Raw genomic sequence first — 144,179 nt, forward strand, 5'->3', positions numbered from 1 at the left:
CGTCAGAGAAAAGTAGGATAGACACTATCATTATTAACATTTATAATGATGGACTAATGGTTTTTTTCTTCAGACCACCAATCGTAACGTGAATGATATAACAACGTGATTTTTTTTTCTTATTGTTAATGCATACTTTACTGCTTCACACGCTTATTTTTTCATATTTAAAGATATTTAGTGCAGCATGTCTAGACATTGGACAGACTATGCAACAAACTAACCAATCAAATACTTGAATTGTAGGGTGTAGGATAATAAATACTGACATATTCTACATAAATCCGTGCACACCTAAATCCAGGTGTCGTGCGACTTTTTGCCAGTCGAACATAGCAAAGAGTAGTTTACTTCCTTGTTTTTTAAGGTAAGATATTGATTTTTTTTAGATATTTGTTTTACGTATGTGGAATGTAATTATAAAATATGAATTTTCATTGGTTTTATGAAAAATGCCATGCGTTTTAATTTGATAATATAGAATACTTCAATATTTGTTCGAAAAATGTTTATTTTCCTTCACAAAAGCTTGTACAGGGTGATCAACAACATCTGATACTGGGTGAATGTCCTTTACAGTTTCAAGGAACAAATTTATATTTAGTAACTAAAACATACCGTATGAATTTACAAGGAGTGCAGTATTATATTATGTAGGTTAAGTCCAGTTTGCATGTTTTACCTAACAAATCTGGGTATTTAACATCAACATCAAAATAGCACGATTACGTCCTATTGTTAAATCGAAGTTTTTCGTTTTGCAAGTACAAATTATAGTTTTCATGACAAATTGCCATAGCATCCTGTTTTACACCTCTGTTTGGTTTCTCTCCACATATCACTTATTTAGTAGATCTAATATTTAAGATTATAAGGATTTATGTAATAACTTGATCATTTAATAACATCAAATACCCCCCCCCCCCCCAGTAAGGTTTACACTAGGGTTACGAAAAGTACAGCAGTAACTCATCATATGGGCTCAGCTCTTAAGGAAATAAAACTTTCCTCAAATTAGTTTCAAACCACACAACCATCATTGGTCAGTGATGTGTTTAGGATACAATTTTCATGCTTTGGTCTACTATTATTCACAATTATATTATTTTGGATATCATCGAATACACTTCTTGCTAACATATTCAACTGTTTCAGATGATCAGCACCTGGACATAATAGAGATCTTGGTTTCCCTTAAATGTTGTTCAGAGTTGTCCTTAGTTTTTCTTTCACTATAAAAGCCTGTATGGTGAGCTCTATTTTTTCCGTCGATCTTTAATTATGTGCTACCCTACTACTCTAAAATGTGTTTAATATGTCTTCAAAATACAGTTAATCATAGAACAGATTACAGTTTTAGGTGAACGAGACTCTACCCATTTTAGTCACACTCATCCAATAATAGGAAGTTTGTCCAGATTATCTGTTTTGAAACGCCCCTCTACTGCTTCAGGTTTCAAAACACATCCCAAAATTTAAAAGTCTACGGAGATTCTGCATTGCATCAAACAATAATAAGCCCGGATGATAACGTTGACAAATTGCACGAGGTGTCCCAAGTACTTCCGAATGGAGAAAAGATGCAAATATTTCCCATTATAAATCTCCGTAAGAAATTTGTTTTCGTTCCTGCGAAATTGTATGAGTGAAAAGGGATAATTTGTCAATAAATAAAGATATCTTGGATATTTTCTATTTCATTGATTTTAACTGTACTTCTTTCACAGGTATATGTATTTTTATTACAAATCATCAAAAAGTGACGGAAGCAATAACTTGGGACAGACTATAGATGATAAAAGCCCTGCATGATTGTGGAGTTGGGGGGGGGGGTGCTCTGGATTTTTAGATAGATTTTGCTGCATTACTTAAAATAAAGTTAAACTTGTTTTTGCCCTGTCCGTCCTGTTTAAATTATCGATAAACTTATATGCCACAGATATGTATGGCTGTCACCATGGTCACCGATTGGGGTACTGTGTGAAACACTGACCACCCCACGTTTACTGTCGACACAGGGTACTTGTGTTTTTTTGTATTCGAGAAGTTTTGTTTTATTTGAACATATTCATGATATTTTATTATGCAAATATACATTTACATAAATGGATTAGGCAGCAGGCAATGCCTATGTAAGCCTAGAAGTATTTGAAATCAATGTACAATAGATGTTACCTTCCAACACAGTCAATTTAGATCACAAGTTTGAGTTTAGGAGACTAGGGGCATGGTTCTTAAGAATCCAGAAGTTAGATCTACAAATAATCAAATTTTTACTGAAGATCCAGGTTCACTAACTCATTTGCACAGTGACATCTCATAGCACCTTACAGAAAGTCGAGTCTGAATTTAGTCAAACTAAGTGAAAGTTTAATCTATTCAACGCCATCTTTTCAATGAATGATCTATATATTATACTATGAGTAATGTCGGAATTTACAATAGATGTTGATATCATATAAAAGACCACTCCCTCCACTGCTCCATGTTTGTCTTATAAAGAATGTCCTTGTTTATAGTTCATCCAAAGACATTTTTAATATACATTGTAGCACAAAAATACAGCAATATCAATGCATGTATCTACATTGTGCATGCATATCATAATATATATACCTATATGTTTATTATTCAAGGAGGGGATATTTTTAATCACAACATTTTTTTTGCATGTGTTTGTGTCAGTATTTGAAGTGGTTTCAAAATGTGCAGTACCGGCAAATAAATTCAATGATCACCAAAAATCTAGAGCTGTTTCGCATCCAAAGTACATGTAGGAGTGCCAGGTCTCCTTAGAACATTGATGACGGTGTTAATATTAACAAATGTACAGAAGATTGGTATCTTTTTTTTCTGACAAGGTTGTGAGGAGACCAAGTAGTGATAGAGTTTACACGTATTACTGTATTTAGTTTTATTGCTGTATACTTGCTTCAGATGTAGATTGTGGAGATAATGGCTCATATTATTTACACATTGTTTCATTGCATAGAGCATGAAATAGTGAGATATGCCAATATTGCATACTTCTAGTTCCAGAACCAGCTGATCGATGTCATCTATGATGTTCAAATAACAACAGCTTAAGTTTCCACAAATTGAATATCTTAATGTGCATAATATTAAGATTTGATTAAAAGAAAAAGTAGACTTCTCAATATACTTATGTCTTGCAACAGATAAATAGGGAAACTGGCCTTAACCTCCACACCCGACTATTTTTAAAGAACAATTACCAAAAAAATATGTTTCTTTTTATATAATTAATTGAAGAAATGGCATAAAATTACCTATTACGGTATATCTTATTAAGTTTTATTTTAGGTTCAGAGCTCTTGCTCAGGTTGATTGGCCGGTCTACCTAAATTTTCTGTATAGAGCTGCAGTCAAGCGCAGCTTTAGCCATTCCTCTGCCATAGTGGTAGATATAAGATATCCCAAACTTTGAATTAACACTTTACTCTAAGTCAGCCATACTTTAATGAAAGGGTGTTGCTTTTCTGAAGCATTAGAGTTCACAGGGAGTAACCTCAGTCAGCAGTAGTGTCACTATTTTAGTTAATATTGTTTTAGAAGAATGAGGGAGTCTTATTCTGAATTAATTGTCAAAGGCTATAGATCGTCGGCAAAGTAAATCTTGACATATACAATAATATTATTATGTGATTAGTACGCGACAGTGGGAATTAGACCATACATTAATGACATCATCTCATTGATTGCACAGCAGTTAAGGCGGTCTGATTGAATCGTCACTGGAGGTGTCCAAATATTTGTCCAGCGCTGTATTGTTTTGAGCATTGATCAGGTGTGTTGTCAATAGAAAGTCTGTAATGTTAATTGTCATCTTCATAAAGGCGGGGTAGGATTACTGACCTAGATCCATGAGAGAATTTAAATGTTACCCTGGAACTGGCAACGTTATGTATGGTTTCTCCACTCTATATGTAATTGTACCAGACAATGTATTTTCAAGACCATACACTGATGTAAGAGCTCTTCTTTGTAATTTGTTTGAATTTTTTTTTTGTGTATATTTAAATTGTGAAGTCAGCTGTGACAACTTTCGGTATATTCAGGTATACAGTTGAGTATATATACCTACAGGGATTTACATGTGCCAGGTAATAAGCTGTATTTTCGGCTGTATTGTGGTGACACTATATTATGGCAACCCTTACTTGAATGCTCCATTAGATTCCAATAAAATCACATGGCTTGCATTTTTTTTCTTGATTTGACATTCAGCGGAGCATGAATCTGTTAATTCCTAATTTTGCTGGATTATTTTGATTGCTGGAAAAAATTGGGTAAGAATGATTTAAACAATATTAAAATCATCTCTTATAGGACCTAAGTCAAATAGATTGCTTATTACCAGTTAATATGTATGAGTATTCTTCTGCTGCCCTGTAATGAGTTAACTTTAAAGCTGCATTTTAAAATGACACTTGTCATGTGTTAACATTCTTTGCTAATTTGTCACACTCATGACCAAAGCAAAGCGCTGGCTGAAGGTACCCCAGGTTTTTTTTAATGTTTTCAAGTAAAACAGTTATTATCTGTCGAGTGTAAACTGTTAGACTCGTATCACCAATGAAAGAAGTGGGTTACATGTTACAAGTGTAAGATGACAGGATACTACATGATCAACAAATCAGAACTCCTTTCTGAGTTTTTTTCTAAGTAAAGCTGCCATACACACGACTTGTTTAAGTATTTACTGCTGTTATATCATTTGTATGAGTTGCACTGGAATGCCTGTTTATCTCTCAAGTGAAACTGTTGATAAAAATTCAGAATGTTTGTGGAAATTGAAGCATGAAATCTGGAATTTGATTGATAGTGCTTGCGGGTATTTTTTTCTTTAATAGAGACGAATATGTCTGATACACCTACCTGGTGAAAGGATATGGATTTGTTTTAGAAGTAGATGTGTAAGCTTTATAAAGATTTAAAGAAAAACATTCTATTTTAATTACTCAGAGGAAATAAAATCATGTGATACAAGACAAGGAAGATAAATTCTGCCCGACACAGGAGGGGGCATCCTATATACAGCCGGATGTTATTTAAAAATGATTCAATTAATCATCTTTGATAAAAAAAATAATTGTGAAATGTGCTTTGAAATATGTTTTAGAACTTATTTATAGATAACAGTTGTCAATTTTTACTACAGTTAAGTATTTCTTAACAAGAGCTATAACTGCAAAAACTTGCTACATTGTAACATATTCAGCTGTTTCAGATGATCAGTTAAAGAACCTGGACAAAATAGAGATCTTGGTTTCCCTAAAATGTTGTTCAGAGTTGTCCTTAGTTTTTCTTTCACTATAAAAGCCTGTATGGTGTGCTCTATTTTTTCCGTCGATCTTTAATTATGTACTACCCTACTACTCTAAAATGTGTTTTATATGTCTTCAAAATACAGTTAATCATAGAACAGATTACAGTTTTAGGTGAAGGAGACTCAAAGTACAGAAGCTCGATTTTGTAACCAGTTGGTAAAGATGGGGCACCATAAATAACCAAAAACCAATTTTAGTAGATTGTTTCGTACATTACAAATGCTATAAATTTTTAGTCATTGGAGATTAGATGCATTTGGTACCCTATTTAAGAATTTACCTCATCGGGTAAGAGTTCTATGAAGTTTTTAATAGTATCAGGATTTATGGATCACCCTGTAAGTGCCCTAAAAATCAAAGACTTCACTCTTTATACTGTCTTCCCCACGATTTTTTATATAAGATCATGTATTTTCTCGACGTGTTTCATCTTTTGAAAGCGATGTTGTTGGTTTTTTTTTTATATTTTCATCGTTTCATATTTCTTTTACTTCAGCAGTTGGTTAAATTTTGTAAAAGAATTCCAAGGGCCAAGGTTACTTTTTAAAGCTATTTTGAAAGTTTTCACATTAAAACTTAACACAGTGTACGCCTGCATAAAGGATCAAAGTACTTTTATCTTATATCGCATTAAAAAGATAAATGTCAATGTTCGATCGTAAAAAAAACCTGTACACTATCATTTTTTTCTTTCTTTTTATAATAATAAAATTTAGTTCACTGCGTTGTTTTCGCCGTTTTTGACAGACAGACATTAACATTCACCCAATCCATCATGCAAAATTCATATTAGGTGTAGTTGATTTTCTTTGGGTATATAACAATGTTTAAGTCATTTTTTGCGGTCGTGTAAGTGGCCTTTTAATCGCTTCTTATATAACCACGATTTAAAAAGTAGTTTTTAGACAGTTTTATCACTGGTACTCTCCATTTATGATAGTAACTTCGTCAGTAATGTAAAAGATCTTACAATTAAAATCCTATATACAGCCGGATGTTATTTAAAAATGATTCAATTAATCATCTTTGATAAAAAAAATAATTGTGAAATGTGCTTTGAAATATGTTTTAGAACTTATTTATAGATAACAGTTGTCAATTTTTACTACAGTTAAGTATTTCTTAACAAGAGCTATAACTGCAAAAACTTGCTACATTGTAACATATTCAGCTGTTTCAGATGATCAGTTAAAGAACCTGGACAAAATAGAGATCTTGGTTTCCCTAAAATGTTGTTCAGAGTTGTCCTTAGTTTTTCTTTCACTATAAAAGCCTGTATGGTGTGCTCTATTTTTTCCGTCGATCTTTAATTATGTACTACCCTACTACTCTAAAATGTGTTTTATATGTCTTCAAAATACAGTTAATCATAGAACAGATTACAGTTTTAGGTGAAGGAGACTCAAAGTACAGAAGCTCGATTTTGTAACCAGTTGGTAAAGATGGGGCACCATAAATAACCAAAAACCAATTTTAGTAGATTGTTTCGTACATTACAAATGCTATAAATTTTTAGTCACTGGAGATTAGATGCATTTGGTACCCTATTTAAGAATTTACCTCATCGGGTAAGAGTTCTATGAAGTTTTTAATAGTATCAGGATTTATGGATCACCATGTAAGTGCCCTATAAATCAAAGACTTCACTTTTTATACTGTCTTCCCCACGATTTTTTATATAAGATCATGTATTTTCTCGACGTGTTTCATCTTTTGAAAGCGATGTTGTTGGTTTTATTTATAAATTTTCATCGTTTCATATTTCTTTTACTTCAGCGGTTGGTTAAATTTTGTAAAGAATTCCAAGGGCCAAGGTTACTTTTTAAAGCTATTTTGAAAGTTTTCACATTAAAACTTAACACAGTGTACGCCTGCATAAAGGATCAAAGTACTGAAGTACTGACGGGAGTTGATTTTATCGATTATCTTTTATTTTAAAATCAATTTATTTTGCATGGCAATTAGTTTCTAGTTTGTATTTGAATTATCGCTTTTTTATAATATGAATGTTTAGACTTATCCGACAAGAATTTCGAGAAACTCCATATGAATCATGTAATATTTAAAGATAAATTTCAACTACTAGTATGTGTAAGTTTTCAATACAATTCTAAAAATTGTATGGATTCAAGCACTATTGATATTGAACTTTAGTCTCGTTCAACTAGATGCTCGGCTGTCAACGTTAATATCCGACAAGCAAGAAAGCCGTCGCAGATTTACGGAAACAGCCGAGCGTCTTGCTGAACGAGACTATATTAACTCTGGCGTAGGAATACATGAGACTACAAAAATATCTTAATTGTTCGTAGTATATAAAATTTGACTATTTTCAAAGTGTTTATAGATAAGTTTCCTTGAAAAACAATGCTTCATCACACATTACATTTTTTTCTATTATTTTCAAGACATAGTATTGCCAACGGTGATGTTTTGTGCTTAGGGCCAAACACTGTTTCAATTTCGGTTTGCCAGAGTAACTGCATAGGAGAGTTGATTATAATCAAAATTAAAATTCACATAAGTTAACCATAAAAATGAATCTCTAAATACTGTGTTTTAAGTTTCCTTTGTTAATTATGATTCAACTTTTATCTTATATCGCATTAAAAAGATAAATGTCAATGTTCGATCGTAAAAAAAACCTGTACACTATCATTTTTTTCTTTCTTTTTATAATAATAAAATTTAGTTCACTGCGTTGTTTTCGCCGTTTTTGACAGACATTAAAATTCACCCAATCTATCTTGCAAAATTCATGTTAGGTGTAGTTGATTTTCTTTGGGTATATAACAATGTTTAAGTCATTTTTTGCGGTCGTGTAAGTGGCCTTTTAATCGCTTCTTATATAACCACGATTAAAAAAGTAGTTTTTAGACAGTTTTATCACTGGTACTCTCCATTTGGGATAGTAACTTCGTCAGTAATGTAACAGATCTTACATTTAAAATTTATAACCTGTTTACGATGGGGTTTTTCGTAAGACACAATAAACTCTTAATATGTAGCTTAAGTTTCAAATCAAGTTAAGATTGAATCGGTTATCTAACACTCAATTATATGTCACTGAAAATATGGGTAGGAAAAATCATTACAAGCATTTATTGTTTTGATCTCATGATATTTGATTATGACCAACAAACAAAACGTGAATAATTAAACAGACAATAATATCACTTTCTCTTCTTCGTTAACCATAAAGCTTAATTTAAATGTTTTGAGACATTTAGCGCAGCATTTATAACATTGTACAAACGTTTCAGCAAACCAACCAATCAGAAACTTAAATTGTGTAAGATAAATAAACTCATATATATATATATATATATATATATATATATATATATATATATATATATATATATATATATATATATAATATATATAAACCTTTATTCAGGTATCGTGCGATTTTTTGCCGGTCGGACATTGAAACGTTCTACATGCAAAGATGAGTTTATTTTCTTATTTCAAAGGTAAGCTATAATTTTTAGTTAGATATTTGTTCCAACATAGTATCTGGAATATAACTAATATACCGGTAAATAGCATTTACTATTTACAATAAATAGTGAATATTGAATCCAAACTAGCTGTCGGTGGGTTATGAAGATTGGGCTGGCGATTGATTATATGAAATGTTGTAATAAAAATTATTATTGGTATAACACGGGGAAATCGTTACAACGCAGCACAGTTAAGGCTATCAATAAACTCCGTTCAGACAAAAAGTACGGGAAATGTGCATTATGACATCACAGTATATTACAAGCCTCGAAAGTACTTATTAATATATTTATTAGTAAAATTAACTTATACTAATCTTTTAATTAAAAACAACAAATGCTATTACTTACAATTTTGATGTCCGTTATATCGTACACACTGAAAAATAAGCGAGTTGTCGTTCTCGCTGTACTATAAAATATGACGTCATATGCTTCAAAATGACGCATCAAGTTAAATCATTGAAGGCTATCGTGCAGTTTTATAGCGAAGAAAACTAAATGACATACATTAACGGAAAAGTGTAAATGAATATTTTGTTTAAAACTATTATTAGTAGAATGCTACCTATATAGTCTTATTTTCATTTTGTTAAAAGTATGCATCGTATAAAGAAGCCACCTCGGTTTTGTATAAAATATCGTATATCTAAAATCTGAGTACCTAAATAAATCACTTAATTGCAAGGGCATACACTTACCTGATCCCGACAAACTTTTACATGTGAATTTGAAATATGCTATGTAACTTAAAAACTTCTACGATCCTTGTAAAATCTTACAAATTAATTATTTTTTAATGAAATTAACCCTGTGACCTTGAAAATTATTCAACATATGCATTATAAATTACGGTTTCTACTAACAGATATTCTTATCTTAAAAAGTTCAAACCGGTTTTCAAAATCTACGATATAACATCAAGTTATTTCATAATTCAGTTGTGAATTTTGACATGATTATGCCCTTGCAATATTGAATTTTTTAAATGACCTCAAAACCACAAATACATCTGCTTGTACCATGCGACTGCCATATCACGTGACCACTATGAACATAAAATATTGTACTGTTATATATATATTTTAGAAATATATTGCATTTGAGTGACTGTTATTGATTTTAAAAAGGACATGCCAGTTTAACTAAAGAATACGTGTTTTCATCACAAAAATTTGCCCATATTTTTGTTGACCGCCTTAACTGTACTGCGAATCAATGTGCAACGTAGCAAAGTCTCAAAAGCAGTTCCTAAGCAGTTCAATAAACCGAATCTGCTTTTAAGATGTTAGAAGGAAAATGTTAGCAATAAAGCGCAACCAATGTGATTTCTTTAATCAAAACTCATTATTATTTATATGTCCACTTAAGCATCATGCGATATATTGCAGTCGCAATATCATGTTGCACGTTTAAGGTTATAATGCAGTTACGTTTCCTAAGCGTCCCCAAAGTCCTGAGCAGCAAGGCGATGACAAGAAACGAAGAAAAACTGATGATGACTGCTCACCGTTTGATCATCCTAGCACATCAGGTTAGCTAATTACTATTGAACCTTGAAGATTGGACTGCTAACTTACACAATTTTGTCAAGTAAAGTATAGCAAAAGAACAATAAAGAATAAACATCCATGGTCATATTAACTTGGCCCAGCTTTTATGGCAAGCAGTTTGTCTGGGGCAATCCCTCAAAATGGCAATAAGGCTTTATTGTTCTTAAAAATCCCCAGATTTCGTTCTTGTTACAAGGGCTACTTTTGATGTACATTGTAAAGAGTTTTGATTTTTTGTTTTATCATCGAGTAAATAATAATATAAAAAAAATGGTCATGCTCACAAGATATACAAAGTTGCATTGATAAACTTTTTTAATTTTTTTATTTTCAACATCGCATCTATCATGGGTGAAGAACACAACCATAAGCCGTCTCTGTCGGGAAAGGTAAAATATTAATAGATTTATTTTTTAGAAATAATTATATGTAATGATTAAGAATTGTAGTGTAGTAAGCAGACTTTTTTAGTGAGACTATGCATTGATTTGATTAAAATCTAACTAAAAATTACATATCTAAATCACAGATATTCAATGACCCTATTCATGGTCACATTGAAATTCACCCCCTGTGTGTGAAAATCATCGACACTCCTCAATTCCAAAGACTTAGATCCATTAAACAACTTGGAGGAACCTATTTCGTTTATCCTGGTGCAAGTCACAATCGATTCGAACATTCTATTGGGTTTGTATGTAGACATTTTGTAGGTAAAATTGTTGTGTAGATTTGCTCAGTTTCAAAAGGACCCTACACACCTTGAAGATTGATACTAATAATAAAGCTAATTCATTTTCAAAATCAGTATAATGACATTGTCATTAAGATATTTTTTGGTTAATAGAAAACATTTTTTTATTAGAAAATGTTACTGGAGAATAAAGTACTTAACTTGAAATTATGTAGGTCTTTCTAGAAATAAATTTCTTTGAATTTATCATAGGGGCGTACGGAACTAAGAAAACCAAATAAGATCTAAAAGTTGCACATTCGTGAGATGAGAGACGGAAATACGTTTAGTTGCGATCATTAAATAATTCAAATTCATTATTAGACCACTTTCAAAACAGATACAACTTTTAGTTAATTTTTTTTTGGAAAATATTTAAAAACCAAAAACAAAATGTCTGACAGGTACATGTAAATAAATAAATATATATATATATATATATATATATATATATATATATATATATATATATAAAGGGTCTGTCATCTGGCTGGACAGCTCGTCTCCGCCTTGAAGGAAGGACAACCAGAATTGAAAATCACTGACAATGACGTGTTGTGTATACAGATTGCTGGACTGTGTCACGACTTAGGTATTTACGCATACAACGCACATTGCACTCAGTGTTCCCACGTCACTGCCCCTGTCATATATCGTATTTCCTTAACAATTGAAGTTTTAAAAAACTTTTCTTTGAAAACTGCATGGCATTTTTTTAAATGAAGCAATGAATGTATGGATGATGGATTTAAACCATTTTTGTTTCAATATCTTCTTTACGTCCTCTACGGCGTGAAAAAAAGCAAGTTTATACAATTTAGACCAGAAAGTTTTTAAACAACGACTAAGTTCTGTACTTTAAATAGGTACATGTGACAGGGTAGGCTACCATGACATAAGCCTTAAAATAGAAATAAATTTTACAACTTATTTTTTTTTCGAAATCCATTCGGGAAAGAAAGTTGGTAACTAACTATTGAATTATTTTTACTTCACCTAAGCTTAAAGCTCAGTTGAGCAATTTTTGTCTGGCGTCCTTTTGTTTGTCCGTTTGTTGTAAACTTTTTACATTTTCGACGTTTCCTCCATAACCAATGGACTTATTATAACCAAATTAGCCACAAAGTATTCTAAGTTAGGGAATTAAAGCTTTTTAAAGGAGAGGGTGACACTTTCTTTCAAAAGGAAAACAAATAAAAATCATTGAATATATGTTTGTTTGTATCTTACAAAATTCTGCTCAAAGGCCAATTGTCCACAAAACAGGAACTTGGGTAGAAACGACCACAGGTAGTGTAGATTCAGGTTTGTTCAAATTATGATCCCAAAGGATAGTGTGAGGCCACAATAGGTGTGTTGAAATTTCATTATTCTAAAGATATATATTGCAAATCTTCAATAACCTTTCTTTCAAAATTCAATTGAACAGAAAAGAGAAAAAACATGTCTAATATCATCTTCGGGTGGTGTTGTAGATTAAAGATTATTCAATAATTGCACAATATGGCCTATGGATATATTGAGAATAACGTCTTGATCTCTAAAATAACCAATAGTCCAGAAAAGCTTACACTTTTGTGAAATCATCCTCATTAAATGTAGATTCTGGTTTGTTCAAAGAAAGGGGGGGGGGGCAATTAGGGGCCTTTTTGCATAGGAATAATGAGGGAAAAATCTTTAAAAATCTTTTCCCAACAACAAATAGGCAAGAAACCTGACAATTCCCTGGGAGCATCCTCGGGCAGCGTAGATTCAAAGTTGTTCAAATAATGAACATAATATAGTTGCGAAATGTTCCTATAGTTTGTAGACTAGAGACGTAATTTCTTTTGTAGAAAGTTCGGGAAAATTACGGAATTTGAATTCCGATAGGATTTGAACAAACCCTCCTTAGGATTTTAAAATATGATAGGGAATCTTAATTTCCTGTCTGAATCAAATTCCTGTAGAAAATACTTTTATCCTAACAGGAAATATAATTATTAAAGGATTTTTAGAATAACCTATAGGATTTTCCCCTATCATGGGGATTTTTTATTTTCCTTTTTGATTTTAAATTTTGAAGATAAATATTTAACCTGACAGGTAAATCACACTGTAACAAAAGTGGTTATATACTCTCTAGACAATGGTCTATTTTTTGGTGTATATGGATTTTACAAAACTGCATCTTATACGGGTGCAAAAATGGCACTCTCCCACAAACAGTGATGATTCCATACTATTTAGGTGTATTCAAGGTTGCTCAATTCATCATCCTCTGGGTAAGATGTGGTCGCTATGTTACGTTGAAATTTTACAAACAGATAACATAAAATACAGTTTAAAAAAATCTTCACAAAAGCTGATACGAGACTTTGCATTTGATACAATAAAGCTGACTTGATAAAATCGAATCATGCTTATTGTTGCTCATATGACCAAGGTTTGTGAGTCTATTTTTTTGTTATCTAAACTCCAAAATGGAGATTTAGTTTCCAATAGCAGGACCATGTTTGGCATCAGTATGACATTGGATGAATGATCTTTTGTTACAGGTCATGGACCATTTTCTCACATGTTTGATAATAAATTCTTACCAAGTATCGGCATCGAAACAAAGGTAGTAATATTATCTCTGAAAGGGAGATATCAAATCTATAGAGATTTCTCAATGGGAAATTAATGATATCATTCAATTTTGATCAACTAGTATTAGCATAGTGTAGAATGCCATTTTCCGTAACGAGATCTTCTTTTTTTTTCAGCATGAATCTGTCTCTGTAAAAATGTTCATGCACTTACTCGAACAAAACAATTTAAACACACATTGAATGGATTATTTTCATGAAGACTTGAACAGGGACATAATGTTCATAAAGGAACTAATCGAAGGACCATCGAAGAATGAGGCTCAGGTACACGGACAAGGACTTTCTTTAAGATTTCTTTAAGATTTTAAAATTTCTTTAAAATTTATTCATAAAAAAAGATTATGAGTTGTATAGATAGATAGATAGATAGATAGATAGATAGATAGATAGATAGATAGATAGATAGATAGATAGATAGATAGATACAGTCATTTCATGCATATCTTTTACAAATGTATGCTATGCTATGGTATGCGATTTTAATGATATGCTATGAGATTTGTATGCTATGCTATGAGATTTGTATGCTATGCTATGAGAAATTCAAATGAAGGGCTTAGTGATATGGTATGCTATGCTATGCTATGGTATGCTATGAGATTTGAACAAAACCGCCTCCATACACAGAAGAGATCCACACATTTCGAAGTAAAATAATAAGAAGCCAAAATTTACCACAAACCTATTATGTTAACATATATTTTTTCAAATAAAAACATTAAGAAACGAGTTAAAAAATGTTGTATGTATGCTATGGTATGCTATGGTATGATATGACGAATGCGATTCTATGAGATTGTATGCTATGGTATGAGATTCCAATGCTATGCTATGAGATATCAATGCTATGCTATGAGATTTCAATGCTATGATATGCTATGGTGTATGTTGTAAAAGATATGCTTGAACCGACTGTAGATAGATAGATAGATAGATAGATAGATAGATAGATAGATAGATAGATAGATAGATAGATAGATAGATAGATAGATAGATAGATAGATAGATAGATAGATAGATAGATAGATAGATAGATAGATAGATAGTGGATTGATGGATAGTAACAAACCTAATAAGCGTTTTGTTTTCCAGAGGACTATGAAGGACATATTTATTTAAAGAAAACGATGAATTACGCAAACTCATAAATAACAAGTTTTTTAACATATCGTCTTATTTAACTCTTTTAAACCCTTCATAATTATAAATCTTACTTTTCAAATAGTATTTGAAAATCTGCGATTCAATAATATTAACTTATTCAATTCAAACGTTTTCCCCCATCCCTCTCAGAGGTTTAAGTTAATCTCAACGCTGTTATTTTGTTCTACCCCAGACACACAAATGTGACGTCAATATTCAAAGGGCAATTACTCTAATTTTAAAGAGCTTTAATGGGCAAATACTCAAAATATTCTCAGAAGTTACGGCATGCGGTGTCTGTACTAAATGATATAAAAATGTCGAAATGAGTAGACCAAGCGCCGGCCAATGACGGCCATATTTCCTAGTACTCAACGAAAAAAAAAATATATGACGCAGTCACGTGCTATAGTTAAACTAATGAAAACGTAACGTTTAAGGTGGGTCGCGGGTTTGCTTTCGTCATCAAATTCTATACTCAATTTTGATAACTCGACTGGCTGTTTTGTGCACATTTGTTTATGACGTTATAAAGAAGACACCTCAAGGTTTCCCGCTTGACATTTTCTAACGTCAAATGCTCTTAGTTATATTAAAGTACGTCGATTTAGGTCTATAGTGTAAATACTAAAGTAGTAATTCATACAAAGTTCTTTGTTTTCATATAAGAATCGTACGTTGTAAATGCAGATTGGAAGCAATACATCATAACTACGTAAATTATCAGCAGAATTGGAACGTTACTTTTTTATATTCTATGTGCAATTGTTCACAAAAGCTAAGTAATGACAGTCATGTAGTCTCGAGCTCAAAAGGAGAGAGAGAAAGAGAGATAGAGAGAGGGGGGGTCTGTAAAATAGTTTTAAGTCCGTAATAATCCTTCAAAAGATAAAAAATATAAGCATTAATAGAAAGTATATCGTAAATATTTTGACCGAAAAAAAGGAGTAACAAAGCCGGGAAATTAAATTTTTATAATTAGTTGTGTAGATTTTGCCAAAATAAAATTCCATATCTTACAAATATAATCTGTTTTCTAGATTTGAGACTATTCGCATATATTTACATTAACATTTAACATAACCTTTGACAAAGAAAATTTGAAAATTGGGAACCTATTCAAAAATTTGGTACCACACTTTCATCTAAATTTTTATATATAAAAAATTTACTACGCTCTGCATTCTCTGATTTAGAATAAGAGGGCAAAGGTGGGCTTTTTAATTTAATATTCTTAATAGCAACTTTACAAATCTTTTTAATTGTTTAGTCTTTATAATAGTCTTTATAATACAAAAGCAAAATTAAGAATTATTGTTTTTACAGGCCAATGCTAACCGGGGTACATGGGGGACCTTATAACTTCGAATTTATAATAAAAAAATATGCTCTTTTTTATCTCCGTATTATTTTCATACTCCCCAAAATAGCTTTTTTCAGAACTGTAAGCTTCTAGTTTAAGCTTAAGAAGTCTAAATTTGATTTTTAAGTAATGTTATCACTAAATAAGTGGAACGGGTTAAAAATAAAAGACGTCGGACTCACGACGTCAAATACGAAAATACGGCAATTTTCGGTGAAATTATCAAAAATAAAAATAAGATAGCGAAAACTCTAGCGAGAACACATATACTTATATTACATTAATTTATTTTAAATCACCTTTTCTTTACGCACAGAAACAGTTGATAAAGAACTATATTTGATAAGGGCCTAAAATGGCCTCCTAAAATGAACTTCATCATTTTACTACCATTCTTTGTTTTCTTAGTACAGATATGTATTCGATGTGTTTGCATCATATTCATTTTGGTTCAATTTAGAAATATGACATTGTAAAGACAACCTTTTCCCGCCATTTTTGCATCTTGAGCATAAAACATCTTGTTTTCAAGCAGTTCTTCCTTCCGAAAACATAGAGCGCATTCTTGAACAAATAAAATATTTTAATCAGAGATGTATCTAGCCAAGACTAATAAGTGACAAAAAAATTTCCTTGTTCAAGCATGTGCTCTATATTTCCCATTCGTAAATAGATAAGAAAAATGTCAATTGTTGGCTGATTTTGATTGAATTATAGAAATGGTGTCACTTCTGACGTCATATACTGCCAGTGAGTGCAAATAAATCAAATAAATAGATGAAAAATATATTTTATATCAACTCTTCTAAAAAAATTAGTTAACATTTTAGTTTACCCGAAACACTTTAAAAATGGCGAATTATGGGGGTCAAATTTAACTCTTATCATATATAGTTCTTTGTCTAAACTGTTTAAAAGTCACTTGCAATTTCTCAAAACAACTCCATCTCGAAAAATGCTTATTTTCCTATGTATTCATTAGGAAAGCGTCAAAACAGCACCATCAACAATATCAAGTTCAAGACGGCACTGCATAAAAACAGCGTAGACACATTTGATAAATATTTTTATAATGAACTGTTAATCCTGCAGAACGATTTGACAAATTTTCAGGGTATGTTTTCTCGTGCGATTTTTTATGGGGTAAACCTGCAAGCCACCTTAAAGGGGCATGGTCACGATTTTGGTCAAAAATTATTTTTACGAATTTAATGTTTACATTGCTTAAGTAAGACATTCTTAATAAGCAACCAGAATTTGACTGTCATTCGTTGAGATATAAGCAAGTTACAGAGCTTACAATTCTTTGCTATGTAAACAAAGCTTTTGTTTTCATTTCTATTGTTAAAGTAAAAATTCCCGTTTTAGACATAAATTAAATGTGTTAAACCTTAGGAACTGTTTATTTATGCTTAAAATGAGTAAGAAGATACAAAATCTGCTTTAAAAGAGTTTTTACAGGTATATTGAACCTTTCTAAACAAAAACAGGGAACGAGCCTTGTTTAAATTTCAAAGAATTGTGAGCTATGCATCTTAATTATAACTTTACAACTGACTCTCAAATTTCATTGTATCATTAAAAATGCACTCCTAAAGCATTGTAAATAATAAAAACAGAAAATATAATTTAACCAAAATCCTGACCATGTCCCGTTAAGTCCGAAGGAAAAAAAATATTTCTATATATTTTTTTTCACACCCATATGCATTATCTGCTACTTGCATATGAAATATGCATATGAAATATGTGCCATTTTTTTCAGTTACATTATAAGTAAGTATAGATTTATTTTTGTGGTAACTACACACATGACCATGTTAGTAAAATAAGAGACATATACACAAGTTGTGAAATGTTTATTATGCATTTTTGCACGTCCATAATATAAATGTGAACAATAAACAAAGATAATTTTTTTCATTCCCGATTTATCGCGTTCAGCTGCTTCTCAAGCGTGTGGTTCAAAATAAAGGAATTTAAATAGTTTAGAAATGTTTATGAACGGAAAGTGCTAGAAAGCAGTCTATATTATTTTAGTGTCATTAGACTGTATAATCCTTTAAGTGAACCAAATACAACTGTGATTTTCGGTTTTAAATATAAACAACGGCATTCACTCTGTACTTGTTTGAGGTTTTTATATACAGATATGAATGCCAAATTGATTTTAATATTCCTAAGCAGAACTGTTTATTCTTACAAAACAAATTAATAAGAGTAAAAAAAAAAACAATTTACGAAACAGAACAAACTCTACAGGCCTTTCCACAAAAAGGTGGAAAGATCTAATTAACATGTGTACAATTATACTTTATACCGTCCTGTATCACCCCTGCGAATGTTATTGTCATTTAAATTTTAGACCACGTGTTTTTGTTTGACTCTTTCAGTTTCGCAGTAAAAATCGTACCTCGTGTTTATAGTCTATTTCATAGAATCAAGGTACTTGTAGTCAAATAAAAAATCTAGTGGTTTATTGATTTTAAACTTTATCTTCATTAATTAGTGGATAAAATGCGTTCTATAAATAAATGTGACGATAAAAAAATAGTTTTTTCCTGCCGTTGCAACAATGAACATGCTTAGTAGAGATCCCCCTAAGCGTTTATTTTCGATCCGCACTTGACCTAGTAATATTGCATCAAAAGTGAAACAGTCTATACTATTTTTTGCAGAATGTTCCTTGAAATGGCTTGATATACTAATTCTTTTTGCAAAACAGCCACCCATTTTTTTTAAAAAAAAAACATGGTATTGCACACAACAAGCATCAAACACAGCTATGATTTTATTAAGCAACCCAATGTTTATATTTTTAACCACTCTACACGTGGTTAAACACGAACGATAACTCTATTCTGAATATCATCGTTGAATTGTAATAACCTCTAGATGGTGAAATAAAACATACATCTTAAAAGATTTTAATGTTTTAACATAAATCAAAGTAGGATATTATATGAAAAACGACAAGTACTTACGTATTTTGAGAACATTATCCAAACACATATACTTCCGCTCGAAATTTCACAGGAACTGAACAAATCACGGTGAAGCCTCATGAACTTTCATTCGAGAACCTCTGGATTTTTTAATGCCTAGCAACGATAAAGAAAACATTCCAAACACATTCGCAGGGGTGTGTATTATAATAAAATAAATGTTGGAATGCATATACTAGTAGATGTTTGTGTGTGAGTGATGAAATATGAAATATGTGCAATACATTTTCCATTTCGATCAGGGCTGGCCAAGATACAAAGGAAGGGATACAGAAAAAAAGTTTCTTTATGAGGTAACTATAAAAAATGTTTTAATAAAAGTTCTGCTCTTGTTGTTTGTCATTCCATTGTGTCTAATATCAATAGAGTTAAAAATGTAGTTCTGCTTAAGGTGGGGGGGGGGCGTATTTAGAAAACGTGGATTTTATTCACTGTCAGTTTCCTTCATATCTAGATATCAAAACCATATTTTGTACAGTAGGTTGTGTTTTTTATATTAAAATTATAAGAGAATATTTTTTTCATAATTAAATTCTAAAAATGTAATCGAATCCTTTTTTCATTATATTATATTAACTAGAGAGACTTTATTTTTTTTACTAATTGAATGCATTTTAACAACTCTTTTGTCCATCATATTAGGTATTTGATATACTCAAAGTCATTTGTCACATATCAATAAAATGTTGTGTAACAGACATATTAATATTAAATCTACAGTATATCTACAGAAAAAGTACATATACATCTTTAAAACATGGATAATGCACCTTCTAAAAAAATGGTATGATTTATTGAAAAAATGTTGGTTTTCATGTGATTGAATGAAAGAGTTTTTTATCATTCATTTTTTTGTTTTGTAATTAAGTTTTAATTGATGCGGTAGTGCTTTTTTGATGTAAGTTGTGTTTGTATCTGCGCGGGGGTGTTAAGGAAGCATATGGAATCTGAGTTACATGTAATTCAGTGAAATCACAAATCTTAGTTATTATGTACATATTCAAATATATAAGCAACGAAACGTAGACCAAAAACAAATAAAAAATACTGACGACATTTTTTGCCAGAAATAAGTTTGCATTACGTAGATTTACATATGATGACGTCATGACTAAAAGTTGAATGTGGTGTGAATTTGATCGGAAAGCATTGTAAACATATTCAAAATATAACTAATCTAAGAACTCTAATAAAGTATTGTGGTGTGATTTATTGAGAATTGAACATAAGGATACTGGGGGAGATGTTAGTTTTATCAATCATTCGCTAAAAGGTATGTAAATTTGCTTTTATTTCTCGGCCAGGCTTTCCTCTGTCGTTGTTTACGATATAAAAATTCGACTAGAACAACACTACCCCGTGTATATTGATCTTGAAATTGTATACGTATCGTTAGTTTGATCAATGCTTAAATTGAAAAGTGCTGCTAGAATCCCATGGTGTGTGTTGTTTTAATGCATTTTGCCGTTTTCCGTGCAAACTTTATAAAAGTTGGGAAGGTTTTACGAGAACCGGATGAATAACTTTTTAATAAGGAAAAACATAGGATTCTAGCAGCGGTTTTGATTAAACTGAGATGTTTTGCCTTCACTTGGTATGTTTATTTTATTTTGGAAACCGCGAGGTAGTATTGTTTTATCTCATTTTATGTTAAGGAATATACGTAAGCTATTTATAGTTGTCACGTGATAATGCACCAATGTGGCTGTGATGTACTACCCGATTTTATTGCACTGACATCTATTTTAAAGGATAATACTAAGTTGTTGATGTTATTTAAAATAATTATTTAATTTCACAATTTTGAATACAACGGTCAAAATAAGACGGCATATTGCCCATATGCTTCCTAAACACCCCCGCGTGGTCAGTGATACCAAGTTTACTGAAAATACTGACAAATAATGGATAATCAATGACTTTCACTCAGTGTATTTTCTAAAGTGTATCCAAATTAGTTTTGCTGTTCTGATAAGCTTGCTTGATTCCTTTACACTGGTACCTTGAAACAGATTGTTGCCAACAAGAGAAATGGGATTGATGTAGATAAATGGGACTACTTTGCTCGGGATTGTCATATGCTTGGAATCAAGAACAGCTTTGATCATACGCGGTGTCTGAAATTTGCGAGAGTGGTGGAGGTTGATGGTGAAAAACAAATATGCTTCAGAGATAAGGTTATTTTCATGAACCATTCTGGAAAAGAAAAAAAATCTCGAAAAAAATATCTAAACATAACAAAAACTCATACAAAACGTGTTTATTTTTTCTTTTTTTAGGAAGTAGAAAATTTGTATGAAATGTTTCATACTCGGAACATGTTGCACAGACGAGCATACCAGCACAGTGTGGGAAACATAATAGAAATAATGTAGGATAATCCAATCAATACTTGATAAATCATCCAAACTTTTCATATTCTGTCTACATGTCAGTTTTTTTTACACATGTGTGTTTCAGTAACATGCAAACATTAATCTTTTATCCTTTTAATGCAGTTATATGCCGTTGACTTCTTCACTTCTTGACTTGTTATTATGCATGAATGTTCGTTGGGATAATGTTGAATAATTTGTATAAATTGTAGAATAGTACCTGTGATAGGTCTGGTCATTACCTATATTTGCCCTCGTTTCATTTTCGCCCCTTTGGCCCTCGTTGTCAGAGGGCGAATTTAATTCTATATCGCAAATAAGATCTCTGTTAACACAACTGCATCTGTACGAATTTGAGACGGGACGAAACCGTTTCCAAGTGGAAAACAGCGAAACTTACACTGGCCGAAAATAACCCTGTATTCAGTATTTAATGGATTTGTTTTTTTTTTTTACATTTAGGATATCTGAGGCAATGAAAAAGGCTGATGAACATATTATGACACCTGGGAAAGATGGGTAATATCAAACATGCATCAAATTAATACATATCATTGTTTTTTTTCACTTTCATTTGCAATTTCACTAACATTCATTTTCTTATTGTTAATTTCGCAATCTTATAGAAATGTGAAACGGCAATTTAACAAAACATTAACAATTCACTTTTTTTCAATCAGCTGCAATAAGCTGTAAATGAAAATATTGTCTTTAACTTGTTTGGTGTTCCCTATTATCATGTTACTGATGTAATAGCCACACTGCTCATTATCATTTCTAAGAAAACTGTTAAGTATATCGGGGACTTTGAACGACATGGCGGCCTATGAAAAACTGACAGATTCCATCGTTGATCGTATAATATGTTCAAACGATAATAATCTTGAGGAGGCCAGGAAAATATTAATGAAAGTTAAGATCAGGCAGCTGTATAAATTTGTCGGACAAACTCATCCTCATGAAAAGGTAATGAGAATATGAATAAAACATAAATATAATAATAGAATTAGTCGAAATCCTGACTGCAAAACACATTTTTTTTTAAATTCATTAGATAAAGTACATGTGTCAAAAGGTAAAATTCCGTGAAGCAATATTTGTACAATAAATTAGTTTGTTTGTCAGTGAATAAAATTCAAAGTTTCAACAGTTTTTTTGGCCTTTATATCAAATAAAACAAAAACGGTGTTAGAGGAAAATAAATGTAAATCATTTGATATTAATTCAATGGGAATTATCAGAAAAACCTATCAATATAGTTCAATTGGTATTCTTTTGTAAGTAAAAGTTGTTGTTAGTTATTTTAATTATGTTTAAAGTAGGTCGCACATATATTTTTTTAATAGATGGATGCAAGAACAGTCAAAGAACAATATGTTAGAATACTAGAGAAAAACAACACTGCTTTAGGCGAAAATGATGTTACCGTTGATGTAAATATAGTATACATGCATTTTTGATTTGCAAAGAATTAATACAAGTAACTCCAATTTGATCACTACAGCTGATTTTGCCTACATAGAGTCAGCCATACTTGTTTTTTTTATGATTTAAAAATAAAAAGTTTAAACGTACACATCATTAATATATTAGCATGATTCAGTCTTTGTTTCATTAGGGAACAAATCAAAATCGTATCCAAGAGAATACTTGATAACATTCAAAAATTTGTATAGGAAAAAAATAGTTTATCAATACTTTTATTAATTTTTCCGTTACTAGACTGAACTAATTGCAGGTTGTACATTTGAATTACGGCATGAAAGACAAAAACCCCATCGATCATGTCCGCTTTTACACAAAAGGACATCCTGATGTGGCAATTAGAGTTAAAAAAGCTGAGGTATGATCCTTTTAATTCCTTCCAAATTGTTCAATATTTTTAATTAGCGGTAACTCTAAACTATACAATGCAACATTTAGGTATCTGATCTGCTTCCCGTAAAATTTGAGGAACAACGAATTCGATTTTATTGTAAAAGGGATGACGAGAAATGCCTAGGAGAGGCCAAGCAGGCTCTAACAGACTGGTGCAAGGATAACAATTGTTCTGTGGTAAAAGGCTATTCAATGTTATTTCTATGTAAACCATTCACCCAAATATTTAACATTTTAAGTGCATTGATAAAAATACGTTTTCATTTTTTTGATTGTATTCTTCACATTATAACATATATAAACATAGTAGACCCTATCACTTGGCACATATGGTAAAACAGAGCAAATTTACATACTTACTTCATATATGTTTTGGGGTATCTGTTTAATGTTTATGCTTCAAATCCAAAAGGTCTTTTGAAAATCTACAGTGAAAAAACTTGTAATGACCCAAATGGAAAATAATCGTATATAACTATTTTGATTGTGATATTTTTCTATGTATCTACAATTTTACAGATATTGTTTAAATACACTGGTAATAATGATTTAATTCCATGCGGTTGAAAATATTTCAGGTCAGTGATAGTCAGATAATTACGATGACCCCTGTGAAGAAGAAAGAAACTGGCGCTAAATCTACTAATTAACTAACACATATTCGAAGACCAAAAAAGACCAAGCCAATGGGATTCATACTTTGCTAGTTACTAAGGGACTCGAAAGTGAAATTAGTGATTCGCTCATACTATAAACACAGTTATTTATTGGGTATTGCATGTATGCCAAAAGTATTGCTTTTTTTATTGTACTTTTAATATCAGTCGGAAAAAATCTTGTTTGTTTATTTTATATACATTTTAATTCATATTATTTTTCCAATGAATGGCAACATCAATCTTGTCATTTTTTAAAAGATATAAGTAATTTTGTAGATTCTTTTATCTTGTAAGTACAGATGTCCACACATATTCCGATGAAAGTGATCGGTAAAAGTATTGATTAAAAATTTAACTACAAAATTTGAACTAATGATTTAAATTTTCCTTATCTAATGACCCTATCCATGAAAAGTAATCGTTGGATCAGTTAATAAAAAAATTCAAGATTAGTAAACTGCTGACTGTTGAAGGATTTGTTCTACATCTAATGCTGTAAACATTATACTTAATTAAAGGATTATCCAATTGTAGTCTCTCTCAAACCAATATTGAGTAGTTTGTAAGATAGTTTGTGCTGCTTCTTCATGCTTCAATTGAAGAGTGCATGTTCGTGTACTACAATACAATGCATTAGGCAATATAAGTTGTTTACCCTTATACTGGCCTTACTGACCTAATAAAACCTCTTCAGTTATTTCTTTTACAATGTGCCTACTTTGATTTTTTTTATCAAATACCGACGGGAATGAAAATGAAGACACACATTGTGGTTTACAGATCCCCTAAGCTGAAGGCTCTAGTCATTTTTTGTAATCAACTTTTGTATAACGTCAGTCTAACTGTCTCTCCTCCCGTCCGCAAACTTTTACTTTTTGGGTTTTTTTTCTGCAAGACTAGATATATTTATTAAACTTTGCTCAAAGCATCCTTTTGTAAAGGTGATTTAAGTTTGTCAAAATGAAATGTTTTGTTTGTATTTAAAAAGCAAATATTATTCAAATCAATTTTGCCAAAACAAAAAAGCTGAAACCTGTCCGGAAGCATCATCAAAGAGTGTAAATGCGAGTTTTATTATAGCATGATACCTTGGGTAGGATTTGGCCATAATGAGGGTTTTTTTTTTAACATTAGCAATATTATTGAATATTAACCATAGAACTAGATTTACACTCCTGTAATATGATTAATGGTAATAATGTATTTTTCGTTCTATGTGCACTTAAAAGTACCAATAAACTCGAAACTAATATGTTGTGATATACTTTAGATATCATAACATATGTTCTTAATCTAGATGTGATTATTAAAATTTTATTGTAGACGTCTGTGAGATATTCTAAGGACATGTATTTTCAAAAGAATATAGTCTTGGTTTTATCCCTGGTAAATGCATTTTTTTCTGTAAATGTTAGAAATTCAAAGTGTATTATATATTAAAGTTCCGTTAAATAAAAATGAAGAAAAAAAGATACAATGTGTTAACATTTTCCTTTGAAATTAGAATAATTCATAATTATTAATAAAATGAATACGAAAAGGACATACTTACTATTCATTTATATCATTTACAAAAACTAAATTGGCCTATTATTTATTTATTTTTTTTAATTTATTTGTCCCCTAATTTAAATACCTTAAATTCTTATGACCTTTGCTCTGACGTCCCACCTGCAATGGTATTTACATTTATCAAAATCCAACACTTTGAATGACAACATAATAACTTTTGTTTGTCTTTTTAATTTTAAATTGTAGAGTCTGGGTAACCTCAATTTGACATCCCACCTGAGGCAGTATACATAAGCATCACAATCGCTTCTCAAAATGAACAATTATGGAGTGTCAACCTCAACTTCTAGGTTTGAATGTCTCTTTATCTCAAAGTAGTTGAGTCGGAGAAGCTTCAGGTTGACATCCAAACTTAGGCGTTATACATGTACATATTTATATATATCGCAATCAAACACCTCCAGAAATCAACAGCTATGGAGTATCGACTTCAGCATATAGGTTTTAGGGTCCCTTTATTTTAAACTTAGACTTAAAGTCTGAGTAGCCTGAGTTTGACCGCCCAGCTGAAGTAGTCTATGACGGTGAGGGAGCCCCTACAGACCGTCACTATGTCCTCCATATCAGAGTCTGTGATACTGTCACAGTACTCCAGACTCAGGTGTTGGAGGTTTGTGGCAAACGTGTTGGAGCGGTGCGGGAAAAAAAGCGCCTCGTATTTCTGAAATGTTATTGGTTAATGATATTCACATAAAGCTAAATATTTCACAAGCTTGGAAAGTATATAAAACTAATCGAAATTTGGCCTTAAAAAGTTGAAATATGTCATTTGATAACCAGTGATATAACTTTGAAACACTAACTACATGTCCCAAGAGGAAAAGTAAAAATATAAGTTGTTTTGTATGAATCAGTTCGACTTTGAAAAAAAATGAAATAAAAATACCTTGGCTGTGCTATTAATTGTGTTATTAATTGTGTATGAAGGTGATAAAAATATCTTCCATCCTCTAAAATCACCCTCGTTGCTTGACATGTGGACTTAAATATTAATAATAAAGTTTAGTCAGATTGAAAAAAAGGCATCTACTGTTTTGACAGCATTTTGCAAAATTATAAATAAAACTAACATCATCCCTAAGTACGTTTCCTCCTCAGCACTTATCTTCAATTCCAGACCCCTTTCTTTTATTTTCAAGAAAAGCAGTGCTTTGCATTTATTCCATTTCCCCAGCAGACTGTCGCTACGTCGTCGATTCTAGAGTACAAGTCGGTGATACTGTCAGAGTATTACAGACTCATATATTGGAGGTTGGTGTCAAACGTGGTGGAGCGGTGCGGAAAACAGAGTGCATGCCTCAAATTATTTAATGTTACAATTATTGACAACATTGAATCCTTTTGAATGTTTGTTTTATTTTAAAAAGATAAAATCAAAATATGACAAATGTTGTGAAAACGATTCATTTTAACCTAGAAAGTGTTACTCTAATGTAAATAAGGAATGGGGCATTAAAATTTAATAAATGCATCATTTGCAAACCAGTGTATATATTGGGGTTCATTTATAATGATAAAATAAATATAAAATATAAAAATAGATAAGAGATTTCATTGGTGTAGTTTAAAGTTATAGTTTTTTTAGAAAGCAAAATTGTTTGTTATTGCATTGATAATCCATTTGTATGGGTATAGTCCACAAATGTGTTTTCCATAGGCGGTAATGTTAACTTTCATAGCTCCGGCCAAAATTTTCATTCAGAAAGTGTTACTCTAATGTATAAAAAGAACACGAAATAGAGCATTAAAATGTATACAAATGCATTGTATATGGTGGGGTTCATTTATAATAATGACATAAAATATAAAACATCAAAATAGATAAGAGATATCATTTGTGTGATATAAAGTTATAGTTTTTTTAGAAAGCAAAATTGTTATGCATTTATAATCCATGTATATGGGTATAGTCTACAAAGTCTTTTCCATAGGCGGTAATGTTAACTTTAGGGTTCATAGCTCCGGCCCAAATATTCATTCAGCAGCGAGGGACCTCCTGATTGGAGCCTCATAAAAATGTCTCTCTCCTGTTGAAATTTTTTGGTGTAATTTAAATTTGTTTTCCTGCAAAATGCGAAAAAGTAAGAAAAGTCACAGCTTTTGGAAATGGCGCACATCAAAATATGAAGAAATGACGATAACAAACCGTCAACCATTTCAAAAATCCATAAAACGAAACACAAATTCAAAGCAGAGCAACACGGACCTAAAAAAAATAGAGGTAGGATCAAGTGCCTAGGAGGAAAGAGCATTTTTTGCTGACCGCCCACACCCGCACTGTGCTCTTTGTCGTAATCGGTGAAAAAACAGAAAAAATTCTATAACAATAATGTGATTAATTATGGTCTAATATTTAGTATGAAAAACGTAAGTCAGCGTGCGGCCCACTGTAAGATTGTACTTGCTTGCTGACAAAGTCGTTGCATCGACCATAGATGACTTCAAATTTCAATTAACACCTTCAAATATTAATTCAGTTTTGAATCTTGGTTCTAAAATTATTAATCCTCCCTTCTCACATGTGTTAAACATTCCGATTTAAAATGTCCCAATAAATGAAAATACACTCTGCAAGTATAGGAACTATTTTTGCTAAAACGCGTTTCTTTGTTGTCCTACCGATTCTAAAAATAGGTAAAGGGATATACCAACATGTCAAGTGAAATTGTTCGTGAAAATATGTGCTAAATATCTCCCAAAATAGATGAGAAAATAACCTCAAAATTACAAGGTATCTTTGTATGTGTCATTGTTCTCTTGTTAATAAAAAAAGTAAACTAAACTTCCTTCTTGGATGATCATATTGAAACTTTTAAAGGCCTTGATAACAAACATTTTGATTTTAATCTGATAATATGCACCATCGGGCCAATTAGTGTTAAAGGTTTTAAAATGCAATTAATAAGGATAATACTGACACCGTCACAGGAATATGTTTCTTCTTCATCACCTATCGTTGCCTCCTATTCTTATTCTTTATTCTTATTATTTACAAACTGTCGGGAACAAAAAGATAATCGTTACAAACTCATGTAACACGATTATCCAAGATATGTATGGACATGAATATAAGAAAACAGATTGTAAGATTCAATTACTTTTAGTTATCAGCTCACATCAAACCTATACGGTTAGACTATTATAAGATCACAATATTGATGTCCATTTTTGAAGATACGTTTTTAAAGATTGCACAAAAACCGTTAATGAAAATCTAATTCTAATAATACGACTAATAATATAATTATTTCTCTTTTAAAAATCATGTTAAACCACATCTGTAGTTTTTTTTTCATATCATAAACATCAATATAACAAAATAAATAGTATTGAAACAATCACTCATGCTTCACCCCTTTCTCATTTTGTTCCGTATAATGTTATCTTTAATAGAAGGAAGTGGCAGCAATAGAATTTCCTTAACGTGTATCAAAATTAATTTCCATGTATGACGGTAATTTCTTGATATGTATATGTTAAGTTTTCTTTCTGTGTGTAAGCAAGTCATGAAACAAAAGATACTCAGTGTGAATGTAATTTCGTTTTAATCTGACGGCCTTGAAACAAACTTCAAAACTATACATCAAATGTACTAGGAGATATAAACAGGAGGGTTTTTTTTGAGTTGACATTTCCTAGAAGTTGTATCAGTCATGTTAACAACCTGAAGCACACGTAAGTTTTTGACGGAGCAAAAAATATCATTCATATTTGGTTTTGCGATCTTTGTGATTTGTAGGTGTTTCATGTTAAAGACACGCTGTTTTGTTTTATATTTAGGAAACTATCAGCATGATATGAAATGAAAATGGGCTTGCTTGGTCACTTGATCAAATCAAACCTTGAAGGGCCTCTCAAAAATGTTTATCCCGTACTAACCAAGTTCATTTTCCATTTAACTGTTTAACATATTGCAGTTTATACTTGTATTTATGGTAGAAAGGTACATTTTCCGTTCTATTTTATTGTTTATATCTACTTTTTTCTTTACACAAATTGATTGTAAAAAGTAAATTAATCTTACTTAATTACTGTTAATGTACATCAAACTGTCAATCGTTTCATATGAATCTGACATCACCATTGCTATTTCTAGTGTCTGTGATTCTTCTAAGTTCGCTGTATCTTTCGACCAATCGGTAAACAAGGCGTGTAGATTTCAGTCCTGTTCGTTTTATTAAGGTTTGAAATAACGAAAGTTTCCCTAAGAAATACAAGAAATCATACTCGGTGTTTGTCAATATAGACGTTTGAGTCCGCCAATATCGTCATTGTTCACCTTAAAGAGCTGCAGTTTTCTGTTATTATTTCTAACATGAGGTTTACAAATCATTGTCATTGTTACGGAAAGTTACGATATTTCCGTTTCAACAAAAAGTTAGTTCTTATGTAAAAATTTTAAACATAAACCTAACCATGCATGTATAAAGGCACAGTTATGGGTAAATAATCAATATTGCCACTGTTTATCTTATCAATACGAAATTAAACATCATAGATATGATTAAATACACACAAAAACGTACTCATATACATTTTTCACATCTTTCTTTGTTTTTGCCAAGTATAAAGTCCTTATATCGATGTGCATAAGCTGAGCTTTAATATAAAAAAAAGATAAGTAAAATGTGTATTTAGAGTATCTGATAATCTGAGAAATCTGAGAAAGTGAATACAATTACAGTCTATTCATTATGCCAGCAAATGTCTTATTTTTATTTTCACTTTTTTTTTACATGTACATACATACACCACTTATTTAACTTATTATAGTATCTGCATATCGTCTCCTCTTCCCTGCTATTCTAGCATCTTCAACTTAAATTAATTAATTCTTAACAATTTAACCCCCCCCCCCCCCATCTTGACAATTTAAACGTTCCTTCTCTTTACTTTATTTTTATCCAACGGTTTTCATAAAAACATCTAAAATTGTTTAAGCAGAAGACACGACAATTTATTTTACCTGTTGACAATCTTAATGGCCGGATTTCCTTAAACACGCAATGCCTTTTTAGGTCTTCATGGTTTCATTTCGCTTTAACTCAACGGTTGGCTTAATCATGTAAGAGCGGTTTTAGGTGCGACATTGCATTTAAGAGCAATTTTAAAGGTGTCATATTTAACAAAGAGCTTAACACACTCTGTGTATTGTATTTTTCAGGACCTTGTTAAAAACAATTTCAATTTGTAAAGGTAATCCATTAAAATGGACCCGTCTATACTATGTTAAGAGTTTCCGTTGTTATTGTTGATTCAAAATTCAATTTACTGAAAACAATATGAAAACTTCATTATCTTTCTGTTTTTCTTTCATTGCTTTTCGATCAAACAATTTACAAATTTTAGAGTATTTTACAAATTGACACGTTAAATAGAAATATGGATACAAATTAAATCAGGTGTCATGTATATTACGACAGGCCGGGCATATACATGTTCTAATAAAGTAGTAAGGGATAAAATAATTTTGGGAGAGGGGGTTACAATACAAAAAATTATTTTTATCATGCATTTGCTCTATTCATCATAAAATTTACTCAGTTTAAAGTTTTAAACAAGAATTTTACATTAAAGATATCACCATACATGTTCCTCTTTTTGGTAATATGGTAAATTTAATGTAATAATGAAATTAATAATATATCATATGTAATATAAAAATATTCAAAAATAATACAGTCTATACTCACTTATGTCATTAAAAAGATTTAAGAACAACGTTTTAAATAAATCGAAACTAAACAGCTTTTTTGCTTTATCAAATCAAGAATGTAAGACTCAACTTTTCAAAGGAGACGATTTGTCCATTTATATTATCTATTAAAATGATGTTTATCAACAGTAATTTAGTTACTTTTAATTACTCTTTTTAAAATAAATAGATTATTTAAAAAGAATTGAAAAGTTCGAGTTTCGAGATTAAATTGCCGTTAAAATTAGCAAATTCGAGTAAATTTTGGTTGTATTTCTTAGTTGATTCACAATATCGTCGCTAGATGGCGCCATTAGATGGTTTGTTTCAATAAAGCGACTCTTTGTCGATTTATATTTACATTTTAAGGTGTTTTGTGTCATGTAAACCTAAAGATCAAAGTTCCTTTCTATTTATGATACATTGACCATTGGCTCATAGCCTTTAACTTGCGTGCTCACCAACACAACGTTTCTTAGCACAGTCTCCGTTTATTAAAGAATCAATGGTATCAAATGACGTACACCAGGTGCACAGCATCAAACAAATACAATGTGTGGAATTTAATATACCTAATCAATACATTTGCTCGACAAAAAGAGACAGAAGCACGGTGCATTTTAGATTGGATCTATGAACAATGTATTGTAACTTGAATGATATGTCAGCATTGAGTATAAAACTCCATGAAAAAAAAGTGTTTTGGAATTGAATACACCTAATCAATACATTTGTTCGATGAAAAGAGACAGAAGGTGCATTTAAGATTGAATCTATGAATAAAGTATTGTTACATGAATGCCATGTCAGCATTGAGTGTCATATTTAACAAAGAGCTTAACACACTCTGTGTATTATATTTTTCAGGACCTTGTTAAAAACAATTTCAATTTGTAAAGGTAATCGATTAAAATGGACCCGTCTATACTATGTTAAGAGTTTCCGCTGTTATTGTTGATTCGAAATTCAATTTACTGAAAACGAGATGAAGAACTTCATTATCTTTCTGTTTTTCTTTCATTGCTTTTTGATCAAACAATTTACAAATTTTACAGAATTTTACAAACTGACACGTTAAATAGAAATATGGATACAAATTTAATCAGGTGTCATGTGAATTATGAAAGGCCGGGCATATACCTGTTCTAATAAAGAAGTAAGGGATAAATGAACTTTGGAGGAGGGGGTTACAATACAAAAGTCAATAAAAAAAAATTTGTATCATGCATTTGCTCTATTCATCATAAAATTTACTCAGTTTACAGTTTTAAACAAGAATTTTACATTAAAGATATCATCATACATGTTCCTCTTTTTGGTAATATGGTAATGTAATGGAAATTGATAATGTATCAAATGTAATTGGACAGTGATGTCACTAAAACGATTTAAGAACAACGTTGTAATAAGTCGAAACCAAACAGCTTTTTTGCTTTGTTAAATCAAGAATGTAAGACTCAACTTTTCAAAGGAGACGATTTGTCTATTTATATTATCTATTAAAATGATGTGTATTAACATTAATTTAGTTACTGTTACCTACTCTTTTAAAAATAAATAGATTATTTAAAAAGAATTGAAAAGTTCGAGTTTTGAGATTAAATTGCCGTTAAAAACTTCCATGTTTGAGAAGAATTTCCTGATGTGTATGTATAATATTTACCTATTGTGTATAAGCAAGTCTTTAAGTAATAGATACCGAGTTTAAATATATCATTTCTTGTTAATCTGAAGGGGTGAAACGCAATTGAAAACTCTACACTGTCTGTACCTAAGAACATAAAGAGGGAATTTTTTTGAGTTGGAATTTCCTAGAGTTTGCATCAGTCATTTTCACAAACCTGTAACAAACGTCAGTTTTTAACTAAGCATAAAATATTATTTAACGTTTGGTTTTATGTGTGAATCTTAGGGATTTCATGTAATCAACACACTTTTCCGTTTTTGTTGAAAAAGAAACTATCAGCAAGGAACAAAAATGGAAATCAACTTGGTTGGTCACTTGATCAACTCTTCAAAAACCTTGAATGGCTAATCAGAATATTGACTTCTGTTTGTGAAGAGAATTGTTAATATTACATTGATTAAAATATAATTCTAAGAAAAAAACTAATGATATAAGTATGTCTCTTTTAAAAATGTTTTCCAACCATAGCTTTAGTTTCTTCATACCCTGTTAACTCAAACATCAAGATTACAAAACAATATCATAGACATAATCACTCAATGCTTATTTCCGTATTTTGTTTAATTTGGTCGTTCCTTTTTCTTCTTCCTCCGTATAATTTTATCTATAATTGACGGAAGTAACTGCAATAGAGTTCCCTTTTCGTGCATCAAATTTATTAACTTCAGTGTATGACGGAAATGTTTCGATATGTATGTTATAAGTTTTTTATTGTGTGTAAGCAGGTCTTGATGCAACAGAAACCCAGTGTGAACGTCATTTCTGTTTAATCTTACGAAGCGGAAACGCAATTGAAAACGATACACCAAATGTTCTGAGGAACATAATCAGGAGGGATATTTGTTTTTGAGTTGACATTTCCTAGAAGTTGTATCAGTCATTTTGACCAACCTGCAACACACGTAAGTTTTTAACTGAGCAAAAAATATTACTCACATTCGGCTTGTGATTCGTATGTATTTCATGTTACAAACACACTGTTTTGTTTTTATTGATGAAACTACAAGCAGGATAAATTAAATCGAAATGAACTTGCTGGTCACTTGATCAAATTAAACATTGATATACTCTAAATATAAATTTAACTTAATCGTTTTTATCATATCGTTTTGGTGAAATTTATTTGGAATCAAAATAAACATATCATCAATTGAACTTCACTTTTTTATGCTTGTATTATTATTTGGGTTTTTTTTCTATGTCTAAGCTAAATTTCGGGGTAATATTAAGTGTTTGAACAGGTACATGTGGTATGTTGTTACCATAAAAATCAAACTAATGACATTGTATAGAAACTAGCTCTAATTCAATTGGCACAAAATATGTGTAAAAACGTATGAATCCGTCCATATCGTAAGAGCTCACTTTGAGAGAGCTGTGTAATTTTGTTACTGTTAACGAATCACTGCCATTGTTAGAAAAAGTAACGATGTTTCCATTTCATTAAAAAGGTAAAACTCTAATGTCTTTAAAAATGTCTTACCATTACGATGATTCTTTATTGTGCAAAACACACGATTACCACGGAAAGTCAAAGTTATAAATCATAAGAATAACCATGCATGTATAAATGCAATTAAACAATCAATATTACCACTTTTTATCTAATCAACACGAAACGTTATATATATATATATATATATATATATATATATATATATATATATATATATATATATATATATATATATATATATATATATATATATATATGTATATATATATATGATTAAACAATCACACAAACACGTCATCATATAAACTGTACATATCATTTCTGTATTTGCCAAGACCTACATGTATAACGCTCTTATATCGATATACAAGGAAGCTGGGCCTTAATATAACAAACCACGATAAATGAATACGAAAACCAGATTTGTTGAAGGGTGGGTGTACACGCTATTTAAATTGCAGTAAAAACAACCTCATATGCTTATACATTTTGTAAAATGTGTAGAAAGAGTATGTGATAATCTGAAAAATCTGAGAAAGTGAAGACAATTACAGTCTTTTTCTTATACCAGCAAAATTCATTATGTTCACTCTTTTTTACTATCCTTTTCACATGTACATATGCCATTTATTTAACTTATTAAAGTATCTGCATATCGGCTCATGTTTGTTTCTATTTTCTTTTCTTTTTAAAGATAACTCATAATTTTATTACAATTCATACATTCTCATGTTCGACAAATTTAAACCTTCCTCCTCTTTACTTTATTTTTATCCATCGGATAAAACTTTTTAACACTTTGAATGCTTAAGTAAAAATTTTAATTCCGTTTTAGACCTAAAATGAATATTATGAGCTGTATGAACTATTTCTATATGATTATAACGAAATGAATATTATGAGCTGTATGAACTATTTTTATATGATTATAACAAAATGGAAGATATATAAATTATCTTAAAAAAGATTTTACTTAAACAATGTAAACAAAAACATGACGTGAGTCTTGCTTACATGAGAACGAAGTTTCATTTCTGTATTTGCCTATAACTCTACAAATGACTTTCAAATAAATTTTGTTTGATCATTAGAAATGCATTTTTTAAAGCAATGTTAACAATAAGAACAGAAAAATAAAATTTGAATAAAACCGTGACCATGTCCCTTTCATTGATAAGATGCAACATTATATTCTCAATCAAACCTAAAGCGTACATTAAAATCAGTCGCAAAACCTAATGCACGGATCTAAATATAAAATCCTGGGGATGAAGTGTTTCGATTGATATTTGTTGCTTGTGTTGAGAAGGGGCGGGAGAGGCAACAACTTTTTCACTGACTTTGCGATGTTAGTGAATACAATGAGTTTGTACGTATGAATGTCTGAGCACCCTCTCCCGATCCCCATCTAGAACAGTACATGATCTACCTCGTAAATTTGCTCTATTGTCTAATTTCAAATACGTATGGTTATCAATGTATTTATGGCTGTGTAAGTCAATTGAGCCCCGATGATATAAATATTCTAATATATTTACACTTGCAAATGTTTTCCCTTATATAACACTGTTTGAGCAATCCGCCGTTATTTCTGCATAACATCATTATGGGTCAAGAGGTCAAAGTAGCGCATGAATTATATAGGTCACTACTTTTTCTATGTACACAAACTAATCGACTTGTGCTGAAACACACCCATTAGATATCGTAATGAAATTAACGTAATTTAGGCATAAAAAATAAACGTATTTGTATTTTGTTATACGAAGTTTTATTCATTCATTCTAATAAGAAATATATCATTATTTGCGGGGATAAATGATTCATGTTAGATAACACGTTAGGCATGTAAACAGAATGTTTATGGTTCGACATCGTAACGAGGCGTTCTTGAAAATTACAATCGTAATTTGTCAAAGAAGTTAATTCAGTTAAAATTTATTTCTGATTTTATTACAAGCCTCGGTCAAAATTGCAAATGCAATATTACAGACCTTTCGTGTGTAGTACATTCACGGATCACGGTCAAATTTAACTCCTTGTGTTTTCTGTCCGATATGTTCCGTTAAAAGAACATCGAAGTTAAAATCGCTTTCCTCTATAATGTCGGAGGAAATCATTATGCTCTCGAAACTGATTCTGCGATAGATTTCCCCCTGAAAATGCCCAAGTATAACTCTAACTCAACTTCCAATGTTTTTAAATTTCTAACCGCTCTGCGACTTCAACACAGGTGGTACTATTCCGCCAAGCTTCAATCAGTTTTTTCAATTGTACAAGTGAATTTTCTTTTCTGTTTCCCTTTTAAATGATAAAAAAGTGGTGTCTCCTCAAAAGTAGTGTCATATTCATTTATCACAATAATCAAATGCTTGCAACATTGTTGGACTATTTTTTGTTACGTCATTTTAATCGAGGCGGCTTTCTAGGTCATCACAAAAGAGGAAGTATGGAGCATTGTTATTGTCATAATTGTCATAATTTGCAACAAATGTAAATATAAGAAATAAGATATCATTTTTGGATGTCTATCGGGATATAGATACGGGTTGGTACATGATCAAATCTTCCATAAAGCCCTTCGGGCTTTATGGGATTTGATCACGTGACCATTATGTTAAAATTATTTTTCTTTTATATTTCCAATTTTAATACATTATCTTTTAATCGCAATTATTTCTTTGTCTAAAAGATATTTATAGTATTCAATCGAATATCAATGTTCGTAACTTTTTGAAAAAAAAAATAAAGTAAAAAAGATGGGTCCTCCCTAAAGAAAATTCAAATCCATGATTACGATTATTGAATTCCGACCTTTAAATAAACGACCAAATACAGTATGCAAACTCTGTGAAAATATATTTTGAAATGAAAAGAACGTTAGCATTATGTTCGATTAGTAAATAAGGACATACAACTCAGTTTAAGGTGAAGGAAAAATAGGATCCTTGACTTTTAAGTTAAATCATCTACAAAGTATTCTTTTAATGTAAGAAATTAGTCATATCAATAGAATTTACATAAATACTGTATTCAAAAGAGAATAACTTATGTGTGTTCTTCAATTTCAAATAAAATGAATATAAGTCATATTATTTAATATATATAATATCTAACGTCTAATATCTTGTATAAAAGACTTTCTCTTTTCCGGTAAGGCCGCCATTTTGAATCTGGATCCGCGCTTGACTTGGAGCGGCAAAATAACTTAGCAACGTAAAACGCAGTAAAGGTTGCCGCCATTTTGTATTGCAAGCTGGGTTTGAAGGCGGCAGCCCCAAGATTTTGTAAAATATAAATAACTAAGTATAACTTAGTTTTAAAATAAATATAAATTTCGGGTAATTTTTACACGAAAGTCAAATTACTGTAAATGTCTCCTTCAGTCATTTTGTACATACAATTATTTTAGAACTGTTGACAAAAATTTTCGTGTAAAAATGCTTGATATTTAGTCCCTTTATTTTCATCAGTAAAAAAAATATGACGAACTGAAGCTCTTTATCCCTTGTCATCGTATAGTTTTTGTTTAAGCAATTGCGTGGCCTTAAAAGGTCTTCTTCTGATATTTCAACCAGTTTGAAGTATATTCGCTGCGCCGCCTTGACGTCAAATTTCAAAGTAAAGTCGTTGTCAGATTTCTATTGCTTGCCAATGGTAAATATATTCGTATTTTAACTTAAACATCAGTGAAACTTGGTCAGAAGGTAGTCGCAAAAACTTGTAAAATGAACATATATCATTTGATTTCTTATAACATTAACCGTTAGTGTACGGGCACTTAAAAGGGGATGTTCAAGTTTTTAATCTCAGAGTTCATGGCATTTGACATTCTTTTAATATTACTTTCTTTAATTATTTGTTGGGGTTTCTTCGATTTTTATACCAATTTTCACACTAATTCGTCATTTAAAAAGGGAAATATTTGAATTGTCTCAATATTTCCGAACAATCCTCGTATATATCTACACGCCCTGAATGATTGGTCGAAATCAGCGGCTGAAACTGTTAAGAAACTGATAACGGGGTTATGTATTCTTTTTTCTGCAATGTCGCTACCTTCATATCCCGAATGAATCACTAAAGAAAGCATTTTATTGTTTAAATAAACATACACACACCCAATCACACACATATTTTTTGCTTTCTGGTATGTGTTGATGAACATCCCAAATGAATGATCACAATAAATTTGAATTGAAAATTAAAATCCTATGAATGCCTCAATCACAGTAGGAAACAGTCTTCTGTTTACAGACCAGTTTGATTTTGAATTAAAATCATGGGAGGATATCTATACCCCATTTACTAATGCTATTAAAAAACACTTGACTTCATGAGGACCAATTTTGGTGAACTGCTAGTGTTTTTTTTAGGTTCATACATCATATTTCTTTAATCATTATGATTATTGATTTGTCAAGGTAAATGGATATATCCAGAAAAGCAACCAAAATTGAGCCATCATGAATACAAATGATTCCATTTTATACTAGAATATGACTGAATAATAACAAAACATCAATACTAATCATTTATGCAATTTTATATGGCAGTCTCATGATACTTTCACATATTCAACAATGACATAAATTCAACAACGACATAGGTACACTAAGGCTTCTGCTAATCAGTCTAAGTCAAGCATTACACTTCACAGCGCACATTAGTGATGCAAAAAGTTCAAAATATTTGCTGATGGTATATAGACATAAAATATATTGCATGCAGAGATATTAGTCCACAGAACTATTCATAATTATTTTAATCTCGTACAATATGTCACTTCCAGAAGTCTTACAATAAATATAAGCTAAGTTTGTCTTGTATGCCAAGGTGATGCTCATTTGAAAATTAATCTTCATCTGTTGAACATGCAGATTTCCTTTTGGACTTTTTTTAATTCAAAAAACGACCTTGTTCTCTCAGCACGGGGTCTGCTTCTTTGGTTTGGTTTCTTGGCTAATGTCTTTGTTTTTGGTATTGTAAATTTTGAATCAAATTTTGAAGACTCTAATTCTTCAGAGATGTTCACTTTCCTGGTTGTTTAAAACTTATTAAATAGAACTTGTTTACCCTTGTAGATTTTACTGCCCATGTTGATTCACGTAATTGAAATTTGGAAAATTGGGTGGTCAACCTGAAATTTCCATAACCATACAAAGATCTGCTCAAGTTCTGCATCTGACTGTTTGTAATTTTCTCAAGGCATTCAATAAGGGCTGGTAGTTTTTTCGCTTTCCAATCGGATTCCATCTCCATCCTGTTGTTTATTGATTCTGTGTTGTTATTTGTCCAGAGCTCATGTATAATTCCATCGTTGATAGGCCTAATGACATGGTTGATGAGGTTGTCATGAAAGTTTTTGTCAAAGTAAGTTGGATATTTTTGGAAATATGGTTTCAACTTATAGAATTATAGAAGGTGGTTTCAGGAGACGTCGAGTGATCGCAGTTTTTAACAACGCCTTGTGGTCCAAAAATTTCTTTATTAAATTTTTTTGCGATCTTCTTTTGAACACCCAATTATGTCTTGTAGATTACGACGAATGTTATCTTTTAAATGTTTTGTGCAAATTAAATCAAATGGGTTACTGCAGGAAACACATGGTGAATTGCTTTAGTTAAAGCCTTTTCCTCACCACTTCCAAGGATAACATAATAATAAAATGAAAGTGTTACTGAACGCATACCTCCTTTGAAAAATGATAATTAACAAATCAATCTAACGAGAGAGAGAGAGAGAGAGAGAGAGAGAAAGAGAGAGGGAGAGAGAGAGAGAGATGTCTAGTGCGTGAATGCATATAATGTTAAAGTATCAGCATGTAATGTTGAGGTATCATCATATATTGGAGATTATCAACATAGGGCGATTGAGGCGTTCCATAAAATTGCATGAAACATATATCAAAATTTATAATATGCATGCCTCTTTCAAAAAAATGATAATCAACAAATTAAGAGAGAGAGAGAGAGAGAGAACGATCGCCCAATATCATATCGTGTGGAAGATTCTGGTAGTATTGATTGTCGTCTGCTGTAATCATCGAGCGCGGTTCTCCGGACACTGTCGTCTGCTGATACTATGGAAACCATTTGGCGCCGTTTTAGTTTAGCGGAAAATCGATCGCTTGTAGTACAGACCGGGATATTTACAGCGGGCGGGATTCTATACACATCCAACTCTCGTTGTGAGCCTTGGTGAATTATCGTGCTTTAAAAGATGTGTTAGTTCTTTTGCTTTTTTCCAAATTATGATTTTTTCTGTTAAATATCTATAATTCATAGAAAAAATAATGTGCTTGCGGGCTCTTAACTGCAATAGTGTAATGTGATATTTGTTGTAGATTTGCTGAATCGTTTTGTCGGGAAAAAACATGCAAATAAACGCCTTAAAAACAACTCATTATTGGACAAATCCTTCAAAAAAAATTACGTCTATTTCCTTCTTGACATAATCATCATCGTCATCGTCAGCATTATCATCACCATAATCGGCATCATCTACATCAAAATCTATTTTTGTAAATAACTGTACAATCAATAGAAATGAACGAAACACATATATTAAAAAAAAAACTCCACAGCGTATCGAACGCATGAATAATGCATCTGTTAAAAACATAATTCGCGCGATACATTTTAGATTAATAAGAGAAAAGTTACTGTAGTAAAACATCGATATGTTTTGACTTCGTCAAGGTAATTTTAAAGAGGTTCTTTGCATATCTATCCTTATTGGAGACGATTCCTGTTATTTATGTTAATTGTTAGTAGTCCTCTACCGGTGAAACCGGAGGTGGGGGGGGGAGGGGGGGGCTCTAGTTTTTATCGCGGTTTGGCAATCGTTCTGTTCGTCTTTTCAATAATATTTTCGTTATAGTTTGTCGAAATGATTTTAAACTTCCTTTGTAGTTTAGTTATGATTCTATACAGATAGTCGTTACTTTTAATCAATAGGTATTTGCATATCTAGTTATAAAATGGGACTTATTTACAATCGGGTTCAGATTTATATTCATTTATTTCAATCTAATAACCACTTTACAATGGTATAAAGAGATTATGATTTATTAATTTTTAAGATTTTCTAATTTAAAAAAAAGACATGCGTGAAATACAAGTAAAACAAGCATTCTGAAAGTATTGCAAAAGCAATACACGTCCCCTACCGGTTTGTAGAAATTTGTGAAAACAATGCACTGTTATGCAGAATATCATTTCTTACCGTCTTCTGTACCCCGATTCAACAGACCAACCCGATAACGAACCCGATTGTAATAAAAAAAAAAACCCTGTGGATTAGAATTACAACACAATGCTTGACACTATTTTACAGAACTTATTTGTTTGTTAGAAACAATAAAAGGTATAGTATCCCTGAGTACCCAAACTCCGTCACCATATGCAGAAAACAGTCCGCGTTTCTCTGCAAATTATTTTTTGCGGTTTTTATTATTTGCAATCACTAAATATAACATGAAACGTTATAATCTATAAAATTATTAACAAAAATATTTTTATTATTATTCAAATAAGCCCTCTGAATACGACGTTTATCACACGTGCTATCATAACTTATGAACCTAACTCCGTCACCCACATGATCTATGATACGCCAGGGAATAAAGACACATTAACAATTTAGTTTAAACTCAACTTGTATCTAGGGCAAGTTATAATAAGTAAAATCGGTGTATACAATTTAAATTGTATTTAATTTCATCAAAGTGAAATGATCGCCAGAATAAAAAAATTGGTCCTTGTAACAACAATCACAATGACCTTTTCAGAATGTATGGATGTCGTTTGATTTCTGTCCTTACATGTTTCAAATATATCATATCAATAATGAATATATTAATGGTTATATTATTTATTTATTGCATTTTTAATAAATGTAGCATATTCTATAATTACCGACACACCGTATATATCTGTAACCCTGTATAAGGCAAAAATTACGACATGAGCGATTTGACGTTATCATCAGTGTAGTGCATAAAGGCTATTGCGGACTGAAAAAAATGTATTAATAACCTTAATAAAAAATAAATTACATGTGTATGTTTCATTTTGACCTCTCTTAAAATGACTGACCACAGTAAATAATCAAATAGGCCCGCATGTCAGAAATATCGTTATTTTAGTGCACCCGTAAAAAGGTGTTAGCTGATTTCACGCAATTATTGTTGCATAAAATGAACAGGGTGTAATTTTGTTATGTTTGAACACATTCTTAAATTTAAACGTTGTAAATTGTTGACATTTGATTGAGGATTTTTGACATGCAAAAAATGACGTCATAATCGCACTTGATTTCAAACGGCGAGGAGTTTCCCGAAAGTGACGGAGTTAGGGTAGTGACGGAGTTAGGGTGCTATGCGATACAGGTAATGCACGATATTATTACTGACTACATACTTTCCTCGTTTATTCAATACACACCGAACCCGATAACGAACCCGAACATTAAAAAAATGGAATATAAAAAATTAATTTTCTCGAAAATATGTCAACCAGACGCTACAAAAGTGTAAACTTGATCTGTAGTATGACATTTTGAAGCTGTTCAGCAAATCTCATATTATTCCTCAAGCGTATAAAGAAAAAAAGTGTGAAAAACTGAAGTGGGACAGACAGACAAGCGGACGGACAGATGAACTGACGGACGCAGAGGAAAGCTATAGTCCCCTCCGGTGAAAACCGGTAGGGACCTAAAAAGAGATAGTGCAAGGCGCAATCATGAAGGTGAAAAAAGAGGCCGGGGATTCGATTTACCCAAATGGACCTAAATAAAACCAAATTCAAATGGATCCACGGGTGATTAAGAAATTTATTTTAAACGACTAGCTCCTTTTAATTGATAATCAGGTTTGTCCTTTAAAAATATCCGAATTTTCTCCTCACCTATTGAGATTTAGCACATCAAATGAGAGAGAGAGAGAGAGAGAAAGAGAGAGAGAGAGAGAGAGATTGCAGCTATTAATTAGCTTTGTTTTGCCTCGGACTAGAATGTCTCGACGTGATTGCCTTATAAATTTCTTTAAACGGCGGGTGTCAAAATTTATACTGCAACATGGCGGACGTAACGTTATTTGAGATGATTTTTTACACAAAAGTTCAACCATACCTTTAATTTTTAAGCCCCAAAATATTTAGAGTGACCCCCCTTTGCCCGTGACGTAATAAAACGATCCTATATACAATGGCATCCCGGTTTGCACAGACGACTGACGAGAAAGGTACTAAATTCGAAAATAAACCTATGAATTTAATTGTTATGTATTATCTTTTGTTGTTTACATATCAAACTTTAGGTGTTCGACAAAACAAAACACTTATTAGGTTTGTTACTGACTGTTTACAGAAATTTGTAGGGTCGGTAAAGTCCATAGTAAGATGGATTTTACCGACCCCACAAATTTCTGTAAACAGTCAGTAACAAACCTAATAAGTAATATTGTACTGCACTTTAAAAGCAATTAAGATATTACAGAGCAGACTTTAGTCTGTAGGTGGTGTCTGAAACCTCTTCATTTTAATGTTAATTATATTAGCACCGTTTGAAATGTTATTATCGTGCAGTTTCAGATTATTTTTGAAATAAAGTTTTAAGTTAAATCTTGATTGAACAAATAGGTTATACTAGTATTGGCTTTAAGAACACACATTATTTCTGCAGAAGTAAGGGGGATATACGCAGTGGAAATATGAAATGTTTTATCTGATCTATGGATTCATTTAACAACAAAATTTAAATTCCGTTCCCTGTAATTGCAAGCACTTAGATTTTTAAAATCAATTGATTACTGTCAAGTTGCCATACGGCGTACCTACTTACTGAATAAACACGGACCTATCAACAGTTTTTCGTTGGTTAGTAAATTTTTGTATTTTGTTGAATATTTTGAATATTCCCGTTGGGATACTAATGAATAATAAGAGGACCATGGCCATATGTCTCACTTGAGCAACGATAGCCATGAAAGAAGCAGAATGAAGTAGTATGTTTTAAAGTATCTGTATAATGATCATGCAGGAAAAAAATCTAAATTTTACTGTTTAACATTGATCCACGTCTGTACCTGGATAGGTTGAATAGTCATATTACATATTGAGCATTGTAGTTTTCCAGAGAATATTGTTCATTATATATACACATGCATGTATAAACTAACACGTACGTTTTAATCCCTTAAAAATACCCAGGGGTCATAATCTAAACAAATACGTATCATAAATATGTCTAGATGTTTGCATATGTGTATATATGTTATAACATTTGAATTTTCAGAGAACATCCTAAAAATATCCATGTAAAACTGGACTCCCCCAACCAGTGCAGCAATAGACGATTCCCCAAGATCGTGATTTTGACCAAATAAGATTTACGATCTGAGGATTCTTTCACTAAAGTTACAGCTATTTTAGGCTAATACGTTTTAAAAGAAGATTTTTGAAAGAGTTTCCTCTATGTATTTTGATGTTAAAATTTGACCCCCGATCGTTGCCCAACCCTAGTCCCGGGGATCATGATTTGAACAAACTTGAATTAACCCTTCTTGAAAATGCTTTAACAAAAGTTTCAGCTTTTCTGGCCTATTAGATTTTGATAAGAAGATTAAAAAAAAAGATTTTCTCCTATATGTTCCATGATTAGAACAATCTCGAATCTACGTTACATTATTTGAGAGTGCTTTCAGACAAGTTTGAGCTTTTCTCGCCAAATGGTTTTTGAAAAAAAAAAAGATTAATGAAAGATATTAACACATTTTCAAACATAATTAAATATCTTCCATAGAAAAAGTGCATGACACTTTTCTTTAACAAACTTGAATCGGATCCCCTTTATCAAATGTGCAAAGTCTGGTTGCAATTGGTTCTGTGGTTCTGGAGAGGAAGTCGAAAATGTAAAACATTTAGAGACGTGGGATATATCACATTACAATACCCGTCATTTTATAACACACATCTGTTCTTAATGCTGTACAACTGTAAGTTGCAATTACTATATCCATCAATTCATTTCAAAACAGCGTTATCTAAAAATCCACGGCTGCTCCAAAACACCTTTTCATTACGCAAACATTATACCAATATAGTTCATACCAAACTGAGACACAACTGTATACTAGTACTTAATTATGACTTATTTAAACATAGCAACCCGTGTTATATTTGTCTGCAAAATTATGCTTATGCAAGAATCAACTTTTATTTTATCTTCATGCTAGATCTTGATCATTAAGACATAATATATATGTTGTAAGCATAAAATATATGTTGTAAGACCAAAGTAAGTTTACATATTATGAATTTATTATTTTGCTGCTGTTCAAAAATATAGATATAAAGCATGCAGAATGTTTTGCTAAAACTTGTAAATTATGACAATAATAAAAAGTAATATAGATTAACTCTCCCCACAAAAAAGTTTATGAGAACTTCCCTTTATTGACTTATGATGTTACAATAATACTCATGCATCATATTTCTTGGGTTAAATTTAATTTTACTCAAGATAAGTCGGACCAGAGAACCATCTTCGCTAGCCAAGGGTTTTCGGTCCACTTTGCTCTCCATAAACCTTTGGCGGATTTCATTACGAAAACTCGGTGACAAGCTCCGTTTTATGATTGGCTGCAGCTGCAAGTAGCTGATCCAATCGCAGTGCTTGTAAATATAAACTATAAAATAAAACACATGTGTGATCTATGATAAAACATTCGATACTTTTAACAGGTTGAAACACAAGTTCTCGAGTACAGTGCCTCCCCAACGTTGGTCTAACCAGATCGCTTTAAAAAATCTATATACCGGTATTTCACTGGAATTTAACCTAGTTCTACAAACTTTTCAAGGCTCGCGTGGTAGCACAGGAAGTAAACATGGCGAATGTAGACGTTGCATGCCTATCTCGTTAGTATATATACGTTCCTGCTTATGGTTATTGCTTTAAAAGGTTCAATGAGCTGCATTTTATTTAATTTCTTTGATCCGCAATATTCACAACAACGAAACCTGGTTTATGGCATAAAGTTTTCATATAAACTGGCGACTTTTGCACTCCCGGTACAGGTCCTTACAAAACACTATGAATAAAACATCCCATTCTTCCCTAGGTTATCACTTAATTAGTATTTTTAAAATAGCATCGTTAAGTATGTTCCGATATTCGGTAGTCAACATGTTTTCAAGTTGTATTAATGTCATTATGTGTTAATAACACGTTGTTTATTTCGATTAAAATGAAATTTGCAAGGGGCGCAACTCAAGTTTCTCGCTAGATAGCGCCACCACATCACCGAGTTCGCCAAGGGTTTATGGGGGGGGGGGGGCAAAGTGGACCGAAAACTCTTGGCTACCGAAGATGCGAGAGAGCAGGCAGCTTCTGTTTTAAATCTGCATTTTCAAACACAGACTCATTTTCAAACACAGATTTCAGATATATTTGTACAATTTATGAAATGAAAACACCCTGAGGAAAAACAAGTAAACAAGCAAAAGATTCTTTTAATAAAGAGAAGACTTGAGAAAGTGGGAAGTTGTCAACCGATTGACGTTGTCATTGGTAAAAAAAAAAATACGTCATTTTTATGGACTCTCTTTTTTGTATTGTTTGAAATAAAAAAAACAATGCTCAAATTGTCAAAAACTTATAACGTTTGTGAAATTTGTTGCATGAGTGAAATTTTACATCATGCAGTCACTATTTTTATTATAATGTATTACGGAATGTAATAGAGTTTGGTAGTATGTTAAGCAGCATACTAAATCCAAAGCTAGATAAAGATTAGTTATGTAAAGATAGTACGTTAGCGCACTATAAATTAAAACAACAAATTAATTTGATTCAATGTAGATCATGGATCCGGAGGATCCTAGACAGTCCTCCACTCACTATTTTCATCGTGGCAAACCTGCCGAAAATTTCATAAGTTTTTGTCTTCTGATCGTGCCCATTTGTACCGACATACTTAGAGACGTCCTAAGTCGTTACATTAAACCTGCTGACCTCCGATCAGAGCTTGATAAAAACAGACCCAGACTGGAAAAAATCATGAACACTGAACAGAAGAAACTAATCTATCCAGCTAACGGAAACAAAGCACTGGCAGCCAAACACTTGGATATAAGTGTAATGTACATCATTCTACGGAACATTTGCAATATTCCTAAACACAAAAATGGCTGGGGAAATCCACCAAAGACAGGTGATAACAGTATAGCTGCCTGTATAGAGAGGATACGAATACAAAGGAATGAGGTTTCAGCACACAATACAAACGCTGTGATGGAGGAGACAGAATTTAATAATTGTTGGACTGAACTAGAGGAGACTGTTCTTGAAATCGAAAGACAACTTACTGGTGGAAATTTGTATGAACGGGGAGTAAGGTATTTTTTAAGGTGCGACCTTAATTTTGGACAAGCGGAAAAGCCGATTCATGTTGAACATCCTCAAGGTAGGTATTTACGATATAAATAAATAAATTGAAAACAATTGGTTTTCTAGCAAACATTTTATCATACAAGTGTTTAAAGGTTGGAGGGGGAAGGGGTCAGCACGGTTTGGGCAATGATTCCACAAATGTCGGGGACCACATTATAACAGTGAAAAAAAACTCAGATTATTTTAGTAATAAGGAATCATTCTTTGAGTTTTACGAGATAATCATTTTTGTAGCGGCATGGTCAAATACAATGGATTTGATCACGCTACCACCGAAATTATCACCTCGTGATATTTCGAGAATGATTCCTTTTTATCTGTATTAATACATGTATGCTTTTTAGCAATTTTACGATTGAATGTTAAAAAGATAATGACAAAATGTTATATATACACAAATAAACATTTACTTATTGTTAGAAATTTCAAGAGGGGAATATGGTCATACGAATAAAATCCAAGAATAAAAATAAAGAAAAATGAAAGTGTAAATAAAATTGTTTAAATGCACTGACATTTTTTTTTATAATTGACGTTGAGATATCTGATGTAGGCAACAGTGAAGCTGGTAAAGATATATAAATATACTTATTTATCATTTATGAACTCCTCAATTTATCAAATACAATTGAATTGATAATACTTAAACAATTAAAATCATAATACTAAGTTAAAACAATTTAATTTTTGTTTAAAATATTGGAAAATGTTCGTTTTAAAGGCGGCTTAGATCTGTTTTACGACGACAGGGGTACGGGTGTGATATTTGCAGCGTTCTTTAATGAGTTAGCAGAAAAAATCCCTGCGACAAAAATAAATCAACTAAAGAATTTCATTGAAAGTAAGATTTGAAATGGTTGATATATATTTAGTTTACAATTACATGTAAGAACAGATATAAACCGCATCATCAATTTACATGACTTTCAATTTTAGATACTTACAGAGTTGACAATATGGCATCTTTAGAGCAAGCAAATACAGTGAGTGCCTGCTTGAAGTTTCTGAAGAAGGAAAAGCTTTTCATTCCATCCGACGTGATTTTTATGCAGTATTTGATGAAGAAAATAGATTGTCTAGACTTATTTGAAAAATGCTACGAATATGCAGAAGCTCAAAAGGCATTATGCTTTTACGAAAAACCACCGGGTAATTATATTTAGTAACTGATATCAGGAACTGGCTTCATAGTTTCTTTTTCGTTTGTTGGTTTTGGTTTGATTAGTGATATAATTACGAAAGCCGAGAAGGATCATTCGAGATTCGAGATTCAAAATACGAGATTCGAAATACGAGATTCGAGATTCGAAATTCGAGATTCAATATCTAAATTAACCAATCAAATCATGGATCTGAAACCTGTATCCTAGCAACATCAAACTGTTTTACATAAAGATCATTCGTACATGCTCTTTCCTAAAAATAAATCATATGTTCACTTCTTCCTACCTAACTAAATGATTATTTGTATTTACTTTTACACAGAATATCTAAGTAGACTAGTAATAATACAGTGTGCTTCGCGGATCTAAGTGATTTTGTTTGCCCAGGTGCATTTTCACCTGATGCGTTTGAACCCTGGGGTATTTCACCACCAGTAATAGTTTAAAACCCGGGTTTATTCACCCCTTTTGTGTAAAAATGCGGTTATGGTAGAGACCTTCATAAGCGTAGCTAATTTTTTCTGTAGGGGGTCCTAGGCCAATTTTAAAAATGTTACTATGTAAATTTAATAAGCTCCAATTTTCCCGAGGAGGGGGTCCAGATCCCCTGACCCCCTCCTTTCTAGATCCCCGCATGAAGATTAGTACATGTATCTAAATAATCTGGATATAAATAATATGTCCTGTTTCACTAATAAATATAAGCATTACTTATCGTTTTTATGTATGCATACAGTGATACACTAGTACTATGATTATAAACAAATCATTGAGATATTATCACATCATACAGAATTATTAATAAATACAATTTTTTTCTTTTTCCTCAGTAAACAACTTATTATGAGTCTTACTTTTGGAATTGTTTTCAATATAGAAGGATACCTACTCTCTACAATTAAAGGTAGGGATGATAGGGTGCCAATTTGGTCACATTGCCGATTTCTTGTGCAGAGAACAGTAAAACTTTTTAAAAATTTGATTGTGCATGAATATTTCAAAATTAATTGTTGTACATGTTTTTTGTTATAATTCATTCATTGATATATCAACAAGAAAGAATAAAAGCATATGTTTCACAGCCAAGTTAAGTTTCTCTGTAGTTTCCTACCCCCCCCCCCCCCCCCGCACCAAAATTGACAATAATTACATATAAGTCATACAAATGTTTACTTTTTTGTAAGTAAAGATCTAAAGATGTAAATTAGCACTGCAAACAAAGATGTGTGTATTTAATATACTACTACATTACACTTAGCCAGATAAAATGTAGTCAGGATGAAGCTACAAGGAGTGAGTGATGCAAATTTACCAATTTGTCGCCATACACACAGAACACCAATTAAAGAAACTGTTAGTGGTGTGTGGAATGCATAAAAGATGGCGGCAAATTATCTCAAATAATCAGTGCAAAAACCCACAAATAGGCTGTTATTTGTTACATATCCTTATCATTATCATTGATAAAAAATGTTATCGTCCCATAACATAGCCGATTAAGTTCATGTGTACATATGGTCAACGTACATGTAATTCTAATATACAAGAAGGCGGACGTATCAGGCGGGGATCCAGAAAATTAAATTTCAAAAATGATCGGTTGAATTACATTAAATGCTTTGAAAATTGTTTTAAACTATCGCACGGGTCAAAATGCATGATAGAAGCTATGTACAGTGTAATTGGAAACTTTCATTTTATATCAATATGTAGTATTACGTATGATAACAAATGAGAGTATAGCACAACTGCCACAAGCAATACATGTCCATTACCGGCACCACCTCCCTCCCCATAAAAAAATGAAACAATTGTCGTTTTATTTGCTAAAATGTGTGTGGTTCAAGATTTTTCTAAAGGACATACCCGATTAGAATTGAAAAAGAGTCGTACGTTTAAAACTAATTTTGTCAAATTTTTTAGATTCATTTGGTTATATTTTGGTCCATTTGGGTAAATAGATGCACCAGCACAGCTCTAATTTATATATAATCAGGCCATAAATTCAAAATATTTTCAAAAATTAATAGCTTTAAATCCAGTGGATGAAAAAAATGAAAGCAAGTCGAACTCGATGAGTGCTAATACCTGTGTTGAATGAATGGTACAGTAAGATATGCGCAAAAAAGTCCCGTCTACTCTTTCCTACCCTATATTTATTGGAATATTAAATCCGATTATAAGAGTCAAATTAAAAATCAAGTACGGATATGTACTTGTTTATCAAAAGTAAAACTACTCATAATTTATCTACAGTGCATCGTTATGGAGCTACACAGAAAGTTTTATATCAATTTGCCGAGCCAAATAAAAAAAACCTGGAAAACGAAGAGAAAACAAAGTGGGGACAGAATAACTGGCAAACTAATTAGGACTATATAGCCCCCCCCCCCCCCTTCTTGAAATGTATATACTGAAAACAGATTATTGGAGTACAACATCCGTACACAATTTAAAGAACATTTCATGATTTTTTTATCATTTTCGCTAGCTAATGTAAGACATCACAAATACCCCAAACCCCCTCACGGAAAAGGAAATGCTAGGTGGTGAGAGAGAGAGAGAGAGAGAGAGAGAGTCGATGTAAAATTAAAGCTTGCTAGTTGGTCTGCCCTACCCTAGCTACCTCCTCTCTTTTCTCCTTTTAGAGGCTTATTTATTGTCTATATATGCTTGTAACAAATCAAATTAATTTCAAATTCTAAATCAAAACTGAATTTGACACTACAAAACTCTCTGTCTGTCTGTCTGTCCGTCTGTCTGTGTATGTCTGTGTGTGTGTGTCTCTCTCTCTCTCTCTCTCTCTCTCTCTCTCTCTCTCATCGACAATGGCACTGATACCCTACAATACACTATTCCTATCTGGATTGTTGTCGTTGAGGTTGTAAATCATTATATCTTCTATGGTTTAAAACTTTATGATAACATATAATTTGACATGTCGATTATTTCATTGAATTTCGTTTCATAGCTAAAACCACACTCTGTTTTTATTATTTAGATTAAACAGATCTTTCTTCGCGAGCCCATTTTTACACAGTTGGGGCGAATACACAACGGGTTAAAATGGTTCGGGGGGGATACATACAGGACAAACAAAATCACATAGATTTACAAAGCCCACAGTGTTATCACTAATGTAATTGTTTATCCTGTGTGGGGTCAATTTATCAATGTTAATTTAACCATTTTATAACCACAATATAAGAGCTATTTAGACATTTATTTGTAGGAAAGAGCATGTACGAATGATCTATATTTAGAACAGTTTGATGTTGCTAGGATACAGGTTTCAGATCTATGATTTGATTGCTTAATTTAGATATTGAATCTCGAATTTCGTATTTCGAATCTCGTATTTTGAATCTCGAATCTCGAATGATCCTTCTCGGCTTTCGTATATAATAGTTATTACCGCACGCAATAAAACCTTACGATTTTATTTTGGAAAAAATCTACAGTCTATCGGCGTTACAATAATACGTTTAGCATATCTAAACCATAAGCTAAAATCATTCTTTCTTATAACAGTTTGTTAATCATTCATTCATTTGTTCGTTTTTAGCCAGTGTGTATATCTGTGACTTTTGGACTTTTTTTATATCATGTACATGAAGATGTAAAAATAAATGCTCTAACCGATTCAAACAAAATAGAGAGCTATAGTCCACTGCTGATTTTAGTAGGTAAACGCAAGAATTAGAAGTTATTTTGAAAAATATTCCCTAAATTCCAAGGTAAACTCGAATCAAAACTCGGTATTTTTCATACCAAATCGTTTTGACGTTTGCTTAATATTTCTTTTTTTAATTTTGCATATATGTTTATCACTGCATCTTATCTGATTTTGCCATATTATTTTTGACATTGGTCTGTGATTAAATTAACGTAAACGTCTCCCTTTGATCTAAGTTAAAAAAAAAACATATTGAACACATTGCTAAAACTACAAAATCAGTTGAGTACTAGAACTTCCTTCTTGATTGAGATGTACATTTTGTTTTCGCTTTTAGTATATCCTTTTTTTCGAATGGAAAATTATTTCAAACAATTTACGGAAATGCATAAAAAATATAATGGGGTAAAAATTATACATAAAACACGTTTAGGATGCATATACATGCAACTTTAATATATGAATAATAATTTATTTTAATAGAATAAGATCGTATTTTGTCGAATGGCATTAATTCTAATCCCCTGTTCCATTCTAAATTCATCTGTATGTACTGAAATACAATAATCACGCTTATGTCATCATGGAATTTGGGGTTGAAATATATAATTAACGTTGACCTGTAAAATATTACCAAGAGTTCAAATGTGAAGAAAACGTCTTCGCTTTTAGTATATCCTTTTTTTCGAATGGAAAATTATTTCAAACAACTTACGGAAATGCATAAAAAATATAAAGGGGTAAAAATTATACATGAAACACGTTTAGGATGCATATACGAATGGCATAAATTCTAATCCCCTGTTCCATTCTAAATTCATCTGTATGTACTGAAATACAGTAATCACGCTTATGTCATCATGGAATTTGGGGTTGAAATATATAATTAACGTTGACCTGTAAAATATGACCAAGAGTTCAAATGTGAAGAAAACGTCTTTTATTTAGGACGCGTCCAGCAAAGTCATAACATATAAATCATAAGATTATAAACAATGAGTCTTTGCACATATAAAAATAGTGCAAAAGATTATATAAAATATCAATGACCACATTATGTAAAATTAATCATATGACTTACATGTGCAAACATCAATAAAAATAAACAAAAGTACAAAAACCACATAAAGTACAAATGCTTATAATCCAGTGGGGAGATTAATTTAAGTGGGGAGAATTAACTTTAATGGTAGAGAACTTCACTTAGCCATGATAAGGTACACAAATTATGAAGGAGCAGACATAAACATAGGGTCTTATTTGCATAATTTTAAACTACATGTACTCAATTTAAATTCATGATTTGAATCGAAAGATGTGTTTGAATAAAGATGAAATAGATTTTGATTCTGGACTTTCACTTATGAAGTTAAAACAAATAAAAGAATTGAAATCATTAATGCTTAATGAAAACACACACAGCATCACTGTACATGTCTATTGTCATAAAAACCTCAATCAGAATCATAAAGTATGCAATGACAATAAATCCCTAAACGAATTACAGTAAAACTATGTAGTTATCAACTTACATCGTTATGCCATTTAGTTATCAAATGTATTGTGCAGATTAACAATGTTTTCCTTAAGTCAAGACATTTTCAATTCGGGCGGAAGCGAACTCATGTAAACAAAGCGGAGACTAAATTTAGAACTGGTCATGTGACACACACATTTCCGTAAAAGTGTAGCATAAAAATAATAACAAGAGTAATTCAAATATTCAGATAAATCTACCCAAAGTAATTTTAGATTTTCAAATGAGATGATTTTTCAATCGATACTAAATTACTTTTGTACATTTACGCATTTCAACAGCATACAATGGGATCTATGTAAATGACTTATCTACATGCAACAAGAACAAAGAAAAATCATATAAAATGAAGTACAAACTTTATTGATGTGTTATAGAAATTAAGTAAAATTGAACACATAAACCTGAGATCATAAAAACGTACAATACAAAAATAATTAAAAAGTAAGTAAAATATTGCCTACCTGTAAAATATGACCAAGAGTTCAAATGTGAAGAAAATGTCTTTTATTTCGGAAGCGTCCAGCAAAAGTGACGCGCTGGGCTTCGATACAAAAATTCCTCTTGGTCAAGGTAGGGCACACGATAGGTTTACAATATTTAAGTTAATAAGAAAACAAAATAATTTCCCTCTCGGGGGCCTCATAACCGAAAGGAGGGATGTAGCGTGGACTAAACAAAAGCCGCGCTAATCCGTAATCCTGACAGTAATTGAGTAAAGGGGACATCATAAGGGTTTCTTAATTGATTGTCATGTGATTATGTAAAAGTTATTTGTTAGCAAATTATCCAAAATTCCTTGTGGCAACGAATGGTGTTAGTATGTACCTAACTTCTTATCGTGTCTTATTTATTGAATAAAAGATATTTGTTAACGCTTGACACAAGTTAATTATAAACAGAGACTTAGTCGAGCATTGTAATAAAAGGCATTTAACCAAAAAGAACTATTTTTGAATAAGTTTGAGAAATGATATATTACATTAAAATTATATATAATAAAAATAATATCAGAGAGTCAATTAGACCTGATGATACTTATAACGAAGTCCCAGGGACGGACTAATTTATCTCGTTATAAGCGTAATTTGTTAAATTCGTCAAGTTTACAACACTTACAATAAAGTCAAAATAAAGACGCAGTAAGCGTCAATTCATCATAAACGCATTTGCTATAATCGTGTTTTACTGTATTTTCAGGCCTTTAAAACCATATTGTGTGGTAAATTAATGCCTTCTACATATCTTAAGGATTTTCAATAAACGAGTTTTGTTGAGGAAACTACTGTTACTTTAGTTAATTGTTTGAAATTTCCGAAATACTTTGGAGACTGTCTTAAACAGGCGCAACCGCAATGGAAATGTTTTAATTTGTGATTAAATCTAATAAGTTTTGTTTTCATAATATTTCTAAAAAAATGATATTTTAAAGCCAATGAATTTTACTTAACAAAGGAAACATATAAAAGAATATGCAAAAAAATCACCTGATCTTGCTATGATCCTCGTGTTTCCTGCTATGCTTGATCATAATTATTATGGAAACTTAATACCATAATTGGTCAAATAACTGGAGTTCTGTTGCTACCAGTCCAAAACAAAAAATGAGAAGGACGACCCGGGAGCAACAGTTTTGTGTAGTAAAAAGTTGCAAGGCGCACAGCAAATTGCGCTATTTTGGACTGTTTGATATTATTTTCACACATATTTGTAGGAAAAATCAGTATCATTAAAAGCATTGTACTATTGTTGTTTTCACTCTAATTGACTTTCTCTTAAACAGGCTAACCGACATCAAATAATGTAGGATATTAAATTTAGGTGTGGATCAATAGTCGTTATTTTTATATATGAACAAACCACACCACTTTTATTAACTGGGCTGGGAATATTGTTTAAATGAATATCGGCAAGCAAAAAAATGACAATATTTGTAATAAAATTTGAGGGAATCAAGTATTTAGACAGAATGAGAAATAAGACTATTTAGTCTAAAACCGAAGCGATTTTTTGTGGCGTAAATTGCCACTATTTTACATGTACGGAATTTGAACTTTCCTGGTCGTCCAACAGTTTTTTTTTTCTCGACCAGGAGCTACAGGCATGCAGCTAGAGAAACCTAAGCTCAGGGAACAAAAACTTTTTCCGAATGTTTTTCTTCAAAATGTATGCTTTTCAGTAAGCTTAAACTATTTTTTACTGAGCTTTTTCTTCTAAAGTAAAGTTTAAGATTATTATAAATATAGGCTCAATATGTTGGTTTATATGCAAATCATGCTGACAAAAAACAGAGCAAAGACTTTTTAAATATTTAGAACAGCGCAACAACAGACTTAAAGGTTTTTAAATTGAGAAAAATCAAAAAGAAGGTCTTTAGTGTCCGATATAGAACCATTCATTGTCTAAGCTTGCTTATTTATGTCATGGCTTTATCTCAAACTGAGATACCCTATTCTAAAAATTGATCACAGAAACAGGCAATGCCTACGATGTATATTTGTCTTGAAATATATATATATATATATATGTATATTTTTTATTTGAGAAAAAATTTATTTGAACTACTATTCCTCTTCTACAAAGAATTTAATTTAATTATTACTGAACTGAATAATTAAAAAATGGGACTGGTAAGGGGATTTCTGTTATATCAAACACAGATTGTTTTGAATTAACAATTAATAATTAAAATATGCAGCATACGTTTTATATGTAGTGTAATGACATTCGGGGTTGTAACATAGTAGTTTTTGAACTGTTGATTGTTTTTAAACTATTTGCAAAAAAATAAATAAGGATAAAAAGGACGTTTATAAAATAAAACCTTAAGAATATATTTGTGTTTTCATTTTACAGAAAACGGATTTAAAAACATTCAGGTTCACGTCCTTGGAAACCTGACTGAATATAATTCAGAACGAATAGAAAAAATCAAAGACACCGTTGCTGCTATAGTGGGATGTACGTCAAAAGAAATTGTGGTTGGAGGATTTTCTCATTCAAATAGCTTTTTTTAGCTTTAGCTATAAAAGACACCTACTACAGAAAACTTTTAGATATGGGGCAACAGGACAAGGAAAAACTGAGACAACTGAACATCGACTTTCTAATCGTTGACTTAAATGTAATTTTCCTTGACCACTGGAAAGGTAAACCATATTCTATTTTAGATATAACATTTCTGTATACATGATTATGGGTGTAAAGCTGACTATATTTATCATGTTGCATCAGTTTTGATACGTGTACTTTGGTCAATTCATCTACATCACCATTAAAGCTATGTAACGGATACGATTCTATAGGCGTACGTTATATAATGTCTAAGTATGAACATTATTGTCAACATTTTAAACATCTAGTCTTATACATCTCAAGTTACAGTTATCAATAATATGATGATAAATAATCACCATTATGATAAATGGTAAACAAGGATGTCAGCGAGTACTTGACAATCGCTCGGTCACGCCGATCATCGACTAAAAATGTTTCCGTTATAAAGTAAAGAAAGAAATTTAAAATATGTTTTTCTTAAAAACGCGGTAGTTTTGGGGCTTCGAGTAAAAATAAGAGTTTTCTCTTCTCGGCATTTTTAATCACGTTATACTCTGTTGAATCAGATGTCCCTAGTATATTTTTAAGCGGCTACAAATTGATCTCGGTTGAATTCTTTGGTCAAATTATTGTTTTGAATATAAGTACTTATGCAGACGTGTTCTTAAAGAAATTAATTTGCGGGTCTCCTAAACAGTTATTTAACAGTTTAAAGTTTAGTCACTCCTAACTGAAAATAATGATATGTTATATTTGTCATTAGAAATCGAATGGAAAACATATTGTAAACCACTATCCCCAAGTCAAGACATGATTGAGCAGCTTAACCAGGAAGAAGGAGAAAAAATAAAAGCAACAATGCCAGCGAAAGAACATCCTTGGTAATTAAAGCAAAATTTATCGAAATCACCAACACCTACATCATGGTATACCAAATTTGTATATTGAGGTACATCAGGGCACAGGTGTTAAAATTCATATACACGATTTTTTGAGCTCATTTCCCTAGTAATCATGAAAATGAACAGGTTTCAGCTAAAATAACAGAGTTGTTCAACCTTGGATAAAGTGATCATGACAATAGTTCTGATCTGTTCTGATGAGTTCGACACAACAATTTGTTATCCCAGTGTCAAAATATCCATTACAGCTTGCCCTACATTTTTCATCTACGTTTAATCAAATCAATGGGGAGGAGCTGTTTGCACTTGCGTCGACCTGGATTTTTAACATAATTAGCATAATTGACTTTTTGTTCAACCTTAATCTGCAAAAATACTAAGCAAGCAATGGTTGACCTGGAATGGGTCATAAGACAGGGATTTGTCTTCAGGCTTGAAAACTTGAAGTTTTGTTATCCTTGTCATACCAAGTTTTCATCTTTGTCTGACTAATCTTAAGATTTTTAGTTGCCATGGTCTAGACTTGAGTAATTCTCTCTTTGAATTTGGTCACCTTATCTAACAGATTTGTCTCAGTTTCTTAACCTAGACATTTTTCTTTCAAGATTTGCAATGGTTTTTAAACAGTATGGGCATATATTTGATCAAAGGGAGAGATAACTCAATGATTACTGGTTAGCCCTCCTTGCAGCAAATAATTGATTCCCTGATTCCAACCTTTTTCATTTGACAAACAATATGAACTTGCCCAGATATAAATCTATCCGTAGTAAGAAGCATTTTATCAAACAATTCAAATAAACACACCACTTAATCCTCAGACACAGACTGTTGGTTGTCAGAGAAAGTATAACTCTGATTTTGACAAATAAGACATAAATATCACATCTAGACCAATAGTAAAGTCGTTTTCTTTATCTAACTTATACCAAACTTATCCTCTGATCAGGATCTATGAGCCATGGCTCTAGTGACTGCACAAGAAGAAAATAACTCTTTATTCTCCTCCTCCCCTACGGTACGGTTTATTACAAACAATTAGGTCATGAATAACCTTTAATCTAAGTTTTGCAACTTTCTCAAAATGAATCAAGTACTTGTGAACATCTTTCTCTTTAAACCTTGAAACAAGGCTTATATTTTTACAAAATTAAAGTTTAGGTTTTGACCTAGCATTAGCCTTATCATCTTCTCGTTTCTCTTTTTGAGTATCAAATTCTAATTGGCTTATTGTCAATGCATGCTCATGTTCTCATTCTTTTTTCAATACTTTTCCTCTTTTTTCTATCTCTAATCAGTCTCTCTTGTTCAAATTCATATGCACGTATTTCTCTCTCTTGCTCTATCTCAGTTTAAATTTCAATTCAAATTCATGATATTTCTTCACAATTTTTTTACTTTAAAAATAATTTGTCTCTATGATCGCTTCTTTTAATTACTATACAACAACATTTCTTATCTCTGCATTCTTAGAACCACGTTGCGTCAGTCGATTTAGAAAGTCCTTTAAGAAATAAAAACGCCATTTAAACAGGTGTGTGTACAAAAATATTTCAACCAGTTATACAAAAGCAGTCGAATGTATTTAAATATCAATCCCTTGTAGTAATTGCCAAATGAAATTCCAAATGTTCGATATCCCAAACGACCCCCCCCCCCCCCCCATTTGTAACGCACGTCGAATGCAGAAATAAAAAAAAAAAGCCAAAAGCAACTTTTCAAATTTTATAAAATAGCGACACTAACAAAAAAAAACAAACACCTGTCATGCCTCTTTCACCGCAGACGACACTTCAAATTCTGTCTCGCACTGTGACGTCACAAACAAAACAGCTGATATAAACATAAACATTTGATTTCACAAAAACTGATTGTTGACATTAAAGAAAAACAACAATATATATATATATATATATATATATATATATATATATATATATATATATATATATATATATATATATATATATATATATATATATATATATATATGGATATATTTGCTATATCACACGGGTGATGCTATATCAAATACTTCCGGTCGGAACTACTTTTGACACAGCCCCTCGCTTCAACGCTTCAATGACCTAGTTTAAGTGGAGCTGTATTGAACATTACTATTTTACATTTGTATGCAAAAATTAATTTTAGAAACAATTGTATTAATAAAAAATAATAAAACAAGTGAAAAGCTGTCAATGTGACAGCAAACCGGGTTTTCTTTTATGTGAACTGTATCCATAATCTATCTTAACCCGTATCCAGTGAATTGGATAAGGTGAAAGGGTACCCTATATGCAATATTTTGCCAAAAAATGACTAAGTTCAAAAGCTAATATTTTTTTCAGAAATAATCAGAAATCAAAATCCTAGCAATATGCACACCTCTGATATCTGTACATTTGATCTGCAAAAAAAACAACTTCCTATCTTGAAAACTGTAGGAGGAGTTATCTGTACAATGCAGGTACCCTATATGCAATATTTTGCCAAAAAATGACTAAGTTCAAAAGCTGGTATTGTTTTCATAAATAATCGGAAATCTAAATCCTAGCAATATGCACACCTCTGATATATGTACAATTGATCTGCAAAAGAACAACTTCCTATCTTGAAAACTGTAGGGGGATTTATCAATACAATGAGGGTACCCTTTTGGCAGCCGCCCACCCGCCATTTTCACCATTTTAATAACCGGATTTTTCCGTTGGAAAACCCGGTTATATATGAAAAAATATGAATAATTGGATCTAAATCACGTTCGTGAAAATGACGTAACAATCAATTATCAAAAATCTTTTGCTTAATAATTTGATGGCGTTTGGAAAATGAGTGAAGAAAAGAATACGGAGATTTTTTTGTCATTTGCAATGAATTATCGAAAACTCAAGACATTGACAGCGAAGAAAATCTAAAAACAGCTGTTGGAAGGTGAGAAAAACCCATAAATCAACGCCAGTGCCAGTTATTGATTCAGAAATTTCCGAAATTGAGCGTTTAAAAGTTTTGAGTGCATAATTTGAACCAGAGCTCTCAGAAGAAAATAACGATGATAATGCCAAACTTTTGAAAGAAAACTTGTCAAATCATAATGAGTCAAGATTTGTTCATTACGAGAGTCAAGAAATTGAAAAATTCATTCAAGATAAAGAAAACAAAAACACATTGAGAAAAACATTGTATGATGACAATTTGTTCAGTTCTTTCCTTCGTTCCAAAAATGAAATGCGTGAATTCTACAAAATTTCTCCTACAGAATTAGATGTGTTTATTGCCAATTTTATATTAAGCGTTCGGAAAAAGGGGGGAGAGGAGTTTGAACCGATATCATTGAGAAGTATGATTTCCAGTATTGATATAGCCCTTCGACGACACCGCTACGAAGTAAGCATCCTGCAGTCGCCTGATAATATATTTACAGCCACCAAACAAGCTCTGAAAGCCAAACAAAAAGATCTTAAACAAAAAGGGAAGGGCAATAGGCCACAAAAAGCAGATCCGTTATCTGACGACGATATTAATATTCTCTATGACTCTGGAGTTCTAGGAGTTACCTCCCCCCAGTCGCTGTTAAACACGGTATGGTTTAACAATGCCATCCATTTAGGGTTGCGTGGACACCAGGAACACTATAACCTCTGTTGGGGGGATATTTCATTACATAAAAACCCTGATGGCACAGAATATTTACAGCATTATGAGAGACAAAAAAAAACTCGCACCGGTGCTAACACGCGTGACACAAGAAAAGTTCTTCGCAAAATATTTTCAATTCCCCATTTGAATGAAAACAACCCAATTGAAGTTTATAAGAAATATGCAAGTTTAAGACCACAGAGGTTTTGTGAACCAAACGATCCTTTTTATATTGCGACCCGCACTATTCCATTGTCGGACAAAAAAAGCGATAAATGGTTCATTAAACAAAGGCTTGGAGTAAACAAAATCGTGAAAATTAGGGGGAAAATGATTGAAAAATGTCCACAAATTGCAGATTCTGGAAAGCGCCTCACAAACACAAGCACGAGAAAATACTGTGTCCAAAAACTCAGGGAAAACAATATAGCACCTACGGATATAATGCAAGTTACTGGCCACAAAAATGTGAATTCCATCAACAATTATTCCGAAATTACAGTTACAAAACAAAAAGAAATGTCCAAAATATTGTCTACAACGAAAAATACAGATTCAACCACAAGTCCGCACGGACAAGCGTCAGCCGCAGGAAGCATTCAACAGGCCCAGTCGCTGTTTGCAGGGGCAATCTTGCACATAAACAATATAAATGTTTACACTTACCAAAATGCATCCCAGGACTTCCAGCCACCACCAGCCAAGAAATCAAAATGAACATAAAATCCAGCTACATGTATATAATGAACTTCCAGTTGATTGAATTGTTTTGAATTTGGATTTTGTTTCTCACAAATAAACATCTCGTAACATTATGTTTCTAGTAATTGAGTCATTCAAATCCATTGGCATTCGTAACTTTTCAAAGTAATGAGGTCACGCGATCTAATTTTTAAAATCTAATCTGCAACATTTCTTTTGTAATTGTAAGGCTTAATTCAAAATAAGAGAAAAACAAAAACTTAGAACAAAGTATATTTCAGTGATAATTCATATTCAGATGCGAAAACTTTCTAATTCAAATACGCACAATTTTGGGCAGCGCAAGGTTATATCAGCTGCTTACGCCGCATTGCACCATCGATTAGAAAAGAAAAAAATCAATCGTCGCTTTTAGGGAACATTTCAAAAACTAAAAAATACTGTTCATATGAGATAAATAGAACATCTATAATTGTGTGATTTTATATTTGCTTTATCCAACTCGTTGAAATGGTTATATTCGCTCGGCAAGTCTCGCGAATATATACACCATTTCAACTCGTTGGATAAAGCAAATATAAAATCACACAATATAGATATCCTCTATATATATAATAAAAAATAACAGAAAGCCGATCCAAAACTCTACCGGTTTCATTATAATCTTCAGGAGTTTCGAACAATCACCATAAATACACAAGTACATACATTTCAAATGGTCATTGTGACATCATATAACATCAAGTATGTGTTGCGCTTTTCAGAGTTCATTATGACGTCATAGTATAAGCGTTTTGTAATAGTACGGGAAAAACATATAATATATTCAAATATTCTATAATTGTACAAGAAAACATAAAATATAATATATGTTTTTCCCGTGAATACTTGTGTGGATTAACTTTACTCATTTTGGATTATATATATATATATATATATATATATATATATATATATATATATATATATATATATATATATATATATATATATATATATATATATATATATATATATATATATAATAAAAAATAACAGAAAGCCGATTCAAAACTCTACCAGTTTCATTATAATCTTCAGGAGTTTTGAATCGGCTTTCTGTTATTTTTTATTATTAATTACTTGTGTGGATTAACTTTACTCATGTTGGATTATATAAATATATATATATATATATATATATATATATATATATATATATATATATATATATATATATATATATATATATATATATATATATATATATATATATATTATTTGTACATAATTGTATAATTGTGTCCAAAAGAAGGGACCGGACTGGTTGCATGTTAAATTCAATCGCGGGAGTCGTAAACCATTAGTATCTAAACATTAGATCCAACACTTTTAGGATGCCTAGTATTGTTGATTTTATATCGATATATTAAGTATATCTCACACATGCTATATTACAAAATCAAACCTGATGGAGTGACTGGCCTATACAAAAAATTGCACAGGCCATCCAGGGAGTCCCTGGAAGTCCATTGTAGGGTGGAGCAGCTAAGAAAAATAAACATCAGACTTTAAATATTAAAACAAAAAACAATAGTACTCACTAGGTTTGTTACTGACTGTTTACAGAAATTTGTGGGGTCGGTAAAGTCCATAGAAGGCGAGGCGGAGCCGAGCCTTCTATGGACTTTACCGACACTACACATTTCTGTAATCAGTCAGTAACAAACCTAATAAGTGTTTTGTTTTGTCAAGGACCTAAAATTTGATATGTTAACAACAAAAGATAATACATAACAATTACATTCATAGGCTTATTTTCGAATTTAGTACCTTTCTCGTCAGTCGTATGTGGAAACCGGGATGCCATTGTATAAAGGGTCGTTTTATTACGTCACGGGCAAAGAGGGGACACTCTAAATGTTTTGGGGCTTAAAAATTAAAGGCATGGTTGAACGTTTGTGTAAAAAATCAGCTGAAATAACGTTACGTCCGCCATGTTGCCGTATAAATTTTGACGCCCGCCGTTTAAAGAAATTTATAAGGCAATCACGTGACGCGATTCATTCAATGACGTCGAGACATTCTAGTCCGAGGCAAAACAAATAATAGTTTGAATCAGTCACTGTATACGCATGTAAGAGAAGACATTGTTGTACATCCTAGAAATACCATTATTACAACTATAAAAACCCCTGAAACATCCAAATTTTCAGAATTGTGTGTACATAAGTTCATATGTATTTTTAATGCTGTTTTGCAAGAACATGAACATGTTATACAGTAATTTTACAAGTGTTGTTGATTGATAAAAACTAACAGTAATTATAAGACATTGAGATAAGAAATAATGAAACAAAAATGCTGTCATCAGTGGATACCAAGCAGCTTTAACATAATTCTGATATTACACATATTTTTGCAACAGAACATGCAAACTTACCTAAAACTAGTCATCTCTCTGTCAAATCGTGTAAGTCTAATATCAACTTCCTTCTTTTTAATACATTGACCTCAGCAATTTATGTGTTGACTTTTTTTTAAAAATGGTAATACCAACAAAATACAATCGTCAGAGTAGGGGGTTCATGTGAAATCTCCAGCTCTATACTTTCGATTCATGTTTAATTATATTGAAAGAGGAATCTTTAACAAGACCTAAAAACTTTATTTTATTGAAAGATTTCATCCAGAAGCAAAGATATAAGCTTTTTAAATTGAGTATTGTACGGTTTTTTGTAATGATTTATATTATGCAATGTGTAGGTAAAAATGGCACCAAAATTGTAATTTTTTTTTTTGCATTTTTGCTATTTAAATTTTGAAATTAAATATAAAACTAGTTTAAAGTCTTAGCAAACTATATATTTTTAAAATTGTCATGTTTCAAGCTGTATTTGAATTGCATCATAATTTGCATAATTTCAAAATGGCCGCCAAAATGGCGGATATTTGCATATTTCCAAATATGGTTATCAGGTAAGATATACACAAATTATGAAGATTTATCTAAATATAATTCCTGCAAGTAGTTCAAATTTCCTATAAAATATATTAAGGACGTTGGATCCTGCGATCAAAAGCTTTAAGTTTTTTTCTAAGATATTTTTTTAACATCTACACACATATCTAAACCAAAATTCAAAACAACATTTTGGGGTCTATATGCTCCTTTCGGTGCTACGGGGTATTTAATATGACCTTTCTGCACCGAAAGTGCAAATTGCACATAAATCGCTTTTCCCTCTATAATCTTTCTCGAAATGAACCATGGTATCAAATACAAATTTACATTATTTAGAATTAATAAAATTAAAATTATCATAATAAAAAAGTTTGCAATTTCTTCACCTTATTGATATTTTGACCTTTTTGCACTGAAAAGTACTATTTTTATTCTTAAACGATTCAACATGCAATTAAATGATTTAAAAGTCTCAAACTTTTTCTCAAATTATGACAGACTTGTAAAAAAAACCCTGAAATATTCAGAAAATAAAATCAAAAGTAGGGGTCTATAATGTAAATTTTGAGATATGGCATGAAATAAGCTAATTCTAGGGGAAAATTGGGGTTGATTTTGTCTTTACTTTTATGAAATATCACTTACACATGCCAATATATGTCGATAGAAATATTGAAATATTGCTGAAATATGTTTTTTGAAACAACATGAAGATATCCCAATGCATAAATTATCTGAAAATTTGGTCTGCACGGAAAATAAGAAAGCTAAAATTACGGTACTCTAAAACAACCGAGTTATGAAAAATGTTCATTTTCTAAATATGGAATTTTTCCTTCACTATTTTATTAAGTATAGTTTATTTGGCATTGTAAAAAAGGAATTTACAAGTAGAAGTCATATATGACACCCAGAGGTTTTTAAATCGGCATAAAATAGATACTCAATTCTGAGGAGGAAAACAGACATACTATTTGTTTCAATTTGACCTGATTTTTTTGTAAATGTTAGATTTTATACACATAAAAATTACGGTACAATATACACTGATTCTTAATATTAATAATACAGTCAGAACATATCGTAATTAGGTTTAATGATCATGCTTTGGCACTTATATTCCAGTCACAGTGTAGAACTATTTATGAACTCAAGAAGATTGTCAGGATCTTGAAAAATTCATTATCCTATGCCTTTGGACTTCCTTAGTAATTGGTAGCCTTTTTACTTAAGCCAGTTTCTAAAAATATATTCCACATAATAGTTGTATCAATACAACAAGATGCATATCATAGTGCATTACAGGTATAATATTGGATGTTTAATACTAATAAAAACAAAAACATAAAAAAGGCATTTAGAATTTACATAAATATTTCTTTGATTTTTTTTACAAAAATTTAAATCATGAATACTTTCAAAAGAAAGTCAAGCAACAGTTTTTCAAGATAAAAAACTGAATTTTCCTTATGATACTTACAACTACGTAAACAGTTTAGAGATACATATCCCTGGTATTCATTTGGTTAGTTTAGTCTTCTGTGATCTGTCTGAAAATAAATTGTGTTAATTAATATACAATAAAAACTAACTTAAGATACATTTATATTAAGTAACCGACAGTTTAGCAACTTGTTGCATAATAAACAACATTTTAAAAATAAATTCAATTTTTGGTGTTGATAGATCAACAATAAATTTATATAAAACTCTCGACTTGCAACTAGAAGTTGCATCGAATACCTACTCGTATCTTTGCAAAGAGCTTTACTCTAATTTTTTTCTACTTTCAATTTTCAAATCTAAATTAAAATGCATGAAATAATAATTTATTTAATGTTTGCTTAATTTCCAAGCATAGTGCTATATATATTTTTTGCCAGCTACAACAGCTGATTTAAAGCTTTGTGGAAAACGTATATATATATATATATATATATATATATATATATATATATATATATATATATATATATATATATATATATATATATATATATAAATAAATGTTAAATAAGCTACTCGATGTACACGTAGTTAGCTATTCTAATCACTTTAAGTCTAGCGTCGTGTGTCTGTCTGTCTGTCTGTTCTTCTGTCTGTAATCTTTTTACAATTTTGAATTTTTTTTTAAAAACCACTGGGTCAAGTTCGACTACAACAGCACAAATCATTCTTAAGTGAATGGAACTAAGTTTATTCAAATGAAAGGTAAAATCCTAGTAAGAAGTATTTTTTTTTTGAATTAACTTCCAAAAAACTCAGTCTAAAATCAAGCATTGAAACCTAAATAACACAATTTCAACTTATTTTAAGATAGGTTTTAAGGAAGCTATAGTCGATGTATATCATTCTTTTCTTCAAATGTAACAATTTCGTTAAAAGAATTAAACAATTTATATAAGATTTTTTAATAAACATTCATTAATTTGTTGTTATCAAATGTAGGTATCTCCGGTTTTTTTGTATAGCAACCGTGTTGAAAAATGTTTAACTGCTCAGGCGAAACATTAGCACATATCACATCTCCATTGATTTTAACACTGAGAGTTCGATACCCGCTGTCAGGGCTATTAAGGATTACCTGGAAAATACTCGCCGTGCTCCCTCTCGGCATAATACACTTTTACTTCTGCTATATCATCCCGTTCTTTCCGTTCGAAAATAGATGAGTATAGAATATATAGCTACAATCTGATCTTTTTGTTGACTTGTCAGATACTATGATGACAAGAAATCGAAAGCTAGTGGCACTTACGCGCTTTTACAACAACAAAATAAAAAAAATTTCAGTGTTTTTAAACATAAACACAACCATATAATAATGCAGAGTTATTTGTAAGTAATCAATATATCCACTGTTTATATTATTAGCATGTTATATTATGTGAATGATTATAAAAATGCACATAAAAACAACCTCATATACATTGTAAACATTACTGTATTCGCTAAAACCTATTAATTTATTGTATGGATGTGCAAGATAAGTAACGAAGATAAAATGACATGTTCGATGGTGGGTGTATGAGTTATTTTACTTCCTATGAAAACAATATTATGTACGTAAAAATTTTGTAAATCGTTTATAAAGAGTATCTGAGAATTTGATATATCTAAGAAAGTGAAGTCAGTTACATTTTATTGCTTATATCAAGTAACTGTTGTTCATTTCTAATACATTTTTATCTTCCATACATGTTCATATACCACTTATTTGATTTATTCAAGTATCTACATATCGTCTCCTTTTTATTTCAACCCATTTTAAATCCTGTTAATACACTAGGTCAATTCATAGTTTTTATTTGTTATATATGTTCTCGATGCCCCATATTCTGTTAACACGCAACCTTGTTCGCAGGATTTTGTCGTTTTATTTTTCTCTTTAAAGTCACGATTGGCTGAATTTTGTAAATTCAGTTTTAGGTGAAATATTGCATTTTAGATAATTACTTGTATTTGCGTGTGCCCCAATATCTAATTTGATCAATTGTAAAAAAATATGTGACTTTTTTTTTTCTAAAAAGGGAATTATTATTTTAACAAAAGATTTTTAAAATAAATGTGTTAAATAACATGGAAGATAAACACGACTGAAATTAACGAGATTTTATAAAAGGAAGTCAAGGCTAACAAATAATTCACACAACAATAAAGTTTTCTTTTTACATTGTGTAAGGTTGAGAAAACGATATGCCGTTGCTATGGATCCTAAGCGTCCAGTGCCCAGCCAGAGGCAAGACCATGGCGGTAAAAAAAAGAAGACTGATGAAGATCGATCACCGTTGGACAATCCAAGCATATCTGGTACATGATTTCAATGCCTATTCAGTTTAAACAACTTTTTCAACTAGAGTATCACATTATTTGATACCAAAGATAAAAAGCTTTGGTAAATTAAACTTAACTCGACAGTAATACAACTGACAATGACGTATATGAACAAAAATAATAAATGAAAAAAAAAGCTCAGTTCATGAACATTCTCAATAGAAAACAGAAAAGTCGCCTCCGTTAAAACTGTTGCCTTTTTATACCAATCTCTGTATTGGACTTCTAAATTAGTACCATTAAAATTAACTCGTGTTTATTGCACTTTTTTTCCAATCTTGATCATTTGGGTACTTGTTAAATGAGTTCAAGGAAAGTGAGAAATTTATCGTTTGCTTCTTTCAAATATTTTTTTCCTAATGCAGCATTTAATCACATAGCTGTCGTAGTGTGGCTTTTTAAGTCCCGGTTTTTTGGGAGAGACGTTTTTAAATGCACCCCATGTGGATTCAATAAAATATCTGCAGCTCCCGTTTCTTTGTTTTAAAAATTCTTTGGAATAATCGACGTATGTGTTGATAGTCTTAGGATTTCAGTGAAGAGTATGCCTTCCAACAATCTAACAAAATGATTCTTCCAGGTTAAACAAATTTCTTGATGATCGTGATCAATGTATTTGCATTTCTGTCTTCTACAATTAAAAAAAAACCACTTCTTTGATTCTCTTTCTACCCCCCCCCCCCCCCCCCCGAATACCAATACTCCGTCTTCTCTCTTACGACAGTGGTACTTTCTTTTGCCGAATTTACCTTTGTCATTTCCAACATGCTTTTAGGGTCCTCCAATTCATTCACTGTCTTCAAGAACACATAGATACACATTTCCCTGGGAATTTTATTTTCAGTCTACTATAGTATGACCACTACCAATCTGAAGTTATCTGGAAATAAAATTACCCGGGTTTTTTTATAAACCCAGCAATAGTGCCAGTTTTACTGCCTGTTCAAATAACAAATGACGACCGAGAAACTAAAATTCTTTTCCAGCAAATATTTTCTTGTTGCAAAGCATCCTACTGCACAGCCACAAGAAACATCGTCTTTACTATAGGATTTTTGCATGTAACGACTTTGAATGTAAACACAGAAACCTAGCAAAAGCTTTTTTTTTAGATAAATGCTTTTGATTTTCATTCATGTAAACCACCAGCATTTTGACACTCCCTAAATAATTTCCAATATAATATATATTTGTCGTTCCTAAAATATTTGATATAAAGAAATACTCAACTGCACTTATACATCTCGTTATATAACATTTCATTCATGCACGTAAATTTAGGTAAATATAAAATTATGAGTAAATATTCGTATTAAACAAGAATTGAATAGATGTAAACATTAATAACATAATATTTAACTCTTTATTTCCACTTAATTCATGCAAGTATTATGTACCATACTATTGAAATTGCATAATTAATAAGGACACACTTTACAGTAGTTATCAAATATTATACCGTAGTACAGATGATACTATTATACCTCATTATGATTACAATATGATTATTCTACATAACGCATTATCTATCTATCACGTGGCAGGGCAATAAAACTTAATTTTTTTCTGTCATATTCCATCCCTTCTAAAACCACGTGAAAATGTCATTCCATGCATATAAAATTCCCGATCATGAGCATAAGATGTCATCAAAAAAAAGTATCGGATTTTATCAGCATTTCAAATCCTTTTTGTAGCAGAAAACTAACATAGAAAGAAACCGATAAACACATACTACGCTTTTGCTTTACAAGAGTTGAAAAACAATTGAAACTTGGTGTATTCTACATGTATATAATCAGCCGTTGGTCGGTATAATAAACAATTCATTACATGAAGATTCGGGTAATTTGCAGATTTATTCCCCAAGAAAAATCAAATTTCCTTAGGGTGTTGCCCTCGGAAAATGTCATTTTGCCTTGCGGAATAAATCTTATCTTCCTCACTATCATGCAATAAATCTATCATATATACATACTCTAAATAAGGGTGGAAAGTGAGAACAAAAACTCCTTATTGGAAGCTATAGATAGGCTTGTTACTAAATTATATTGTACTATCACAATGAATGTCTTAATCATACACAAAATGCAATATCCACGTGTATACACTAATATATCATATATAATATATTATAATAAAATATTTTTGAAAACATCGATTGAATAATGGACTATCTTTAAAATCTTTTATAAACAGAGCGACACATAGACTAGTTGGTAGATCACCCGATTCACACCGGATAGGTCCAAGGTTGGACACCTCTTCATGGCAGTGACTTTTAATATAAATATCTTAATATGTTTTTTACATTGACAATTAATGCAACAATATTTCAAAACGCATGTTACATTTAAGTTACAATGACATTAAAATACGACCACAAAATAAAAAAGGGTTAATTTTTTTCATTGTATTGCCGTTCTTGCGAAATCGTTACGCTAAAGCGTGAGTTTTGTAATATATAGGAGGAACATCTTCTACTTCCATGTATTTTTTGATTTAACCGGTAAAGTGCATATGACCAAAAAGGCCTGTTTCTTCCTCAGTACGTATCGTCACATCAATTCCCTTTCTTTTTTTTAAGGAATAATAAAATTGTATTTACTTTATCTCTGGAAATCGTTAAAGATTAAGCATTTAAACCTCATTCACATTTTCAACATTTTATGCAAAAAAGATTTTTAAAGGAACACATATACAATAAAAAACGGGGTTTTTTGTACCCTTGAAAACAATTCATTACTTTGAAATGTTTAGAAAATTTACTCAAAGTTGAACTTTTTGCATTGCTTGTTCCCTGACCAATTACTTGCCATGCCCCACCCAACCCCCAACCCCCCCCCCCCCCCCCCTCGGCATAGCTTACTATCACTATCTAACCCAGTGATATCCTATGCGAAAATAAACGAGTATCGAATATGAAGTTACAAACTAACAAGAAACATAATAATCTGTAAATAAAGACAGCTTTTATTTTTTCCAACTAAAATGTTTCAGCACAATGCCAATTCTAAGCGGTAATATTAAAGTCATCTTTCGTGTTCTCACATGAAGAAAAATATATTTAAAATGTTACCGAACAAGAATAAATGGTGTCATAAATTAAGGGTTTTTTTGGTTTTTTTAAAAGCCAAAGGACCTTGTACCGATTTTTTTTTAAATATTGAAAGCGTATTCAGAAAAGAACTTGGATACGAAGAACGCACAAGATTTGTTTATTTACAATTCAAGTTTGGTTTCCATAAATAAACCAACAAATATCTTAATGGAAGATTGCCAAGATATTCCAAAATAAGCTAAACAGGAAAATCGAATATCAATTCAACATATAAAAAAATCTTTGTGGGCGACAAGTCACGTTTTTTCAATAAAGGTAGGGCAAGCTTAATTTCGACATTATTTATCAAAATAATAGAAACTGAATTTAAACAAATAATTGGTAACGCATTTAGTTTTTAAAGCATTCAGAACAACACAGCATATTAAAGATATTACGTTTACACTATATAATGGGACTAAAATCAATACATTTCAAGTGTCATAGTAATTTACGCTTTATGTATTTTCGAAAGACACTTTTTTCTGCTGGAACTTTGTCAAATGTGTCGACTACAGATAATTGATTTAGCTCAATCATTTTGCACAGGTACGTGTACTATGATGTTTCACTGAATATCAAACCAATGACATAGCTTTGGTATAAAGGGTACATCACATGAACATAAAGCGAAAGACCGTTCCGACTAACAAAAAAAAGAAATACGAGACTTTAACGCCAATAATTTGACATCAATTTACGATGATTCAAGAAGGTCACGGGTTGAGTGTGATTTTTGATTTTGAACTTGCAGTTACTACTGCTTTGAAGAAAATAGTATGCTGACTTCTTCTACCCATTCAAGTTGGTTACATTTTTAAAAAGCATGCATTTGTGCATAACGATTACATCGAAATAATAGTATTCATTTTCCTCCACAGAGGGAATATGTCTTAAATCAAAATGAAATTTACTGAACACGAACAGAAACACTACCTTATCTTTCTATCTTTTTTTTTGTTACTTTTCGATGAAACAATTCACAAATTTCACAGTATTTGACAAACAAACACATTCAGTAAAAAAATGTGTCGATGCAGATGTACACATCTAGTTATGTCTCATATGAATTATAACAGGTCGGACATAAACATGTTTTAACAAAGTAGTAAAAGATAAGACAAACTTTTTTATTTGGGATGGGGTGGGGAGATGGTTAAAATACAACAGCAAATATGAATTGTTCTTATCACGCATTCCCTCTATTCATCCTAAAATTTACTCAACTTACAGTTTGAAACCAGCAGAATTTTTTAAAAAGATATTAGCATACATGCTCCTCTTTTATTTCAACCTAGTACTGCAATTAGATATATTCAATGCAATAACATTGATAATGAATCATATGTAATGAAGGAACATCTTCAATTAAAATAGTTTAAATGCATGAACACACTGAATACGTCATTGATACAGTTAAAGAACAACGTTCCAAATAAAATGAAACCAAGTATTTTATTCTTTGACAAAGCAAGAAAAAAAATCAAAATCAAATGTATTTATATGTGCACGAATATATCATGTGATAAGTCGCATACAGTTGGTTTTTGAATAGTATTAATGACTCAAACTAACGAGTGTCTATAAAGTTTTGCAATAAGAGATTAACAGTGAAGTATTAAAACTAGTATGCATGATTTAGTTACTTATACATCGTTGTTCAGGGTAACCGTCAGACAACTGATATACAGTCGCATGTTACAAATGAGTTCACAAGTTGTTACCTTGTTTTGCCTCTGACTAAAACATACACACACACACACAAACACACACATACGTGTAAGCGGTGCCAATCCAACACCTGCATTCCCCACCCTCCAAATTGACACTATCATTTGTACTCACTCAAATTAAAAACGAAAAACACCATTGAACTCATTTTTGTTTCAGGATTGTCATGATCGGTTGCAATTTCTTCTATTTTTACTTTTCTTTACCTTGACTTGGCGCTAGCTAAATAAACACTCGATTTACACATCCAATTGAACACCTCTTAAACACACGTTCAAGTGAACATCTTTATACACACTTTCAATACAACTCCACAAATCCATATACACCCAATCAATTGAACACCCCATTAAAACGCGTCCAAAATCTCTATATCACATATATTCCAGAGTATTGCATTAAAATGAACTTTATTTATTTTACAACAATTGATTTACAACTTATATTATTATTTGTTGGCACGGATGTAAGCGCGAGCGGGTAATTGACGTGGGAGGAAGCCGGAGTGCCCAGAGAAAACCCACGTGTCCAAGCGGGCGACCGCCATACCCTTTCACATCCAAACACTGTCGATCATGGGGATCGAACTCAGGTCGCAGCAGTGATTAGCAAGTGCATTGTCAACTGCGCTTCTTGGAAAGTCAAATATTGCATTAACAACATTAAGAGCTGACGATATGTATGTGTACTCGTTCATGCTCCCTAATTACATGTAGTCTTAGAAAATGTATTTCTTTTTCATTAGCAACATCTGTATATAAACATTTGTCTCTTTTCACAAAGAATTTGATACATGATAAAATTCACTTTCATTTACCATATTATGTAACTTTTTAAAAACATTTGCATATTAATATCTCAATTTAAATATCAATGAAAAAATTAAACAAATATATCAATCTAATATGGAAAAATAAAGAAAATGAATAGAACATTGATGGCCATTCCGTATACCTGTAAAGCCCCTAAAAATTAAACCTTCAAAATTAATTAAAGCCCTTTTCACAGTTGGCGCACGAGCTGAAGCGACAAAATATTCAAGCGACCGAAAAAATAGATATAGTTAGCAAACTGTTGCCAAACTAATCGCATATGAAAAAGTACTCTATGAAATTCGAACGATTCGGAGCGACCGTTGTGCGACATAAATGCATTGAATCTTGCGATATATATTGCGTCTATATGCAAGTGTTGTACAATGAAAGCGAGTGTTTAAGATAATGCGAAAGGATCGCATGAAAGACCAAATGATCAGACGATTGAACGTGCAGCAATGCCATAGGGCGAACGACGCTCGTCCGATCATGCGTATCATCATACGAATTCTCGTACGAGTCAGAGGGGATATATACTGTATACCGCCAATTTCCGATACCCGTCAGTAGGGATAGTTGAATGCAAGACAAGATACCGCCCGATAAGATTAGAAAAGCAACAGCCAAAACCAAGGTTAATTGTGTCCTAAAACTATATAAGGGGAACTATTCGCCTCAGTTTTATTTTCGCTCATTTTGCTCTTTTTGTCAGTAAGCGGATTAAAACTTGGCAAATTCTAATGTCTCATATCATCTCTATTTTACAACAACATTGTTGGGGCGAATGCAAGGCAAGGCAAACCCGTAAGTAGAAGCGAAAATATCCCGGTGCGAAAATAACACTGTATCTTGTACGTACTAGTGGCAAAGCATGTAAACTACATTTGTAAAACCAAAAATCTTGCATTGATAGTAAAACGTTGCGAGATTACATATTCACGTTGAGCAACAGTCTCATGATCGTTCTTATGAGAGTTCTTTTAATTGACAAAGTTAAACCAACTTTTAATTATAAAAAAAAAACACACTTATACCCGTGTCCGGTATTTCAATGATTGTAAAGATAACCGTTCGTTGGTTTGACACGTAGTCAAAGTCAAGAACTGTCTGACTCGTCTATATCACAGCAGATAAAACAAACTGAATTTTATAGATGGTGTGAACTACCTACTGCAGGATTGTATATGTGTCAATTTCAGTCTAAGAAAGATGTTAATGAAGTGTAATGTCAAAGAAAATCTCTATTGTAGTAAGTTTTAAACATTGCTTCATTCTACCCACTTAGTTTACAAATTTGAGTATAATTTTTTCTATTACTCATACATATACAGACTTAAACACGTACATCCCAGGCACGTAGCATCGATTTTCTCTCAAAAATAATTTGGATTACATATGAATCAACATGCACATGGAGTCCCCTCCTCTTTTTGGGAGCACGTAAGAAATTAAAGTAAATTGAAAGAAATTAACAATGAAAATGTGCTATAAATTGATAAATACGCCCCCTCCCATATATAGCAATACATATAATTTTCACGATTTTGAAAATTTGCATTATTCTCCATATTGTCAAGATTTTTTATATAAGGTCCCCCCCCCCTTCAAACATTATGCAAGCAAAAATTCAATTTCAAATTGTTGAACTTTCCGAATTTAGAAATATTTTCCAGCCGATTGAATTTTGATATTTCTTGTTACCGGAAATGTCGAGGCAGGGAAAGGAAATTCCGAGGTCTGTCTGTCTTGTATTAATAATTTTAATTAAGGGACCAGTTAAATAATTCAATCTTAACATAGCACGGGAATCACAGATATCCAATTTTGAATGTTTACGATGCACAAAAGAGATTGATAAGTTGAATCAAAATTGATGTCTATATATATTTTAAAAAATCCTCTAATGAAATGTGTGTGTCATTAAAACAAACCTGAAGTGCAATGATTTTGCTTTTGTTTCTTATAGTACCATCAATACAAATAAGTGTCAATAATACAATGTAACATTAAATTAAAAAATTAGACACATCGTAAAAATTCTTCATTTCAAGTCAAATCCGGTTCACCCCCCCCCCCCCCCCCCCCGGTTTTCGACTAAATAATTCGCCGCCCCAATACGAAGTACCTTCCAAAGCTCTCTCTCTCTCTCTCTCTCTCTCTCTCTCTCTCTCTCTCTCTCTCTCTCTCTCTCTCTCTCTCTCTCATGTACAAATACTTTATATATGTTTAGTACTTCTAAATGTAGCATGCGGTAATATTGCCAGTGTTTAAAATCGTGTATTTCAATTTTTACTGATCATTGATTGTCTTGTCTCTGATTCGAAGTCCATGATAAAAAGTACTGTGTGTGATATACGATGTATTGTCTCCTTTGTGTATAAGTACAGAACACATTCTTTTGTTTGTCTGGGATCAAGAAAAACCTCGGAAATAACAGACAAGGCTCAGACTATACACGCGACAGAGTGACCGCGGCGAGGATTGAATATTGGCCACCTATGTATATGTCTTGAAGTATCAAAATAAACAGCTGCAAACGACGGGGAATTACGGTTCACCGGAATTACACCGTAAAATAAAGGAGTTTGAGATTTTATGTTACTATAAAAAGTGATTTCGCCCGGGTCTACATTGAAATCAAATCATAGTAAAGGATATGAATTTTGAACAAGGACTACATTTATAAAGTGATCGCTCAAAATCGGGAATTAGAAATATGTATTGTAATAGCGATCAAAATCAGCATGATCAGTTTATTCCATATTTTATTCGGGTTTGTAAATGAAGTTCTATTTCGTTTTCTCTACCTACGAGAGAGAGAGAGAGAGAGAGAGAGAGAGAGTACTAATACTTGGAGTTATTTTTAAAACCTCACAGCATTTTACTGTGTAAGCATTAGAATAGTTTACCGATTATTTTTTTCCCATACTGTACAAGAATATGCGATATGATATATACACTGTCTTGTTTCAAATTAGAAATACCGGTAATTGAACCTATGAATGCTCTTTAGTCAATTATGTTCTGATAGGGCGACTAAAATGATTAATTAAATGAATAAAAATGAACATGTTTTTTTATTTTAAAAACATTACATTTTACGGCCGACTACTATTTCATTTCGGAAGAATACTTTAAATGTAAGCGACTTTTTTAAATTTTTGAATGATAAATTTATTTAATTAAAACATATGAGGTCCCTTGCTTTTGGCATGTTAAACCAGTATACAATGTACATACAATAAGTACAGAATACATACTCATCCTTTGTGTTTCTGTATTTTCCCTTTACAATTAATTAAGGATGCTTTTTAAATGAGAAAGTCTGATCATATACAATTGCATCATTAAAATTTTTTTATACCAAATGAATGCAATGTCACTTATGTTTACATTTATTTTTACATATGATTACGCCAATTGTTGAATAATGAAGGTTTTTTTTTAATTTTCGTATTAAGTGCCGACCTCAGGGTCTCTCAGGGTTTTCTCAGTACCCTCAGTGCAAACCTCAGGGTCTCTCAGGGTTACATCAGTATTTTCAGTGCCGACCTCAGGGTCTCTCAGGGTTTTCTCAGTGTCACTCAGGGTTTCCTCATGGTTTTTTTAAGTCTCAGGGTTTTTTTTATTACAGTAAGTGATATATTGATGTAATGCAAATACAAAATATTCCTATGTTGACTTTGACTTTAGTGAATTGTAAAAAAAGTAACACTTTCAAATGGGCATCACTTTTACACACGTTCAACTGAACACCATTCATTTGCAGTGTAATTAAAATGCTTCTGACCATTATAATAATAAGGATTATCCATTCAGATTTTCAAATTAGACTGGGTATCGTGTATCCACTTAACCATGCTCAATGCATGTGAATATAATGCAAAGTTCCCAATTAACTTTGGGAAAATGACAAAATAAATTTACACTTCCAAATAAGCACCTCTTTTACACACGATCAACTGATCACTTCACACACAGTCCTCAGGTACACGTTCACAACTGAACACCTCAACATCAAATCTATTCATCATCAATGAAATCATTGACACAAATTATATAGCTAAATAATCTACTGCTTTAAGCTCCACACAAACTCATAAGATGCCCGAAAATATTCGTTTTATATGCAAACACATGTAACCATGTTAACAGATAAATATCGCTGCATCATTACATATATTACATATGGGAATGAGTTATCCTCTCCAAAAGATTATTGACATATGTTTGTTTTTGTCATGTATGGTTTTTTTTTTTTCATTTGATAGATGTATCATCCAATATTGAATATCTTTAAAACAAAATATTAAGAACATTTCGCTACTTTTATCAAATGATGTTTGTTGCCTTAAAAAAAAGATGAAGCAATTCTTGATTAGTTGATTCAGATGGAATTTGAAGATATTGGGGAGAAATACTAAACTCGCTACTTTAATTGCAAAATTTAATACAAACTGTGTATATTTTGACTCAGACTTGAGTGAATTGTGAACAAAGTTACACTTTCAAATGGGCATCACTTTTACGCACGTTCAACTGAACACCATTCATTTGCAGTGTAATAAAAATACTTCTGACTTTAATAATAATCAGGATTATCTATTTAATTGTTCAAATTAGACTGGGTATCGTGTGTCGACTTAGCCATACTCAATGCATGTGAATATAATGCAAAGTTCCCAATTAACTTTGGAAAAATGACAAAATAAATTTACACTTCCAAATGAGCACCTCTTTTACACACGATCAACTGATCACTTCACACACAGTCCTCAGGTACACGTTCACAACTGAACACCTCAACATCATCAATGAAATCATTGAAATTGCATGACACAAATTATATAGCTAAATAATCCACTGCTTTAAGCTCCACACAAACTCATAAGATGCCCGATAATATTCGTTTTATATATATGCAAACAAAGTAACCATGTTAACAGATAATAATCGCTGCCTCATTACATATATTACATATGAGAATGCGTCAATATTCTCTCCAATAAATCATTGACAATTTTGTTTTTTGCCATACTTGCTTTTCATTTGATAGATGTATCATCCAATATTGAATATCTTTAAAACAAAATAATAAGAACATTTCGCTACTTGCTACTTTTATCAAATGATGTTTGTTGCCTTAAAAAATTTGAAGTAATTATTGATTAGATGATTTACATGGAGTTTGAAGATATTGGGGAGCAAAACTAAGCTCGCTACTTTCATTGAACGAATTAGCGTTCCAAAATTTTTCCCTACCATTATGATATTTCATTTTAAATATCGATGATATTTTATTTAATAAATGTATCAATCAAATATGAAACGATAGATGCTCAGTTTTGAACCAAATATCGAAATATCGAAGGCCGTTCCGTAAATAAACATTTAATGAGCTTGTAATTGCCCATTTGAGATGTAAGCAGTAGTGAACAAACTTTAAACTTACAGTGAGCACTATGTTTAAACGCTTAACTGAATTTAATGAGCGGTTGGTAAACGGTAACGAAGGCAGACCGTGAACTAAGCGCAAACGCACGGCAAAGTAATCCTTTATTTCACACAGAATGCAAGATAAGCGAATTGTTCAAAATAATTCGGGAATTATTCTAAGACTGCAATAAAACAAGAAAAGAGATAAAACATTGAGTTGTTTTTTGTTTTGTTTTATTTACGGAATTAAACAAGAATATGGGTTTTGGATTTTAATGAAAAAAAATCGGCCATATCCAGGTTTATCCAATCGATTGCTCATTTTAGACTGTGAGTCGTTTTCAGATTTTCTCACGTTATAAAAAGCATATCTAAGGCATATGAATATAATGCAAATACAAAATGTTTCTATTTTGACTTTGACTTGGGTAAATTATCAAAAAAGCACCACGTTTACACACATTCAACCAAACATCGTTTAAATGCATGCAATCTAATTAAAAAGCCTTTGATTTAAGTTATAATCTGGATTATCTATTTCATTGTCTATACCAAACTGTGAATTGTTTACCGGTACATGCAAAATCTAAATATTCCAAGTTGATTTGGGTAAATTATGAGACAAATTACCACTTCCAAATGAGCACCTCTTTTACACACGTTCAACTGAACACTAATAACCCACAATTCCAGTAAAAGACATATTTTGAAATATCTCAGGCTAAATATCGATTAAACAATTGTTTGAATCCACTTTGTGTTAAGAACCAAAGAGCAATGCATCTACCACAGTGGCGTCGTAAGCAAATTGAAAGGAGGATAGACCTATAAAAAAAATCTTGACAAACAAAACAAATGGTCTTTGGTTCTGGTTAGGTTTAACTTTGCAAAAAAATGATTGGGGGGAGGAGGGGGGGGTAAGCCCTCTCCCCAGCCCCTCCCTCGGTGTACTGACGCCTATGTACTGTATACATCCCGTGAAATGTTCCACGTTCCAACTTGCGCTGTGAGCGAACGGTGAGTATCGATGAGCGAATGCAGAGCGAACGGTGACCGATTACTGAACAGAATATGAAAAGCGGTGATAATGAATGGCGATTGAATGCAGACTCTGAACTGAGCGCATGCGCGGATCAAGAACATTTTTCAAGGGGGGGGGGGGGTCCGAATTGAAAGTTGGGAGCTACACTACTCATCAAGCCAAAAAAAAACAACTAAATCCCAAAATCATGAATCTCCTAATCCGTGGGAGGGGGTGGGGACGTAGTATACCTATAAAATTTCATACCCCCCCCCCCAAAAAAAAATTCCCATAACCATGAAATTCCTAATCCGTGGGGGGAGAGGGGGGGGGTGCCGACTACACCTTTAACTGCAATTCTCAATATATCTCTTAATATTTCCGCTTCCGATGCCTTTCCAAAACATATATGTGTTTTCCGGGGGGGGGGGGGGGGGGTTCCAAGGCATATTTGCGATAATTCTAAATTTAATAACTTTTCTTTTTCCCGGGTGGGGGGGGGGGGTCCGGACCCCTCCCCCCGGCCCCCCTCTAGATCCGTGCATGGAGCGCAATCGTCTTCATTCATTTACAGATTTTAGCAAAAATATGGGCTTTAGATTTAATGAATAAAATTTCAGTCATACTATTGCCAGGTACATGAACATCCATCTGACTGCGCAAATTTCGAAAATAAAGTTACACTTTCAAATGAGCCATCTTTTACACACGTTCAATTAAACACCATTAACACAATCATCAATTCAATTTCTCAAACCCACACACAACTTAAAACTTCAATAACAAATATTTTAACGATCTCTGAAATTTATGAACAACTCAAAGATTTGATAATTTTCCATACCGTTAAAGACCTCTTGAAACATTGTTGGAATACGGTGAAGGGCGAACTGAGCGCAAACTTAAATGCGAATTTTTGAAAGAATTATCAGTTCGTTGATATTCTTGTTTTACAGTATCTTATTCACTGTAGGTAATGTGTTCGCCTTATTTCCATACCTTCTTAAGATATCAAACCTTTTTATATTGATTAAGAAACGTGCTATCATTATTAGAATAAATACCATAGCATCGGGAAAATTAGCCGCAATTATAGGCATAAAAATTAAAACAGAGTTAATAAAATTACACGCTTTCCTAGTCTTAATAATTTTCCTTATTGTAATTCTTAATTATGCAAAATACATGTATTGACTGACTTGACTTACTGACTTATTCCTGTTCGCTCCTTGGGGAGCATAGGGCCGCAGATGTAATACATGTATTGGTCAGGGTCAATTTCCGCCAGTGCAATTATCGCTTTTTATGTCCAATGCAAGTTTCATAGGTTAGAATAAACAATGAAGTATATGTAAATATATTAGAAACAATTTAATGTAACATGTAATAACGAAGAAAATTCCCAATTTTTGATAGTCTAGTTCTGTGTACCTGTGTTCACAGGCGTGGTTGACAGTCGGTACCTTTACAAAAGCATGGGGGAATGACTTGTACGGGCTACCAGCTTTTGTATTCAATCCACGACGATGTTATTTTTGTAGTACATTGACGACATTTTACTTATTAGAATATACATGTATTTTAACACCAGGTGTATGTGAGCGCGATTAAAGCAAACAGCACAAAATGCGGAAGTTGAACGCGCTTGAGCGCACGGCAAATAATTCGCACGATGAACGAATTGTGAGCTAAATCAAACATATGAGAATAATTGCGTTTTACGGATTGTAATTCAAACGGAGTTGATTAATTACATTGATACATTTATTAATTGATTTCTTCGATATTTTCCGTATGTATTTAGCACAAGTGTTATAAGGATTAAGCAGAATTTGTAAAGCATTGAACAACAAAGTTTATAAGAAATAACACAAAATAAATTAGATTTGCTTCAATTTTCCAGTGGCGTCGGAAACAAATTGAAAGGGGGGGCTAGACTTTTCATCAGAAGCAAAAATATTTTAACACGTTAAAGTTAAATTTAAAAGTGTCCCCAAATCATTAAATTTTTAATCCGTGTGTGTGGGGGTGGGGGGTGGGGGGGGGGGGGGGGGGGGGGGGTGTTGTACAACAATAACAGCCATTTTCAATATCACTCTTAATTTCCTTATTTTTACCTCTATTCCTTACATGCTACCAAAACTGTGGAGGAGGCGAGCAGATTTGTGATACTTTAGCCCATCCCTGATGCTACGTGCCTGATAGTTATGTCAAACTTGGCAAAAAAAGTGGAGGTGGGCTCCCCTCGGTTCCGACGCTTATGCCTTCCTATGAGCTAGACAGTTAGATATGTTACAAAGGAAATGTTATTGTTATAGTAAACATTTTCTCCTTTTAAATGAAAAGAAAGTTATGGGAAACTTAACACACAGTGTAATAAGAACTTGATACATGTATATCATGTATATCATGATCATCGATATCTTGTTCTAATGAAATATCATGAAGCATCGTTATTTTTTTTTCCAATTAAATGTGATACTCAGCCTTTAAAAAACATCGTTAGAGTAAAACCCGTTAAATCCTGTTGTTGTTGTTTTCAATTTGACTTCAACGGCTACATAAACACTCAACATATGCTAGTCTTTTACACACGTTCAACTGAACATCTATACATTCTCTCAACCACACACTCTAATTTGCATAAGCAAAATAAAAAGCTGATGCGATCCCCACTCGTAAAATAACTTTTGACGGCTAGATTAACACGTCGAAAGAAAATCGCAAAGATGCATACGCATTCCAAATTTGGTCAGATAAGTTATACAGAGGAATTAAATCCGTCTTTTGATGAAATCATACCAGTGTTAATGCGGTTGTGTTTGATGTCCTGTCTGGTCATTTGACAGAATACACCACCAGGTATACAGTGTATATACATGTCATGTATGTATGATATACCTTGAAAACCTAGAAAACTAAAAAAAATTGCATTTAATCTTAACTTTTATAAAAAGATCATGTGGAAGATCATTAATACCTCTTGGAGCCGATAAACATGTAAGGGCCCATTGCTAATTAAAATTCCTAGTTCAATTCAATTTTAAAAGTAGTCCGTCCTCATTATGAAATTCCATCAAAATACAAGAGCTGAAACATATACACCTACTTAATATTTAACAGGACATATTCAGACAGGATAATGCTCCAAACAATATGCAACCTTGATACATGTACTACCGATTTGTTTCAGAGGTTGTGATATTTACCGCTATATGTAAGAGAGTACATGTGCCCCCTTCACTGGATATGTACATGTACGTTTGAAACCCCATTGCATATATGTGTATCATTTTGAATCCAACAGTAATATCGCTTGAAATATTGAACCATCAAATCAAATATTGAATTTTGAGATTTAAAAAAATTGTCCCTTTTACATGTAGGATCAATTCCTGCTGTAGAATGTCTTTTGAACAAATTATGTTTGCGATATATCGTGAACCTTCTGACTTTTATATCCTATAAGAGAGGAGATACAAACTATTTTTCAATGCAAAATGTTGAATCCCCTTTGATTTTTAATTCTTAACGAAAAGAGGCTTCGATATTAAATATTTTCACCCCCCTCTATTCCGTTCTGGTTTTTTAATCTTATGGGAGAAGGGTTTCAAAATATTTTAGTTGGGATAAAAGGAAGCTTGAATTTTAGATAAATTTGCTTCGTGTCATCTCTCACATCAAATCTGTCCTATACTATAGTCCATGTAAACTCAGAGAGTTTATCGCTAATCCACTAGTATCTTTTTGCAAAACATTAGTAAATTATTTGATTAGTGCCTCCTTCTTTTTTTCAAATGCTTCCATGTACACCTCTCAACCTTTGCTCTGTATCTAGGACCACAGAGCAAACTACCTCCTATATACACATGTATAGCAATAACAAAGATAACAAGTATCATTTACATTTATTGGATCAATTGGTACATGTATATGAATTAATATTCGATCATGAACAAAAACAATTACAGAGGAGGGGCAGTCTGTAGGGTAAGTGTAAAATGCAAACTTATTAACGTAGAATACTCATGTGCATAGGCACTGACCCCCCCCCCCCCCCTTCCGCTCAAGAAAATGAAATGGGATATACCGTATACATTTTTCTAGTATATAATTATGTAACCATACCCCATCTGTCAAAATATGCTGCAGTTTACAAAATGAATTAATACAACAGATTTTATGGTGCTTGAAATTATCAGCAAATGCACAAACATATACAAAATGCAATTGTATTTGTACATGAACATGGATGAGTACAAGTAAATCAGTGCACACAGAAACCCATCTATGGTATATAATTCAAACAATATTGTTACTAGGTGATTGTATTATGGCCCCAGGAGACTACTATATATATAAGTAAAAGGAATCAAAGAAAAAAATCTCTTCGTATGTCCTTCATGACAGTAACTGTAAACAAAGAGTGAAAAAAATCATCTTTATGATACAGTGTACCATACACCTGCTTTCAAGATCCAACCTAGATAAAGTAATACAGAATACCTATACACATATTATCAATTCTGATTATATCCATGTCACTACATCAGCTATATATGTATACTTGATTAAAAAAGTCATATACATGTATTTATACATGTACAATCATGCATATGCATAAAAAACAACTGAGATGAATTGAATATATCTAAAGACTGTAATTTTTCCTTTACTTATAGGATCATCAAATTTTAAACTGTCTGACTTATATTTGTTAAATAATGCTTAAATGGTATACTAGGTTCATATTTGGCTATTGTGTTGACAAAGCTATTATCAACCACGTGTAAATTCAATCAGAATTAATATGTCTTTCCAGTCATCAAGAAGTCTTGTAAAATTCTTCATAATGATACTTTTAGTAATTAGGTAGGAGTCCTATACATGTAGCTTGGAGCTGACCCTGGACTGTGGCAAAACTGAGACGGTGGACCACTGCTGCCTTCCCACATTGTTGCTCAGAAAACCGGTACCTAGAACATAAAAAAATTACAAAAAATCAATATTATAATTATAAATACTGACAATCAGTATTTCACAAACATAGCATTAATTTACATGCATATAATAGTTTTCTTAAAATGTTATTTTGATGTACTTATAGTGGTACATGTACATGAAAGACAGTACACTTATATTTGCTTTATTACATGTAATATATATACAAGTAAATATAAGACTATGTGTATACAAAGCTGCATACAAATCAGTACAGAACTGCCAAGTTTTAGAATAGCTAGAGGTAAGCAGCCTCTTTCATAAAAAAGCTGTACACTTGTACATGTAGTATTTACTCTACACTCGATGTAAATCAAGACTTAAGGTGGTATGGGACACTTTCATGTTGTGATGTACTATTTATATAGTTTTTTCCCAAACTGCCACCAAACAGCGTAGCGTAGTGGGCGGTTAGATGGTTAACTTTTTTAAAACATACAAGTATATTTTGGTTAAATATATGGTAAAATGGTAAAATTTGAAAATTCTAAACCGGTTAAAGTATTATAATTACATGCTTTTAATACTGACAGATGTCCAATAACACCTTATGGTGGTATGGCACACCTCCATTAATCTGGCATATTTCTGATCAAAATGAACAATAAATTAAGTAAGATTCCCCCCCCCCCCCCCCCCCCCCCCCCCGAAATTGTAACCTAACAGCATTATAGCGCAATTAGTTAGAGCATTAACTACGAACCTGTCGATAAGTCATGAGTTCAAACCCGCTGGGGCTTTGAAACTTTAAACATTTCCAAAATTTAAAAAAATTGTTTTCTGGTTAAATATTGTGAAATATTATTTATCATAAGGTTGTCATAAATTTTGTTGTGAATGAATAAAAATGCAGAGGCTATAATAGACTGCTGTGAATTGTATGATACACTTTTTGTGCATTTCTACATGTGAAATCAATAAAAATCATGCATAATAAATATTGATAATATCACCAGTATTAACAACAGCGTCTGTGTAAAGGAAACCAGTGGTTTTATTTTTGTCACAATATATTTCACTTAATAATGTATGATTCTATTTTAAGTTGATTACTATTAATACATTAAATCCATGAGAACTATTGAAAGGAATGCAGATCGTGACGTTTAAAAGTTAACTATGACATCATATCGTATGAGGTACAAACAAGTAGCTCGCAGGTTTACTGCTTGTGAGAAAGCCTTCCCTGAAAATTTATAAGATTTGTCTGCGTGGTTATAATGTTATAATGTTTCAAACACAGTGTCCATGATAAAATCATTGGCAACGCCATTTCAATGAAATATACATAGTAAATTGCATATCTTAAACGGAAAACACATTTCAGAACTACGATTCAAACTTTTAAACGATTTAGACGTACTTAATTGTACTCAACACAACAACAGAAGAGATAATGTTGAATCAATTCATAAAGAATAATCAATATGTGTTCGCGGCCAATTTTTCGCAAAACAACTTCAAATATTGAAAAGATTTTGCAAAACCCTATATTATCATCATAACGTAAGCCCGACGTCATCATTTTCTTACGTCTGAGAACCAAAAAATAAAAATGAGTTGATTGACAAGACTAGCATATTTACTCATCATTAGAACATGTAAATACTCTGAGTCAATAAATGCAAAATTAATTACCATACAACTCTTGTCATAATCAGTTTGTAATCGCATACATTTATTAGCTAAAGCCAAATAAATTTTAATAGAACCTCTAGTTAGATCAGTGGTTGAAAATACAGAAGTTATAATTGTAATTAAAGAAGCGAAGCTTATGCATACGATTTACGGCAATTTATTTTCTTGTCTAAATATGATTTTAAATAGAAGAGTTCCAACGCACAATCATACCTTATTAAACAAAATGTAACAATGTATTTCACCTGATTTTAAATGGTTAGCATGTGATAATTATAAATGTTTATATAAACTACATGTAAGCTTTTTGAGATATTTCCTTTTATGTTTTTAGGGATCATTTGTCATTTAAAAAAAAAAAGTATGGGTTTGCTATGACCGATTGATGGTCAACACTTTATGTTAAATTCTATTGTGACATCAGCAAACCTGAGAGCTACCTTAAATCGGGAAGCCTTTACATACCTGCATTTGTAGTCCCCTATCTGTTTTTGTACATGTCAGTCACTCTCTCTCTCTCTCTCTCTCTCTCTCTCTCTCTCTCTCTCTCTCTCTCTCTCTATCTTTCTCTCTCTTGGGAATTATGTTAGGAAACAGCATTTCAAATTTTGGACAATATGTGTATTTCATAGCATTGATAATTATACAACTGATGTTAAGCCGAGCTGTTCTGTGATTGGTTGAGCATTTAAGCTGATAACAATTTTTTATTTTAACAGGTTGTTTTCTTTTGTCAAATACTTATATTATACATGCAATGCTTAGTTTGATTGCTCAAAATCATCAATTTATCATCAACCATTCAATAAATTAATCACATTATAAAAAAGATGCATGTGTTCATCAAAATCCAGCTTTGTATATTTTGCTAATACAGTTATACTTCGATATGTCGAACACTGAGATTTCAAATACAATAGTAAGTGTCGAAGTGATTTTTAGGTCCCAACCACTTTTTGAAGTATATCACCCTCGATATCATAAATACTCGGATATCTCGATCTATCTAAACAGTCCCATCTAGTTTGAGATAGGAAGTTTGACTGTAATTAAATTTAATGCATTAATGTGATTAATTTTAAGAATAATTTAACAAAAAGACATGTTTATTATTTTACTCTGAAAAGTTATTTTATCTATTTATGCATATTTCCTATCTTACTTTATTATCAATCTATTTTTTTCCTCTCATTTCCAATTCAAATTGTTTTATTTTGAAAAAAAATGTTGGGGACAGGTCGTGTACAAAAGATAACCACATTTTAAATGAATTTGAAAAAAAATTACAGTTAAGATTAGTTTTGATTTTTTATAATTTTATATAAATACCAAATCTTCGACTTTTAGAGTTCTTTCAAAATTTACAAAAGTACATGTCATAGCAAACAAAACTTGGGTTATGGGCTATAATTAATATGCACTCAAATAAGGCTAGCTGATCTGATAAAAAATTAACTAGTACTTTATTAAAGTTTGGTTTTTTTTTTTTGGAGGGGGGGGGGCATAAAAAATATGAAAACTAATTTAAATGTTGCATGCTAAGTAATTCAAGTTAGGTAATGGGTTGAAAATTACTTTCAAAGTGTTTACATAAACCTGCTATACAAATTGAAATGATTTGAACCTCTCTGCTTGGAAGCTAAAGAGAGAGAGAGAGAGAGAGAGAGAGAGAGAGAGAGAGAGAGAGAGAGAGAGAGAGAGAGAGAGAGAGAGAGAGAGAAGAACCACTGGACAGACATACAAACTGAGAGAGTAAGACTACATATTGCTTTACCGGTACTTATATATAATATATGTATATTAATACCGTACTCTAATCAAAACTTTGTTTTAATCTATTTCTGGAAAATGACTTACCAGCTCAAGATAGGTTTAGTCCATTGATACACAAAGTGACATATTCACTTCTGTCCAGACTCCTAATTTTTATTCTGCATTAGACCTCTTGAGAAAAATCCCATGAAAATCTCTATTCTTTGTCCAAATATGTGGGTAAGATCCATCTTTGAGCAAGTATCAAATACTGATAAATCTGTTCAAATAAATAAATGGATGCATGTCAACATTGAAACTTTTTCCCTTACCATTTCATTACATTTTTAAAAAATTAATTAAATTAAAACAGATTTTATTGTGTAATTCCTATTTCAAACATATTTGAAACATTAACTTCAAGGTAATAAATGATTTATATGTATAAGGGATGTCCATTTTACTCGGTTGACTTAGTCGATTAATTGGAGCATTAAGTCGAGCAATGGTTAAGTACTCATTGATTTATTTGAAACTGTGTGGGCTCTTTTAAAATCAAATAATGCTACTTATATAATAAGTAGCTTCCAGCTCCTGCACTATGTATCAAACCCTGACTACTATTTAGGCAAATACATGCACAAAGCACAACATAATACTATTGTTATTATTATGCAGACTGTTAAATATACTGACATGCTTTGCTATAAGTAGCTGTGACGTCTAAGTGTTGACTAGTCCCTAAAAATAATCACCGGAAAAGCAAGCGTTTGTTGTTTTTTTCTTCAAATTAATCAATTGATTTGATTGTTTATTTAATCAACAAGTTGTTGTAAAATTAAAAGTCAACAAAGGTTTATATGTTCTTTTCAAGAAATGAGAGACGTTTGACCTTACCGAGAAAACTCGAAATGTTTAGCAGACGAAATCTCATTGAATTTTTTTCTTGTACATTCATTATCAAGTGTCATTTAAAAAAATGTTTTTGTGATCCTCATGTAGAATTTCTTTGACAAATATGTTCAATCAATTTGTTCAAAAGTTTATCAGAAACTTTAACTTTAAAATTACCATCAATAATGAAGTGTTTTAAAAAGATTAATAATTTTAATTGCTTGATGTCAGTCGTATATATCTACGTTTTTTATATATAGATACCGTCCATTCATTATCAGCTAATATAGCGTAGCGGTAACGCATTGGGCTTCATACTGGAATGATTGTAGCGTCGTGATTTCGAAACCCGCTGTCGTGCTTGGAAGTTTATCATTGAAAACATTTGCCGTGCTATGGAATGCACCTAAAGTTTTATGCTATAAGGCAGCAATGGCGTTCCATACCGTGCTCTATTTCGGCTATATGCTTACGCTATATAAATCTTTTGTATATTATGCGAAAATAAATAAGTATTGAATATATAGCGACAAACTGACATAAGGCATAATAATGTCACATACAGTAACACCATGTCATAAACTCAAAAGCATTAATAGTTTTAAAAACTTTTGATAATTTGCATCGGATGCATGATTTCAAATAAGTTGTAAAGTTATTGTTATGAAAATATTCATTAGCAAATGTCATAGCTTTTTATACCTTTTTCTTAATCTGATGCTTACACATAATTGAGGTCTGTCCATATCATCTTAGACAAATCAAATGTGACCTGTTTCATGTTATGTCATTGTCCCGTGCCAATCAAAGATTAATTATTAAAAAAACAAACGCCTTGAGATGACATCTTTGCAAGTTGAGGATTTAAGATCCATTCTGCTCCTCTTCACAAGGCAATGGTTTATCATAAATCCTTGACTTGCGAAGATGTGAGATTAATATATATACTGATGATTAATACATTAATACTAAAATGATTATACAATTATCTAATCCAATACATAACTGATTTGGAGTGCTATTCTACTAGTACTGACTGATTTTATTTAACTGGAAGAGGGCAGAGATTGTTATGCTACGACATACTGGTATATGTCAGTGACACTGCATGTATAGATTTATTTCTCTGATATCGGCAAATACATGTATACTGGTGTGCGACCAGTTCTCATCGAGTACCATTTCTCGCCAGTACATTGTGATGTCATATATCAACATATAAAATCATATACGAAAAATGACATCACAATGTACTGGCGAGAATTGGTTGCACGTCAGTACAGTTTTTAAACATTTCACAAGTTATTTTTGTAAAGGTAGTGAAAAGTATTATTTATTTATCAATTATATGTAAAGATGCATGAAATTATTTCCTAAATGTCTTAAAAGGTACATGTAAAATATATCATAACTTATAGGATCAGGATGAAACATACTGAGCAGTATCTGCGACAGTACTTGTTTTAATAATAAAAAAAGATGCATCTTTCCACAGATTGGATTTTCAAGAACACCTGCATGTACATGTATAAACAAACTATTAACTGAATAAATTAAAGACTTTACATTGAATTATAGGGCCTAGCATGAATTACATGTATATTGAACATACAAAAGTAGCATCTTGTCACCATGGTCAAGATTACATAAGAATTAAATCCTTTCCACAACAAAGTGACAGCTTGTAGAGAAAATTCGAACAATTAACATAACAATAACAGCTGTAGGCAATTTTCTCAACGTGTTGTACATTTATAAACACGAACGACCACCTTATAATAGGAATCATGTACTCACCACTAAAAAAAACAACTGTCCCAGACTCTTAATTTGATATATAATCTCCGAACACATGACTTCCTTCGAAAATATAGGTTTTACGGTGTTTTGACCAATGGCTGATTCGCCCCGGGTCATTTTATCCTAACTATTTTGATGTATACTTACTTGTACATTATCGCGGTGGTATCAGTTTCATGATGTGATTTATTCATATACGCTCAGAATTTTGTTTTACATTTTAATCTTTTCTAAGAGTGCATGGAAGAATTGTACATGTACACAGAGGCAGCTGAGGCATACTATTATGTTATTCATGTCTCTGTTCAGAGCGAATATGATATTTATTCCATAAAATTAAGCACTAGAGGAGGACAAATAGCTTCTGTTCTCATATTTTGAAATTTTAGTGTTGTTGAGAAGTAAAGTTGAGATAAAACTTTGAATATTGTTACAAAACATTGCATTTGATGTTTATAATTTATATACATGTACAATGTATATGTGTACATCTATTTTAATTTTTTGTTCCGTTTTAAATTTTGTTTTATTTACAAAGTAAACTTGTAGTCAAACAACAAGAAAGTAAAACTTAGTATGGCATGTCCAGATGTAGTAAATTACATCGTAAATCTGGCATGTACAATGTATGTACATGTGTTAGTATATATATCTCTATGAATAAACCTACACCATCTAAAAGGGTTACAGATCAATTTGACCATGTATACTATAACTTTGTTCTAAAGCTTCTTTAAATTTATTTTGTTTTTATATTTAACCAATACAGCTTCTGCCTTCTCCAAAAATATGATTAATGAAATGCTAAAATTTCAATTCTTATCATTATTTCTGTTTTAACAACAACAACAACAACAACCCCCCACCCCCCCCTCCAAATACCATTTAATATATGAACTACATTATTCAAAGATAAATCTGATGAATTGTTATGTATGACGTGGTAATACATGTACAAATTTGGTGTTATATGTATCCACAGCATGTATATGATTTATAATCAGCGAGACTTAGAGTCAGAGTGAGTGAATCCATTGCTTCAAAATGATTATATTAAATAACAACCTTGTCCTGTTTGTATCTGTCCATGTTTATATCATTGATTATTTTTCATATTCTATAACTGTCTGATCTTTGAACACGTTCACCAAAACTTCTTTTGACCAATAAACAAGCACATTGCATTGTAAAAAAAAGTTAGTAGCAAATTCACAAGGGACGAAAGCACCCGTTACCTATATCGAAAGTACTCTGTCGATTTTAATCCATTGTTTAAAAAAATAGCTACATTTCTCATTTTCTTCAAGAACTAGACATATAGTAAAGCGGTTTTCATAAAAGAAAACACAAATGCAAAATAGAATAATTATTACATTACTTCAATAGAATGGTTTTGCTGTATCGTCTGACCAGGCAAAACCACCGTACACTTACACTTTATATTGTATTGAAGCATAGTTTTACGAGAATAATCCTGTAATTCATTGTTAAAACATACCTAGCATTTATCTTCCTAATTTACTTTTTTCTCCTTACTTTCAGACCGTAGAAAGTTTCCATTGGAAACGGAAGACGTTAATCATATGAATATAAACAAATGAGTCTAGATCTAGTGTTATATTTATATATTGTTTGTTATCTTTTGCCTTGGGCTTATATAATCCACATTTTTTTCAATGCTTATATATCTAAATGTAGACAATTTTAAACATCGTCTAAGTAAACAAACACGATATAATGAAAACGCATTATCAATATTAGAATATAAGTCGTTGTTTTAACCAAGTGGGAATAAATGATGTAGATTTTAGTACAAAAATTATCTATTATAAATGTTTTACAATGTAAATATTTTGTTAATAGATAGAATCTATCCAGCTCGTAGTTTAGAAAAGGAAATGCATTCGTGATTTGTTGTTAAAAAACAGTTTTAGAAGCGATACACGTGTATCATTAATTGATTTCTTTAAGCCATCATTCGAAACTAAATCATAGAATTCAAAAACTTACCTTTAAACATCACTGTGACATCAAATATCCAAGGAACATGTCACTTGTAGGTCACAACATATTTCACTTCCGCCATTATAAACAACTTTCGATATGACATTTGCGCATGCGCAGATTTTTCTGTGTAAAGGGGGAAAATGGAGCATAAAATTTCACACACACTGTGTGAAAAAAATTAGGAAATTGGTGTCAAAGAAACACTCATACTTTTTTTATTTTTTCTGGTGGAATTTAGTGAGAGGAACACGAAAATGACGTTATTTCAACTGAACACCTGAGTTCGGGTGTCCATTTGATTTTCAGGTGATAAGTTGATTGGTGTGTAAACTTGGTATTCGGCCAACTTCACAGGGCTTACAAACACACACACACACACACACACACACACACACACACACACACACACATTTATAAATATAGGCAAAACAAAAATATTGCTTTCGATAACGATTGGAACCTAGCGCGCTGGCCGCGCACTACATAGTCGCTTGAGATACAAGTGGAATATGTTAAACGACAATGTGATAGGATCGGAACGATACACATTGCATAGATACAAACATATATGATAAGCACAAACATTGCAATAACTCTCAAATTGACATATACCTGCCCATACATACATATCATACATACATATCATAGTGATTGATAGAGATATATATAAAACACATATAAATTCATTTTTGTTGGAGCTCCACCTTCCGCCCTGACCAAGGCTTAAACTCACGACCTCTGGAACCCATTCTCCTAGCAGTGAGCGGCCACCACGCTCCCCACTCGCCTATCTAGGCAAGACAAAAATTTTGCTTTCTATAACGATTGGAACCTAGCGCGCTGGCCGCGCATTACACAGTCGCTTGAGATACAAGTGGAATACAGTTAAACGACGATTTGAGAGGATCGGAACGATGTACCTGCCCATAGTGAATGATAGCGATATATATAAAGCACATATAAATTCATTTTTGTTGGAGCTCCACCTTCCGCCCCTACCGAGGCTTGAACTCACGACCTCTGGAACCCATTCTCCTAGCAGTGAGCGGCCACCGCGCTCCCCACTCCGCTATCTAGGCAAGAAAAAAATCTTGCTTTCGATATATATATATATATATATATATATATATATATATATATATAGATATATATATATATATATATATATATATATATATATATATATATATATATATATATATATATACATATACATATATATATATATATATATACTGAAAATGTGTTAAATCGTAGAAAAAACATATTTTTTACTCTCACACATTTGGGCAAAAGACTGAATGCATGGTTATGATGTCCACTAGGTATTCCACCTAAATTGAAATGCATGGCCCCTGTGTGAAAGGTTAAGGACCTAGGGGGAATATGGCTTTATGGTATTATTGATTATATTGTTTAAAATATTCTCTATTCTCACACATCTATAAGAAAAGCTGACTTTATGATCATGCTTACCAGAAACTCCTCTACTAAAATATCAAACTTCATGTCCCTTGGAGTATGGGTAGGCTCTTTGAAATGACTTAATTGTGTTGTGTCTGAAGCACAATGAGATGACAGGAAAGAGAGGCAAGGTTTAAAATTTATCATCAACAAAATATCAAAAGTAAACAGGGTGAACACGAAAGTTGATGAAAGTTGTATTCATTTCAAATGATTACCTTAACTCTACAACATTAACCATTTATATGTTCAAAATAGAATTCCTTATTTGTGTTCTACGATTTGACGAAAAATGAATTAAAAGTCATATTATTTAATGTTTAAAGTCTTTAATCTTGTATAAAAGATTACCTGCATAATTGATAGACTGCACTTTACCGGTAAGTCTGCCATTTTGAATCTTGATCTGCACGTTCCCCGGAGCGTCGAAAAAACTAAGCAACAGTAAAGGGCACCGCCATTTTGTATTGTAAGTGGGACTTGGGGGCGCAGCCTTCAATATATTGTAAAAAATAAAAATAAAAAATAACCATAAGTAAGTCCTCAAATAATTATGTGCTGACATTCAACTGATCTTCCTGGTTGTTTGTGGTCAAATTTCCTAAACGTTGTCTTTATTTAGCACTTGTTAACGCGTTTAATGAATTCAAGTAAAGTGATAAATTTATTGTTGGCTTCTTTCAAGTATTTTTTTTTCTATTGCAGTATTATCAAATATCAAATTGTATTATTATCAAATAACTGCCGTTGTATCGTTTTTGAGTCACTTTTTTTTGGGGGGGGGGGTTATTTACTGCATTCCTTGTAGATTCAATAATTGTCTTTCTGGACAAATCTCATGCATATCATCATAAACAAAAAGCATGATACCTCCATCAGCTGATTCAAGGTTAACATTTTATATCAACTGCCTCAACCAATTAATAGCAGTAATGAATTACGTGCTGAACAATGTAACGATATCGGAATGTGAATAACAGAAACATAGCAATAGTTTTTTTTCCTTTTTTTTCTGTAATGTAATCAACCATTCTTCTGAGATTCCGCAAATTTATTCCCATCTAATATACCTGTGTCATTTCTAGAGATCTATAATAAAAGAAAAATTACTCATTTGCAAGTATACACTTCCTTATATAACATTTCATAAATGCACGTAAAATTAAGTTTAATACCATGAGTTAAAATATATTCGTATTAAACAAGAATTAAATAGATGTAAACATGAATAACATAATGTATAACTCTTTTCTGTCACTCAATGTACGCAAGCATTATATACCATACTATACTACCATACTTCCAAATTAATATAAACACAGTTTACAGTAGTCTACTGTAAGTAGTAATAACAACTAGTTTTCATGCTTATGAATGTTGCATTTTTGATCACTTAAAAAAAACAGTTAAATCCGCTTGGTTGCCTGTTCAAATCGTTAGCCAAAGTTTAACTAAACATGGCGTGCTTGATCTACTTGTTTTATTTATTCTTTTATTGTTTATCAATTTAATTCATATAAATGTCGCGGTATTAAAATTGAGTACTTTATTCAGTATCTCAAAGATTTGTTCCTTGATGTTAATGTTTTTATTTTCCATCTGATATTTTGATAAGACAAACATATAACTAGTCGTGTCTTGATTAAAGCACTATTGAAACTTTATCTGGTGTCCTCTTTGATTTCTTTTAATTCAAATTGCCTTCTTTTGAAATACTGGAACATTTTAAGCGATTTTATGGGCAATAAACATCGATAAGTACCAGTCAACTAATGATCGAACTTACTTTTAAAAACAAAATGGCTGCCAATATGGCAGCGTCCAGGGCTGGAAGAAATTTTTGTTTGGCCTTTGTATTCCTAATTCAACTTTAATTTTTCACTGATTTTCATATATGTACGTGTTACCATTTACCCTCGCTTCGCGAGGCGGGCTTCAACTGCCTCTCGCTGCGCTCGGTATAATAGTATAGTACAAATGAGTTTATATGCATGTATGGAATAGAGAGTACAAAAACTCCTTATAGGAAGCTATAGTTAGGCTACATATTATATGGTACTAACAAAAATGATGATTATTATTATTGCGTGGACCCTGAGGTCCACGCAGAAAATATATAAGCGAGGTTAAACCGGATGCTATGGGGAAAATGCGCATGAGCTAGCTTGGTTCCTGTGCGTAACGGGTAGCTCAAGGAACCAGGCTAACACGTTTATCTGGATCGGGATCGGGATTCCGTGCCATATGCACACATAAGTTCAAAGGCGCTGTAATTGTAAAGTTGTCGGTAAACAGTACAGAAACAAAGTATTCCTTTTAAAGAAATGATTGGCATGTGATATAAACTATCAGTTTTATGAAATAAGTTAAAGTTATGCCGAATCTATAACATGCATCAAATAGCATAATTTGTAATGTTTTGTTGTTTTCCGAATACACATGTAACTTAAATATACATTTATTGTAGTCGAGGCTAGAGAACTTTCCGATTACATTTTTTTCAGCATTTAAGTTTGATTGAATAATTATGTCACTATAAAAGTTTAAATCTCAAGAAAAATGCATCAAAATATGATTTTTTTATTTACACAAAGCTGTCACTGCATAGTTAACAAAGTAGTGGGAATTGTAATGCGTGCGCAAATAGTAGAATTCAACGAATGCCTGATACTATACATGCAAACTTCATTCATAGATAGATCATAATTATTGTAGAAATATGAACCCTTTAAATTCTGTGATAAATAGTCAGGGCTATACATACATGTATACGTAATACAACGTACAAATTTAGTGGTTAAAAGCAGAGGACTAGAGTCGGTGGAATCTTATGGCTTTCACGTTTTCGTTGGAAAGACATGCAAATGGTCCACGCATTTTAGTCCTTTAATTTTTTAAAGGACAGCAACTTGTGTATTCATTTATTAAAAAAATCGGCAAAACGAATCTCAAATCTGTATAGAGGAATGGAACCTTTGGATATACAAACATTTATTTTAATTCCTAATGTGCTTCCATTGATGATTTTTCTAAAATCTGGAACAAATACGTAAGGGAGAAATTTTACTATGAGAAAAACTACTATTTAGTAGCCCCCCCCCCCCCCCGGGGAAAAGGCTATTATGTATCAAATTTTCCGGAGGGAAAAGCCACTTTGGGGGACAACTGCTATACAACACTAGATACAAAAATTCCCAGCTAGAAAACGATACACAATCTCGATTTAAATTTATTTAAATCATGACAACTAACTCAATTATTAATCAGCAACATGAAAACATGACTGAGTGCTACCGATTGTGTACTCTTTTTGAAAATATAGACCGCTTGCCTTTTGCCGGATCAAAAACCATTGGGTTGTAAGGTTGAATTTATACCGAGTATCTAACATTGATTTCTGAGCGTCCAAAAACATCCAGTATGAAATCCTGATAGAGGTTGAAACAACAGTGCAGTGGGGGAATAATTTGACCCACTTGTTAAAGCTATATCATCTTTATTTTGTTTTCCCTTGGACTGAAACGTCACATTTTCATTGGTTTAAACATAGCACGTGATTGCCTCATATATCTCTATATTTGTTCTGTGAGAATTAATATTAGGCAATATGGCCGTCATTGGTCGACGCTTCGCTTACTCATTTCGACATTTCATAGTATTTAATACATAAACCGCATGCCGTAAGTTCTTAAAGTATTTGGAGTAGTTGCCCTTTGAAATTCTTTAAAATTAGAGTAGTTGCCCTTAGAATATTGACGTCACATTGTTTTGTCTGGAGCAGAACAAAATGGCAGCGTCGAAATGCTCATATCTCTGCAGAGAAAAGGGAGAAAAAATTTAAAATTGAATAGCAACAAAACATTGTAAGTAAAGGGTGAAGCAAAGATTTTTAAAAAGTATTTGAAAGGTGAGATTGAAAATTTTGAAGAGTTTAAATGAGTTAAATTGGACGAGATGTTATGCATCTTGTACATGGCTTTGCCATGATCATCGCTATTTGTGAATAAATATGTCGCTTAATAGTCCTCGGGAAAACAAAACACTTATTAGGTTAGTTACTGACTCACTACGGAAATATATTGGGTTGATCAATCTCATAGACGGCTCGGCATTGCCTCGCCATCTATGAGATTGATCAACCCAATATATTTCCGTAGTGAGTCAGTAACTAACCTAATAAGTAATATTATACACTTAGCAACAACAATAAATTAACCTTCTTCCAGTAAAAATTAAACGTTGATGAAAAGTTTTTTTTTCTTCATGTTTTTTTAACCAGTTTTCAAAACAAGTAAAATATTAAATAGAGGTTTTTTTTCTTGAAAGCAATGAACGCTTTCCGTGTATGCGACTGCAATTTCTAAATACCTATATCGATTCATAATACTAACCGATACCCCCCCCCCCCCCCAAAAAAAAATGTTATGCAATTTTAAAACTACAGTTTCATCAACAGTTTGTTCATCTAAGCTTTTTAAAACAAAATTAGTAAATTGTTTAGATTAATCTGATTAACTTAGATATTGTACGGGTGTTACACGACTACTAACGGAAATGACCAATGTGACTTCGATCTTTGATTAATTTTGTTTGTGACATTTCATTGTCTGCTTTGTCAAAAAAAAAATTCTTTTGTTCAACGGAGTGCGATCCACTTAATCTTTTATAGGACAGGATGGTTCCCCGTTTCAGTTTTATTTTTTTTTTTTTTTATAATTCCCGCATATCCAAGCTTAGTATCACGTTTTACAGATATATCTTTACTGTCTTGAACGATTTTACAATTCTCCGGCGAGTGTATTTCCTAAAAATCTCTTTACACATGAATATTTTGATGAATTGGTATTGTTTATCTCGTGTTTGTCTGAAGATCTTCCTTTTCTATGACAAAGTCTAGTATGAAAGAGCATACTTTTTTGAGCTGTCAACAACCAAAATTGGACGTTTACGGGTTTTCTTTACTCTATTAACTATATCCTTTATAAATGAATCTAGTTATTCATGTATACATTTGTTTATGTTTCTGGAAAGTCTGAGCTTATTTTTGCAAAACAAACCCCTGCTGTTGGTGGCGTTATCACGGTCTTTTAATTTATTCTTAACAAAAATTAAATTTGGATATCTTCTTGTAATTTCACACATATTTTCCCATTCTTAAAAATTTTAAATTAAGGTAAATACTCAATTTATTTATTTGTAGCCAGTTCCTGTCAAATGTGACTCATCTATTAAACCCTTTCGTTACTCACTCCATTTATTTGTAGTTAATTCCTGTCAAAATTGACCCATTTATTAAATCCTTTCATACAGTCCATACATTTTAATGAAAACAACTAAAATCGATTCATTAATTGTAGCTTCTCAATTAGGATTATCTTCTATTTTATTGTTTAAATAAGGTTTGAAACGTAAAATGTCGTACATTTTTCTACCAATTAGTGAAATATGTACTTAAGCTGTAGTATTTATTAAAACTCTATCCTTTTATTATAAATTTGATAAGACAAGAGCTTGAATGCCCTGTGTAACAAATGTGATATAACTTTTCTTTCCACATCCACTTAATGTCTCTCCCTTGGCTTTATTGTGAAGAGAGCCTCTAAATGTTTATGTTGTTAAGAACGTCTCTAAGGATTGTATGAGGATCAATATGTATTTGATTTTGATACTGAAAAATCCTCTTCCAATAATGTCTTTCATCAGAATTTCTGTTTTACGTTCTAACGGCAAATATTTTTTTTTGTCTAGCATGTTTTTTTTTTTAATCAGAACCAAAGTATATTGAGTCTAAAAAAGATGCTGTCTTTTATGAAGCTAATTCACTAATCATAAATAAGGTGTGCTCTGTTGCAACCACTATTGGAATAAAACCACTATTGAAATAAGTTATTTCAATAATGGTTGGGAATGCATTTAATTAAAAAATATCACTTTGCAACCACTATTGAAATACAACCACTATTAAAATTACAATTTTTCAATAGTGGTTTGAAATGTATTTCATTTGAAGAATCGTTTTGCAATCACTATTGAATTACAAACACTATTGAAATAAATTATCTAAATAGTGTTCCGGGATGTATTCCGTTTTGAAAATCAATTTACATACACTGTTGAAGTACAGCTACTATTAAAATTATTTTTTCAATCGTAGCTTAGAATGAATTTCTTTATAAATATTACTTTAAAAATGTATACAATTTATATTTTCTTCTTTACATTTCTCTTTCTACAGACAAAAATGTATCATGTCCTATGAATATTGTATATTATTTGCACAAAAGTGAACATCTTGTAAACTGCCAGAACTTCTATTCAAACTCCCTGTATAATGATTAATTAATTATTATTTTTTAATATGCAGGGGTTTTGAATAGAAGTTCTGGCAATTTACAACGTTGTCTTCTAAAACAAATAATTTACAATTTTCATAAAACATGATATATCTATAGAAAGTGAAAGGTAAAAACAATATGAAACAATTTTATATGTTAATTTGCAAGGATTTGTTATTTCTGCACAACAGTGAAAATCCTAAAATAAGTTAATTTATTTCATAGTCTTGATTATCAGTACCGTAACATATGCAAGTATAGATACCTTTATTGCGTATTTTAAATTGATTGTTAGATAAAAACAAATGTATTTGCATGTTTATTTGCGAGAATTGGTTATTTATTTCTACACAGCAGTGAAAATTGTAACATAATTGTGTATTTGAAATTATTTCTTAGATTTGTTGCATTTCAAAATAGTTTGCAAATATGATATCCAGCTTCTTTGTTTCCAATTGTGTTACAATAGTGATTACATAGTTATATCTATATAGTAATACATTACCATCCACGATTGAAAAAAAAGATTTAATAGTAGTTGAACTTTAATGGTGTCTGTAAGGTAGTTCTTGAAATACATCCCCAACTTCTATTAAAATCATTACTTCAATAGTAGTTGTATTTCAATAGTGGTTGCAAGGTGATTCTTCTGATGAAATACGTCCGAACCACTACTAAAATAATTTATTTCAATAGTGGTTTTATCTCAATAGTGGTTGCAAGGTGATTTTTCTAGTGAAATACATTCCCAACCACTACTGAAATAATTTATTTCAATAGTGGTTTTATTTCAATAGTGGTTGCAACAGTGCTCTGTTGCAACCACTATTGAAAAAAAACCACTATTGAAATAAATGTGCAGAAAAAACCAATCCTCGCAGATTAACATATAGAATTACCTTAATGTTTTTTCTTTACCTTTCTCTTTCTATAGATATATCATGTTTTATGGAAATTGCAAATTATTTGTACTAGAAGACAACGTTGTAAATTGCCAGAACTTTTATTCAAAACCCCTGCATATTAAAAAATGATTTATAGCTTATATATCATTATAGATTTATGTAATAATGAACACCACTATTAAGATAAATAATTTCAATGATGGTCGGGGATGTACTTCATTAAGACCAATATTGAATGAAATAAATTATTTCAATAGTGGTTGGGTATGCGTTTCATTATAACCACTATTGAAATCAATTATTTCAATAGTGGTTAGGTATGCATTTCATTACAACCACTATTGAAATAATTTATTTCAATTGTGGTTAAGGATGCGGTTCATTACAACCATTATTGAACATTTTAATAGTGGTAGGATGTTGTTTTAATGCCTATTATTCCGACTGTGCATAACACTTTCGGTTCAGGATGACAGGTGGTATGGGAAACATGACCATACAGAGCAGAGGTAAATCAAAGAACATCATAATCAAAAAGGAATTCATCATCTCATAAGACATACTTCTTTTCTTAAAAAACTCCCCTAGCAGAAAGGAAAGTGCTACAAACAGACATAATAATAGACATAAAACTGAAATGCATCATCAACCACTATTGAAATACTTTATTTCAATAGTGGTTGAAATGAAAGGTATCCCCAACCACTATTGAAATAAATTATTTCAGTAGTGGTTGAAATGAATCGCATCCTTAACCACTTTCGAAATAATATATTTCAATAGTGGTCGTAGTGAAGCAACCCCTTTTGAAATAATTTATATTTATAGTGATATTCTTAATAATATTTATCAATAAATAATATTTCAATATACAGGGGGTTTCAATAGAAGTCACTGCACGAAAAAACGCCTTTTATTATATTTAATTTTTTATAAAATGTTTACAAAAGATGAACTTGAATCTTTGATTACCTTTTAATTTCTAAAAGATGATCTTTTAGCTTTAATTTGAGAAAAGTTAACGAAAGGTCAACATTTTTCAACTTTTATGTTTAAAAAAGGTGATTATCATCATCTGTTTTTGAAAGATAAAAACATCTGAACTTTTATTAGCCGACATATTTAAAAAGTTCTGGCAATTTACAAGATGTTCACAATTGTGCAAATAATATAAAATATCAAAGGACATGATATGTTTGTAGAAAGAGAAATGTAAAGAAAAAAATGTAAATTTTCAAAGAAAAATTAATGAAGAAATTCATACTAAGCTACGGTTGAAAAAATAATATTAATTGTAGTTGTACTTCAACAGTGTCTGTAAATTGATTTTCAAAATAGAATACATCCCGGAATACTATTTAAATATTTTATTTTAGTAGTGGTTGTATTTCAATAGTGGTTGTAAAGTGATTCTTCAGATGAAATACATGTACGTACATTCCCAACAAGTTTTGAAATAATTTATTTCAATTGTGGTTTTATTTCAATAGTGGTTTTATTTCAATAGTGGTTTTATTTCAATAGTGGTTACAACAGTGCTCTACTAAACACAATCCATGAAGACCAGCATACTATTTTTTTTTCGTATTCAAAACACTTTAGATCATGATAAAACTATTATGCTGAATCAAATGATAATTTTTTGCCCTTAAATTTTTTCGACTTAATCAGACCGATATATAATAATTATTTGATAAACTTTTTTTTAAATTTTCACTGTGACGACATTCAATTTTACAGCAAGCACTAGACAACAAGCTGATTCTGAGACAGGAAAGGTAATTTATCAGCAATTTTTTTTATGAATTGGTGAATTATGTAAATGATTGAAATTGTATTCTTTTTAGTTGTGAAGAAAGTATTTTGATAATACAACAAAATGAGCTTTTTGATCAAAATTTGTCCGTATTCTGTCATTTTTGTCATCGTCGTTTGTCAGTCTTGTACGTAGTCGTAAACTGTTCACATGTTTATCGTCTTCTCCAGACTCACTTGGCCGATGTCACCGAAATTTGTTCAAATAAAAGGTCAAATCCCCATGAAGGTAGTAGTAAATTAGGAAATGATAAAAATAGGTTTGGGTGTTTTAAAAATCGTCGGATCAAGAACCATACAGCCTGTGTGTTGGAATGCATATCAAGGAAACCAAACATCACATTTTGATAAAACATATCACAGACACCCTCATAAACAATTAATATTAGTATATGACAAAAGAATCATGAGCGTCTAGAAGATCCACCGGAGTCCAAGAGGTTCTAGGAAATCAGGCTACACCATAAAAGAAACCGCAACTATCAAAGCCGAATTGAAGTACATTGAGGCCAATAGAGGCAAACCTTAAAAAATATGATACAGTCTAAGATCGCTGCTCTCGAAATATGAAAAGGAGGCACAGAGAACGTATCATTTTACAACAACTTTTAGGACTTTCCAAAGGTCAATTCAACAACAAGGTGTTCCATAAAACCAGTAGAGTAAACAAGATATTAAAGTCAAGATTGAGAAATATGGAACTTCGTCACGCCACTGATGATTCATTGACCTAATTTTCAAGGACAAAACTACAAGGACAACAACAAACCACAGACTGACATACAAAGCATACATTAAGCCGTATCAGACGTCATGAAGCTTAACCTCAATGAGTATCTTTTGAGCAACAAACAAAAGTTCAAAGATACTTCCAGTTTACTCATTCCATGTGACTAACCCAGATAATGAGAGACTTGTGTATCCACTGTTAGATACACAATCTGACAAAACAATTCTGCTTGAGAACCCCTGCAGGCGATACATATTATCTATGTCGAGCCTATGTTTTGGCCATGTATGCTTAATGACAGCTGCAAGGACCTGAAGTAGGAGGTTTCAACTCTAAAAAAAGTAGTTATGTTACCTGAAACTTACACGAGAAACATCAGGCCTGCAAATGAAGTTCATAAATTACGAGAAAATGGTTACAATTTATTTGTCGACCAACCTTTATAATTGTTTGATACAACCCTTCAAAGGCTTACGTACGAAGAGATGTCATCCCATTGGGACAAACCACTGTATTGTTTAGCGAGATGAACATATACATACCAAACCTGAAATGACTGGCTATACCACAAAACAAGTGGCAATTTCCATTAGAAATGAAAACCAAATCCAAAAGAATTTAGGTAATTCCATACTCGTTAAACTCTTTGATAAAAGTCGAAAAACAGAATTGTTTTTCTATTTAATAGTCTTATATTTCATTGATTATAAGAAAAAAATATACATGTCATCACACTTTTTGAGATGTCAGATAAACATGAACTAAAGCATAATTTAGCATCAGAAAACCGTACTTTTATTGTTAAAAGTAAAATATTTGTAGGCAGAAACTTGTTAAATTGATTAATTTTATTGTCAACTATGTCAAAAAAGTAAAACCACAAACATATTTTAAAATTAATTGTTGGGATAAGAAAAATTATAGCATTTAGACATATAACCACGAGACAAGTTAGAAAAATAAAAATGGATATTTAGGATAAAATGACATTTTTCTCCTGGTCGTCTTCAAACTAAACACGTTTGTCTAAACCCACTTCCATCTTAAACTCGCCATTAAATATATATCTCTACTTCAGTGTTCATTTATAGTTCTCTGTCTGTTCAGTGTACACAATGCAAGTAATTTCTTCTGGTTTTCCGCAAGATTTCGGATGGGTTTCTTTTTTCAGACAAAACACTTGTGAAACTGTTCCTTGTATATTTTTCTCTGGATCGTTCGTTTTAACACAGTTTGATGTCTTAACTGATTAAAAATTGCATATATATAATATAAGGAGTGTCTTATGTTTGTTTTTGACAGAATTAAGCTTCCAAATATCAAAAATGGCCTCCTACTTTCTACACTTCCTCGGTCTTTCAAACATGTCAAAACTTCATACAAAGTTGAAAGTAGATGCCTTGTTTGGTTAGCAATCTGTGACCCATTGATACCCACTCTTTTAACTCAACAATGCATTTCTTTCTATCAATGACAGCTCTCCTTTTGTTTTGTTACCATTTTTGAATATACGGGCGGTATATAGAGTTATAGACAGCAGACAATGTCCCACTTCCGGTAACCCCTAAAGTCAGTCTTCTACGTCATAACTTTCTGTTTGCAAAACAAGAGGGATAATTTTGAATTATTATACTTTCATGCTAAATACTGAAATCTGATTGGTTTAGACGCAGTTGACATCCGTTCTATTACCCTCAGCGTTAGCAACACACTTAGCAACGGGTAAGACAACGAATTGTTACATGCGCGTAAATCATGTGCGTACGGTTCGCTGTAAAATTCACGTCATTTCTTTATAAAAGCAGTAAAAAAATCTCTAAAATTAAGACATTCAGTACAATAAAATAAATAATGCCTGTTTGGGAGGATAACAGTTGAAATGGACACCCCTCGATAATCATTGTCAACCTCCGCTTTGCGTCAATTGACAATGGTTTCTTCGGGGTGTCCATTTTAACTGGTACCCTCCCAAACAGGCACTTTTTATATATTGTTACCTGAGATATTCACTTTACGTTATTGACGAAAATAAGGGAAAGAAAAATCTAAATTATCTTTACTTTTGGCACGCCTCTGCATTTGTGTCAAATGCGATAACCTACGTAGAAACATAATATATAAATAATGCCTGTTTGGGAGAATAACAGTTGAAATTGACATCCCGAGGAAACCATTGTCAACCGACGCGAAGCTTTAGAGAATTATTTACTGCTTTTATACAGAAGTAACGTGAAGTTTACGGCGAACCGTACGCGCCTAATATTGGCGCATGTAACAATTAATTGTGTTACCCGTTGCTATGTATGTTGCTTACGTTGAGGGTAATAGAACGGATTATGAACTGCTTCTAAACCAATCAGATTTCAGTATTTAACATGAAAGTATAATAATGCGTTTTGGTGTGATCTTATAACGTCAGCAGGTAAGGATGGACATGTCAGGAATGCAAATGTCGTCATTGGATCTCAAATCTCAGACAGACATTCAGGGCAAAAAAGACGGAGACTTATCGATACTGAAGAGCCCAGTCCAAAATATCGTACCGCTGAAGGACACCAAGAAAGTCCCAAAAGGGGGCCCATTAATTGATTTGAGATTTAAAGCAATAATCAATATTTGTTTTAATTTACCATGGCAATCGAGTCTTTTGATGCGATTTTAGTCATATTAAAAAAAAAATTCTTTGTACTGTAAAAATCGATTCCTTCATTTAAAGCGAGCAATGTAATCGAAGTACAACTTTGGGTATTTTTCTTTATGGAACTCTTTAGTGTTGTGAGGTTGAACATACTGATTCGTACATTGGTCCAAGTGATTGCATTGTGTATTTCCTTATATATGTAATACATGTAAAAAGGTACAAAGGAGGTAAAATTCGTCATTGTATATCAGATTTTTTGTTGTGCACATAGATCAATTTTTAATAACAGTAGGTCATTTTTTACCTACTGATTTGCTCGTTTAGTTTGACGTTGAAGAAGACTGGATATAAACAAAGTGAACATTAAATGTTTTTTGATGATGCACCTGTAACGCAATTAAGATTCATCAGTAGCAGCCACTATCTTATAATTGAAAATTGAATTTTTTTTGGAGAACTTTCATGCTTCAGTGTGTTCTAATTAATTATGCAAGCATCCGAATATAGAGTAGATTCTAAATTGTTCAAAGTGTTATCTTTGAACCTATTGTTTAACCCCAACTTGATAAGGAAATATTCAAATTTATACATAGAAACAAAGGACTAAGTGCGGTTTTATGCAATTTTTGCCCCCCAAAATCAAAGTTTTAGAAAGAGCTTTAAAATAAGGTGAAAGATAGTTAAAATCATATTGGAAATAAAGGTGTAAAAGGTTATCACCACAGTGACGTCATAATGTAGAAATGACGTCATGAATATTGCATTATGTTGATAAATTGATGTTTTGTAGCAAAATATGGGTGTTTTCCGATGGTTATTCGACTGGGAAACATCGAGCGCAGGCTTGCTCAAGTACCATTTTTTAGTATAATATGTATAACTATCTGAAGAAAAACATATGTTAAAATCGCACTTGAGCAGACCTGCGCTCTATACTTCCGATTGCAAAATATAGACCAAAAATGAGAATATCTTCATTTGTTTGCAAATTTGCGGGAATTAGGTCATTTAGGTGACGTCATAGATAAACAGGGAGTGAGCAATGATGACTAAAATCATTATTAAAGTTATAGGCATCCTCTCTACAATAATTTGTGAAGATTTCATTTTTATATGATACTATTTAAAAATTGGCTGAAATCGGGGGCAGATATTTGACCATACCGCACACAGTCCTTTAGAATTTTAATTGTTAAACTATTATCCCTTCCGTACCTGTAATTGGTCTTAGGAAAGGTTTAATACTCAGAAATTGAATGTGTTGGTAAAACCCTTTCAAAATATTTGTATTTAATAAACTGCAATGCTTAAGTTTGAAATATTATTTTAAAATAAAGCATCTGGACTCTAAACTATTGGCTTAACAGCAGTTGACACAACACTGGCTTAGATAAATGCATTTCAGTATATAAAGCTGATTCAGCTGCTTAAAAGATCCATGAACAATGATAGCTGGGTGAGCAATATGGCCTTTTGACCTCTTGTTGTTTAAGTAAAAGCTAACCAACGAATTACTATCTACATTACAGATATTCAATGACTCTATTCACGGCCACATTGAAATTCACCCTTTGTGTGTGAAAATTATCGACACTCCTCAATTCCAAAGACTTCGATCCATTAAACAAGTTGGGGGAACCTATTTTGTTTATCCTGGCGCAAGTCACAATCGATTTGAACATTCTATAGGGTTTGTATTTAAACCTTTGTTTTAGATTCAATGTTTGGTAGGTCTGTCTATTTTTAGAATATGCTAGATTCATCAAAAATGTTTACCTCATTTTTAATTTATATATATATAATATATATAATAGGTTGTAAACAACAAATAGCTTTATAACATTGCCATTATATTTATATATATATATATATATATATATATATATATATATATATATATATATATATATATATATATATATATATATATATATATAAACGAGTAAGTCCTTGGTATAGGTAACGATATAGAACAATGTTTTCAGTAGACGATAACACAATAATCCATTTCTTTCAAATTTAATCCAGAGCGCTTTCGCCTGATCGGCTCTTCAGTGGATTTCAAATTATAACAGAAATAACAAACGTTGACGTCGTTATTATGACGTCATACAGTAGACAACGTCACGAACAGTGTAAACAATATTTGGAGATGGCGGCAAATATTTTTTACAAACACATGTAAACGTAATAAAATATGTACAAATGATATTGTTTTAAAATAAGAGGTTATTGAAATGAAAGCTAAATAAAGTCAATGCAGAATAAATAATGCAATTATCGATTAAGTTTAGGTTTAAATTTTTTTATGAAATATTGTTCTTTTGCAAGTCGCAGCTGATTACTTTCCTCGCGGACTTTGTAAAATGGAAAAATTTCAAACCGGCCTCTCCCGCACATATCAAAATGTTCACTACACGGAGTGTTACGAACAGAAGGATCCCTTGGAAAACAACACCACTTTAGTAAGCTTTGATGTCACTAGTCTCTATACGAACATTCCGCACAACTTAGGGCTAGAAGCAATTTCTTTCTGGATGGACAAGCAAGGTCACCAAATTGACCAAAGATTTCCAAAAGAGTTTATATTGGAAGGATTACAACTCATTCTTGAAAACAATCATTTCTTTTTTGACGATAAATACTATTTACAAATCAAAGGAACGGCAATGGGCACTAAAGTTGCACCAACATATGCAACCTTGGTATTAGGCTTTCTTGAGGAAAAAATGTATGCTGAAACCCATGAAATATTTGGAGATGATTTTGCAAATTACATAAAAAATCAATGGAAGCGTTACCTGGACGACTGTTTTATTTTTTGGAACAGATCACGCGACGATTTATTAAATGTTCACAAGTTACTCAATGATCTGCATGAAAACATTCAATTCACGATCGATACCAATGAGAAAGAGCTCCCCTTCTTGGACGTATTAATAATTAAGGAAAATACCAATATTTCTACCGATTTATTTTACAAGAAAACAGACAGTCACCAGTACCTTCTTTTTAATTCATGTCATCCTGCTCATACGAAACGCAACATTCCATTTAATATGGCCAGAAGGATATGCACAATAGTTTCAAATGAAGAAAGAAGAAACAAAAGATTGGAGGAACTCAAAACATTTCTTTGTAGACAAAAATACCCCGACGGTCTTGTGGCTGAAGCCATACGAAATGCAAAACAAGTACCTATTTCTGAACTACGAAAATTCAACAGGGAGAAAACACCCGGAAACAGTTCCACAGAGATCCCGTTTGTCGTAACCTACAATCCTAGAAATCATAATATTTTCGATACCACGAGGCATTGTTTACCGATTTTACATCAGTCAAAAATTCTAAAGGATATTATAAAGGAAAAAAATCTTATCTACAGCAGACGACAACCCCCTAACCTTAAAAAACTTCTTACAAGAGCCAAATTTACAGAGATCCCGCTTGTCGTAACCTACAATCCTAGAAATCATAATATTTTCGATACCACGAGGCATTGTTTACCGATTTTACATCAGTCAAAAATTCTAAAGGATATTATAAAGGAAAAAAATCTTATCTACAGCAGACGACAACCCCCTAACCTTAAAAAACTTCTTACAAGAGCCAAATTTACTTCGACTAAAGAAATTTTTCGGGTTTCAAAATGCGAGGATTCTCGATGTGGGACTTGCGCCTATATTCAGACAGGACAAACAATTTCATTTAAAAACGGTACAGTTTTCAAAATCAACTCTAATATGAACTGCAAATCTAAAAATATCATTTATTGCATGACCTGTAATGGATGCGAAGAAAATTACATTGGCCAAACAGGGACCAAACTAGCCGACCGTGTGAGGGTACATAAGCAGCAGATAAGGGATCCTTCTGTTCGTAACACTCCGTGTAGTGAACATTTTGATATGTGCGGGAGAAGCCGGTTTGAAATTTTTCCATTTTACAAAGTCCGCGAGGAAAGTGATCAGCTGCGACTTGCAAAAGAACAATATTTCATAAAAAAAATTTAAACCTAAACTTAATCGATAATTGCATTATTTATTCTGCATTGACTTTATTTAGCTTTCATTTCAATAACCTCTTATTTTAAAACAATATCATTTGTACATATTTTATTACGTTTACATGTGTTTGTAAAAAATATTTGCCGCCATCTCCAAATATTGTTTACACTGTTCGTGACGTTGTCTACTTTATGACGTCATAATAACGACGTCAACGTTTGTTATTTCTGTTATAATTTGAAATCCACTGAAGAGCCGATCAGGCGAAAGCGCTCTGGATTAAATTTGAAAGAAATGGATTATTGTGTTATCGTCTACTGAAAACATTTCTCTCTCTCTCTCTCTCTCTCTCTCTCTCTCTCTCTCTCTCTCTCTCTCTCTCTCTATATATATATATATATAAGTATAATGGCAATGTTATAAAGTTATTTGTTGTTTACAACAAATTATCTTAGAACAAACTACTTGACATAATCTATGTCTTTTTAGAAATATATATTGTTGAAATGACCATTTTAGGAGAACTTATTCAAAAAGGACACAGAACTGCAAAGACTGTATAGATGTTGCTATGATCAAAATAAATCAATTTTTTTAAAACATGGATATAACTATACTTTTGGTTCAAATTTTAAGGCAAATAAATTAAAACAAAGTTAATCCCAATTGATTCTAGATGTTATATGGTTATCTTTTCGTTGTATAAAACTAAAAATGCATACCAGGTAAATTATGAATTATATATAACGTTATTTTCCGCCTTTTTTCAGCGTTTGCCATTTAGCTGGACAGTTCGTCTCCGCCTTGAGAGTAGGACAATCAGAATTGAACATCACTGACGATGATGTTTTGTGTGTACAGATTGCTGGACTGTGTCACGACTTGGGTATTTACGTTTGGTCTAGCTATTGCAATCGGTTTCCGTACGTCACGATCATTGGGGTTTTTTTCTTCTTGTCTCTTACTTTAATAATTGAGCATTTTTTTTCCTAAGCATGTTTTTTTAATGTGAAATAATCCATTTGTGTGGAAACGGAAACATACATTAAAAAGAAATATTCTTTATATTATGAACATCTGAATGGAAAAACAAATTAAAAGTACAGACATGGAGACAAAGAGGCTTTACAACAAGGACTTTATTCTGCACTTGAAACAATTGGTAGTGTGAGCAAAGATATTGGCTTCATTTATATTTATTTTCAAAAATCTCGGTGAAAACTGTATATATATATATATATATATATATATATATATATATATATATATATATATATATATATATATATATATATATATATATGTGTGTGTGTGTGTGTGTGTGTGTGTGTGTGTGTGTGTGTGTGTGTGTGTGTGTCAAGTTTCAGGGATATGCATTGCATTACGATAACAAAAAGTTGAGTTAAGAATTGTTTCATTGAACTTCAATTTAAATTTGACTGACTGATCTGTTGCTATAGGACACGGACCATTTTCTCACATGTTTGATGGCAGATTCTTACCAAGTATCGGCAATGAAACTAGGGTAATTTTGTTATCTTGAAGGGCGAGTATAAAAAAATTAACAGATTTTTGAAAGAGACACTACAGCCTGTTTTCCTCTTCTTTGTGTGTTTTTTTAAACACAGTTAAATTAAAGTATAAAAGCTTTGCATGTGTTGTAAGTTGCAATAATAAACTACAAGTTGTGTGTCAAAGATTTTCCGAAATTCAGAACTTATATCATATCGATTCGATTTTTTAAAGTTTTATTTACAATACCTGATTTTGACGGACAGCAATGAAAATTTTGTAAATTCCACAAAGCGTAATTTTTGTTAAAGTTCTGACCTTTGCAAAAAATTCATTCAGGTCATGGGAAAATTGTCATTTTATGGAATGTGCGCAAAATGAGCTGAAATGTCTCTTTAAGTGAATAAGTATAATTGGGAAGTAATGGTAATTTATACTTTTGATCAAGCATGTTTCAATTTAAAACAGTAAAATCCTTATTGCCTTAACTACTGAGAACTGCAGCATGAATGCTATAATTCAAGGGTTCAATGATTAGCACGCAGTTTTTAAAAGGTCTAAAGCGTTCTTGGTTTTATTTCAGCATGAATCTCTGTCTGTAAAAATGTTCCATCACTTAGTAAAAGAAAACGAATTGGACACAGATTTTAGACTTCATTTTAAAGAAGACCTGAACACGAACAAAAAATTCATAACGGAACTACTCGATACCAAGGATGAGAATCGGGTACATAAAATAATTCTTTATGATTTTTGCTTAAAAACGGTAATGCCTATTTTGAAACATTTTGTGAATGGTAGATAAGGGAATATAGCATTATGGACTTGATATACCACCAGGTAAAATTTACTTGAAATATTCTCTTATCAATCGGAGATAACTCGTTTATATAACTTTTTAAATGCTTAGACTTTCATGAATTGTATACATTTGAAACCTATTGGGCCACCAATGAATTGTATTTTTATGTGAATTACATTAGTTGTCATAAAAAGGAAATATCACAAGATTATATCAATGATTTACTAACTTTTGACAGTTTCTGTTCATCTAGAACATGGCATTTGCTCGTAATAGTATGATTATAGTTTTGCATGATATTTGATATCTGTGCGAGAAACAAATTCCATAAATGTTTTATTGTTTTTTCAACGCTTTTAGTCTTTTGGACGTAATTTCCTATTGTTTGCATTCTGTTTTGTTTGCATAGTTCTTAATGAAGTTTTGTCACCTATTTATCTAAATTTTAAAGGCGATATTGACACAATATTAATACAGACAAATGACACGATTTACGATATATATTTGCTTTTTCTACATTCACATAGTCTTCTTAATTTTAACTAAATTAGCAGTATCATTGGGTTTTTTTTTACCCATTTCTGTTGCAATATATTACTCTATTTTATTCTCAACTTTGAAAATAAGGAATTTAAAAAAATCAAAATTGACGGCACTGTAGCTCCGAGGTCGTCAATCCGATTTTTGTTCAGACCGGGGGCTACGGTGCAATCAATTTTAAGTATTTTTTTTAAACATACATAAAAGTGTTTCTGTGTGTCGTAGACTAATGATAAAATATGACTGATGCATATGTTTTTTTGTTGGTCTTTCAGGGCTGGCCATACGAAGGAAGGGATCAAAAAAAGAGATTTCTTTATGAGGTAACTCTTGGCAGATTTAATGATACTTTTTGTTCTTTGTTGTTAGGAACAATCGTTTTTTGTAGTGGTGGTGGTGGTGAGGGTCGTATTTAACATTTAATCAAAGTACTGAAGTACTGACGGGAGTTGATTTTATCGATTTTTGTTAATTCTAAAATCAACCATATGTTATTTCGCATGACAAGTAGTTTCTAATCTGTATTTGAATTACGCACATTATTATGATATGAATTCTCGAACTTTTCCGACAAGAATTTCGAGAAAACCCCATATAAATCATGTTGTGTGATAGTTAAAAAAAATAATTCTATCAAACTGAGTATCAGTAATCGAAAGATTTTTAAAAATTGTAAACGTCTGGATCAAAGCAATATTGAACTCCTCTAGTCTCGTTCAACCAGACACTCGGCTGTCTCCGTTAATCACCGACTACCAAGAGAGACTCTCTGTTCGTCTGAGATTTACGGATACAGCCAAGCATCTGGTTGAACGAGACTAAATTGAACTCTGGCGTAGGAATATATACGACTACAATAAATGTCTAAAGTATTCGTACTATTTAATATCTGACTATTTTCAAGGTATTCATAAATACGTTCCCTTGCAAATTAATGGTTCACCATACAGTACACCGAGTTTATCTGTTATTTTCAAGATCTAAGTCTTGTCAGCGGTGATGATTTGTGCTTAGGTCCAAACACTGTTTCACTTTCGGTTTGCCATAGGAGAGTTGATTAAAATCAACTCCCGAAAAGTGATTTTATTCATTGTCAGTTTCATTGATATCTCGATTTACAAACCAACTTTTGAACTGTAGGTTATTTTTTCAACCGAAAAAAGGTTTTTGTTATTATACTTATTTGCATCTTCAAAAGTCAAGAGTTTCTGATCCGCTCCGTTTTACATAAACCATTGTCCGAATAGATATATTTTGACTGGGTTAGAAACATCGCGCGTTCGTATCATAAAAGTTTGCATGATCCGGTGAGAAACGATGATTCAAGACTGATTATAATTGTTTAATTGTGATCAGCGTAAACCGGTGTCAAGTAAATCTAAAAAAGAATAACTTAAGGCTATTGGTTTTTATTCCGAGTGGATTCGTCTTTTCACAGATTCGATCACTATAAACAAAGTGTTGATGGGAGCAGCCATATTGCTAAAATATTTCGGTTTTATGTTCATCTTCTGATCGGTAACAACAATAAGTCACAGAAATTTAAAACTGGATTCGTTCAATGATTTCGAAGTCGTAAACCTACATAATATTTTTTTCTGTTTAGTCAAAAGCTTATGAAGAGCGGTGCAAATCCCAAACTCTTGATTTTTATTTTCATATTATGTGTTATACGTACTGATAGTCATGTGTCACAGATTTTTATAAAACATCCTTTTATGGCATCACTGTCAAAGCAAAAATTAAGATCAGGCATTGGCACTATTACTTAAACATGTAATCACATAATAATCGATTACATAGTGGAATTTTGTGTAATCGATCATCAATCGATTACACTCATTTTTGTCTTGTAATCGATTGTAATCGATTACTTTAAAACAAGTAATCGATTAATAATCGATTACTTTTCGCGGGGGTGTAAAGGAAGCATATGGGCAATTTAGCGTCTTATTTTGACTGTTTTACTCAAAATCGTGAAATTAAATAATTATTTTGAATAAGATCAAAAACTTAGTATTATCCTTTAAAATAGATTTCAGTGCAATAAAATCGGGTAGTACATAACTACCACATTGGTGCATTATCACGTAACAACTATAAATAGCTTACGTATATTCCTTAACATAAAATGAGATAGAACAACACTACCCCGCGGTTTCAAAAATAAAATAAACATACCAAGTGAAAGCAAAACATCTCAGTTTAATCAAAACCGCTGCTAGAATCCTATGTTTTTCCTTTTTGAAAAGTTATTTATCCGGTTCTCGTAAAACCTTCTCAACTTTTATATAGTTTGCACGGAAAACGGCAAATTGCATCAAAACAACACACAACAAAGGATTCTAGCAGCACTTTTCAATTTAAGCATTGATCAAACTAACGATACGTATAAAATTTCAAGTTCAATATATACGGGGTAGTGTTGTTCTAGTCGGATTTTAATATCGTAAACAACGACAGAGGAAAGCCTGGCCGAGAAATAAAAGGAAATTTACATACCTTTTAGCGAATGATTGATAAAACTAACATCTCCCCAAGTATTCTTATGTTCAATTCTCAATAAATCACACCACAATACTTTATTAGAGTTCTTAGATTAGTTATATTTTGAATATGTTTACAATGCTCTCCGATCAAATTTACACGACATTCAACTTTTAGTCATGACGTCATCAATGTGTAAATCTACATAATACAAACTAATTTCTGGAAAAAAAATTGTCTTCAGTATTTTTTATTTGTCTTTGATCTACGTTTAGTTGCTTAGATATTTGAATATGTACATAATAAATAAGATTTGTGATTTCACGGAATTACATGTAGCTCAGATTCCATATGCTTCCTTAACACCCCCGCGTTATTATTTTTCACTAAAATGTAATTATACCTCTTCTGAACATAGTGTATAAATTATTGAAGTTTATTAAATTTAGAGTTAAAAAGAGATTTTCATTAGGAATGATATAAAAATTTGAGACTTACTATTGCACTCTTATTAAAATAACATTTTAATAATTTCTACTGCTTATCCACATGTCAAAGTATAATCAATATGAAGAAATCAGTCTATAAAATTAAGTAAACGAGGGAATGTTTTTAGTAAGGTTTAGGTAAAATTTATACCTTGCACCTTTTGTTATCATAATTATTCTGTTATTATTGGTTTCTTGAAAATCAGAAATTGATTGAAATTTGATAATTAAACTATTAATGACAATATGCAAAAGTAACTGAGCGAACATTGCTTCCTGACTTGAATTAATTGTTTTTAGCGCTTTTAATTGTTCTAATTAAAATTTAAAACTTACTGGGGCCATAGTTTAATTGTTTTCTAAACTGTAGGGTGGTCACACCTCATTTACAGCATTGTGGATTCCTTAACTGACCAAGACAAACACCCTTAGTGACACTTACAAACCTCTTTGTCTGTTTTTCTGGCAAAATAGACACAAAATACATGTACATGTATACCCCCCTCTCTCTCCACTCTTTCCCTCTGTTTCTATCACAATAATGGCCAATCAATAGGCAGTTATATTGTACTCTTTCTCTCTCAATAATGGTCAATCAATAGGTAGCTTTAGTGGGTTGTTTTTTTTAAGACACATTAGGTTAAATAATCTAAAAAAATTTACAAGGCATTGTTAACGCATACTGAACAACTGATTATATGTTTCTATATTTAACTGACAAGTTAACCAATATTATATTTTAAGTAAAAGTGGAAAATCATACAACATGGATACAATCAATTTTATTCTGTTCATAATATTATAAATAACACTTGTAAAGTATTTTTCTATTAACAAGAGCATCACAAAATAATTATGTGAAGAGTAATCAAAAGAAATCGAAAAAGTAATTATAATAACACTGAAATTTTTAGCTGTAATCGAGTAAATTACGATTACAAGTAATCGAAAATCTATTCGATTACATATTACTGTCGATTACTTGAAAAAGAGTAATAATTACAATCGATTACGATTACTAGATTACGTTTACCCTTTGCCTGATATATATATATATATATATATATATATATATATATATAGTGCGAGACTTAAGGTAAACGTTTACTCAGAAGGAAAAAAGTCTACTGTTGATAATGAAACACTATCTATTGCGTTTTAGACCTTTCATGGCATTGTTTTTTATCACTTTCAAAAGAGTAGATCAATCACCTACTTTTTGAGTTATTGGCCTTTGAATATTTTGTTGAAAAGATAGGAAAAACCACAAAAAATTTAACACTATAATTGAGATTTGTTTATTGTGAAAATAATACAAATAGCTTAACACTTTAAAAATAATATACCGTTCATGACAGGCAGTGACACAAAATAGCAAAAAACATTTAGTTCAAATTCACAATTTCAATAATATTCCAGTCCAAATTTCCTCTATCAGTTTTCAATTCCCTACCCATTTTTGATTCAATTTAACAAAAAACTGAATGATGATAATACTAAAACAATTATAGTTTTAAATTAAGTATAGTGATTATACTCTGCTGGCATAAAATTTATATGAGGTCAATGATCAAATTTTGAGTTTATCATTGTTTAGCAGTTATTAATAATTTTGTAGTGTGTGCCTTACAATTGTCTAAATGAAAAAGAGAGAGATAAAACCAACAGAAAATATATATAATGATGTTGATTAATAAATAGAATCTTAACTATGAATATTACAGTACAACAAAAAATGTTTCAGTGAAAATCAAATTCTGAACAATTTTGTCCAAATTTCCTCTTTTTTGCTTAAGCTCTAACTTTGTTTGAACCTAATTCTATAGTATAGTAAAAATTACGAATGTTTTGTCAATTATAGTTCATTTCATACATAACTTTTGTGTTTAGAACACATTTTACTCATAAATAAATCTTTATAACAATCCGAATTTGAGAACTCAAAACCTGAATAAACAAGGTGTTGAATGCATTTTTTGCTTCAATCTTCTCAACTTTTGAATTTATGTCAAATTTTTGTTGCGTTGCTCAAATAAGCGGATTTGAATGTTTTTGTATTTTTTAATTTACCATGATACCCTTTACAGATTGTTGCCAACAAGAGAAATGGGATTGATGTGGATAAATGGGACTACTTTGCTCGGGATTGCCACATGCTCGGAATTGCGAACAGCTTTGATCATACTCGATGCATGAAATCTGCCAGAGTGGTGGAGGTTGAGGTGCAAAAGCAGGATAAAGAGCAGGATGAAAAGCAGATATGCTTTAGAGATAAGGTTATTTTCATGAATATCTGGTAGAAAGTCTTCTTTTTTGAATGGGTATGCATAACAAAATGTCTTAAAAAATATGTTCTCTTTTTAGGAAGTACAAAATTTGTATGAGATGTTTCATACTCGGGTCAGATTATACCGAGAAGCATACGAGCACTGTGTGGGAAACACCATAGAAATAATGTATGATAATCAGATCACTCCTTAATAAATTATATTAACAGTTCAAGTCATGCTATTTTAGGTCAATTAGTTTTCGTACCTTTATCAACTATTTGTTATACACTTCAATCGCTGTTAAAAGAAAAAAAAAGTATTACAGTCGTGGCTGTTGCTTTGGCACTTTAATTTAAGTTGAACGTGACTTGTAAGAGGCATCGTCAAATATTTTTCTTCTTTAAACTCAAACAAAACGCTTAAAAAACTTAGTTGAAATTACAGATATTTCTATATATTTTCATATGTAGCAAAAATAGTTTCGTTTTTCAATATTATCGATGACCATGCCTTGAATGGGAATGATCATGATTTATATTCTATGCTTTTTTACTTTTAGGATTTCGGAGGCAATGAAAATGGCTGACAAATTCATTAAAATACCTGGAAAAAACAAGTACCGTACTCAGCTATTAACAAAGTTATATCAATGTTCTGTTTTGTCACAATTAGAAAACGATGTTTATCTATTTTCCCTTTTAAGCTCACCTGGGCTGAAAGCTACAGTTAGCTTTTCTGATAACATTTTGTCTGTCGTTCGTCAGTCTGCTCTTTGTAAATTTTTCACATCTTGGTCTTCTTCGTTTAAAGCATTTGGCCAATTTCAAATAAATTAATCACAAAGCATCCCTATGGAAAGGTGAAAATAAATTGCAGAAATGAAAGGCTAATTTTCATATAAAGCGGAGATTACCTCTAAACTGTTAAAAATGGGGATGCGATTTTTTTAAATTATTCTCAAGAACTTTGAGTGTAATTTTATCTATTTTAGTATTGATCATCCTTATTGAAAGAAAAAAAGAAACAGATCTGAGATCTAGTTTCTTTTGATTATCGTTTCAATTTCATTAATTACACTTTGTAACATCGCCTGTGCAATTTTTACGTATGAAATCAAACATATATAAATTTGATAGCTGACTGATAACATGCGCAAATTGAACAAAATATGGTGCATTTATGGGGTATTGTGCATTAAAGTATTCAGTGTATTATGAAAGGATAAACAACAATTTTGAATTCTTTTAAGCTAGTCAAATATGTATCGTTAGATAACAATGAAAGTGAAATGAACCAAATTCACATGACTGACAACATATAAGAAGCCGGTCATCTATACATCCCCTGACAAAGAAAAAAAATTAATTTCGTCAAGATATCTGCGTTAAATTATTCATTTTATTTCATATTTTTATAAAGTTAAAAAGAAAAACGTTTATGGAGGTATGATTAAGAATATCGAACCATTCATTTATTAGGTACAAAATGTGGTCGCTATACATTGAATACCTAGATTGTCTAGAGTTTTCTAATTTCTAGCCATATTTGGGTGTCAAGATTCGAATTAAAAGTAAGATACTGAACTGTGCCCACAATTCTGTGTTTGCACGCAAATCTGAGGCCATACTATCGTTCGTTTACATTTTAAATGCTGAATTGGAACTACCGATTCAAAAAGTCTCAAGTTGAATGTAATAAATTAATGTGAACATAAGTTGAAAATGACTCAAACCTAGCAGAATTTTAAGCTCTCTATATTCATTTCAACTCTTTGATTGACGCTTAAATTTTGGCTGTTCCTTTGAAATGTCTCGCTAATTATTTAATACCTGTACAGAAAAAATATAAGGATGTTTTGCTATAACTTCTCTCTGGACTCCCTTCTTATAAGATGTATTATATGAGATCTTAACTAATTTTGATATTTTTTTATAGACACGAATACGCGGTATGTTAATGAAGCATTTGGGCAATTTAGCGTCTTATTTTAACTGTTATATTCAAAATCGTGAGATTACAAAAAAAAAATGTTTTAATTTAGAACAAAAACTTAGCATTATCATTGAAACAAAAGATATTACAAAATAATCGTGACGCAGTTTTACATCACTGCCACATCGGTGCACTATCACGTGAAAACTATAAATATTTGACGTGTATTCCTTGACATTAAATGAGATAAAACATCACTACCCTGCGGTTGCCACAGAACCATAAACTTATCAAATGAAGGCAAACCATCCCTTTTATATAAAAACTGCTGCTATACTCCTATTTTCTCTCTAATTAAATAGTTATTCATCCGGTCCTCAAAGCCTTCCCAACTGTTATTCAGTTTGCAAGGCATGTCGCATTAAAACAATACATAACACTATATTCTAGCAGCACTTTTCAATTTAAGCATTGATTAAATTATCGATACATGTAAAAATTAAATATAAACATATACCGGGTAGTGTTGATCTAGTCGGTGTTGTGTATAAAAAAACGACTGGGGAAAGCCTGGCCGAGAAATTATTTTAAAAAGTTAGATACCTTTTAGCGAATAATTTATAAAACTAACATCTCTACCATTTTTTTCTTTGGTTCAATTCTCAATAAATCACACTAAATTACTTTATAAAATATTGTTAGATTACTTATTTTTTTTTAACCTGTTTACAATGCTTTCCGATGAAATTTATGCGACTTTGGACTTTCACGCTTGACGTCGTCAATGTGTAATCCTATGTAATACAATCTAATTTGTGAAAAAAAAATGTCTACTTTTTTTTTGTTTTTTTTTTTGTTTGTTTCGTTGCTGGAACATTTAAACATGTAGATAATAACTAAGATTTGTGATAACAAGAAATTACACGCAACTCAGATTCCATATGCTTCCTTTAATGTAATACTCCCACGTAAATAAAAACGAAATCTTTTAAACAGTTTCCATGGTTCTTGCACATACTTGTTATGGGGATAATTAATTGCATTATTGCTGTTCTTAGAGAGAAAATATTACCGGGAAAATTTATCTTAGTTTGTAGTCATTTCTTGTTTTTGAATAAATATGAACTAATGGGTGGGCCTTTGTACAATAGAGTGATTTGCCTGTGAATACATTGATAAGACTCATTAACATATCACGTGACAACATTTTACGTTCGAGTGTTTTAATTCATCAAGCAAGTGAGTAAGGTTATACAATGTCACACGAGTTAATCAAATTAAAATTTTAAATGGTTTTGATTTAATAATCTGAGCGCATTGATGTACGATTTTCTTATATCAAATTAAGTGAGTTTTTTCATTAGATATAATACCGGGTAAAAAGTTGAGAAAGCAGATGTACCATGTAATGTAATATATTATGATCGGTGTATAAAGTGATCAAAATATGTGTGTGATGGGTAGGGGCTAAAATAAGGGAACTTCTAATTAACAGTGTACCCCTGCCGAAAATTTAGTTATTACCTTGCATAGGATCTTATTTTCGGTAAAAAAAAAAAAGTGTATGCAAAACATAAGTATCATGGTAGTAGTCGGATATTTATTTTCTGTTATTCTACTGAGGGACCCTATGACACAGTATCCATTGAACGCCCATGTGTAATCATTGTTGCTCAGGTGAGCGATGTGGTCCATGGGCCTCTTATGTATTGGAAGTTTGGTCTTCCTGTACAAATTTGCACGAATTTTCTTTATAGAAAATCACGTTTTAAATCCGTTGCAATGAGCTTTAAAGAGAACTTCAATATTTAATATGGTTTGTTTGTATGATCATACTACATGTCCTGATGCAATGAACATTTGGTGTTTGAATATTTCTTAGCAAGACATTCAGTATATCGGGGACTCTAGAGGACATGGATGCATATGAAAACTTAACAGATTCCATTGTTGATCAAATAATGTGGTCAACAGATAAGAATTTGGAGGAGGCCAAGAAAATATTGATCAACGTTAAGAAAAGAAAGTTGTACGTGTGTTTGGGACACGCTCTTCTCCCCCAAAAAATGGTAAGAATATCAAAAGAAAAATGAATGTAAACTAAACATTGCCCACATCGCTCTAAAACCAAATGTTTCAACCAATGGTATGCAAAATGAAATTTACCCGGTACATTGTTAAAATTTGCCAGCAACTAAGTTAAATTAGATATCTTTGTGCTGCTATGAATAGAGGATACTTCTCTGTTATTAAAAAGCACTAAAATGTTTTATAAAGGGTTACAAAGTTAATTCTGATGTAATATAATGTAAGAATAGAACTTATTAATTGTATTTTAAAACAAAAACTGGCTGCTCTTTTAAGCTGAACACCGCTCGTAATTAGGCACCGTCACACAGACACCGATTGCACACCTGACACTCGTGGCCAACGTGTATAGTTTTTCTTTCGAAATCTTGGAATTTTATGCAGTTTTTTTAATTCAAAATTTATAATCTGTTTGTTAATGATACATTCACCTGTTTATATGATGTTAGGATTCGTCTGGCTAAAAAGAAGTGCGTAAAATTTTATACTTTCTTCGCAACCAAGTAACATGGTGAGGCAAGATGTACGTCCACACAGGTGAGACCTCTATGTAACAGCAAAATACTTTAAAATGTGGTGGGGTCTGCGGTTTACATAGGTATTGTAGGGATAGCTGTGATTGACGACAAGCACGACAGACAGTGCTAACTGCAAGCGGTGTTCAACTTTAAGGTGTCTAAACACAAACTGTACTTTAAATTTCAAAAAGTTTAATTTGTATTCTAGTTATGACCTCATTATTAACATATATCAAGAAAGTGAAATTTTGAATTTTAGATAAATTACAATTTACAAATATTTGAAAGAGGTAACAAATAAAAACACATTTTGTGTATCGTCATCATGTTCGATCTTTTTGAGAAACTTGAAATTGTATCCTTGTAAAGCTTGTAAGGTGTTGTAAGGTGTTTAAAAACATTTCGCACCATTCTGGTACACTTTGAATGAATTAAGCTAGAAGGAAATCAATTATCTCAAATTACCTCAAAATTATCTCAAAATTAAAATTCTTAGCGATGTATGGAACCGTTGAGTTATGAACGTTCATATATATATATATATATATATATATAAATATATATATATATATATATATATATATATATATATATATATATATATATATAATGAAAATGAATAGAAAAAGTATTTGAAAAAAAAAGATTACTTAAAACAATTGATATTGAGATGATATATAACTTGAAAGGAAAAAAAACTTAAAACTTGTCTTTTGCTTTCTCCTAAATTAAGCAGAAAGTTGATGTATTATATAATGTGTAATCATGTGTTGAAATGTGTTGATTTTTTTTTTATAGACTTCTAAGGAAGCAATGCAAAAATATGTGAAAAAACTGAAGGAAAACGGCAGTACTTTATGCGAAAGTGATGTAACTATTGATGTAAATATATTATCATAATTGACTTTTGAAGATTTGATACAAATAACAATTAAGTAAAGTAGCATTTGTAGTCTTTGCAGAACTATGTATGCTCTGAAACCAGCTATGATATTTAGGCCTATAACCTCGAAATATTAGACAGTCGCTAGTTATTAATCACAACAGGGGGTAACTTAGGCTATAACGATGTCTTTTGAATTAGATGATTATCATATTATTGCATTTGGGGTTAACTTTCACGATCGTAAACTCAGAACAAAGGGCAACTTCAACCTCTCTTTCTGAGGAAATTCTGGCGAAGTAACCGACCACAAATATACTTATATTTACATAAACTTGTATTTAGGCTAAGTAGCCCCTAGGTTGGTCACTGGGTAGATGTGTCAGATAAAATAATGTTTTCACTGACAGAGACAAGCCTTTATTCTTAGCGTTTGTTTACATCGATTCCAAAATTCCATAATAGAGAAAACCGAATGATTAGATATGAAAAATCCGGAAAAATAAGGATAAAAAGTTTGATGTGGCGATAATATTACTAATGCGGCGGTGCCTGAAAAACAAATCATTATTTTGTTTGCCCTAGCCTGCAAAATATACATGCGTCTAGATTAACATGTTCTGTCTGTAAAAAGTGTTTTGATATATGAATCATGTTTTGAGTATGATTACATGTACTCAGTGTTTGAGTTTACAAATTCAAATTTTTATAGAGTTTTAATGCATTCAGAAGTTAAATATGTTGTAAGCAAAGAAAACAGGTTTAAACGACCAAATATTGACACATCATTAAATTTCCTTTATCTCTAAAGAAAGTTATCCTCAAATAAAATAGACTTGTGGAAAAACAGAGGAAATTTAATTTAGTATCTTATGTTTTCAATATTAGTAGCACACCCACAAACACAGAGAGAGAGAGAGAGAGAGAGAGAGAGAGAGAGAGAGAGAAATTGTAGCATACACTACATTTATTTAATACTTATTCAAGTCACATCGTCTTACTTAAACTGTTTTTAACATTTAATTGGGTAGATCTTTTCTCAATAAAGAAGTGTTCAACCAAGGCGTAAATGATGAATACTATCTAATTTTAAAAAAGTCAATGATTACTGTCAGTAAGTTTTTGACCTAGTGTTTTGGAAGTAAATATAACACGGCATTCATAGGTTAAAAAATGATTTTTTTTTTCATGTATTACAATCAGGCGACTTTTTTGAATACTTATTAAACACCCAAGTAGTTGATTTGAAAGGAAAGTCTTAAAGGGGCATGGTCACGATTTTGGTCAAATATTATTTTACTGTTTTTATTATTTTCAATGCCTTAGGAATGCATTTCTAATGATCAAATGGAATTTGGGTGCCAGACGTTGAGTTTTAAGCAAGATACAGGGCTCACAATTCTTCGTCATGTAAAGAAGGCTCATGCCCTGTTGTTGTTTACATAAGAAGAATTGTAAGCTCTGAAAGTCGCTTATAACTCATCAAATGACACTCAAAGTTTGGCTGCCTATTAAAAATGCCTTTCTAAAGCATTGTAAAAAATAAAATCGTGTTATTCTTTTTAATGCAAATGTCACAACCTAATTTAAATTAATCATATTTCAACTTTGACAAAAAAGAATGGACAATGTGTATGTGTTTACATTCATTACAGGTTGTAAAATTGAACTACGGCATGAAAGACAAAAACCCAATCGACGAAGTCCGCTTTTACAAAAAGGATGATCCAGATAAGGCAACTAAAATATATAAAAGAGAGGTAGGAGTCAATGTAATTCCTACAAAATTATTCACTACTTAAAGCAATATCTAATTAAAATGTCTGCATTCCTCACAATTATGAATTTTTAGGTGTCGTTTTTGCTTCCCGATACGTTTGAGGAACATCAAATCCGATTCTATTGCAAGACAACTGAGGCGGAAAAGTTAAAAAAGGCCAGAGAGGCTCTCGATGACTGGTGCAAGGAGCAAAAGTGTTCTTTGGTATATTCTCTCTGCATTTATGTCTTCGAAAAGAAAATGATCAAAACTTATACACTCGATTATGGAGTTATGCAAATAATTAAAGTTATGATAAAGATTCTGTCACATGATGTTGATTTTATTCCAGATCAAAGGTAGTTAGATGATGCAATGACACCAGTCAAGTCTAAAGACTAGAAAACAACTAGCAGTAAATCTACTGATTCATGAACACCATTTGAGAATTAAGCTAATTTGATCCACACTTCGCTAGAAGAGCCTCTGACACACTTATCCTGCAAACAAAATCGTTCTCAAAGTACTGCATTGATGTCAAGAGTATTGCTCTTTGTAAGTTATACATGTAAACTAATTCTGTTTGTATTGTTCTTTTTATAATAGTCGTTATACCCCCCTTATCAAAAACCATATCCACGAAAAGTAATGGGTCATTCAGGTTGTCAACAAAACGTAAAATATAACTCCAAACTGGCCAGACTAACCCTTAAAGCAATATTTACTCATTTTTGATATTACTTTATATTTGTGTCGGGGTGGGATTTAATTCGGTGCTTATTTGTGGCTTGATTATAAGTTAGAATTCAACTTGTCAAAACATAATGTGTTTATTGACATATTTTACATAATATATGAATACTACCTATAAAATAAGATTGACAATTTTGTGAGATGGTGTAAAGAGATGTTGTATTTTTCGTTCTAAATGTATTAAATAAGTTCTTATTTATGACTAAATGGGGCATGGTCACGATTTTGGTCCATAATTATTTTTCTGACTGTAATGTTAACAATGCTTCAGCAAGATATTTGAAATAGGCAACCGAAATATGAGCATCATTTGTTGAGTTTTAAGCGAGTTACAGAGCTTTCAATTCTTTTTTATGTAAACCAAGTTTGTGTTTACATTTTGAATGTTGAAGTGAAAATTCAATTTTTAGACTTAAGATAAATGTGTTAAGCGCTAGAAACTGTTTATTTATGCTTAAAATGAATAAGAAATAGACAAATCAGCTTGAATTTTTTAATGGTATATTGACACTAAGTCAATAAAAACAAGGAACGGGCCTTGTTAACATGACAGAGTTGTGACCCATGTATCAGGGTCATAACTCTATGACTGCCTCTTAAACTTTACTTAATCGTTAGAAATACATTCATAAAGCATTTGCAACAATAAAATTACTAAAATTGAATATAACCAAAATCGTGACAATGGCCCTTCAAAACTAACATTCTATATTTTCGAAACCATAGCATATATCTAAATATAAATGTTATTATTCAATTTTTATTGTAGACTTAGACTTTGGAATATTTAACGCCCCTGTCAAAATTGGCGCATGAGCAGAAGCTATAAAATATTAGTGCGACCGATTAGATATGAATCATAAACTGTTGCCGAAATAATTGCATTTGAAAAAAGTATTCGTAGCAAATTCGCACGATCTAAGCGAGTGTTGTTCGATGTAACCATTCAATAATGCGATATATCAATGAAAGCGAATGCTGAAAGATAATGCGATAGGATCGCGCGAGAGACCAGGTGATCGGACGATTGGACGTGCGCCAATACGATTGGACGTGCGATCATGCGTTCCATGGTACGAATGCTCGTGCGCGTCAGAGGGGGTATACTATATACCGCCCATTCCCGACGCTTTTCAATAGACATAGTTGAAAGCAAGAGAACATGCCGCCCAAGAAGAAACAGATATGCAGCGGCATTTATCAATATATCTCAATATGATTATTGTATTATTAATATCTGATTGGTCTAGAAAGTCACGTGACAAGGCAATTTCATAAGAATGAAAAAGTCAATATGAGCAAACGTGTAGACAAATATGATTACATCATTAATATTTAATCATTATGATTTTCCTTATATCACAAAACCAACTTAACTATCTATGATTCAGTAACTTAAGAAATAAAACAATCACGACGTTATTGCTATTGAAAAGTCAAACAATTTTTAGAAATCAACAATTTTGTAAAATCATGTTGTTAGGTATAATGAAACGTTTATTGCATTATTGTTCAAAAAATATGACGATTTATTCCCCCAGAAAAACAAATTTTCCTCGGGCGAAGCCCTCTAGAAATTTAATTTTTCTTTGAGAAATAAATCTTCATATTTCCTTCACCATCATGCAATAAATGTGTATTGTCAATTGTGGTCTGAAACGGAGATGCTTATACAGGGTATATATACTAGTGGCAAAGCATGGCATATTGAGGCTTACAAGTCGTGCCATAATAATTAAACGTTACAAGAGTACATAGAAAGTTGAACAACAATATCATGGTCGCAAAACACATGCATATACAGCAACGATTCATCTTACGACCTTAAGAAATCGAGCATCACTCATACGAGTATACGAAACGTTGTAAAACGTTCGTACTAATGTTCTTGCGTTGCAGTGCGAACGTTTTGGATCGCATTCGGTTGCGTCTGAATAGTGTGCAAGTCCACTGTTTTGAGGAGCATTAAAACGTGCAACGTATGAAAGAGCTCATGTGAATAATAAATTCCGATCGCGCAGTGTTGTAAAGTGCTTGTGCGCCAACTGTGATGGGCTTTATGACATGAATTTTAAAGGAATAAAGTCAGGGTTTTATCCCTGTCAATTGCTTTATTTTTCCTTAAATGTTAAGAATTTATACTATGTAATATCTTTGGTTTTTTAAATAAAGTGAAAAAAGATAAACACTGTGTTGACATTTCAGTTTGAAAATAGAATAATAATTTATAGATGACCATACTTACGTTAGTTTATCATTTACAATCCAATTTACAGAATATGGGTTTTCAAGACTCTGGGGATATTTATGCATAGAGCGATTGACTAGAAAAAGAACCCAATTAGTATTGTATAACGTAAATTTGTCTTTGTGGTTCTTGTTATAACTACTACAAATGAATTCTTACTAAAACTGTTAGTACTTAGTGCCCCCCCCCCCCACCCGAAGAAACAAAAAACGAAGAAAACTGTATTGTGCTGTTAGTGACAGTTATTTTGCATACAACTTTATAATGGCTATTGTTGTCCAGGTAAGCGATGTGGCTCGTTGGTCTTTTGTTTCATATTTCATTTAATTTCAAGGTTTTGTCCGGATGACTTTCAGAAACCATTTAAATATACCATATAGACGAAAACAAAGAATCCCTTTGAAAGATCATGCAATTTTAAAATCTATGTGAGATTGCTTCTGTATCTTTAATTTGTTAAGTCTAAGGGTATAGAAACCACATAGCCTATCAGACTAAGTGAATATTAAGTCAAAATTTTAAATACATTTTTAATCCGAGTATCGCCGAATCTGTTTTAATCAAGTAGTTCATATCTGTATTGTCAACTTGTTGCGCGTCTAGGGAACCTCGTTTTGAACTCCAACAAATAGCAGTATAAATATGCATCACTACCTCATAGTCTATTCCACATCAACAGCTATGTATCGTCAACCAATTCAGGTTCTTATATATCTTTAATTTGTTAGGTTGGATGAGTCTAGGTTTGAACTTGAGCATTATTATCCTATTTACACAATCAATTTCAACAACTAAACTAGATCAACATATGAATCAATATTAGCTTGTCTCTGTATCTTAAGATTTGGCCTCCAGCTGTAAAAGCCTACCAATGTAAGAGATCTCCACCAAACAATTCCAGAGTATAACCCTTGATAACTATATTTATTTGCCCCTTTATTTAAAATGATTTGTAGTCTTATAACTTTTGGTCTGCCGTCCCACCTGCAAAAGTATTCATATGTAGGCCTAGATGTACCAAAGCCAAACACTTCTCAAAATATACACCTAAAGAGTAACAACCTTAAAATCTATACTTGTATTACTTTTTAATTTAAACTTGTCGAGTCTCTGGAACCTCAGTTTGATATCATCTGAGATAGTATACATATATATTACAGTCAAACACTTCTTTGAATTTTCTGCTCCAGAGTGTTATCATCAGAATGGAGGTGTGTGTGTGTCCCTTTATCTTAACCTAGTGAAGTTTGAGTAACATTACGTTGACATCCCACTTGAGGCAGTAAACATGTACACATTTAAACGTATAACAATCAAATACTTCCAGGAATCAACAATTATGGAGTGTTAACATTATAATCTAAGTTTGTTGGTCCATTCATCTTAAACTTGTTGACCCTGAGTAGCCTTGGTTTGACAGCCCAGCTGTAGTAGTCTATGACAGTGAGGGAGCCCCTACAGACAGTCACTATGTCCTCCATATCAGAGTCTGTAATACTGTCACAGTACTCCAGGCTCACGTGTTGGAGGTTTGTGGCAAACGTGGTGGATCGGTGCGGGAAGCAGAGCGCCTCGTATTCCTGAAATGTTATTGGAAAATGATATTTACAATAAACATAATATTCAATAAGCTTGAAATGTATATAACAGAATCAAAATTTGGCCAAAATAATAAGCATGTCTCAAGGGAAAAACTAAAGATTAAACTGGATTTGTGTTAATCAGTTCGACTTTAAAAAATAAAAATTCCCTGTCTGTGCTAATAATTGTGTAATATGTAGCTGATTAGAATATCTTCAAGCCTCTAAATTCACCTTCGTTGCTTGACATTTGGACTTAAATATTAATCAAGTTTCAGTCAAATTGATAAAAGGCATCTACTGTTTTGACAGCATTTTACGAAATGGTGAATAGAACTAACATCATCGCTAGAGTCGGTTTCCTCATCAGCACTTATCTTCGAATCCAGTTCCCTTTCTTTTGTTTTAAAGAAAAACAGAGCTTTGCATTTGCTCCATTTCAGGTAGTCTGAAAACAAAAGATCGAAACATTGTTAACATGTTCAGATCTAAAAAAAAAAAAAAGGATTTGAAAATTAGCGCAGTCAGATAACAACAAAACACATTTAAAAGCATTTACGGAATTTGATTGCAAATTAGACATTTCACAATTATGTTAATTAGCATATTAACTGACATATATCTCACATAGAATGAAATTGTCTCAACAAAAAAATTAAAAGTTTAAGATATAATATGACCCAAGTCTCTTTCCAAAATCATATTAAAATTTCGTGAACTATTGCATTCAACCTATCAAGTGGTGATAAGCAGTTAAATATTTTACCGGATATAATTGGAAGAAAAGGACCTGACGTCAGAAGGGACTGTCCACTCAACTCCATGCGATTCAGCCGTGGACAGTGCATCAGAAAGGCCTCAATGACGTCATCTTGCAAACCTAAAAAAATGTATTGACGTTTTTTTTTTATTTTTTGTTTCAGAATATTACGTATTTTCCCTACGAAGTTTTATAGCGCCAATTTATGTGAAGAGATGAAAAAAGAATTATGAGTAATATGGGTATGGAGTTAACAAAATATATGAAATAAGATGTTTCAAAAGTCAGAATGGCAATCAATAAAATACAGAAGACATAAAGTGTTGTCCCTTAAAGGATACCAGTTGTGAACTATATGCGTAAATCATTCTTCAAACGGTTAAACAGCATCTGATTATAACAGGTATCACAATTCTTGATATATTTTAATGTGGAAATTTGCATTTTATTTTTGTTAATTCACCTATCTTAAACTTAACTGTGAAAGATTTCTTGTCAGGCATTAAATAATGAGATTTCGTAAGTAAAGTAATCAGGCAGTTGATTACCAAGGCACGCTTGATCAAACAAAGCTAAGACAAGAAGCATCATTTTCTTTTTTCTAGTATATTATTCTACATAACATTGTATGAATAAATGAGTTAAAATCAGTTGATCGTTTACCACAATGGTATACAAGCAGTATTCCAAAATAATATCATATGCATTGCACTTTGTTGATAAATGCGTGCAGGTAATAGGGAAAATGTTCTTACTTGATCCACTCGCCCAGCTGAAATCAATGAAGTCAAGATGGCGGAGACTTTTGGCTAGACTAATAAGTCCATTCCCTGTAATAGACTTTACGCTGGCTATATTTAGACTACGTAACTGCCGGAAGTTCTCACAGAGCAGTCCCAAAGACAGATCAGAAAGCGTCCCCTGACGAACACTGAATGACGTCACACAACTTTTCTTCCGGAGTAAGGAATTTATTCCTCTTTCTGTTAGTTCTTGGCAATAGGAAATGTCCAGAGATTTCAACTTTAATGAAACAAACACCATGCATCATTATGTCTAGCTTATAGTTACAATTAAACAATAAACTGAAAACATTGTTCACATATAAAAGAAAACTTCTACAAAGAATTGCTTTCCAAATATATAAACATTGAATATATATCCCTATATTCTAGTTTTAAGAATGTTTTTTGTTCAGGAGAAGGCATTCGTGTACATACATTTTCTGCAAGTTTTGCCGCCATTCTAATGGCTGTGACGTCATGGATGTCCGTTTCCTTTAGAGAGAGGGTTTCTATGTCCGCGTTGGATACTGCTGGGACCACGCTCCAATCCGTCAGTCTGCGGACATCTGAAGTTATATTGTAAACAAGTGAAACGTTAAATAAACCATATGACCGTTTCAAACTTCTTTATTGCAGTGGATCACAATATCTTATTGCTTTTATTGATTATGTCAATTCGCCTAGCCAAGGCACCAGACTACTGACTATCAGATCCCTAGTTCGATTACAGCATGAGACATTGTTAAAGTACACCACACATATTTTTTTTCGAAATTACTTTATTGTTAGTCGCTTCCTAATCGTAAACATTATCATGATGATAGTTTAGAATTCCTTATCACAACTACTTATAATATTATCGCCTTGTCCACACTGGCGGGACTTTTTTTTTAACTTGTATCAGTTCATAACAATTGAATGCTAGTTTTATCTGAAAGTTCAATGTTTTCCGTCATTCTTAAATAGTACTCTTCAGATTCTAAAATACCATTTTTTTAAAGTATCAATTACATCGCTTCAGCTAAACATTTTGACAGGTGTGGAAAACCCTTATCATATAACTCACCATCAAGTTCCAGCTTTGTGAGCTTCCTGCACTGTGATCCAACGTAACGTATGTGTTCAGCGTCGATAACATGGCAGCCAACCAGAGTCAGCTCCCTGAGATCTACACATGTATCCACAAGACGTTTCAGAAGGTAGTTTGGAAGCTTTGGCCAGGATAACTTAAAGGTCTGCAGGCAAGGGTTTTCAGTTAAGAATGTGTCTAGTGCGTTCTCTAAAACTTTCTGTTTGTTATTGGGATGGACTATCTCTTCAAGGTCTATAGATCTGATGATTGGTTTATAGACACTTTTCATATGTGGTAAACATTCTTTCTCACTCTTTAACTGTCTTTGTTTTGATTTCAAGTCTTTAATCAAATTTCTCGAAAGTTCATTTAGCACCACATCAGTATGTACACTAAACTCTTCTAATTGGTTGGATGCATCAACGGCGTTTTCGAGAGGTTGTGAAAGATCTACACTTTCTTCAAGGTGTCCAACGCAAACAGCATCTTTTGACGGTAACAAAAGTTCTTCTTCACATTTTGGAGGAGGCTGAGAGTCAACAAAATGATCTAGTTGTGGAGATTGCAAAAGCAGATTTTCTTCAATGATAGGACGTATTGTGTGGTTTTCAACACTATCAATATCTGTTTTGACATTTCCTTTTGACAATATGGATTGAGAGGTAGTGGCATAGTCCAAAGAAGACTGTACCAAGTTAAGAAATGTTTTTTGATTAGGGTTGGGATGTCCTTCATCCAAACTCTCTGCTTCAATAGCTGCACTTGCATGGTTAACTTTGTTTTCAGAGTTTTGAACATTATTTGATTCTCTTGCATATCCAGCACAAACTGAATGGTGCTTTGCTATTAACTCTGGTAACTGTTGTTCATCTAGTGTTCGTGGTATTTTGGAAACTATAACTTTATCACTGTCGTTTAGAGTTTCATTGATATTACATAAATCTAAGGATTGTAGTCTTTCATTTAAAACAATATCAATATGGTCCACAGAACATGCATTGGAAGAGTCAGATTTCAAGAAGCTACAAGTACTGAAGCTTTCAAACATATTTAATGATGTTGTTTCTGACAATGTTAAGGGTAAGTCATTGGATTCACAGTTGGCAGCAGAAAGATGCATCTCACTACTACAATTATTTGGTCCATCAATTTGAACCACACTATCAGAATGTTTGTTACCCACATCCACAGACTCTTTGGCAGGAGAAGTCTGAGATTCAGAATTTTCAAAACATCCTGAGAGAAAGGAATTTCCATCTTCATGTACTTGTTGAACATCTTGAGAAGACTGTATCAAAGAGTCGCTATTTCTAGAACTGCTCAGGTATTCTAAAGTTTCAGATGTGTTCTCAGAATATTTCTCCGATGCACTGTGCACATTTTTACTGTCTTTCGTTGCAGATTGGTGCTCTAATGTACTGAGCACATTATCCCTATCACTCATGGCAGTTAGCACAGCTTGGTGCTCTGATGTGTTTGGCACACTATCACTATCTGTCTCTGCAGTGAGTTCACTTTGACCGACATCATTATCACAATTATTTTGAATGACATTTCCATTCTGGGTTGGGATATCACATATGACCTCACTTGACAAAGTCTGCTCTTTACACAGATCAGTCAATTCTGAAGCTGGAGAAGTTCTTTTACTAACGTTTGACAATACTGTTGCTTCAGCCTGTGAGTGAGAAGCATCCTCAGCCAGTGAAGTGAAATTCTCATTAATCTGATTCTCTGTTATTTTTTCACTGTTTTCAGAATTGATCCTTGTAGTTTCTACTATGTCACTGATTTCATCATCACCTCCCAGAAAACTCCTGGGAACTTCTAGTCCAGCAAGACATAGCAAACACTCCAATGTCAACTACAAAGATATGGAAAATACTATTGCACGCCTCATAAATGCCAAAAATAATGATATATGGTATGAAAGAAAAAAAACAGTGATTTAAATTGTAAAACAATTTCTGTTATCATTATAAACCCAAAAAACTAAAACAGAAAGATTTCTGAATATAAGACTAGACAAATCAAAACTTAAATCACATCATGATCATATATAGAAGATTCTGAAATGACTACCGGTACAAAGAGAATATATTTTGCCATGTATCCCCTATAAAACTATTGATATGTTTTAAAATTGCAATTAAATATTGGTATATATACAAAAATTCAGAAGATAAATCATGTATATGACTGTACACAAGATAAATCTCTGCCATTCAATCAACTAAATGTTAACATAAAGGTCTGGAAAGTTGTCTTTTTGACTAAATTGCAGCAATTTATCCTGTGGTATTTTTTTCTGTTGCTATGAAAATACTGTAGATTCCTTATTTTACGCAAGTACTTAATTCCGCGATTCTACCAGTTTACATCAAAACGAGAGAATATTAAATCGCGAACATTGAATTGCTAGCATATTTTGATTTAGTGTACATATGTACATAAAAATAGAAGTGAGATTTTAAATTATTTGAGATGTGCTTCTCGTGATTTTACATGGATCTTAATTCCTCACATTTGATTAGGAATCTAAATTAGTCAGATTATCAAAAGTAACAAGGGTACCTTTGTCCAAGACAGACAGACGTGTTGTAGTGTAGGCCCTGTCAGAGAGGCTAGGTTATGTATGGCTAGATTGGTTAGACAGCGGCACCCAGAGACGTCTATACTGGTCAGTGAACAGGGGTATTCCTCAGTCTCCTTTATCTGAAAATGCGAAAAAAAGAATAAAATAGATTATAATGCTAAACAAATAAACATGGTTATGGGGAAGTGCCAGGGACAAGCTGTTTTGATTTGCTATGTCCTTATACAATAATTAATGTACATAGTTTTACTATAATACACTTTTACGGGGAAAAAAACTTACTTCCATGTTTGAATTTGTTCTAAGCGTGTTCCCTGTAACCAATTTTACTGTGTGTCAAAATTTAATTCATTGTATCTACATACAACTAAGTACAACACATAGGTCAAAAATGTAAAAACATCACTCTTTTCCTTTAAATAAGCAAATAAAAAGTAGATCATGCCAGCATTTGTTGCACATGAAGTGAGCCTCAAACCTACCTTATGGATGTCACATTTGCAATAACATTTTAACTAAACAAATAATTTTTCTACAAAATGTGAGTGAGCATTTCCTTATGCTAAATGATGGGGCCAAAATAAAATTATTGATTGTTTGGAATTGCCTCCTGCCTCATTGAAATAACCCCTGCTGATTAACTTTTATTAGCAAAAAAATCAAGAACCCTTTTTTTATTGTTTTTTTTTTGTTTTTTTTTCATCATATCATGTATAAGTTCATTCAAATTTTTATTAAATTTCTACCAATTTTTAATAAGTTGAACTTCCAGTTTGAAAAAAAAAAATAAAATCCACCCCTCCGTCTTGGATCTGGAAACTCCAAGGTGGCAATTCCAAACAAACATGTTTTTAAGGATGGCCTGATGTCTTGTCTTTCATCATTGTAGAGTTCCTGTTTCCTACTTCAATTAAGCCCCAATGATTTATTGTCAATTTCAGTATCTTAGCTAAAAGCTTCATAGTAAAAACATTATAACGTAATATCTACCGTTGTGTGCTTTCTCCTGCGGTGCTGGTCTTTGTCCAGTAGGAACGCTTCGTCTGTGATGTTATTGCAGGAGGAGACATTGAGGTGTCTCAGCTCGGGAAGATTTTTCAAAATGCTCTGAAAGAAAAAAATAATAACACAGTACTAAATATGTTTAATGTTTGAATCAAGGCACTAAATATATACAAACAATCACTATTCTTGACTGTATTATTTCATCATGATAAAATGCTTATCACAAATGCGCTTTAATGGAACCTCCTTTGAATTCCCTGTTATATCAAAAGCATAATGATATCTAAGTATGTACTCAAATATAACATTTGATTAAAATAATATAATTATCTTAGCAGTGTTTTATATAAAAGAGTTAATGAAAAATTAAATACTAGAACATTTTTTAAGTAAAAGTCTACCCTGTAACTGATTTTTAATCAGGAGCATCATAAACTGACAATAGTCAAATGGGGGGGGGGGGGGGGGTCTGCATTTATTTTATATTTGGATCATTAATTTCAAACTAGGTTATCTTTTTTCAAAACTTATCTACAATTAGAATTGACAAGATTGAGATTTAAGTTTATTCTCAGTAAATGATCTTTAAGTCTGATATCAGATAGCGAAGATCTAGAGATTTACATGAGCGACGGAATCATCCACGGTTGTACAGTCTTCCACGCTCAGCGAAGTCAGATGGAAGCCGGCCATCTTGATTAGCACAAAGAAATCAGGCAACATCATCTGGCTGCACTTCTTGAGGTCAAGGCCATGAAGTTTCTTACAGCTGAAAATCGAAGAACTGAAGGTATTCACAGGCTCCAAAGAAAAGATTTCCCCAGGTATAAAGCAACAGGTTGATTTGAAGGGGTGCTGACCTTTCACTTTTAGAAAAATGTTCCTTTTTTCTGTTATATTCTAATGAAAATTATACATAAAAGAAAATTGGCCTCTACAGGCTGACCCTTAATATCAAAAGGTATAGGTACAGATATTTTTATATTAGTTGTATTCAGTATCAACAAATTAAAGTAAACGGAGTACTTCTTTGGTAACATCGATAAACATAAATATATGTTGTAAGTTTCAAATTTAGACAATTTTTGTTTTCAATGATTCAGATAATTTTATGAGATAATTCCAATCTCAACAACATTCCTTAAGATTTTAATTTACATTCCTTGTGAGATTGTATGAGTGTGTGAATGAATGTCAATGTGAAAAATTATGAATTGCAAATAAAAAAAATTCTTACTAAGGCACAATCTTGATGAACTTGGACGGTTTGATCCGAGTACAGTTGACCAGTCTGAGATTCTGGATGTGTGGGGAGGCAAGACCTGCTAGGATTTCATCGGTCAGCTTCTTGGGATAAAACTGAACCATGTGATTGAGAAGATCCTCTGTTACAGCACTGAGAACACAAATTTATTAATAAGTACATGTAATTATGTAGAATTTCAATTCAAATAGTTTTAAATTAAGGCAAAACTAAAATAAAATGGGACTGTTTATTGCTTTGTTAACATAGATTGGAAAAAAAGTCTAAATACGGGAGAAGAATTATCATGTATATACATGTACATAAATGTAAGAAATATACATATTAAATTATTATGGTATCAAGATCTTATCAACATGTACTAGATATTCACACATTAAGACACTTGCAATATATATATATGTACATTGCAAGGAATACATTTCTACAGATCAAGAATGGGATCAAACCCTGCATCCTAAATCCCTCTAACCACTAACCAGTCTGGTGTTTGAACAGATTAATTTTAAAAGGTAGAATACCAATTACAAAACTGCAGGCTGCTGAGTACTGTAGTGAGAGACTGATCGAAGGCCTCATGAATTAAAATATGCTGTCAACCTATAGCTTACCCTGAATCTCAAAAGTCATTGCTCTATCATGGCTCTATCAACATATCTAAGCTGTCTTGCACAAGCAATATGAATTAATCACTATTACCGGTAGTCTTACCTTACATATTCTGCACAGTTGTAACTGCAGCTGGATGGGAGAAATAATGACAGACCAAACCCAGGCCCCCTGAATCACTGGTCAGGTACTCTACCAACTGAGCTATCTCAAACCTGTCTGACCGTCACACCTCCCCCCCCCCCCCACCCCCCCCACCCCCCCCCCCATCCCCCCTGAAATGATCTTCGTCCCTAAAGATCAACCAAGGCTTTTCCCCAGGCAGGAGTTAACCTGTCAGTTCCTGGGGTCGGCACAGCACCAAAAGCAACGGGATGGGAGAAATAATGACAGACAAGACTGAGATTCGAACCCTGGCCCCCTGAATCACCAATCAGTGCTCTATCAACTGAGCTATCTGGAGTCAGTATTCAAACTGGTCTGATCGCCACACAGTAAAACCCAGTAGACAACAATGTACGTTGGCCGCCACACAACAAGACTTTTTGTATACCTGTGGTAAGCCAGTTTAAGGTACTCAGTGACATCCTTCCCATTTGTCAGATCTAGCAGATTCTGAACACAAATCAGTCTAGCGATGTGTTGGAGGGATAGGGGTTCGGCCATGTCTGGTTTTTTTAATCTGAATTAAAGAAAAATGACAAGTCTTTCCTGAAAGAGATATTAATATGTTATAGAGAACGTTAGATATATTACTGGAACATCAGATGACTATGATAGTTATAACTCGATAAACCAAAAAATCTACTGTGAAATCACAATCTAGATCTAATGATTTTGAAATCAAATTCATTATTTGCAGAGAGAGAGAGAGAGAGAGAGAGAGAGAGAGAGAGAGAGAGAGAGAGAGAGAGAGAGAGAGAGAGAGAGACTAACCAACTTGCTTTCAGCAAAACATAATTCCTTGAATAAGGACTATCTCCGATTCATCATGATTGTTGATATTCACAACGATTTTATTTTCTGGTTTCCGTGCCCGATGATTTATTTATAAAATGCAATTATTCATCCTGACCGATAAACTATTGTGTGTATTTGATCTTTGATTGGTATAAGAGTTCTAAAGGTGGATAATTGTTTTAAAGCATGCACATTAGTTTGACTCTGTATGAATCCTTAGGCTGCCTGTGATTTTCCAAATTATTGTCATCGAGATCGAAGTTCTGAGAATATATTTTCATGTAAACAAAACGTGATTTATTCGGTGAGCATGGTGAGTATCCTTTATACATATTATGCAGGTTGACAGTTGACACTTTCCATAAAATAATTTACTGTCAACTGGGGGACAGGACGATGCAGATAGTTGACAAACTCTACTGTCGTGCGGGGGACAATTTTGAAAACATTATCCACTATAAACCAAGGGACAGGACGATGCTGACAGTTGCCACTTTTTTTTGGCTTGGGGTAAAATGCTGACGATGGACCCTCCACTTTGGAGGGTCCATAGTGGAGGGGGTGGAGCTTGGTGTGTCAGTCTTAATTCAGAGTCTGTTTGATCTGTCATACCAATTATGTTATCAGAAAGAGAATGGGGCACATTGTTTTATTTATATGACTTTTAAACGCAAGAACATAAAACTCTCCCTTAATTGACGATAATGAATGGTGCCGCTTTCATTTAGGTGCTAGATTTTTTAACAGTACATATTGTTCATTAGTTCTACACAAGATGTATGTAGTAAAAATATTACAGGTGCATTATATTGCATTATTATTACCGGTATTATGGACAAAATGTTTAAAATTTATAACAGCTTATGAATTTTATTCTACAAAAGTGTAAGTCTTGTAAAAATCTCCGACAACAAACCGAATTGTTAATACGTATTTTGCAACGCAGCTGACATTCTTGATGACTTGGAATTCGGACTCAGATATTTCCGGTAATCATATTGTTTGAGAACAAGATCATTGGGTGGTTTTCTTAATTCGTCTGTAATTAATTGTCCACATCCATGGCATTTTTTTTACTATTAATTTTTTAACATTTGTTAATCAGGGAAAAAAAATAATCTCTCAACGTTGAGGTGTGTTAATTAACTTCCTGTTCACAGTCTCATTGGATTCAGAATAATTGTTACACAAACATAGAGTAATTTATGTATCCTGATAAAGTTTATTTGAAGTAGCCAAATTCAGTAAATGTTAGGACCTCCCTTTCCTTTTTTTTATTTCTAATAAACAACAACAATGTTTTAGCTATTAGGTGCATGATGAAATTGGAATGGCAGATCAAAGAGACTCTAAATTAAGATTGACACACCAAGCTCCACCCCCTCCACTATGGACCCTCCAAAGTGGAGGGTCCATCGTCAGCATTTTACCCCAAGCCCTTTTTTTTGACAATATTCTACTATCAACATGGGGATAAGTCGCTGGTTGATACTTTCCATAGCATAATATTTTTTTTTCTTTTTCAAGTATTCATATTACATAAATCATAATAAATTGCATATCAACCTGATAAATATTGAGAAAGAGAGAGAGAGAGAGAGAGAGAGAGAGAGAGAGAGAGAGAGAGAGAGAGAGAAGCGCTGTAGATATTTGATAAATTCATCCAGTTTACCAAGGCCCCATCAAATAGTACTTGTCATTTATTTTTACAAGTAATATATCTATTTGCACACATAATCTTGATGGACGATATCACTGTCGAGTCAGTGTCAACCGGAAACAGTTTGATAATTGACCTTTCTATTACAAAATCTTCTGTCAACAGTTAACACTTTCCTTGACACTTTCCTTGGGAGACAGGTCAACAGTTGACTGCAGCAATAGCAGGCTATCCAAGAAATCAACCCCTGTTAACCTGTTTAGAAAGAACAATTTTCAAAATTTTGCTCCAATAAATTTTGGAATGAGATTTTGACAGGGGCCTCTCAACAGCCCCTATTAGTTATAGAGAGAATATACTGTATTACTTTAATTGCATATGCTGATTGAAACCTCTATAATTTTTTACAGTATCAATTTTTACCTATATATTTTCAGCCTTAATTGATCACATGATTTGTCATGTGATTCTGTATGAAGCTGCACTCCTCCTGACATGCCTACTTGGGGACTTCCTGCCATCCACAGTGAGTGGTAACCATGGCAACCTGTGGAGAGCTTTGATTGACAGCCTTACCCATGGGGGCGTGGCTTTCTTCTCCTGGGCAGTCCTGGTACAGGCTAGGAACATGAGAGGATTGTGGGAGAGTTTGATCTGTGGACTTCTGGGCATGGTGATAGACAGCGACCATTTCATTGCTGCCAGATCCTTGTCTTTACAGGTATTTATAATCCCCTCTCTAATTGTACAGTCAATTCCTTCGGACTCTTTGTGTCACAATTTTATATAACTCTATTTGATGGTGTTCAAAATAAATTGTTATCATTATATTGCACCTTCAATCTTTATTTTGAAGACATTAACCATCTGTTTCATCCAAACAAACATTTATTTACTGTTTAGTCCAATCTGAATAAAATCAAATCTTTGATCCTCTCTAACAATTATATGGAGCAACATAAATTGTTGGAGTGGATGAAATATCTTATTTTATTGATTTT

The 144,179-nt window shown here is 32.0% G+C and overlaps 6 protein-coding genes and 1 long non-coding RNA gene across 9 annotated transcripts in view; 4 read left to right on the forward strand and 3 right to left on the reverse strand.

The window, feature by feature from the left end:
• The first annotated feature begins 299 nt into the window (after window positions 1-299).
• Window positions 300-25,641, forward strand: LOC105317615 (deoxynucleoside triphosphate triphosphohydrolase SAMHD1). The gene is given in 17 exon segments (XM_066067583.1): window positions 300-367; window positions 8,752-8,827; window positions 10,275-10,391; window positions 10,768-10,799; window positions 10,940-11,100; window positions 11,620-11,735; window positions 13,681-13,745; window positions 13,891-14,040; window positions 19,530-19,580; window positions 21,300-21,464; window positions 21,567-21,658; window positions 22,125-22,181; window positions 22,445-22,628; window positions 23,009-23,095; window positions 23,401-23,505; window positions 23,586-23,717; window positions 24,119-25,641. Coding segments are annotated over 16 exon segments (1,611 nt in total). The 5' UTR covers window positions 300-367; window positions 8,752-8,802; the 3' UTR covers window positions 24,191-25,641.
• Window positions 25,642-44,347: 18,706 nt separating this feature from the next.
• Window positions 44,348-69,740, forward strand: LOC105323978 (uncharacterized). Of its 2 annotated transcripts, XM_066080295.1 has the most exons (7): window positions 44,349-44,487; window positions 47,474-48,077; window positions 48,786-48,905; window positions 49,001-49,213; window positions 57,297-57,589; window positions 58,261-58,378; window positions 69,364-69,738. In XM_066080295.1, exons 2-5 carry the CDS (start codon window positions 47,477-47,479, stop codon window positions 57,455-57,457), a joined length of 1,095 nt encoding a protein of 364 aa, XP_065936367.1. In that variant the 5' UTR covers window positions 44,349-44,487; window positions 47,474-47,476; the 3' UTR covers window positions 57,458-57,589; window positions 58,261-58,378; window positions 69,364-69,738. The 2 variants fall into 2 exon arrangements, with proteins under 2 accessions (XP_065936370.1, XP_065936367.1); XM_066080298.1 differs by lacking the exon at window positions 48,786-48,905 and having other exon boundaries at window positions 44,348-44,487; window positions 69,364-69,740.
• A 15,774-nt stretch (window positions 69,741-85,514) lies between these two features.
• LOC105326174 (uncharacterized) lies at window positions 85,515-95,109 on the reverse strand. 2 transcript variants are annotated; one of them, XR_004601248.2, is made up of 3 exons: window positions 94,714-95,109; window positions 90,115-90,289; window positions 85,515-86,594 (listed from the first exon to the last, which is right to left on the reverse strand). It is a non-coding gene; the product is annotated as an uncharacterized lncRNA (long non-coding RNA). The 2 variants fall into 2 exon arrangements; XR_004601247.2 differs by lacking the exon at window positions 94,714-95,109 and adding an exon at window positions 92,701-92,960.
• Window positions 95,110-108,387: 13,278 nt separating this feature from the next.
• Window positions 108,388-130,825, forward strand: LOC105325331 (deoxynucleoside triphosphate triphosphohydrolase SAMHD1-like). The gene is made up of 14 exons (XM_066087584.1): window positions 108,388-108,498; window positions 110,100-110,290; window positions 113,378-113,493; window positions 114,068-114,132; window positions 114,703-114,846; window positions 115,737-115,784; window positions 120,524-120,712; window positions 120,801-120,892; window positions 121,266-121,322; window positions 124,521-124,707; window positions 126,043-126,126; window positions 127,783-127,887; window positions 127,980-128,111; window positions 128,239-130,825. The coding sequence occupies exons 1-14, from the start codon at window positions 108,388-108,390 to the stop codon at window positions 128,251-128,253; spliced, it is 1,536 nt and encodes a 511-aa protein (XP_065943656.1). The 3' UTR covers window positions 128,254-130,825.
• Window positions 130,826-131,851: 1,026 nt separating this feature from the next.
• Window positions 131,852-139,114, reverse strand: LOC105325307 (uncharacterized). Its single transcript, XM_066087594.1, has 10 exons — window positions 139,087-139,114; window positions 138,929-138,942; window positions 138,671-138,814; window positions 137,659-137,799; window positions 135,079-136,948; window positions 134,448-134,578; window positions 133,983-134,250; window positions 133,234-133,347; window positions 132,809-132,915; window positions 131,852-132,467 (listed from the first exon to the last, which is right to left on the reverse strand). Exons 1-10 carry the CDS (start codon window positions 139,112-139,114, stop codon window positions 132,225-132,227), a joined length of 3,060 nt encoding a protein of 1,019 aa, XP_065943666.1. The 3' UTR covers window positions 131,852-132,224.
• A 151-nt stretch (window positions 139,115-139,265) lies between these two features.
• On the reverse strand, window positions 139,266-141,610 carry LOC136270343 (uncharacterized). Its single transcript, XM_066067762.1, has 4 exons — window positions 141,495-141,610; window positions 141,112-141,240; window positions 139,923-140,081; window positions 139,266-139,454 (listed from the first exon to the last, which is right to left on the reverse strand). The coding sequence occupies exons 2-4, from the start codon at window positions 141,222-141,224 to the stop codon at window positions 139,298-139,300; spliced, it is 429 nt and encodes a 142-aa protein (XP_065923834.1). The 5' UTR covers window positions 141,225-141,240; window positions 141,495-141,610; the 3' UTR covers window positions 139,266-139,297.
• Window positions 141,611-141,765: 155 nt separating this feature from the next.
• Window positions 141,766-144,179, forward strand: part of LOC117686940 (transmembrane protein 267-like) — a 3,035-nt gene continuing 621 nt past the window's right edge. Inside the window, exons 1-2 of the mRNA XM_066067714.1 lie at window positions 141,766-141,822; window positions 143,616-143,899. Coding sequence (XP_065923786.1) covers window positions 143,630-143,899 — 270 coding nt within the window. The 5' untranslated portion in view covers window positions 141,766-141,822; window positions 143,616-143,629. The remainder of the gene's footprint in view (window positions 141,823-143,615; window positions 143,900-144,179) is intronic.

Source organism: Magallana gigas, chromosome 1 (assembly GCF_963853765.1).
Source record: "Magallana gigas chromosome 1, xbMagGiga1.1, whole genome shotgun sequence".
NCBI classification, from domain to species: domain Eukaryota; kingdom Metazoa; phylum Mollusca; class Bivalvia; order Ostreida; family Ostreidae; genus Magallana; species Magallana gigas.

What these genes read in the sequence shown, in the direction of transcription:
- LOC105325307 (XM_066087594.1), bottom strand. Translation starts at nt 139,114, where the DNA reads ATGCTCCTGATTAAAAATCAGTTACAGG. An exon ending in TTTTCTTCCAATTATATCCG is followed by an intron (nt 132,916 to 133,233) that starts GTAAAATATTTA and finishes TTTTGTTTTCAG; the next exon opens with ACTACCTGAAATGGAGCAAA. An exon ending in AAACCGACTCTAGCGATGAT is followed by an intron (nt 132,468 to 132,808) that starts GTTAGTTCTATT and finishes ATAACATTTCAG; the next exon opens with GAATACGAGGCGCTCTGCTT.
- LOC105323978 (XM_066080295.1), top strand. Translation starts at nt 47,477, where the DNA reads ATGGATCCGGAGGATCCTAGACAGTCCTCCACTCACTATTTTCATCGT. An exon ending in TCATGTTGAACATCCTCAAG is followed by an intron (nt 48,078 to 48,785) that starts GTAGGTATTTAC and finishes TTCGTTTTAAAG; the next exon opens with GCGGCTTAGATCTGTTTTAC. An exon ending in CTTTTACGAAAAACCACCGG is followed by an intron (nt 49,214 to 57,296) that starts GTAATTATATTT and finishes TTCATTTTACAG; the next exon opens with AAAACGGATTTAAAAACATT.
- LOC105325331 (XM_066087584.1), top strand. Translation starts at nt 108,388, where the DNA reads ATGGACATGTCAGGAATGCAAATGTCGTCATTGGATCTCAAATCTCAG. An exon ending in ATACCAAGGATGAGAATCGG is followed by an intron (nt 114,847 to 115,736) that starts GTACATAAAATA and finishes TTGGTCTTTCAG; the next exon opens with GGCTGGCCATACGAAGGAAG. An exon ending in AGATATGCTTTAGAGATAAG is followed by an intron (nt 120,713 to 120,800) that starts GTTATTTTCATG and finishes TTCTCTTTTTAG; the next exon opens with GAAGTACAAAATTTGTATGA.
- LOC136270343 (XM_066067762.1), bottom strand. Translation starts at nt 141,224, where the DNA reads ATGGCCGAACCCCTATCCCTCCAACACATCGCTAGACTGATTTGTGTT. An exon ending in CTTAAACTGGCTTACCACAG is followed by an intron (nt 140,082 to 141,111) that starts GTATACAAAAAG and finishes TTGTGTTCTCAG; the next exon opens with TGCTGTAACAGAGGATCTTC. An exon ending in TTCATCAAGATTGTGCCTTA is followed by an intron (nt 139,455 to 139,922) that starts GTAAGAATTTTT and finishes TTCGATTTTCAG; the next exon opens with CTGTAAGAAACTTCATGGCC.